This window comes from Hemicordylus capensis, chromosome 2, assembly GCF_027244095.1.
Source record: "Hemicordylus capensis ecotype Gifberg chromosome 2, rHemCap1.1.pri, whole genome shotgun sequence".
Taxonomy (NCBI): domain Eukaryota; kingdom Metazoa; phylum Chordata; class Lepidosauria; order Squamata; family Cordylidae; genus Hemicordylus; species Hemicordylus capensis.
In genome coordinates, this window is record NC_069658.1 from 349,820,528 (window position 1) to 349,942,423 (window position 121,896).

Consider the following 121,896-nt stretch of genomic DNA (forward strand, 5'->3'; position numbering starts at 1 on the left):
AATCCCGTTCAGAACCAGCTGATCCATCCTATTTCCCAAACTGCTACAATCCCACAATGAGCACCTCTGTCTTGTTTGAATTAAGTCTCAGTTTGTTGTTATCCCTCATCCATCCCATTACTGACTTGAGACAAGCATTTAGGGAAGTTATGCCATCGCCTGATGAAGCTGACATGGAGGAATAGATTTGGGTGTCATCAGCGATGCGTACTGATTACACCCTGCACCAAATCCCCTAGTGATCTCTCCCATTTCATGTAGATGTTAAAAAGCATTGGAGAGTCGGAGACAGAATGGAGCCCTGAGGGACATCATACAACAGCTCTCTCTTCATAGAGCAACAGTCTCCAAGTAACACCTTCTGGAATCTGCAAAGCAGTGCCCCCTATGCCCCATCCCCCAAGATGATCCAGAAGGATACCAAAATATGGTATCAAAAGTTGATGGTATCAAAAGCTGCCAAGAGATGCAAAAGGACCAACAGTCTCATACTCCCCCTGTCAGTTCTCCTTTGGAGATCATCCATCAGGCTAATTAAAGCAGTCTCCACCCCAAAGCCCAATTTTGCTGCCTGCAGCAGAACATCGAATAGCACCACCTCACTTCCCCCTTCTATTTTTCTGTATGAAAATCATGCCCCTTATTCCTACCTTCTTCTAAATCTCCTTCCCCTTCCTCTCTTTTCTATTAGGAAGGGAAGAGGGAAAGCAGCATGGTCCCCAGGGCTGGCTCTAACTTTCAGGGACACTTGGGATATTGACCTCCATAGGCCATGTCCTACCTGTGTAGACCCCAAGAGACAAACATAAACATCACCACATGAAAGCTGTAGGTACAGATATGGTCTCAGGGATCCACTGTGGTTCCTTCTCGACAGCTGCTCAACTATGCCATTCCCGGTGGAGCGAATTTTCCTTTTCTTTCTCTGCAGGTCATTCATCATGAGCACTGGGGTGTGTGTGTGTGTGTGTGTGTTCTGCCGTGTAACCACTGAGCAATGTGACCCACAATTTGAAGTGGCCTGCTTCATGGTAGGGCCAGCCCTGCCCCTTTCTTTTAAACTAGCTGAGAAGCTCATTGTCAGATGAGTAGCAGTATAACTTAGTCTTTTAATGCATAAAGTGTTTTTATAGTCCTTGTCTTGTTCTAGTTATTATAGCATTTTTCTTGTTGTAATATGCACCTTTGTTATAGGCTTCCTTTCATAAACCACTCTGAGGACCTCAGTCAATTGAGCAACATATTAAATAGATTGATAGACTCTTATTTGTGTTTTTAAAAAACATCTTTAAGGTCACAAATATTTCCTTTTCTCTCCCCCACCCCACACCCCCACAGATTGAAAACTGAAACCGTATGACTTCCTCAGAATCATCCAGTGAAACTATAGCTAATTTGCAGTTTCAAGTTCAGATGCCATGTTGACTTTTCCAACTTTATTCCTACCAAAAATATTTGCCAGCTTGATTTTCCATTCCATAATACAGCCAGTTCTATTTTTAGCCTTTGCTTTCTCCAATCATGTATGGTGGTTTAATGGCTTTTTTACAAACTTGCACACATGATGCTTTGCTCATTTCTCTAATTAGGGGTGCTTATCCTTTTATCTGATAAAAAGTCTCCTCTAGTAATGACTCTAGAGTAGATTCATAAAAAACATGCTGTCTTGTGATCACCAAAGGCTGACTTAGGACGTCATACCAAACTGGATGCAACCATACCCAAGATGTGGGTTTGTGATTGTCCAAATGCGGGAAACCTTGATTCCATTAGAAAAGCAATCAAAGGTTTCTAGTCACAAACCTGAACTGGCACCCTCAATTCCGCCACCAAAAACTCTGGCTGGAAAGCAGTGGTCGTTATGTGCGAAAGCAGAGCAATCAGGTGACTACTTCCTCGTGCAATCACAGGTATGCTATCACCGTTTATGAGTCGTCTTATAAAATATAGTAAAAACATTCATGTGCCCCATAGTTCAGATTATTCCTTCTTGTAAATCTGAATTTCATGAACATGCGCAGTACTCCAAGTGTGGCCGCACCATAGTTTTGTATAAGGGCATTATAATATTAGCAGTTTTATTTTCAATCCCCTTCCTAATGATCCCTAGCATGGAATTGGCCTTTTTCACAGCTGCTGCACACTGAGTTGACACTTTCCACGAGCTGTGCACCACGACCCCTAGATCCCTCTCCTGGTCAGTCACTGACAGCTCAGATCCCATCAGCATATACTTGAAGTTGGGGGTTTTCGTCCCAATGTGCATCACTTTACACTTGCCAACACTGAACCGCATTTTCCACTTTGTTGCCCACTTACCCAGTTTGGAGATATCCTTTTGGAGCTCCTCACAATCTGTTTTGAATTCAGAATCTGAATATGAATTCAGAATTTTGCCATATAAGGAGCAGACTGCCAGGTTGTTTTATCTGCTTGGATTTAAATATTGTACTGTTCATAAGTCTTATGATAGGAAATATTTCCTCGTATCTTCAGAAAAATACTTTACAGGGAAATAATTATTCCCAGGGCTGGCCCTGGCAATAAGCAATGTTGGAGATGAAGTTCCAGTGCATCGACCTTTTGCACCAACTGTCCTAATGACCACTAGGGGCATTGGGAGTAGAGACAGTGAGTCAGGGTCTCCCTATCTGTCCCTACTCTATGACCCCTGAACTGACTCTGCAGCACTTCCTGTGCTGAGTCACAATCCTTCCTTTCCTCCTAGAGCGCAGATGGAAACATCTCTCTCTCTCCTTACCTATCTTTTAGATTAGAGATAGGTCTTTCCTATCTAAGTGTATTTAACCAATAAATATTTAGTGTTTAGTCATACAAGGATCTCCATGTGTTTTCTCTAAATAGCTGCAATATCCAAACCATCCTCTGCTACCTACTCTGTAACTGGAGTGTGTGCTCATTCCTTAGTGCTCTGCTGTTTTACCTATTGTGGGTAAAAATCAATAACCTCTAACAATGTGAAGCTGGCCATTTCAGGTAGCAGATCTGGGGCCATTTGTCACACTTGCTTGCTAACTTATAAGTGAATTTGCTTAGCATCCTTGCATGTATATGGAGAGATATCCAAATGGAAATCCTTAATTTCATTCATGCTTGCTCCTTTAAGCAGAAAAAAAGTGAGTGGTTTAATAGGCAATGAAGGGAAAGGGAGATATTTGAAAGAAAGGGACAAATGAAGATGACAGAATGAAGGACAAAGGGAAGAGAAGATTATTCCTTTGCTGGCTAACTGGGCAAAGAGGAATGTTTTAAAGTGGTGACTCTCTTATATTTAGTAGAGGGAGAGAGGCTGTCTCTATTTAGCCAAGAATACAGTCCCTCCAAGTGACTGTTGTTGGTGCCTCATTTGTGTTTCCTTTTTTGATTGTGAGCCCTTGTGGACAGAAAACCATTTTTCTCATACCTTTTGCTATGTAAACCACTTCGAGAATTTTTGAGGTTGGACTCTAAATATCTTGAATCAATCAATCAATCAATAATAAAAGGGGCTGCCATACTTGGCTCCTCCTCAGGCAGCAAAAAACCTTAAGTTGACACTGGTTATTCGCATTAGACAATGGAGCCTGGGGTCACCTAGAGAGTAAATGGCTAAGCGATAATTTGAGATCAGGTCTTCCAGATCCAGCTCTTTCTCCATGGAAAACATGCTCTTTTATAGGTCATTTTAAAATTTCATAACATCACAACAGAGTTGCCAATATTTCAACCAGCCACTGTGGCTGTGCCTTCAACAGCAACTTGATACGCAGACATTATCAGGTGACAGTTTATCTCCATGATGTGAAAAGCTTCACCTGCTGATTTTTCTAGATCAAATTTCTGCTATAAGCACAAGCAGATCAGTCAGTTTTACTGGTTGGTTAGCAACCATATTTTACAGGAACCAACAACATCAACAATGCAGCTGTCCCTAGGTTCAGAAAATCCCAGCCACACAGAACTCTTCCAGATTTCTGTCTCGGTTGTTTCCAACAAAGTAACGCCAATTCACATCTAAACACTTAAGCCACCGCATCTCCTGCTCTAGTAAAGATGATTGACTGAGAGGCATCAGTGAACATAGTTGCAGTTCTGCTTTGTGTTGCATATCGCCTCTGGATTTGTGAAACTACTGCCAAGGTGACCAGAGATGGTAGCAAATGATTGCCTGATGAGTGTACAGCATCTCTCTGCAGTCACATATTACTGGTATATGCTATCAGGGAAAAGACATCCCAAAAAGAATCACACCTTTGGATATGGCCAAGTAGAATTTTACCTCAGGATAAAATTTTTATAATTAATACTTTATAACCAATAAAACAAATATTTTTGTTAAATTTTTACATTGCCTAATCCAGATTCTTTAAGCAGTTTGCAACCAAAAACAAATTAATTACACAAACCAATTAAATCAGAACCAATTAAAATAACCATCAAACACCTGTTTAACAAGATCAAAACAGCTCCCTCAGCAATCAGTTTAGACTTCTCCAAGTGCTTGTTGGTGGAGAAAGGAGTCCCTCCCAAGAAGACTGTAACCATTTTGTTCATCTACAACTTGTCTGTGAAATGACCGACAGCAGGCCAAGGACCATTAAAAAATCTTTAACCTTTAACCAGCTAAATTACACATGAGTGTTCCCTCGTGTTTTGTAGACTTCCACATACTCAACCACATGCGCTGCATTTTCTTCCACCTCAGTCTGGTTTTTGGAAGCTGCCTCCTGCTTCTTTGGGTGATTTGGACAATGACCACTCAGACAAACACCTTCTTAGCAGGGAGCAGCTCTGTCCAAAACAATATTGTCCAGCTGGCTTTAATGGATCATTGGCTATGTTACACTGGCCAGGGATTCACCTGCTGACTGCTGTTGCCCATTAATTGCACAGCTGCAGTTCCTGACTGTGGCTCATCAGTGTTAGAAGCATATTAACTATTTCCCACCTTGCAAGGACTTCTTCTGCTCTGCCAAACCTCTGGTTTTCATCCAGCATGTGGCTAGTAAAATTTCTACCACCTCTGCCTTATTTCCTCCATGCTTCACACAGGCTGCATACTTCAAAGCCACAGGAACACACAAGGCCAGTCCTAAATATGAGGGATGTGGTAGTTGGAGCATCCTCAAACAGTCCCTTGTGACACCTATATGAGAAAATCATTGAGGAGGATTTCTGTTAAGAGAGTGGACCATATCACCCTCTCTGCTCTTGCCATCAAGTATGTAAAATCCCTTAAGAAATGTTTAGAAATCTCACTAATAGTACTTAGGAATGACCAACCCAGCATCTGGTTTCCTTGCACTACTGGGGGATGGAACCATTTCAACATCTGGCAGGAAGGCAACATCCATGGCTGCAAACCCTGGTCATAACTTGACCATCCATGAGATTCTGCAGATCCAAAATGCAATGTGTAACATTAAGGAGAAAAATTCCACAGGAGTAGCCGTGTTAGTTGGTTGCAGCAAAAACAATAAAGAACCTTATGGCACCAAATTAACACGTGTATTGGAACATAAGCTTTAGGGGACAATAGCCCACTTCATCCGCTGTGTGTTATCCTCAGTTGGGGTGTGTTTGGTGTGTGTGTGTACATGGCTATGGAGAGAGAAAAGAAATGTAGAAACAGTGAGGTCAAATAGCCATGAAATGCAAGTGGCCTCATCTATAACAATTCTGTGTAAAGCTGTGAGATAAGCACAATGACAATATTCTGTTATTAGCGTGACTAGAAAAAAGGATATAGAGGTGCTTCATGAGCAGTGTGAAGCGTAGAAAGGAGATCTGCGGACAGGGCAGGTTTGCCCAATCCTCCCCGCAATCACTTACCTTTCCCTGGGCAGCTCTCCTGTGATCCATCCACGGCTCACCCAGCAGCTCTGGGGGTCAAGCGCAAGGAAGCACTGCCGTGCAGCGCCCCACCCCTGGAGCCCCAATAATGCACTGCACGAGTGGGTGCATTACTGGGGGTCCCTCCCCCCCCGAGTGTGCCCACCTCAGCTTCAAGAAGCCATGGCAGACACACAATAAAAAAAATGAGGGAAAGGGAGTGCTCGCTCCCTTAACCTCATTTTAAGCTGGAGGCTACATAGGCGGGTTAGCTACTATGTAGCCACTGGGATCAGGTACCAACCCGATGGTTCACATGAGCAAGCAAAACCTGGTGAGGCTCCCTTAGCCCGCTCACTCCCTTTGCTCACTCTTGTGAATAGTCTCATAGCGTATTTCTCAGGTATTTATCTTTTTTCCCCTTGAAAGAGTAACATCTATTTAATAAAATAAAGAGAACGGAAATGCAGAAAGATATACTCTCATCCATATTCTGAGTTACTGGAATGAGGAGTACTATGAGAGAGAGAGAGAGATACTGTCAGGGGTGTTGATATCCCTAAGCATTTGAGGATTCCACCCTCCATGTTACTGAACCCCCATGTGAGGGTTCCTGTATCCCCTCCCACCATTTATCTACAACACGCTTCTTCCCCTCAAGTGAGGGGGGATGCTATTAGTATGAGGTGTTACTCCAATAGAGAAAGCCCACATAGTGTAAAGATAAAGAGAATTTATTGTTTTACACAAAGAAGTTAATTCTGTCCAAGAAATACACAGTTCATATCACAGTAAGTTCAATTTGCTGTCATCCAGTCTCTTTCTCCCAGCTTCTTCTTTGACAATTAACTTCCAACTAACTCTACAGCACACATCTATAGAACTCCTTCTGTCAATCGAAGTATCTGGCAACAGTTGTCATGCTGAACTCACTAAAGCCTTAGACCAAGCATATATACACACATTAGGGATGTGCACGGAACCAGCTGGCCTGGTTTGGTTCCAGTCCAGAACGGAATCGAACCTGACTGGACCAGTTTGGTCCGGCACCCCTTCAAACACCCACCTACTGGTTCGGTCCAGGGGGAGTTCACGAAGTTTTTTTTTTAATCTATTTTTTCCTTTAGCCCCTTTAGGGGGCTTCCTCTAGGCCCAAAGAGGCTAAAGGGGAGTCCGTGAAGGTTCCCCTCCCCCCATCGGCCTCGGTCATCACTGCCGCGGCCCTTTCAGCTGTTTTCGGCCTCTGTATTTTGGCATGGGAGCCATTTTGTCCACCGCCACACATGCGCAAATGGCCTCTGTGAAGCCTGGCATGATGGCCCAGGGCCTCTCAGAAGCCATTTGTGCATGTGTGGCAGTGGACAAAATGGCCCCCATGCCAAAATACGGAGGCCCAAATGGGCCAAAAAAAGTGGCTGAACAGACCACGGCGGTGATGACCGAGGCTGGCGGAGGGAGGGGGAACCTTCACCGACCCCCCTGCGGCCTATAGGAAATCCCTCAAAGAGGCTAAAGGTTAAAAAAAATTCACACACACACACACACACACATCATGACACACACACCCAACCATCGGGGGGGGGGGTTGGTCCGAGGTCGGACTGACCCGGGGGGTAGGGTTGGTTTTACCCCAGACCTTTGAACTGAACCATTTCAACGTCAAACCGGTTCGTGGTCAAACCTGTTTGCACATCCCTGAAACACATAATTATTCTTATCTAAACTTTTGGTTTCTGGGAGTCAGATTATTACACCCCATTTTACTAAATGCCCCCACCAAACCTAATAAGCCAATATCTCCAGCAAAAGTATATTTCCTCCCCATCCCCAAAAGTTTAAGTGAGCAGTTTCTCCTTAAGCGTTCCCTCTGAATACACCTCTGGATTTTTTTATTTTATTTTATTTTATTTTATTTTATTTGGAAGTATGGATAGATAGTTTGGAAGCAGCTTTTGAGAAGACAAGGCTCAGACTATGGGAGGCAGCAAACTTTTGTTTTCTTTCCTAAAGAAAAAAGCAAACAATCCAATCAATCAATCCACAAAACAAGGGGGAAAGGACAGGGTATGTTTCTTAGTACTAGTCTTTTCTAGGGTTTGCTTTCTGGCTGGCTAGGGGTTTGTTTTTGACAGGGCAGTTTCAGTTTCAGTTGTGCCTAGAGAGACAGTGGATGGGTAAAACTCAACAAGGAGGGCACACCTTTTGGTTATTTTTCCAATTTGAGGAAAGTTGATTATCTAAATATGTTGGTTATAATTCCAGTCTAAGGAAAGATGAAAAACTAAGATTTCACATGTCTCTGGCTTGGATCTAGAGACTTATGGAAACTTAAGATTGATTGCAACTACCTTGTCCCATAGATTCCATCAGGTTTCAAGCGGAATACTGACTATTCTATTTTAAAGAGTTGAAGGAAATTTGGAAATTTGAAATTTCTTATCCATTTTTGCCCTGGCAATTAGGTTTGCACATATTTCTATTTAAATACAAATAACTGAATTTAGTCATAACATTATTTTTTCTTGTTTACACAGTCAGACAGCTGTTACTGACTGGTTTGTTTTATCCAGACATCGAGTCCTTCCCAAGGACCTGGGATGGCTGAATTGTATTGTCAATGCTGTTGCTGTTGTTATAGACATCATCGCAGAATATAGGCTGTTCCCAGTAAAGCTGCTTTTTGTAATTGGCTGGTGGTGATTTCTATGGCCCCTATGGTGTTGAGGTGCTCTTCAGGTTGTTTTGGAATTGCACCTAGGGCGCCAATTACTACTGGGATTATTTTGGTCTTCTGCCACAGCCCTTCAATTTCAATTTGTAGATCTTTGTATTTGGTGATTTTTTTCTGTTTCTTTTTCTTCTATTCTGCTATCCCCTGGTATTGCTATGTCAATTATTTTGACTTGTTTTTCTTTCTTCTCGACTACAGTTATATCTGGAGTATTGTGTGGCAGATGTCTGTCTGTTTGTAGTCGGAAGTCCCATACTATTTTTGCATCTTCATTTTCTACAATTTTTTCAGTTTCATAGTCCCACCAATTTTTGGCTACAGGTAGCTTGTATTTTTTGCAGATGTTCCAGTGTATCATCCCTGCTACCTTGTCATGCCTTTGTTTGTAGTCAGTCTGTGCGATCTTTTTACAACAGCTGATTAGGTGGTCCACGGTTTCATCTGCTTCTTTACAAAGGCGGCACTTGCTGTTTGTTGTTGACTTTTCTACTTTTGCTCTTATTGCATTTGTTCTTAGTGCCTGTTCTTGTACAGCCAGTATTAAACCCTCTGTTTCTTTCTTCACTGGGGGCATTATTATTATTATTATTATTATTATTATTATTATTAGTCTAAATTTAAATTTTTAATAATAATAATATCGTGCATACTTCTGCATCAGAACATGCATTCTCCTCATCCAGGATACTTACTCAAAGCTGTTATGGGCTTCATCAGGGACATGGTAGTCTGAGGGCACATGATACAGCCACCTTGCTAAAGTTGATGAAGTTTAAGTCTGATGAGTGTCTGAATGAGGTCATGTGGGAATCCCCTGTATGGCACCTTAGGATCCATAATGGAATAAAGGTGGGATACAAATGTAAATAAATTCATTTCTTCCTCTGTTTTGTCCACTTTCCTTTAAACAAAAAAGACACCTAAGTGTTTCTTAACAGTTCACTCCCCTCAGTATTCCATAAAGTTGTGGAATCCAGTGTTAAGAATCCAGAAGTTCTTAAGAATCCAGTGTGGCTTTTTGCCTTGTATTGAATATATGTTGACAGCTTTTCACATTTCTATTCAACAGGCAGCCATTTTATCCTTTTTCCAGCAGACCACTTCAATCAGTCTCTCTGTTTTTGTATCTCTTATCACTAGATCGATTTGTAACTCATGAAATGTACTGAAATAAAGGATGTCTGAAATAAAGGGCTCTATGTGTGTTTGTAGTGTTTCTTATTAGTTCTGAATGTGGCATGTCATTTTTCTGCTTACATTTTGAACAGTCAGGGATGAGCTAGAGCCTAGAGTCATTAAACATTTAATAAACTATTGCCTATTCGTAGAGTCTGTGATGTGCCTAATATCCTTTTAAGTGAATATTTTCCAAATCACTTTTTTTCCATTTTTGGATTTTTAAAAAAAGTATCTTTATTGCATTTTTTTCAGAACCATGTTGACTTTGTAAGCTTAACAATACGCTTATTTCAGTTCAGCAAATGAATGACAGTAACCTAAAGCAAAGCTTACCATTCAGTAATATGATGATGCCTTCAGTCATCTATGTGATCTGCCACATAAATCTGACACAGCAACATGGACTATGCTAGGATTGGATGTATCTTAAGGAACATAATTCATGTTTTCCTAGTCCTTTTGACTGAGATATCGACAGATCTTTGACACAGTAGAGTAATATTTTTTTAAGAAAGGCCTCCAAGGAAAATTCAGGATGCCCTAGGAACTGGGTCAGTGGGTAAGCAGGTAACCCCTGTCATTCTGTTAGCACACTGACTCACTAACCAGGTGGCAGATTTGTACAGACACCTGAAACCACTGTTATGCTCTCCTAGAGCATAAGCAAATGGTATTAGAATTGTCTCAGCTCTGAAGAATGGGAAATTACTTGGGGCTGAGAACTGGTGGGAAATTTTTACTTTCCACTGTTAGAGGAAAATAGAGAGTAATTCCCTGCAACATGTGACACCAAAAAAGGACTTTTGTTTTACTTTAACAAGGGGTACATAGTATAGCAGAGCCAATTCGATAGGGGATTCCTGGCATGCTTTGCCAAATTCATTAATCCAAAAACCTTCAGTTTAAGATGAGAGTTAAGATGCTCTACATTTTCACTCATGCTCTTAAAAGAATGGAAACTGCAAGTTAGGGTGCCCATCTTAACTTTCGTGCCATATAAGCTGTAAAGACTTTGTACAGGCTAGTATATGATGATGGCCTTAGAAAGGAGGCTCCATGCACCCACACCCAGGGGCGTATCTAGGGTGGGGCAGGCAGGGCATGTGCCCCAGACGCCACTTGAAGGGGGGCACCATTTTATAAAATTAATTTTTTTAAAAAAATTGCCACTGAAAACACAATGGTCACCACACATGCTCAAATGGCCTCTGTGAGGCCTTAGGTCAGGCCAGGCCTCGCAGAGGCCATTTGAGCATGTGTGGTGGCCATTTTGTTTTTAGCGGCCATATATATGGCCACGACACATGCTAAAATGATCCCTGCGAGGCCCTAGAAGCCAGCGGGGGAGGGGGAATCTTTGCAGACACCCCCCACAGCCTTTAGGAAGCAGGTATTATTTTTAATTCAATATAATATAAATCACTGTACACATATTCAGTCTGGCACTATGTACAGAGAATCAAGGCTTGTGAATAATGAGCTGAAGCTTATGAGCTAGGATTGTATTCATTTGCTCTTACTTTGTTTCTTGTGATGCGTGAGTTAAATGTGATGTCTTAATAATATGGCTATTAATGGTGAGTTTGTCTTTGAATCAGTGTGAAATCCTTAGTATTAAGGCCCACTGGGAGTTTCTTGCTCTCTTTCTCTCATTTTAACTGTCTTTCTGAAATACTAGAATATATTCCAGGCAGTGACACAGTTTACTCTGCATATCCTTTAATTATTTTCAGAGTATCTGGGAAAAGTCAAATTCTCCATTTATTTTTAAAACTTATGTAATAGTGATGCTACAATGCATAGTAGAGAATTAGACAGGCACTTCTGTTTAGTTTCCCAAGTACACCTCCAGATAGTGTTTGGGTATTTCATGAGCCCCAGAATACTGAAATTTGTAGTTTTCCAGCATTTTTTGGTCTGGCTCTGTCCACTGCTAAATAGTTTTTGAAATATTAAAAGATTAATGAGCTTGACTTGTATTTTTCAGCTGATATTATGGTAAAGTTATCTGAAAGATGGGTGTCAGATGTTTGGACAGGGGGCGTGATTTCAGTGCTTGCCCTAGGCGCTATTTTCCCTAGATACACCGCTGCCCACACCTTGCCTTGATCAGAGATGTGTCAGGCATAAATTCATTGGGGACATCTCTCGGAAGTGATTAGGGAAACTGCACCTATTAAATGTCTGCCTGGATGCATCCCTCCCCAGTCCAATGTCCAAGTGAAAGATCAAGGCAAAGTGAGGGACTTTCAAGGACTCTGAGGAGTCTCCAGGGACTGAGGACTGAGCTCTGACTCTATGCCGCCCTGCCCACTCTGCCAGACCTCTCTCCACAGTCACTATTGGCTAATATCATAGGAGAAGGAGGAACATTCTAGGACCTATGAGCTAACATCTATCTACCTCCTAAGCAGACCTGTAGAAAAGTGATCACCATCATTCTTGGGACTGATTTCTTTTTCCCTTCTTTTAAATGGGCTTGATATTTAGAATGTCTTTTTGATTTCATCTTATTTCCCAAACACCCCTTTTTAAGGCTCTTGGAGACAGGAGTATTAACAGGTGGCAGGGGAAAATGCAATAAACCACTCCGCGTCCATGGGATACAGCTAGATGTAAATCAAATTATAAACAACTAAATATAACATTTGAAGATGACCTACCTCTGCCCTCATAGGTAAAGAGAGTAGACTGACAAAAATCAGCTTGCTAAGTAACTTTGGAAGTAATTAAGAGCAGTTTTATAAGCACAAGAACCTGCTGTGCAATAGTCTAGTAAAACTGGATTTGAGTCTTCTGATCAAGGTGTGCACAAATGCTTCTAACAGATGGCTATACAAGTGGTCAAGGGCAGGGAGGTTCTACTTTCACCAATTGAAAAGAAATAGATACTGATTCTCCTCAGCTGGAAATAGTTGCTTGTTCCCAGTTTAATTGTTCTTGATAACTCGCTTCACATTCTAGGTATTCTAAATCAAAGCACTATCAGAAGTGATATCTATCAGAAGCAAATCAAAGCACTATCAGAAGAACTCAGTTAGCTTCTGAGGGCTGCCTCAGAGCTGGTCTGGATCCTTGTAATATTTTCATCACAAGGATCAACATGCCCCAGTGCAAGTTTTTCCATACTGCCACAACTGAATTGTCTAGCATAATTCACCTCATGAGCCAAATGATCCAGCAGTGAGTTCCCTTGCCTTGAAGAGCAGCCATTGGTGTAGTGGGGGAAATTACTGCATGACAGCTGCTGGATTAGGTATTGGGTGGGTGGGAGGGACCCCACATAGACATTAGCATTCCCTTGGTGAAAGGAACCATCAGACCTGCTCTCAGACACAATTCTTGTAATTTATCTAATTTATCTTACCTCTCAGAGACACACATACACTTACTTTTTAATCACTCAGTATTACATCTTAAATATTATATCATTTAACATCTGAGTGTTTATGGTAAACAAACATGTCATTTTGCTTCAATAACATGTAAGCCATGAAGGCTTGGCTCTGGATCAGTTCCTCCAACATAACATTTTTTCCTATACAGAGGAATAATTGTGGTGGAATAAATGTGAAAAATATTTCATGAGAACACAAACCCATGTAGATTCTGAAGATTCTGAACTCTTACAATGTTTTTCATCATGAGACACAATCAGCTTAAAAGTTTTGTGTGGTAGTTCATGCTTATAGTATCTCAGAACCCAATTTGATATGGTAAGTGCTTGGTTACTAATGAAAATATAAATATAGTGGGTGTAACATAAACCTGGTGGAATGGTGAGAACCAGTGGGACACTGTTATTCCTGGATACAAACTCTACAGAAAGGACAGGAGGGGAGGATTGGGGGTGGAATAGCACTGTATATTAAAAAAGGGATAGATTCCAACGAGCTAGAAAACCTAGGAGGACCCGAATCCTCCACAAAATCATTATGGGTGACAATACGAGGACTAAAAGGAAAGGTCTTACTAGGGATGTGCTTTGACCTTCCAAATCAAAATGCTGAGAGTGACCTGGAGTTGGAGAAACAAATCAGAGAGTTGTCAAAGAGAGACAGAGCAGTAATAATGGGTGACTTCAACTAACCACACATAAGAAAGGAAAGATTGTGTTGTCGAGTCAGTGTCGACTCCTGGAGATCACAGAGCCATGTGGTTTTCTTGGTAGAATACAGGAGTGGTTTACCATTGCCTTCTCCCACGCAGTATGAGATGATGCCTTTCAGCACCTTCCTATATCGCTGCTGCACAGTATAGGAGTTTACCATATTCTGGGAAACACACCAGCAGGGATTCAAACCAACAGCCTCCTTCTCTCTAGGCAGGTTGCTTCCCCGCTGCACAAAGACTGGGTAAACTCACATTCAGGTAATGAAAGAGAGGCCAAATTTCTAGATATGCTAAATGACTGAACTTTAGATCAGTTAGTCACGGAACCAACCAAAGAGAAGGCAAGCTTGGCCTTAATCCTGAGTGATGCCCAGGACCTGGTACAAGATGTCCGTTGCAGAACAATTGGGGAACAGTGACCATAGTGTGATCCAATTCAGCTTATATTCGAGTGAAAAGTTGTCAAGGAAGTCCAGCACAGATGCACTGGACTTCTAGAAGAGGAAACCTCAAAAATGAGGGGTCTGGTTACAAGGAAGCTGAAAGGGAAAGTCAGGAGGGACAAATCACTCCAGAAAGCATGGAACTCATTCAAAACCACAATACTAGAAGCAAGGATGCAAAAAGAGTTTGAGGAGCATATAGCTAGAAGTGTCAATGGGAATAACAAAACTCCTTTGACTATATCAGAAGTCGAAAATCTGCCAGGGAGACGGTTGGACCCTTAGATGATGAGGGTGTGAAAGGGATTATTAAGGAGGATAGGGAGACTGCATAGAAGCTGAATGAATTCTTTGCATCTGTCTTCACGGCAGAGGATACTGACCATATATCTTCTTCGGAATTGAGCTTCTCAGCTTTAGAGGCTGAAGGACTGGGCTGACTTGAGGTGACAAGGGAAGATGTTCTAAGCTGTCTTGAAAAATGAAAAATTAACGAATTGCCAGGGCCAGATGGCATCCATCCAAGAGTTCTGAAGGAGCTCAAATGTAAAATTGCTGATCACCTAGCAAAAATATGTAACTTGTCCCTACAATCAGGCTCTGTACCAGAGGACTGGGAAGTAGCCAATGTAACTCTGATTTTCAAAATAGGATCTAAGGGGGATCCGGGAAATTACAGGTCAGTTAACTTAACTTTGGTAACTCTGGATAAATTGATGGAAAGCATACTCAAGAGCAAAATTGTTAAACATATAGAACAGGCCTTGCTGATGGAGAACCAGCATGGCTTCTACAAGGGCAAGGTTTGCCTCACTAACTTTTTAGAGTTCTTTGAATATATCAAAATCTTGTGGCAAATTTAACGGGGGGAAAGGAAAAGGAACTCCAAACCTTAATAAATTCAGAGAGAGGTATTTCCCCCCTATTTTTAATGACTAGTTTTTCAGGGCCTTTTAAACTTAATGTCACTCAACCATTTCTTATCTCCCCAAGCAGTGAAATGTTTGAGGGGTGTGGTGCTGCTACTATGATTCAACTTCCTTTGGAGAACAGATCACTTAAGGCTTACGGTGTCCAGCTGGTGTCCAAAAATAAGGAATGTTATTTTTCCTAATTAACATTAGGAAATTAACATTATTGTTTGTAGTCTGAAAGAAGTGATAGCAGAAACATATAGTCTTGATTATCATTGTGTTTTATAGCAAGAGCTGGCTGAGTTCAGTCTTTCATGGTCTATCTGTAGTCCACTGATAAATTTTACATTTACAAAGCAGAAGTGCATACTCAGGATCTCTTAACAGTTAAAGACTAACTACTTTGTGTTAAGTGATCAGTGTGCACCATTGTTTGAGAATATAAGCTAAATTAGCTCAAGGCCTTCCTAGTGTAGCATTCTTTGTAAGAACCCCAACAAGCAGCCTGGCAGTAGGTAGTCCACCAGATATTGGCAATAGTCCACCAACCAACCATGAAGTATAGCTTCTACCCACCCCTGTTGTAAGAGATGGTGATTTTCAGGAATCACCTAGAGATTTACATATCAGGTGGTATAAAAATATGATAGATAGATAGATAGATAGATAGATAGATAGATAGATAGATAGATAGATAGATAGATATAGATAAACTATTGAAGCAAGGCATATCTGGCTACCACAGCATTAATTCAGTTCTAATCCTCCAGTGTCCAGCCTGTTGCAGACAAAAAGATCACTGAAATCAACAACAGATCAGCTCAAATAGGCGGGCATAGGACTCGGCAATAACATATTTAATCCATTTCTGGGATCATATTTTAATTAAACATCATCTTTCACAGATGCTTTAATTCATTATTTTATTTATTTAGTTATTTATGTTATGCATTTGTATACACCACTCCAAACTCCTGTCTCCAGGTGGTTCACATACATGTGTGGTGGTGGTGGTGGTGGTGGTGTGTGTGTGTGTGTGTGTGTGTGTGTGTGAAATTATTAAATAACTCTTTTCAGATTCCAAAACATCTGGGGTTATATATGAAAAATTACTATAAAAGTGAGAAGAAATTATGTGCTTGATAATATTCTTCTCCATTTGTCTGTCTTGCTGAAATGTGGCCCATATAACTGTCAAAGGAAAAAAAAGGAAGGTTTTGATCTAATCTCTCCATGAAAATGGCACATATTGTCTTCTAGAGCCACATATGTTTTCATTATGCTGTGGAAGCTTGAGGAAGTGTTCTTCATAAAACATGAAATTACTACAAATGACAACATGAAAACCAAATTTAATAGAAACTTATTTCATTGGTTCCTCTATAGGACTTTTATGAGGAGCTTCTGTTTGCAGCTGTAAATGTCTACCTTGAGGGAAATTGTAGAAAATATGGTATATGCAGTTGCCTATAAAACCTTGAAAGCTGAAAGATTCTACAGAACACATTCTGGCCGCATTCTCACGTAGCACGGAACCACAGTTGAAAAGGCGTGCAGTTCCGTGGACATTACGACTGAATGTGGGGAACTGCAGTCACGTTCCAATAAAACCAAGGACTCAAGATTGGGACTCCGGTCTGAACCCTTGGGTTGAATAAAGTTCTGTTACCTCAACCCGAGGTTCTCAGCCACCTGCAGTATGTCCGAATTCAGAACTGCAGGCTGCTGGCCATGGAAGCTCCTCCCTCGACTCTGGCCCGATTGTCCTTCTGTCAAGAAAGAAGCCCACACAGTGAGCTCCCTCGCCTCTCTGACTGCAGAGAGACAGCTCTCCTGAATGTCCAAATTTGGATGTTCCCCCACCCAAATTTTGGAGAGCGGGGGGGGGGGGTACAGAACCATGAGTCCAATGGACCTGCAGTTCCACATTATATGCAAATGTGGCCTCTCTTGGTCCAACCCAACAAGGTGATCTGCGTGTGGAAATGGGCTTCTATGTGTGGATCATTCTTACAGAACAGGCTTCATGCATGTAAAAATACATTTGCAAATGGTAAACAAATCCCAACCCCTCCCTCCACTTTTCTGTGGTGTGTGGAGTGTCCCTTGCCAGACTGGGGGTTAGCACTCACATGCACTCACTGAAAAATGCTATCAGCTCTGATAGTTCTCATCTCCTCTTTTGGGGTGAGCTGACTGATGGGGACTGAGAGAGCTTTCAGTGCTGACACTGCCAACCAGCAGAGAAATTCTCATGTACAAAAGTGAGAAAATAACTTGTTCTGCACATCAGAATTTTTTTTTTTACTGTAATGAGGAATTGAAATTAAATATATTGGGCTGACTTTTAAAGTCAGGACATACATCCAAAGCAATGGTCAGTCTGAATAATTGATCAGACTACATTCCCCAATGAAATATAGGCAATCTGAAGCCGCTCAATGAAAATTGCACTTATGCTACCGATACATAAAACAAAATATGTCCACTGTAATAATGGTCACATATTGGTCTATAGAGAGAAATGGTCTAAAGAGATAAATATTTGTTCACTGACAGTGGAAGGCCAAATCTTAAAATGATTTACTTGTTCAAGTGAAAACCCAGTCTGGTGGAGTGAGTTGTAGGGAGATAAATAAACTTGTTCTGTTAAATTAAAAAAAAAGTACCAGCTTATATATGTCAGAAAGTGTCAATAATTTTGCTTTATGGGCATCATTTTTCAAATATGTCTGAGCCTAGAATCAGATAGCATACAGGTCTGTTTCCAATTTATTTTACTACTAAAAACCCACAGAGTGACCCAGAGTAACCACTTGTTATTAAAGAGGGCATTTTTTCAAGTGGTTCCTCTCGTAATATTATATACCAATCCACTACATATAATCACAGAGCGCTTTGCAGCTGTAATATAAAAATCACATGCGCGTCAAAACACTCAGCATAAAATATTAAATCTTTTTTCCTTCAGAGGGCATTGGGAAAGTCCATGAGATTCCCAAAATACTTGAAGAGCAGAAGGTTTCCTTATCCAACAGGGTCTAGGCTGTTTCCTTGCTTTCATGCTTTGGGGGTTAATTCAGGAAGGGCATATGCTAAACATCTGATACATCCACTGTGTGAATGGGCAGTGTCCTGTGGCTACAAAACAAACTACAAAACAGACTTAATCACTAAAGAGAATCTTTTCCATCTTGTTCAAAATGGCTAAGTGTATCATTCAGAGCATGTGTTCTGATTCATTTCCAAATGTAGCATTGCTGTTATAATAGCTGGGAAGTAATATTCTTTCCCAGGAATCTCTTATGCTTTGGCCTATGCGACTCTGCATACATTTTATTTGGGGGTGGGTGGTGGGTGAAGGATTTCCTTGAATCAAAAATGCTGAAGACTCCAGCATGTACACACTAAAATCATTCTTATGACTGCTGGTGTGGGGCTGAGGAGGGTAGGGGGAAGGCAGACGATTCCCCCCCCCCAGATGATTGTGTGTGTCTTCAGCCATGCCGCTTGCGCGCCCACACAATCTGCACTGCAGCGAACAGTGTGGCCATCTGGAGGCTGGGGAAATAAAGCCCGGCCTCCAGAAATCCCACAATGCACTGTGTAGTGCATTGGGGGATTTGCCCACTGCTGGAGAGGTGCACCTAGGTAATTTTGGAGCCTGTACCTAAAGGCCTTTGGAGGCCCCCCCTCCCCTGCAAATGAAGCATCATCATGCTCCACCGGGGGATCACACCACCCAGGACTAAAGAGGATTTGGGGGCCCCCAGGGGCTGTGAAGGCCCTGGACTTTAGCTCCCAAGTCCAGGGGTAAGAGCACCTTTGCTGCTGGGCACTCTAGCTGTCAGCTCTATGGATGCTAGGGCTGCAGGCAGTTCAAACATTGATAAGACTGGGCTACCCTGGTGAAGAGTGCCAGGATAAGGACTGATCCTGGCGCTCTACATGAGCATCCCTACTGCCAACACGAGACAAGCCTCATGTGAATGACCTCACTGCATCAAGACTGAGGTGCTTCCATCTCCACCAAGAAACACACTTCATCTTATAAAAAGATACCCAAGGATTCCAACATTTATTATTATTATTATTATTATTATTATTATTATTATTATTAATTCGATTTCTATACCGCACTTCCAAAAATGGCTCAGGGCGGTTTACAAAGAGAAATAAAACAAATAAGATGGCTCCCTGTCCCCAAAGGGCTCACATTCTAAAAAGAAACATAAGACACACACCAGCAACAGTCACTGGAAGTACTGTGCTGGGGGTGGATAGGGCCAGTTACTCTCCCCCTGCTAAATAAAGAGAATCACCACGGTAAAAGGTGCCTCTTTGCCCAGTTACCAGAAGAAATAGAATCTTACAATGTAAGCTGTCATTACTGGAGCATGAGATCTTCATTAGTGCAAGAGAGGGGAGGGGAGGGGAGGTGGAGGTAATTTGGAGCTGAATTGAACTATACACAGATGTAATCAGAGATCATATATAGAGATTCTGGGAATACTAAAAACTCAGTATTGGCTTGAAGAAACTCTGAGAAAACTCAAGACATCAGTTCTTCCTGCAGGTGTATGTGCTGACAGATCCATGTTCTTGATTCTGAAAATTCCAGAGAAGATCCACGTCCAAATAATGTTGCCAGAAGAACTAGCATTTTGTCTTTGTGCTGATTAATGACTGGATCCATGTTTAATTATCATCTTATTGCTTCTCTATGCACCCAAAATGTGGCTGTCAACATCACTGCCCAGCCCATGGTCAACTGATCATATAGTTGAGCAAAGCATATAACTGCTTAAATGCAGATTCAATATGTACCAGAATACCACATTCCACCATGCAAATCAATTGTTCGCGTGTGTCTTTAGTGTTTATAGTAGAGTTGGTGTCCACAATGAGAGCTCTCGATTGTGCTTTCTATGACAGATACCAGTTCCACAGGTTTATGGGACCCCTTTCCTTCTCTGCTACCCATGGTTTACACACAGAACGACTATGGGCCAATTCAGATGAATAGCAGCTCGCAGTAGACCCTACACACTATAACATCAAGGCTGCACTGAGAACGTGCCTGCCCGGACACGTATGTAGAGGGGTAATTTGGATTATCACCCTTCACACATGATTAAAGGACATGCCAAGATTGCGTTGGCAGGTCCTTGAGCATCATCAGGGTGGGTGTTGTCTCACTGCAACCTCAACATTATTGTGTGTAGGAGCTGCTGCGGGCCTCTTATTTGTTAGTTTTTAACTCATTTGGGTTTATAAATTAAGAGAGATATACTGTATATGTGATTTTTTAATATAATAGGCTAAGGAGCGGAGAGCTGGTCTTGTGGTAGCAAGCATGACTTGTCCCCATAGCTAAGCAGGGTCTGTCCTGTTTGCATATGAATGGGATACTTGATGCGTGAGCACTGCAAGATATTCCCCACAGGGGATGAAGCCGCTCTGGGAAGAGCAGAAGGTTTCAAGTTCCCTCCCTGGCTTCTCCAAGATAGGATAAGATTTTTTTATTGAACCAACGAACTACCAAAGCATACAGTATGTTGCCAAAGCACAATTATATACAAAGTGATTGTTTGTACATCATATATCTACAAAGATTTACACACAAGGATTTGGAAACCCACAAGGTTATGAAGTATATGCAGATAGGGCTGAGAGAGATTCCTGCCTGCAACCTTGGAGAAGCCGCTGCCAGTCTGTGAAGACAATACTGGGCTAGATAGACCAATGGTCTGACTCAGTATATGGCAGTTTCCTATGTTCCTATGAAGTGGTAGGCAACCTTGGTTATCCAGCTGTTGCTGAGCTATAACTCCCATAGCCCCCAGTTGCAATAAATTGTGGCTGGGAATGATGGGGGTTGTAGTTGAGCAACAACTGGTCAGGCAAGGCTGCTTGTGCCTGGGCTACAATATATTATATGATGCTAATAGTATATGATATAATAGTTTGACCTAACTATCCTTTACAATATAATAATCTTACCTAAGCATATAAAAACTAAAGGAGATGCATCCATGAGCACAAAGATGCATTAGCAAAGCAATCAAATTAATGTTTACATGCCCTAAGATGTGAACAAACTGGATAAAAGCCTAGCTCTACTGGAAGTCTATGGGACCGTAGTTTTGCCATTAGTCTCCAGTTTCACTATTTGCTAAGCAGTGTGTGAGATTTATCAAACAGGAAGAAACTCACTAATGTTTTAGTTGTGTTTATTCATTCATTTTTTCTTAAGGGACTGCAAAGTTTGTAAAGACTTTTCTTGTGGTTTTTGCATCATGGTGTTCAAAATGGCAACCATTTCATAGTAGAGCTCTTGAAGCCTGGAACAAGAGGACAAACTAACACATTTCATAATCATTTATTTACACTATAACAAAATGGAAAAATATGGAGACGTGAGAACAATCTATATGGGTCCAGCAAACCTGACAGGCCTTTTTATGCAAAGGCATGGACTTCTTCATGAGTTGGCAACAGGCAAATACCTAACCTGCACTGGGAAGCTGTTATTAAAAAGATTAACATTCCAACTTCTTTGGATTAGGGCCTCTTTGTGCAGATTTCCACTGGCAATGTATATTTTTAATTCTTTTTGGGGCAGCTTTAAAGTTAGGCACTTAGGATGCTAAAAGAGCCATCTGAAAAAAGTGACGTATGCATTCTGTTTTCTTGCTTTTTTGAAATGTCTAAATTGAGGGCTTATCTCCTAGTCCAAAGGAACATCATAGGGTCCTGTTCCCCGGCAAATTCAAATGTCCAACGTTACTCTAGGGCAGGGGCTTAGCAAGGTTGGAGTGGGCCCAGAGACAAGATTTTAAAATGGGCCCCCCCACTCACTGAAGCGGTTTTGTAAATTGTGGACCATGCAAGTCACTTAATGGTACTTGAGAAAGACATAGTGTTCTGGTACCTCCGGGTCTTAACACTCACATCATTTTCGGAGGATGAATACAACTGAAGGAAGCCCGGGTGGGTGCACAGCTGGGGGAGTCAGTCATGTGACTTGCCTCTGGGGGGGGCCTCAAGGCAGTGGGCCCCCAGACAACTGTCTCCCCTTGCCCTCTTATAGTTACACCCCTGCTCTAGGGATGTACCTATGTTTGCTACATGTAGGTGTCAAGATCAAATGACCAGAGGCATTGACATGGACAAAGCAGACAGGACCTGAAGTGTGAATTGGTCCTATGACTTGCTGCATTATTTCTTAATGTACTTATTTTTATTCACTCACTTAGCAGCAATGCCAGCATAAGATAGTTAACACAAGCAACTCTTGGCACCACTACACCCCACGGAGGCTGCCCAAAGGGCACTGGCAGGTCATGGAGCTGCAGCAGAGCTGACAGCTGCTTGTGCTAGCCCACTTCTTCTGCTGATGTAGTTGTGTATGTGAGCCGTTCTCTTATTCTAAATGCTTATCGTACTACCGTACACTGTCCTAATCTGACATCACAGATGTCATGCTAGTTTTGTAAGTCAGATAAGTCAGTGCAAATGGTCAGTGCAAAAGAGAGAGGAGAGCTGGTCTTGTGGTAGCAAGCATGACTTGTCCCCTTAGCTAAGCAGGGTCTGCCCTGGTTGCATGTGAAAGGGAGACTAGAAGTGTGAGCACTGTAAGAAATTCCCCTCAAGGGATTGAGCCATTCTGGGAAGAGCAGAAGGTTTCAAGTTCCCTCCCTGGCATCTCCAAGATAGGGCTGAGAGAGATTCCTGCCTGCAACCTTGGAGAAGCCACTGCCACCCTGTGCAGATAATACTGAGTTAGATGGACCAATGGTCTGACTCGGTATCTGGCAGCTTCCTATGCCCCTACATCCTATGTCCCTATGTTAGGATCAGAATACAAGAGAGTTGTGAACTGACAGTGCAGCCAGCCAAAATGTAGAGACTTTGCTGTAATGTAATTTATCCTTCAAGCACCCAGATGATGTTTTAGAATGTACTTTATCAGCCAATAATATTAATTTATTTTGTGTGCCAGTACTGATCAAGGTACGAAACAGCCTTCTGACAGTACAAGCACCTCTTTTGTTTCTGTTCTAGGGAACATTGGTAGAGATCTGCACTACTATGACTTTGCCTTAATGGAGATTTAAAATATACCAATTGCAGAAGCACTTGCATTACTCACAGGACCTAGAAGGAAAGCTAAAGAAAAGTGGGAGATAGCCATTTAAAATTCCAAGCTCGCTGTGTGCCTGTGCTCCCTCTGGAGCAAAGCTGAAGTAATGCAGCCTGTCCCCTGCCCCTACTAGTCATGGGGAGGGCAGGAGTTGTCTGACAGAGCTGTTTGATCTCCCACCTAACCCAATACAACCAGACAGTCGGGAGGGCCTGATATGTCGTGCATCAGGTTGGCTCAAGTCAGAATCTGACATTTTTGGCAGTGCACAGGCCTAGCAGCACCCTTTCTACGATCCAGTCACTAGCATTTGCATGCGAGAATATCAGCTTCAATTGCCTTTTAGTAAGGGCTTCTCTGTCTGCTCAAACATCTGCCACATTTTCATCAAGAGGAATTAACTGATCAGAGAAGATCCAGGTTGATTGACAAACAAGGCCTAAGAATCCAAACTAAAAATTAAAAAATGTGCATCTTAAAGATTTCATATGTTTCAGTTAGTTATTTAATTGACTGAACAGCATTTATAGATTTAATAGAGGTTATTTCAATAGAGAGTACCTACTGTACTGTTCACACATATTTTAAGAACAGCAGTACATAGTGCTGTGTGTGTCCCCCACCCCCACCTTCATATTCCCACCTTCATATTCATGAACTAAGCTCTCTGTTGTGAACAGAAGCACCCTGACTGGGAAGAAGAACAGATTTTACTCCTGTAGTTTTTACATGAGCAAATGCTTAAAAAGTCAAGGGAAAAGATTTCTACTCAGAAGAGGAATCTACTCCTGTTCCCTCCCTACTTTAACTGCTCTCTATAGCTCTATTCATACATTAATTATGATTATTATTTTATTTATTTTATTTTTTACATTTATATCCCGCTCTTCCTCCAAGGAGCCCAGAGCGGTGTACTACATACTTGAGTTTCTCTTTCACAACAACCCTGTGAAGTAGGTTGGGCAGAGAGAGAAGTGACTGGCCCAGAGTCACCCAGCTTAATGGCTGAATGGGGATTTGAACTCAGGTCTCCCCGGTCCTAGTCCAGCACTCTAACCACTACATCACGCTGGCTCAGTGCACATGCAATCTCTCAGCAGCATATATGGGTACAGATCTGTATGCATGTACAGTTATTCACGTTATGTTGAGCACACATACAGCAGTACACTTGCTGTCTCTACCTGTATTTGAGAGGGACTGTAAGCAGGTTCATTTTTAAAATAAATGCAGGTAAAGTCATTCACACAGACAAGTGTACAGACACCCGGATGCAAGTACAATTTAATGTCTGAAAGGGGCTTGAGAGTGGATTCAAAAAAAAAAGCAGGGGGAGATAGATATCCAATAATAGTGCCAGTTCAGAGTGCATATGGGGGACTGTACATGTGAATGTTCTCTCATGTAAAAAAAAACCTCCTAGTGTGTGGAAAGCTAGCACATCAGGGCAAGCATTAATGTAGAATCCTTCCTCCTGAAGTTCTGTCTTTACCGGGAAAGTGTGTGACTTTGGAAAGCACTCAGACATGCCATCTCTCACCCACGTTCTGAAATGGTACCATCGTGGAGGGATTGTACCATACAGTTTATGGAACATTTCAATTAGATCTCAATGTGAAGATTACGGAGAATTAAGGGCTGAATGAACATTTGTTAAAATAAAGAAACCTCAATGTAAACACTGTTTATCCTTTGGATGCAGAAGAGATACTTACTTATAAACTATAGCATCCTGACGATCTAGGGATGTGAAATAGAGATCAATGAATGGTAGGCTGGCACAAAATTCTTCTAGGACCACAGGATCTGTATGAAGCAGAGTTCTTTTAAACTCTTCCACCAATTCTTCAAAAGTTGTATATTCACTTGTTTTCTGATGTGAAAAAACACACAGTTTAACACCAGCATTCTGATGGCTTAATAGAAGGGCTTAGATAAATTAATGGAGGACAAGTCTATCAATGACTACTAGTCTGGTGGCTATAGGCAGCCTCCAGCCTCAGAGGCAAGATGCCTCTGAATACCAATGTCAGGAGAACAACAGCAGCAGAGAGGGCATACCCTCGGCTCTTGCCTGTGGGCTTCCCAGAGGCATCTGGTAGGCCATTGTGCGAAAGAGGATGCTGAACTAGATAGTCCTTGGGCCTGATCCAGCAGGGCTGTTCTTATGTTCTTATTAGAACTAACAACCAACCTATCCATTTCCACTAATGGCAAATAACCAGCCCAGAAAAGAGGTGGGCTTTAGCTCTTACAGAAGGCACATCCATGTCTGGAATTGTTAACCATATACAAGAATGCAGAGCAGCCTTTGTGAGCCGTAAACAGAATATCATCTAGGAACTTTCTTTAAAACTTTATGAAGATTGCCCAGACCCCACTGAAACCTTTAGATGGGGAGGGATCATAGAGAGCTAGGAAACCACCCAACACCATAGTTTTCAAGCTGTTTCCGACCTCCCTATGTGTTTCCCTGTCCAAATGATCCTCCAAAGCTTTTGGAGAAGGGTTGGGCAGGATCCACCAAAGGGCCTATATCACCCCACTGCATATGGGGATATATGTGTGTGTGAATGGAATATGTGCACGGACGTAATTAATCACAAGGTATGATAAACTGCAACTAATTTACCACAGAAAGTGCAACATTACTCCAGGACTCATCTGAATATTTTTTTTTATAGTGGGCCTTTCCAGATTGCAGTTTACTGGGGGCTTTTTGAACCTTCCACAGTAGTTTCTCACGGGTGCTCACACTCCAGGAGCATTGTCTTCTGGAGATTCCCATGCTCCCTCATAGCACGTTTTGACACTGGTCACATTATGAGCATGGCCCTCATGCTATCTTTACAGCATCACCTGCCGGCCAGCGCTTGCAAACCCATATATTTTCATTACTACCCAAATGCGGTAAGGAAAAGGGTAGGGCTTGCAAGTTCTGGCCTGCAGATGGTACTTTAAAACAGCACAAGGCCACACACAGTTAGGGATGTGCACAGATAGGGATGTGCACAGTTCGGTCCGGCACCCCTTCGAACGCCCCTGGTTCGGTCCGGTCCGGGGGGGTTGCAAATTATTATTTTTTAAATTTTAAAAAGTTTTTTTTACCTTTAACCCCTTTGGGGGACTTCCTTTAAGCCGTAGGGGGGGGTGTCCCGTGAATGTTCCTCCTATCCCCGCCAGCCTCGGTCATCACTGCATGCTTTTTTTGGCCCATTTGGACCTCTGTATGTTGGTGCAGTGGACATTTTGTCCACTGCTGCGCATGCGCAAATGGCCTCTGCAAGGCCTGGCATGGCCCAGTGCCTCGCAGAGGCCATTTGTGCATGTGCTGAGGCCATTAAAAAAATGGCCACCATGCATGCGCAAATGGGCAAATGGCCTCTGTGAGGCCCTGGGCCATGCTAGGCCTCGCAGAGGTCATATGCACATGCGTGGCAGCGGACAAAATGGCCACCACTCCAACATACAGAGGCCCGAACAGGCCCCCAAAAGCGGCTGAACGGGCCACAGCAATGATGAACGGGGCCGGCGGGGGGAGGGGGAACCTTTGCGGACACACACATACACCCGCGGCCTAGAGGAGGCCCCCCGAAGGGGCTAAAGGTAACCCCCCCAAAAAAACTGTGAACCCCCCGAACCATTTGGGTGGGGGTTAGGTCCAGGGTCAGACCGAACAGGGGGTGGTTTGGTTCGACCCCAGAACCATTGAACTGAACTGGTTCAATGCTGAACTGAACCGCCCTCGAACTGTTTGCTCATCCCTACACACAGTGTGAGGCCAAGCACTGAAACATTCTACAAGGGGGCATGGGAATGTATGAAAGGCAATGCAAGTATCTGGGGTGTGTGCAGGAGCCTGCTGCAAGAAATTACCATGGAAGCTCACTGTAAACTGCAGCCCGGAAAGGTTCCCAGTCAAGCCAAGTCAAGGCAAAAATAACCTTTTTGATGTCTAAGCTAAATGAATGATTTGAGTCTCAGCTTTAAATGTTACAAAACATTGAGACTAACATAGGATTGTCTACTACAAAGCATGCGATAAGAAAACCAAACCAAACCTGCTGGTGGAGTAATGTAAATACTTCTTCCTGTTGCCTTTTTAAAATGGCCTGCTTCTTTGCAGTCAGATTAGCCTTCCTCTCTGCTTGAAGCTTCTCCTTATACTGCTCAGTTGAATCCTATGCAAGTCCAAATAAAGGATGTTAGACTATCTTGAGAAAGTGGTCCTGTTGTTATTTTCAGAGGGTGGGAGGGCGGACAGATGCTCAACCAAGTAAGAGTATCAGGTATGTGGGCTTCTCCGTCTGCCTCCTAATGCATAGGGCAATTAATAAGTGAATGGGACTGTGCCACACTTATTTGAATGTGGAAGCTATGTGACCCTACAATTATTCCCAGACTGACAAAAGGACATGGGTTGCAAAACCAGCATATTTAATCCATAATTAAATGTGGATTTCTATAAGCTTTCTCAAAGGCAGAAATCAATCAATCAATCAATCAAACCAGTGCATTTATTATTTTCTCTGCCCAGTGAGAGGAACGGTATTGATATCACAAGGTTTTGTCTTCCGTGAATTCTCTGCTTGTAGAAAGACAGGAACAACCCTTTCAAATAGCTTGTAAACCTAAACAATATATTCAATCTTTTTATTTACATATATATTTAAATACGCACACACCCTAAACAAGGTCAAAATTAAAGGTGACAGCTGACATGCTTCACAGGGTAACACAGACAGTTCAGCACTATCGATGCTGCTGCAAGTATTTAAAACATTGCCTGGAGTGCTGCAGAACAGCCCTGTTCCGCTACAATGTAACATTGCATGGCACAAAGCTATGCGTATTATTTCCAGTCAATGTAGCCTCATGCAACTGCAACTGCACAATTTTCAATCGCAGGGTCGCGCTGCAGGAAGTGCTTCAGACTCTTGCCGCTGCATGGGCAGGAGAGGAGAGCTGCAGCAGAGAAGAGCTGGTCTAGGAGAGGAGAGCTGGTCTTGTGGTAGCAAGCATGACTTCTCCCCTTAGCTAAGCAGGGTCTGCCCTGGTTGCATATGAATGGGAGACTAGAAGTGTGAGCACTGTAAGGTATTCCCCTCAGGGGATGGAATTGCTCTGGGAAGAGCAGAAGGTTCCAAGTTCCCTCCCTGGCATCTCCAAGATAGGGCTGAGAGAGATTCCTGCCTGCAACCTGGGAGAAGCCACTGCCAGTCTGTGAAGACAATACTGAGCTAGATAGACCAATGATCTCACTCAGTATAAGGCAGCTTCCTATGCTCCTATGGGCTGTGAGGAACCGGCCACATACATAATCTGTGCAACGTGTGAGTCAACAAGCAGACTTGATTGCATTCCAGAAAATGTCGCCATCAGAGCTTTGGCCAATGGCAAGATAAACTGAGATACCTTTTTAAAAAATTTATTTCTAATTCTACTGTAGCAAATGTTCAATCACAGGTCATCTTCCCTCTCCCTCCCTCCATATGCATTTTATGAAACAAATTTATTTTCCCCAAAACAAGATAAAGATAATAGTTTGAGATAAAACATCCAATAAAAATCATAAACACCAACAAATAGAACATTTACAACAATAATCACTGCACAAGAAGACAAAGTATTTCTAGCATTAAAGTATTATCAAAGTAGTGAGGCTGGTGGGGGGTGGGGAAACAAAAATAAAAAGAGTAGGAGAATTACACAACCATACCAGCTTAGAAATGTACACATTTATATTTAGGAGGTCCATGCTCACTTGAAAGAAGAGCTTCAACAGAAGATATAAAAGAGAACTAGGTTGCCCTGGTACTTGTATTGAGAATTGACTTCCTAGACTGCCTAACATTGAATTAGCTTATACATACATATTTCCCCAGATCTTCTCTATCCATCTAACCACACACTCCATCTTTTCACAATCAAATAAGGGTCAGTACTGGCTGTTACTTGTAAATTGACTTATACAAAGAGAAAATTATTACGACATCACACAAATGTATCTTACCTCAATATCCATAATGACAACTGCAATAAACATATTGAAAAACACAAAAAAACCTAGGAGAATAAATACAATTGTGAATGCCCGGCTTGCAATGAATCCACGATCGTCCAGTTCTTCCTGTAAGTCTGTCCATCCATCAACCTGAAAATTCATCAGATCAGCCGTTAAGCTCTAAATAATCAATCAGTCAGACAGTCAAGGCACATGAAATCTCTCTCCAAAGCAACATATGCACACACATTTAATAGTTTATGATGCACCCCCATCCAGAGCAGCATACCACATTTGGGAGGACACTGCGTTAGCGCAAAGCTGTTGTGGCAAGTCTGGAGTTTGCATTCCAGCCGGGGCAGAACTCCTCGTTTGTTTTCATGGGAACTTCTGAGCTAGTGCACCGTTCTGCAAGTCCCCACGTTGATCAAAATGAAGTAAACCATCCTCTTGTGCTTGTGCAACAGTGCTAGTTCCACATGCAGTTCCTTGCTCCAGATGTCAGCCATGGCTCTTAATCATCATGACCCATTTGTATCCTGATTGTCCCCACTGTCACTCTTATCCCATGGAATTTATCTTCTCTCTCTCTCTCTCTCTCTCTCTCTATATATATTATTTATTTATTTATTTTTCATTGTTCCATTTCTATCCCACCTTTCATAAGACATCCCAAGGCAATTTACAAAAATTAAAATATAGTAGAATGCCATAAAATCACATTAAAACATTAAAATCAGTTAAATCAATAAAAACCACAGGACACCGCAATGTTTTCTTTTCCCCACTCTTGGCTTCTGTGTTGCTCTTGGTGCATGTGTACGGCAAGCGCCAAAAGAGCAAAACAGAGAGAAGAGGCCCCATTGCATTGTTTGCAAAGTCTCACCAGACATTGTCAGAAACATTGCAGGGAAATTCGTATATCAGTAATGAAGTTCTGGCTTCCCACATCTGAAATCCAGAAATGGAACCCTAATTGGGATAGCCTCCTGGATGAGATGCAAACTGCACCTCCTGTTCCTGTACCTGGGACATTTTCTGGGTGAAATGCTTTGGGGAGGTGTCAGTCTAGTGTAGTCTTAATGTGATGCCCTTATGCTAGCATAAGGATGTAGTGTAAAGAAAGGAATCTCTGCTCCAGCTCAGTTCTCGCACTTGCAGAAGATGTTGCACAACTGTGGAAGACTACTAGCAGAATACTGTATGTTTGCCTGCAGAAAAGCAATTTGTGTTACTCCTTGCACAATCCCTTATATATGGTGCTGTTCTCCTTCTACTCTCCTGCTAGGAATTGAACAAAGTTGCACAGCAGTGCAGACAGCAAAAAGGTGTGCATTTTCTCACCTTACCAGCTTGTGGCCACAACTGAGCAGAGGGGGGACAAATGTCTGCTGGCTATTGTCTGGGGCCACCTGGGGGCTCTTTGACACCACCCAGGCACCTGCCATCCCCAGGGGGACCAGCTGGTAAACAAAGCACTCACCAGCTGGGAGAGGCCATCAGCTGGCATGCCCATGCCCCAATACTAGCAATGCTCCCAACGCCACTGCATCAATGTGCTTCTGATGACAGCATAAGGGGCGTGGCTGGCATCAGGATATAGATGCACAGCCCCCAATGGTCTCTCCCAGTCAGTGAATGTTTTGTTTGCTGGATGTGCTTCCTTTCTCTCTCTCGCTCCAGGGAGCGAGGGAGAGAAAGATAACATCCAGCCAGCGAATGAAGAACTTGCTGGGAGGCGGATGGGTGGCCCATCTGTGGGCACAGATGCTGATGCCAGCATGTCAGCAAGCTTCTGATGCCAGAGCAAGTGTCACAGCTGGCCTCTCTCAGCCGGCAAGTGCTTTCTTCACTGGCTGGATACTTCCTCTCTCTCAAAATACTCACCAGCTGGGAGAGGCCAACAGGTGCTCAGTGCTCCATGCCTCAGTGCTGGTCATATCTCCTGATGCATCAGAATCCCCATGGTAGCAGGGGGACCCGTTTTCAAGGCTTGAGGTCCCAGAGCTGCCCCCAACCCTGCTACACCACTAAGGCAACGCTAGTCTGGATCCTGCTCATGGTGTAGATAGTCTCTTTTTCAAGGGTACAATCTGAAAAATGTGTCCACCCAAGTTCATTTCACCATTATAGAGTGTTAATGTGGAACAAAAGGCCTGTTAGCGTCAACATCTCTCCTTCCAAGTCAGGAATGTTAGCGCATTTTGTGTAACAGAGCTGACTAAGAATTGAAACACCTGTCAAAATTACCGTCACTAAACTGAAGAGAGTGAAAAAGGCAGATGGCAAGGTCCCCCAGTTGTTCGTGTCTCCAGTTACAGCGTTTCCGAAAAAACCATGACCCAAAATCGCAAAGATAAACATTAACAGGAACAACAAGACAAGGACACTGATCACATTCTTTGCAGTCTTGGCTAGGGATATCATTAGAACCTGGAAGACAGACAAAATGGACATAGTTAATCTGTTTGAAGAACACAGTGTTCAGATTTTAAAAAAACAAGGGAAGAAATCGAGTTGGAAATGTCCATTTCATATCAAGCAGAGTGCTGCCTCATGTAGTCATCAGTGGCAGGACATTCCTAAGTATGGAGGAAGGCATTCAAAAGATACAGAGGCCAAAGATTTGTTTCAGGTGGCCATTTCAGATTTGGGAACTAATGGTGGATAATAAATTACACATACCTCTTTTTTTTCCATTTTTACATTGATACTCTGCTCTTCCTTCATAGAGCCCAAAACACCGTACACAGGGGCGTAGCTAGGGAAGAGGGGGCCCATGTTCACCCCTCTCTTCAGCGCCCCACCCCAGAGTGAGGGAGATAATGAAGAAGATAGGGAGGGGTAGAGCTGGGGGGCCCTCAGGAGCTTGGGGTCCTGGGTTCTTTAAACCCCATTGCTCAATTATAGCTACACCCCTGACTGTACATGGTTATGTTTCTCCTCACAAGAACCATGAGAAGTAGGTTAGGTCAGGGGAAAGTGACTGAGTCACCCAGTGAGTTTCATGGCTGAGTAGAGATTTGAACTTGGGTCTCCCTGGTCTTAGTCCAACACTCTAAGCACAACACTACACTGGCTTATAATAAATGGTTTCTGCTTTTATAAAATTAATACTTTAAAAAATATTTTAAAGAATGAAACCACAATTTATGAATGGCTTCTGCTTTTATAATTGTTTCCCCTTTTGCAATCCTTTTCAATAAATAGTCAATATCTGAGAGGCAAAAGCTACAATATACATCCATGAGCATCACTTATAAATGACACCATGCATGTGTGCTTTTTATGCTGGCAGTTCCCAGGCACAAAATGCAATGTGTTAATCAGTCCTGAAATGTGGCTGCATCTGAAGTTACAGATAGAAGTCCTTACACAAAGCATGGGAAGCCTCAAGCTGGCAAAATCCTTGATCTACTAAAATAAAGTAAATTCCTTTGCCATGCAAGATACAGATGAGCATCTTATCCTGGCTTTTCACAAACCCATTAACCAGGAACCAACACCTGACTAGACCAACAAATGGCTTTTGGATCTGAAGTATGAGATAGTGTTGGCAGTCACAGATGTTTGTCTTAAAAGGACTGGCAGATTGTATAAGAACCCCTTTGGCATTTGCATTTGACATCTGTATTCTTTCTTGAAAGCAGACAGCCCATTCTTTAGTCAGCCTCTAGGGGAATATAAGCCTCAAGCAGTGTGGAGTCTTCTGTAGTTTAGAGTTAATAGAAATGTTTGTGATCTTGGCCAAGATCCATGACCAACAGTCTGAGTCAAGCAGTATTCCCAAATCAGTATTCCCATCAGTTTCTAAGAGAGTCTCGTGTACGTTCTGATGTAATTTTGTAGTACTTTATAAGCGTTTGTTCTGTTTAAAGTTCTTACCCAGTGACCCTACACTTTGCAGGGCTTCCTCTAGAGGCACATTAAGTAGGAGTTATCGTCGTGCAAAAGAGCAACAAGACCGACATCTGCTTCATAACAAACAATACTGATGTATTAAGTCAACAATACTGTAGTGAAATGAGGAGTCCTTGCGAAGAAACTACTTATTCTCTTTTTACTGTGATATTTCTTTTCTATGGCCCCATTCGGACATAGCATCAACCCTTGGGTAGACAAAGCTGTGGTTAATACGTGAAGCTGAGAATCACGATGCAGATGATTGATCAACTGCGGTTTGGCAACCTCTGGCTTCTGGGCAGAGGAACCCCTCCTTCTTCCTAGTCCGTCCAGGCTGCATCCCAGCAAGCTCCATCCCACTCTCATCACAAGACTGTGGGCAAGGCGTCAGCATGTCAGTGAAGCAGCAAACATTGGCTGCAATGTTAGATGGGGCATACTCAGGGTGACTGTGCCTTTTCTGCACTGATCGCCTGGCTTTGGCAGGGCAAAGACATTTTAACCCCTTCCTCACACCACTTGCACCACTGACATTGCAAGAACTCTCAAACTACATAGTCGTACTCTGAATGAATGAGCGCAGACCCTGCCTTGGTACTGTTGCCCAGAAAAACACTCATTCCGCACACAGGTGCAAGCATTTGGAGGAAACACCGCTGTCCACATCCACTGTAAAAATACAGATAATGTCCAGCCATGCAAGTCAACCCATGTAGTGCTGCCCAACCAGACAACACACTCAGCACCTTGACAGAATTAGCTTACTGAGCAGGTGCACTAGATCGAGTGTTAGGTCAATGACAGGGTTCCTCGTACGTGTGCTTCTTTGCCTTCTTTAATTGGAACCTGTCACAATGCTTTCAATAGCAATGTGTCAAGGGGTGTGTTTCAGGTTGTTCACCCAGTACCAGCCTCAATCCCTTTTGGCGCTACGCACACCACAAACCAACCACCCTCTTCTTCAGAGCAAGTCAGGCTCGGCCCGTCGAAACCCCTGAGAAACCTTGCCTTTTAAATTCCAGCACAGAAGTACCACAGAGCACCTGACTGCCTAGACTCCTACCAAATGCCAACACACAGGGCCCACTGTTAATGAACAGGTTCAATTGACAGAGCCAGTCATCACATTTGTATGGAGGAATGTTATACCTTTAATTTACTGAACAGGAAGATGGTCACCATATGAGGGGCTACTGCAGGTGTATTCCTGATGTAGCTTTGATGGAAGTTCTGCTGTGCAAGTTTCTTTTGCTTTAAAGCCGGTGTGCTCTTCCATCACCACACACCTGTCTGCTTTGCCATTGGGGTGGTGGAAGATGCTCCCAAGCATATCTTGAGAAAGATGCTCTTACTGCCTGTGCTTCTCTGGTGCTGCTCTGATTCCTCTCTGCTGGAACAGGGGTGGGTGCTGCTCCCCTGTCATGCTCCTGCATCTGGCCACTGCCGCTCTTGTTTGCCTGAGTGGCTGGAAGATCTGGATTGTTCGGCAGCAGGATGTCTCCCCTTGACTCACAGATGTTGTGAAGGATGTAGCAGGCCACTATGACCTGTGGAATAAGCTCCATGTCCACATCCAGCAAGGTGTAAAGAGCACATCAACAGCACCTCAACCTCCCAAAAGCCTGCTCCACAACCATTCTTGCACTGCTGTAGAAGTTGAAGTTGAAGTTCCTCTCCGTGGTATTCTGATGTGCACGGTAGGGGTTGACAAGCTACTTCCGAAGGCTGTATCCCTGTCTCCAAATTTCACAGGCTTGGCTGCAAGGCCACTGAAAATGTTGGGGTTTTTTTTGTAGAAATGAAAGTCCCAGCCCTCAGTTTTGCTGCAAGAGGGGACATCCAGAAGATTGCTGTGTTGTGGCTTCTTCCAGACACCCCTGCATATACACCCATGAAACATCCTGTGGACATTTCATGATCCACCAGAACTTACAGGATCATGCTCTAGTCATGCTCGCGGTTGTTACTCATCATGGTGGTGAGGGGACTCCAGGTGCCCTGCACTCTCTGCCTTTCCAGGAAGCTTCAGCAGCAGCAGCTCCACCCGTGTGCTCCATGGGAAGGAGAGGCCTGCATCACTGGCTTGCCACCCTAAAGCAACTTGTAACCAGTATTCCCTCTAACAGGGATTCCCAGATGTTGTTGACTACAATTCCCAGCATCCCCAGCTGCAATAGCCTTTGCTTGGGGATTATGGAAGTTGTAGTCAACAACATCTGGGATTTCCTGTTAGAGGGAACACTGCTTGCAACCTCTGTGGCCTGAGGCTGTAATGCTGACATAGCTGCATGCCTCACCATGGCCAGGGCTGCTGTGGAACTGCATGGAAGGGCAGAGGAGGCTGGCAAGGCAGTGGCCAGCATAGGCAGTGGTGGCCAGCAAGGCAATGGCCGGCATAGGTCCCTGTACAAGGAGCCTGCTGCTCCCTGGCACACTGGTCAGTTGTGCCATCTGATTTGCCCTTTGCTTCTTCTGTGGGATGAGATGAGCACTCCCAGCCATGCTCTCAGGTGTAATGTCCCTCCTATCCAGGAGGACTGATGCCAGCTGGTCATAGTGCAGTGTGGTCCTTGGCTCCACTCCCGACATCTTGTTGTGGGTGGTCACCTCCTTGAAATTTCTTCCTTATGAGCTGGAGTCTTTCCTTGCACTGTGCCCTGCCCCAGTGCATTGGAAGCCCCTCTGTCTGCCTAGAGATCCAGTTAAAGGTGGTCTTGTTCCTGAACTGCTGCTGCAATGGCGACTGGACATGGTCAGAGGCCCAGAGGTCCATGAACAGAGGTCCGGGAGTCTCTGCCTCCATCCACAACTTTGCATGTACTTTCCTGCTTCCATCCCCATCTGGCTGCATTCCGTGGCAGTGCCAATGCCAACTGTGGATGGTGAAGCCCTTGTTGACCACTGAGACTGCATGGCTGTTGGCAATTTCCCAAGCATAGAGGCCAGGAAGAGAATAAGTTACTCCAGCTTTACCACTGATGCTAAATCTAATGGCCTAAAGGTAAAGTACCACAAACAGGATTCTGTTTCTACAGTGGAGTTTCTCCAGTACCGCCTTTCTGTTGCAGCCCCTTGCTTTCTGCTGAAGCCACCCCCAACAGGACCCTGCAGAATGATGTATAATGCAGCGCAAAGAGCCCTGCAGTGGGATGAGAGTGGAAATTGGAGAGCCCCCTAGCACTAACAGAATGGCCTTCTATTCCTGTCAGGGTACTTTAGATTTGAGCCACTAAAAATACTAACTACACCACTCAATGGATTATTTAAGCTCTGTTTACACTTTCAATAGCAACATGGAACTACTATTGCCCATGGAACTACTGCTGTTTGGACACAGAAATTATGTGGAAGAGGTCAGTCGAATGGGCCTTAATGCCATGCAGCCAAGAAGGAAGTCTTCTGCTGATATCCAGCATGTCTCATTAAATCATTTTTTAAAAACAACCAAAAAACTACCCCACATGATCTCTACAAGGGCTCAGCACAAGGAGTCAGCAGGGACAGAGTCTGGACTGAATATTTAATCAGAAACATGTATATCAAGTGCCATTAATCTGTCGTGTGCTTTCCAGAATGGCAAGTAAAATATAGGCCCTTGTCCTGAGCAGCTTACAGTCTGAAATGCAGCACACAGGAGGCAATACAAGAAGAGGGTGACAAGGGTATGCAGGAGCACAAGATGCATTCTGCTGAGTTACATGTGCTTAGGCTTACTTTCACTAGGAAATGCAGACTAACGGGGTATGCTGAAGTCTTATGGAAAAAGTGGGGAGATACCATAGCTCAGTGGTAGAGCTCAGCCTCTCAGGCCTGTGCTGGACTATGAGAAAAGTGTATATGAATAGTAAAATGTTAAAGGCCTGATCCTTTTCAGTGCCTGAGCATCAAGGTCATCTCCACAGGGCATACGGAGTCCTGTTTTTCCTCCTCCTCACTCAGCCTACATTCATGAATGGATGATCTGTGTGTGCTTCCCACATCCCCATCCAAACATCCCCACACCTCTTAGTCAAGGAACATGAGCTCTAAGCTTGTATTCCTTGACTAGATGCGGGAGCTGCCCTGGCATTCACAGTCCCCAACTGCCCATTCCCTTTCATCCGTCTGGCTTGGCATGATGCCCGTTTGCCCAATAACGGGAGGGAAAACAAGGCTCTCTTATGTCCTGTGAAGACCCCTCCATGTGGGTGAAGCATCCCCAGGGAAGGGCAATGGCCCCTAAAAGAGCTATGCACATGACACAAAACAGTCCACACATGGGCTTAACACTCTATGTGATCAAGCTCTTAATCACGCCAACTAGACATTGGCTCTGGAGATGAAGAGGAACAAGCCCATTTACACTACACAGCATGGGGCATTTTTATAAAGCTATGTAATGGTGGTTCAGTCAATCAGGGCTTTAGATACAATCTTTAAAAAGTCAACCTCCCTTAAGGTAAAGCCAACAGGAGGAGAGCTATAAAAATGCTGGTGGTAGCAATGTACCAATAGGCATTCCTTATACCTTATATCCAATAATTTTCTTTCTCAGGGCCATCATTTACATCCCTTCAAAAACTCACAGCACTTTCCAGAGGCATCCCCCAATAAGAAGAGGCTTTGTGCCTCTGGATCTTGGAAACTGGTAAATTATCTGGAAATTAATCCCCGATACATCTTCTGAAACAGTAATTTTCAGAGCAACTTGGCATTTGAAACATTTCTTTTCAAACTGAAAGACAGATGAATGGACCCTATATCACAGCTAGGATTGTGTCTAACAGAACACCTCTGTGTGGAATATAACAAGGAAATTATTTCCTCAAGGTGGAAATTTATTGCACTTGTGGAAGGCAGAAGGTTGTAAAAAGGGGTGTTTTTTTAATTAATAAAGGGAGCCATACTGAGAAGGCATACATGTTTTTTAGCCTCGAATACAGTTTCCCTGCTAAGGGGTAATTTAGATAGCAATTAATAAATTAATGCATTATAACAACCTCCCACATCTTTAGGGAGGGAGAGGGGATGTCTCATTGGAACACAAAATATGTTTTTAGAAAAGAATTGCTGGAATTCCATTCTAATGTGGGGCAAGAGCTCATCAAGACCAATATTTTACCTGCGCTATGGCCAAATACATTAGAAGCAAGACACAAGATACACTGCAATGAACCTGGATGAGATACATTGCTCCAACGGGATGCACCTGGGGAATTGCTAGTGCCTAGAGTATGGGTGGTTTGCTGCTCACAGGTTTGTGTGTGTCTTTTTTAAAATATTAAGCTTTCAGGTTAGTTAATTCTATGTGCTCAGATCTTCATGGATGAAGTGGCATTTCTCAAAGATACACAGGGAGAAAATGTAAGTCCCATAGGTTAATCACACACTGTATTCCATAAGTTTTCTCTCTTTCCAATTTTATATGGAGTGCCCCTTTCTTCTAGTATTATTAGCAAAGATAAATAGAAATGCCCGATTTACCTTCTGTAAACTGCTGGTTGTTTTATATACCCCCTTCTCAACCTTTTTCCAGAAACACTGGATAATTAGCATATAAAAACCTGGTGATAACTGAAGTCCAAGATCAAAAGTAGTGGAATAAAAGCTCAAAAGTGATCATTATAAGAGCTTTGTGCCTATAAATGTCCCACTTCTGGTGAACTCCCAAGCCAATTACTGACAAGCAGAAACTTAGCCTGAGCAGCCACTACTCACACATATTAGCTCCCTACTGAAAACTAAACCTCTGAGGTTGCCAGGGGGAAAACCGAAGTCAACAGTCTACAAACTGGGTGTTACAACTTGTGTGTCTGTGTGTGTTTCTGTACACACACACACACACACACACACACACACACACACACACACACACTGATTATACACTGCACCCCTTGCTTATTAAAGGAGCACAGGAGCACCCCTTTAGTGAAGGCAAGTAGCAGTTAAACCATCATAAGCCTCAACATTCTGTTTCTTATAAATATAACATCTGTTGAGGTAATAACTTGAAACTCGGTGTACATGATCTACTTGTTGAGGTATACAAATGTGCCTAATTTCAAGATGTAAAAACTGTCACAGTTATCACAAAGTTAAAAGTGCTCAAAATTGACATTTTGGTCCTTTTTCCTCCAGTCTAAAGAACAGAATCTATTTCTTTCAAATTTTGGTGAAAATAACTAATGTATTCTAGGAGGAGTGTCTTTTAATGGTTTTGTAAAGTTTTGAGCAGCAGTTCAAAAGTTATCAAGGCTTTCCTACCCTATTAAAACCTATGGCTAACAAATGCTGGCCACATTTGCAGAGCGTGACTGTTTTGCTAATGAAGACAGAATGCTGACACATTTTGAAAGTCCTCCGGCAGCAGGGGGAGCCAGCTATTGGATTCTATTAAAGGTGCAATACCTATTCCAGGGTTTCTTAACCTTGGGCCCCCAGATGTTGTTGGACTACAACTCCCATCATCCTCAGCCATAAAGGGCATGTCTGGGGATGATGGGAGTTGTAGTCCAACAACATCTGGGGGCCCAAGGTTAAGAAACTCTGACCTATTCTGTTAATAATGGAGGAATATGAGCTCTCAGGGAAGCAAGGGTAGAGGAGTCATATTGGAAAAGCAAGTTGGTAGTTGGAGCACTTCCAGGAAAATGCAGTGTTCGGGATTACTTCTGAGTAAGCCTGCCCAGGATTGCAACATCCCTTTCTTCCCCTTCCTCATCCTCTCTTATCTGTTAGGCACTTCTCTCACACTTCTTCAGAATGAACTCACACTTTTCTTCATTGACAGTGTCCTGCTGCTCATCCTCCATTGACAGAATGCTTATAGGAAAAGTGCACTGTCTTCTGCAACAAGAAGATCTTGTTGATTTCAGTGAGCAGGGCTACTTTGATTGATTGACTGATTGATTGATTGATTGATTAACTGATTAAGTGCTGTCTAGTCAGTGTCAACCCTTAGCAACCACATAGATAGAGTCTCTCCAGGATGACATGTCTTCAGCTTGGCCTTTACAATCTCTCATTGGTATATTCATTGCTGTCATAATCAAGTCCACCCACCTTGCTGCTGGGCATCATCTTCTCTTTCCTTCAACTTTTCCCAGAATTATGGGGAAAGGGATCTCAAGGGATCTGGGTCTTTGCATAATGTGTCCGAAGTATGATAGCTTGAGCCTGGTCATTTGTGCCTCAAGTGAAAATTCTGGACTGATTTGCTCTAGGATCCATTTGTTTGTTTTCCTGGCTGTCCATGGTACCCTCAAAAGTCTTCTCCAGCACCAAAGTTCAAAAGTGACAATACTTTTTCTATCTTGCTTCTTCAAAGTCCAGCTTTCACATCCATAGAGTGTCACGGGGAAAACCATTGTCCGAACAATTCTAATCTTTGTAGGTATAGACCTGCTATTGAAAGCTAAATATCCTTTCCAAGGCCTTAATTGTAACCCTACCAAGTGCTAGTCTGCGGCATATTTCTTGACTGCTGAATCCTTTACTGTTGATGGTCGATCCTAAAAGGCAGAAGCTATCCACCACTTCAATGTCTTTATGATCAATTCTGAGACTGGTTTAAAAAACTGAGGTAATCTCAGCTAAACTTAGGCTACTTATTGCCTATTGACAAAGCTCAATTTATCCCACAGTTCCCAGCTTGCTAATTTATCCCTCCTGTATCTTAGACCAGGCTGCACAACTTTGACCTTCCAACTCTTTTTGAATTACAGCTTCCATCATCTCCAGTCACAATGGCCAATGATCAGGGATTATGGGAGTTGTAGTCCAACACTGCAGTAGGACCAAAATTGTGCAGCGCTGCCCTAGACCTTTTGGGAGAATCTTTGTTTTTACAATGGGAAATCCCTATAGGTCAGTGAACTTCATGATTTTTCAAGAGGAGACCACTTTGGCCAATAAATAAATAAATAAATAAAATCTGCAATGTGAAAGTCATTTCCCACATCCACCCAGTGTTATGCTTTTTCCAGTGGGTGGGGATGGAATTTAAAAGTAGCAGAGCCCTGTCAAGTCCCAGCAACATCTTGGAAGGTGCACACAGAGCACTGGGAAGTATAGTGCCAGCACATTTTTCACAGAGTTCTGGGTAGAAAGGGCTGGGAAAGAATACTTGCCAGCATTCCATATGCACCTTCCAAGAATATACAGTACAGTACTGTAGTATACACAATGATGATTAAAAGGCTCTACTATAATGCAAAACATACTGCAACTCTTTTAGAAACATAGAAAGTGCAATGCCATTCACTGTCATTCTAATCAACACTAAATGTGACAATGGGGAGAGTATTGGATTGCCAATACTGCGATGATAAATTTCCTTTTCACAAGATAGTCAAAAAAATGTGTTGACTTAAGATGAGAGTTAAAGTTATCTCATTTTGGTTGAAGCTCCACAAGCCAGGAAATTGGAACCTAAGTCCTTAACAGGCATGCCACATAATCAGCAGTGGTGATGTGCAATGTCAGAAACTGTGCTCACTTACCTTCAGTGGGTAATGTGGGGCATCTTTGCTGGTGCCAAGTACCACATCCTCCCCATCTTGATTTTGGCCATGATCCTGGCCCCCTTTCCCTTGGAACTATTTGGAGTCTGTGTCCCTCACAGATCCCTGCTTTGGATCAGTCTAGAACAAGATAGGGGGCAATCCTTGCCCACAGGGCACATTGTTTCATGATACTAGCCTCTATCTCTTCCTGAACTCAGCATCATTTTTCTAGTGACAGGTCTGAGGACAGATGACAAGTCCTCAGAGCAATGAGAGCATGGAAAGCATTCAAACATGCGAGTCTAGGAAAGGCTCTATTACATACTACTTCTAAACATTTCAGTTTTATTTATTTATTTTGCAATATTTATACCCCCACCCCCCTAGTACACTATTGTTTGGGACAGCTCACAACATTAATACAAAAATTACAATGTAAAATAAGACTAGTAAAGTCAACCAAATTAAGTTAAACAAGTTAAAAGATCAGGCTAAAACCACAATTAAAATTACATTTTTTTTAAAGTTTCAAATTAAAAATATTTTAAAAGCCAAAAACTGTGAGCTATAAAAACTAAAGAACCTACCAAAACTAAAGAAACTAAACAGGTTCTAATCACCTCTTGCTTAAGAGAAAATTGAGTTAATCCTGAAGGGACAAAATATTTGGGATGGGAGGGGCAGGAGATGTTGATTCATCATTCAGAAGTGAGACAGTAACACTATATCTACAGTATCTTTTTTCACTATTAATGAAACCTCATGAATTTACCGCCATTCCTGGGCTATAGTAGATAAGTTTGAGAACTCGGAATGCCTGGAATCCTTTCACCCCACTTGCAAAACGGTAGTTTGTAGGGCTGGTTCTGTCAATAAGATATGGGATGTAAGCCACTATAAGGACAAAAGCATCAAATCGTTTATAGGCATCCTTCCAGTAATTCAAGGGATCCAGATAAATATCCAGTAGAAACTCTGTGGTATAAACTGCTAAAATACTCATATCTGCAACCTGAAAAAGAAACACAATGTGCATAAGATGCATTGTTAGAAGGCATTTGTTTGGTGATCCAGTTGCAAAAGTCTTACATTAGATAGACCAAACACCTATTGCTTGAAATAACCTCCAGTTAAAGCACCAAGCCCTGGAATAGCAGGTCTTTGCTTTTTCCCTCCTCCAGGTACATTCACGCTACATTTATCAATTACAGCAATCACCACCAACATTAAATATATTGTTTGCTGCCCTTTCCCAAAAACCTAGACATTCAAGGCTGCCTTTGTTGGAGCATGACCAACTCTGGGGGAAAGGGCCATCCTAACACAACAGCCCATTAAATAGATACAACTGAGACAACCAGCTGCTCCCCACCCCCACAAGCCCATTCAACATATTGACGTTTCCTGTAACCAGGCTGTGGGAACTGAGTGGCTCTAGGATGTCTGAAAGGATCCAATATATTACAGATACCATTCCTGGTTTCACAACTGGCTTCCAAGGCTACTGTACATTAGTCCCTTTCAGATCACATACCACCACTGATTTGCACAACATGGAGACTACAATAGGCAATATGTTGATAAGGTAAATTGTTCCCTGAGCTAACTTATGTGAAACAGTGAGAGGTTTCCAAGAAACCTTGATGAACAAAATCACCTACGTGGCCCAAAGGAAAGCAAATGAAATCTGACAGACAGCAACCTTCTCAAGTCAGCCAGTGGAAAAACAGCCATTCAATTCAACCCAGAAATATAGCCCTAACCTCTTAAACTTGATCTCAGTTTCTCAAAGCTTCATTGATGTATCACATTACGTTCTAAACCCCTCCAACTTCACAAGTTACCAAGAGTTCATGCCAAGGCTCAACTAGATTGCAGCAGTTTCACAGCAGGTCAAATCTGACCTACAACCTTACTTGCCGAGTATCCGGATTCAGGCACATGCCCTCAGACCTAGTTGTATATATGGCTGTGGTGAATGGTCACTAGCCAGCATTTTCCACATGAAAATAGCATTTTAGGAGGGTACAAAATGCTGTCTCCCATAAGATATCTTATTAACAGAATGTTTGGCACTGATCATAGCCACTGGCTTTGCTGCTTCTTTAGCAACATTTTCTTCTCTCTCGTGATCCTGCCCAGTCAAGGATCACATAGCGAGCATGATGATATCATAACCCTACATACCCAGCCTCCTCCTGCATTCTCTGTATGGGCCCTGATGGGTGGCCATGGATCCCTGGACCAGTACCCAACTTAGTGAACCCCTGTAAGCCACGTTTGGTCAAGTGAGAACAGAGTTTTAGGGAAACTAGTCAAGAAACAGATTGGCTAAAAGAACTGAGATGAAATAGGCAGGGGGCTAAAGTGGGTGATGGAGATCTAAGGTGAAGTAATGAGAGCCCAAGGAGATAGTAGGGCTGGTCCTGGGGTCTATGGGCAGAAAGTCTGTGGGCAGGCAATGGAGGTTTGGCTGGTGAAAGAACAGCCAAGTCACCCAGGAGACATAGTGTGCTAGGTCTAAAGGCTAGGCTCTAAGCAGGGAACCAGTTGTAGCCTGCACAAGATGTTAACACTGCTTGTTTCTATTTATGGCCTTCCAGTTCCCTCCATGGCTAATATGATACACAATGCCCCAGCTGCTGGCATGCCTGCATATATGTCAGGCAACCCCCACAGTGTTGTGCAAGTGGGTAGTTGTGAAACTACTTACAACTGTGCTCTCACAGTTGCACAGTGCTACTTTCATTGGAAATAATGTAAGTAGTGCTGCACAAGTGTTGGTGCACAATTTTCCGCAGTTGTGAACCTGTCCACTTGTATAACACTGTCAGGACTGCCTGGCATGTGTGCTATAGTGCCTGCAGAGAGCCAATGCTGGTGATGCATATCGTGTTGGCCATTGTGTATTATTTATTTATTTGTCAAATTTGTACACTACCCCAAACTTACATCTCTGGGCAGTTAACAATAACATTAACATTATGTGTGTGCAAATGTGTACTCATCACATGTGACATTGTACAAATGTGGACATATTTGCAAATGTGTACTCATCACATGTGACATTGTACATGCAGGGTACACGCTATTCTCTCCTAGAATGCTATTTTTATTGTATATGTTGATATGTAGTGTTGATATGCAGGCATCAACATGATCCCATTAATTGTGGATTAGAATGAGGATAATAGACAAGATGATCAGTCAAGAAGACTGAGCACTGGTATACTCCTTTGGGAAATACAGGACATTAAGGTGCAAAACACTTGCACATGTTCAATGCTGAAAGTACTAGAGGTGCTCAGACATTTTTATATTTATTTACTTCCTATATTTATATCCCACTCTTCCCCAATCAGCCCAGAGCAGTGTAAACAGTTATGTTCATCCTCACAATAGCCCTGTGAGGTAGGTTAGACAAAGAGTGAAATGACTGGCCCAAAGTCTTCCAGTGAGTTTCATGGCTGAACAGGGGTTGAACTCAGGTCTCCATGGTCATAGTCCAGCACGCTAACCATACACCACACTGGCTCTCTCTCGACCTTGACATTCTTTTTATAAAAGTGTCAAAACTGCAACTGTACTTCTTGACATTAACCAGACCTTTCTTTTGGCTTCCATGTCACAAGGAGAGGAGATATTATTAAAGCCCAAAGGTTTATGTATAGTAGCTGACTTCATGTAAACCAAGGCATTTAAGGTATATGAGAGATAAGTGTTTCTCAAGAGGAAAGCTAAATAAAGACAAAGTAATTATTATCAATCTGAACATATTCCGCTCAGTTTCAAACTTGACAGTAAGTACTAGTCAAGCCTGTGGTAAAACAAGAATCCCACTAATACAAACAAACAATCAGGAGGTAAAGTGCGATTACAAATCATAACACAAAAATAACTGTCACTGATAAAACAGGTTTTTATCATATTAAATGAACTGCTGTGAAGAGGGAGAGTGATTCTGGCAGGAAAATGGCTCCGCAGGAGGTCAATGTATCCTCATGAAAAAATAGTCACATGTAGGGAAAACTTGACATGGGGAAATGGAAAAACATGTTAAAACCCCTTCTGGCACAACACAGTCATGATCCAGATCAGAGGACTCTATGGCTGTTTTTCAGAATTTTCATTCTTTTTCTGTTCCATTAAGTAAATTTGATTTTAACTAGGTCTAGTTTTAAATGGAATTATATTGATTTTGTATTTTTTTATCTGTTTTATTGTCTTTGTGAGCTGCGCTGCCTCAAGCAGTTCAGGTCAGGTATGCTTTATCCGGACACCCGAAATCTGGAATGCTCCAAAATCCGGACACCACGGCGGCGGCGGGGGGCGGGGAGTGCGGGAAGCCTCAGCTCACTTTAAAATCAGGGCCAGGGCCATCCCGCCTCCTCCTTCAGGGCCGGGCTGGGCCAGGCCACCACAACCACCTCCCACCTCCTCCTCTCGCCTCCTCCGCTTTAGCCATCCACCGCCTCGTTGCCACCATTGTTTTTTGCCGCCCACCACTGTCGCCTCCTCCGCTCGCCTTCTCGCCACTGCCATTGTTTTCCTCCCCCACCCCCACCCCGCTGGAACTTTCACACGCTCTTGTGGGAGTTCCACTGTGTACCCCGCCCCAAGGCCCTGCCGTGGCTATTGTTCTGGATTGTTTCCAGCTCAACAGATGGAAGGGCAGAGGGAGAGAGGAGGAGAAGCAGGGAGGCGGTGAGAAGGAGGTCTTTATTACGATGCTGCAGAATGCCCAAGTCCTATCAATGGACGATTCCAAAATCCAGAAAAGTCCAAAATCTGGAACCTATCCGGTCCCAAGCAGTCCGGATAAGCGATTCTCGACCTGTATCATACTGGTGGGGTGCAATATAAATATTTTCAATAAATAAATAATAAGAAAATGTGTGAGCACTTAAAACTTGATGCAGTTAAAGTTAGCCATAGGTACATCTAATTGAACAACCGTGGCTTTCAAGGAGTCACAATGAATTTTAGCAAGATCTGGGCTCTTAGTATTTATACAGAGCTTCCCCTCCCGTCACCAAGTAATAGTTGATCATTGTATAAGTGCAGATAGTGGCCCTGCCTCTGAAGTCAAGCTGGTACATAGGCGAAACTAGGGGGGAGAAGCCAGGGCATGTGCCCTAGGCACTTCTGGGGGGGTGCCAGTGCCATGCTGCCCCCCCACCCACTCCCCAATTCACAGATTTTTTAAAAAAATAATTTTTATTTACCTGTAGCCCCTTTTGGGGGGGCTTCCTAAGTGCCGCGGGGGGGGAGGTTCTGCAAAGGTTCCCCCTTCCCCCGCTGGCCTCTTGGATCACTGCTGCAGCCTGTCTTGAGCTAATTTTCAGGCCTGTTTGGGCCTACAAAGATCAGTGCAGTGACCATTTTGGAGGTTGCCGCACATGCTCAGAAGGCCTCTGTGAGGCCTGGCAAGGCATAGGACTTCACAGGGACCATTTGAGCATGTGCAGTGGCCATTTTTTAAAATAAAAAAAAGGCTGCTGAAAACAAAAATGGCCACCAAACATGCTCAAATGGCCTCTGCAAGACCCAAATCTAAATTTTTTCCTGATCTTGGGACTCAGAAGAATGCAAAGTTGTTGGCAAGAGACCCAAGCATTTAAAAAACAGATATAAATGGCACAAAAGTAAGTGGACAAAACATCCCATAAAAAGACAATGTTGGTTTAATACCTTATAAGCTGGCAAAACTGAAGGGTGGGGGGGAGAGGCAAGGAATAAAATAGAAATATTCACTCGCATGCTGTTTAATTCTCTATACAGAGCTCTATCTTTATCTGCATATTGTCAAATAATCTGATTATAAGGTTTGTGGGATTTCAAACTTGGAAAGTGCCTGCCTTTAACTTGTATGGTGCTTAAAAACAAACAAACAAACTGAATATCACACTGTTTTGCTGTTCTGTGGCTAGTTGCAACTTCCACCTTCTTCCTGATCAGGCTGCTGGATCCAAGCCTATTGTACGCTGCTGGATAATTTCAGATTGTTTGGGGCTCCTAAGATTTCCCATTGCAACCATCTCCCTTTAAGGCAAAAGCTGTGACAGAGAAAACCCCATCCCTGAATTTCTTGGAGGCAGCAACCTGTAGTGAAATGTGCTGAAGTGGCAGAGCATTTGCTAAAGAGAGCTTTCACTGCTTAGCTCTATGGAGGCATGCCCAGCACATGGATGTGCTGTGTTTCCTTGGGAAGGTGACTGGCACATATGTGCCACATGCATGGTTGTATGTGTGTTTGTATGCATGTGTGGGTTGCTTTCAACCTGTTTCTCCTGAAAGTGTCTGGAGTTGTATTTTTGAGCTGATAGTATGGTAAAGTTATCTGAAAGATGGGTGTCAGGTGTTTCGACAGGGGCGCAATTTCAGTGCTTGCCCTAGGTGCTATTTGCCCTAGATACACCTCTGGCCATGTATGGATAATGTGTTCTTCAAATATAAAATTTTCCACCCATACAGTTACTTTGTTTGGCAAGGAAAGCAAATATGGTACTCATAACTTGACTGAAAGCCAAGGGGAAAGGAAGGAGAGGAAAGCAGAGCTCTCCCTTATACCCTGTACCTTGTTCTCCCTTATACCCTGTTTCCCAGTTCACTCCTCTTTTCTTCTGGAAAAGAAGAAAAGTGTCTTTAGTACACTAAAGAAAAATGAGGAATCAACTTTAATAGCCTCCATTGTGTTTCTTTGTGTTTCTTTAGTTACCTCCAGGAAGAACGGTGATTCATAGCGAACTTTATATTCCGTTTCTATAGCCAAAAAGATTGCATTGATTGTGATGGTGCTGATCATAACTGACTTGAAAAGAGGATGGTAGAATAATCTTTCGATGAAAGCATATAGTTCAGGATCTCTCCTCCTGGAAAGAGAAAGCTATCAGAATTGAATCTATGAAACGTTATCTGATCAATCCAAGAGATCTCTAAATGATCCAGTCATTCAAACAAGGGCAAATACATACGATGTATCAGGATTTAGACAATTAAGATTCCGGGGACAAAACAGAGAGTTGGAGTGAGAGAAGGCGAGATTTGTTGATCAAAGTTCATCCGGCAATGAGAGAGTTCATATTTAAAGTCAGTTCAGGAATAAGATCTCATTTGCATATCTCAGATCACACGAAGTACACCATATACACAAATGTGTGTAATGTAGCCAATTGACCATTTTTGACTTTTTTCTTCCTAAAGAAAAGCCAGTTTAGGAGAGAAGAATTAGTGACAATGTAGCTAGGGCAACTGGAACATTCTGAATCCCATGGGGGGAAAGCTGCTGGGGGAAGGCATTTGGAACAGATTTCTGAAATTAACAAAGTACACAGAGCAGAATCAACAACCATAGCTTCAGACTCCCAGGGTTGGCCCATCCATACAGCAACCTGAAGCAAGCTGCACAGGGTGGTGAATTTGGCAGGGTGGGGGTGGCAAATTTTGAGATGGCGTCACACTTTCTCTGTTTGTAGCTTTTAGAGGAGATGCTCTAACTTGGCAGTCTCCTCTTCCACTCCTTCCCCTATTGCTTTTGAAATTCAGCAGAGGAGGAGGAGGAAGAGGAGGAGGAACTATTTACCAACCTGCTGGCTGAGCACAAGTGATGGACACTACAATACCAAAGATTACCAATATTTGACAACGCCAAAGAATACAAATATGATGAATATTTATATAGCAGTTGAATATTTTTCAACCAAATCCCCAAAGTGGTTTACATACATACATACATACATACATACATACATAAAATGGCTCCCTGTCCCCCAAAGGGCTCACAATCTAAAAAAGAAATATGACAGACACCAGCAACAGTCACTGGAGGGATGCTGTGCTGGGGATGGATAGGGCCACTTGCTCTCCCCCTGCTAAATAAAGAGAGAAGAGGAAGAATAGGATGCTTCAGGTGCCAGAATATCTTGGGCTGCCTCTTTAATCTCCACTTGAAAAATGTCTTTCCATTAAGTGAGGAACTATATTAAGAGCACATGTCTGCCCCCAAAAACATCTTGATTTGTGTCATCTAGGATATAACCCATTCATCCCAAAACGTTCATCATAGTATGAGACCTCTCCAAGCAATACTACAATTCTCGAAAGATTATTTCAGTAGCTGCTGTTTTCACCATGGCTTTTTACTAAATGGGCTGATAAGCACTAATATAATTTTTTTCTGATTTCCCTGATCAGTGATAAAGTTGACCAAATTCAATGCTCATAGCTTGAGAACACATCTGCTATCAGGAGAAAGGCAATACTATTTTTTCCAAATGATTTCTGACTCACTGTGTGTATGTTTTTTAAATAATTTGTGAGCAGCAGTCATTTCCGTGGAACTTATCTTGATTTTATAATGATTAGCATATTCAGGCATTATCTGATAGCGGCGGAATATTCTCAGAATATTCAGAGTTCTGCATTACAATAATATTCTGGAGAACTCAGAATTTTGCTCTGAGTTCCATTCCTTAACTTGTTATATACAATTAAAAAACAAATCTGAATACAATTGTATCAATAATTTATTTTGCAATATGTTAATAATCCCTCTGTATGTGAACTGTGAGAATAAAAAGAAAGCCATCTGTACTTTTCAAAATATTATTACATATTTATATACAACTTTTTAGCAAGAAGTCTTCAAAGCAGTTTACATAGCAAAGGACATTGGGCAGGGAGTGGGGGTGGGGGAGTCCTGTCCTAAAAGATTCACAACCTTAAAAGAAACACAAGGGAGAAACCAGCAACAACCACAGGAGGAATGCTATGCTGGGTTGAACTGTCAGTAGTGCCCCCCCACCCCCCGCTGCTAAAAAAATGTGTTAAAATTCCTGTTGGGCTACCGTCGTCTTACATTTTTCTACTTCTGTTTTGAGGACACCTACTATTTTCAAGTGAAAGGGGTAGCTATGGGAAGCCCTGCAGCTCCTAGTATTGCCAGCTTTTATATGACATATCTGGAAATGGAGGTAATCTTAAATGGAGAAGAAAATCCATACTATAAATACATTTTTTAAATATTATGGTTGTTCTATTGATGATATTTTCATCATTTCCAAATCAGATTGTCCATTTCAATCATTTTTTGATTTGATTAATATCATCAATGAATTCCCGTCATATGGACGCACACCAGATATCCTTTCTGAGTCTGGCAAAATTATGACCAAAGGTTATCATAAACCTACATATAGGGATTCTGTTTTGCATTCTGATAGTTTTCTTCCAAGTTTTCTTCCAAGACAATATAACATGTGAACAATTTTTAGACTACTTTCCAATTGGCTTTTGAGATCACCCGGCATTCTGTGTGTGTGTGTGTGTGTGTGTGTGTGTGTGTGTGTGTGTGTGTGTGTCCCCGACCATCAACTTTGCAATGCCTGGACCAATATGAACCAAATTGGGTACAGTTGTAGGGACACATAGGGACACCTCATGGTAGTTTGGCATGGTGTGTGATGATGTCATCCACTCCATGGGTTGGGGTGAGCTGAAGGATCCCTTCAGGTGGGGAGTTCCAATTATGCAGCACCACAACTGAAAAGGTCCTTCTCACAATGCTATAGTTATATTTTTTACAGAATATCTGCTTCAACCTATTGCAAACAGCTGGTACAGTCCCTAACTGGAATTCCTCCACTTCCAGGTATTTTCCATACAAAAAATAATAAATTCTTCCTGCAGGAATCTGAATACAGAAGACAAATCCAACGTATAAATAGCTATGTCCAAGACATATCCATATAGGCTTAGCACATCTAATGCTTGGTTACTGCCCTGTGCTGTGAGTGCATTTCCTCTTGGCCATTGAAAAGAAGCAGGACGGGCTGGCTTTTAAAGATTTATATGATGTTAATAAGGTTGCAATCCTAAACACAGTTAGTTGGGAATAAATCCCATCAAATACAGTGCATAGGATAGGGGTTTGCACAAAACCGGTTTGCCCAGTTCGGTTCGAGTCTGAACTGGACATGAACTGAACTGGGCATGTTCGGTTTTGTGGTACTGAACCCCACTCCCTCAAACTGACTCGGGGGTTCTAAACTTAAAAAAAAAAATTACTCACAGCTGCGGCACCATGGATCCGGTGGCTTTAGGGGGTGCTGGTGTGGCCACAGGGGGTCTACTTAGTCTCCCTCTCCCCCCGCCAGCCTCCCCGCAGTACTGCAAAGGCTGTCTTGGCCCAGTTTCGGGCTGTTATGGCCCTTTTCCTGGTGGCAGTGGCCATTTTGAAGGCCATGACCCAGCCACGCAAATGGCCAGGAAGCATGCACAGCTGGGGTTAGGCTTGGGGTCTAACTTGGGGTCACCTACAACTTCCATCATCCCCAGCCACAATAACCAAAACCCATTGTAGCTGGAGACGATGGGAGTTGTAGTTATGCTATTCAAACATTGCAGGGCAGTTTTGTTGTTCTGAATCAGATATTCAAATCAAATCTTTTATTGCAGTCTTAAACCAGCATAAAACATTAACTTATACATTGCAGTACAGTATATGTAATTTAAAAAAGAGTTTTAAAAAGAAAGATAAAAACAAACTTACAGAAAGTAATACTTATTTGGAATTAGCAGTTACCAAATATTTTGACTGTGGCCTGCCTTATTTTTAATGCTGCTGCACAGGATTTAGCAACCTGATGAGTAATATAAGGACTTAAATCAGATAACAGAAATTCAACCATTTGCTAAGGAGCAGAATCCCTAGGCATGCTCAACAAACAAGCAAGGTCAACCTGACATTGTTATATAGTTCCCAACAAAGAATCACATGCTCTAACATTTCTACCTGATGAGCATCACAAGGACAGAGGTATAGATGGTATGGAAGTTTTTTTATATCTACCCTCAACTAGAGCAGAAGGCTCTAAATCTTAAATCGTGCCAAAGAAAACTATGCTCTATGGTGGTGAGAGAGCTGCAGGTGGAAGGGATAGGCCTCAGGGGCAGGGGCGTAACGATAGGGGGGGCAGGGGGGCACGTGCCCCAGGCGCCACTCGGTAGGGGGCGCAAAAAAGTGCCCCCACTGGTCCCCTGCCTTTTACAAAAAAAGTTTTTGTGTGTGAAAAAAAATTTTTGGTGCGAAAAAAATTTTTTTGTCCGGACTGCACAGCAGGCAGTCCGCAAGGCGCAGTCCCCTCCCCGGGTCCCGGCGCCCCCCCCTCCTGGGCGCCACGGGCGCCTAAAATTGCAGAGAGACAGTGCCTGCCTGCGGCCGCCTGCCTGCTTGCTGCTCTTCTTTCTTCAGCATCGTCGTCAACGTCTCCTTCATTCATATCACTCCGCTAGCCTGAGCTCACTCCCCGCCCCGCCCCGTGGTGCCGCCCCCTGCCACCAGTCACACATGCGTGTCGGGAGGGAGGAGGACACGCCGCGCATGCGTGTCTGGCAAGTGGGAAGAGAGCTCGCCGCCTGCACGTGGACTTCTTCATTGCGTGCGTCGACTCGGTGGTGACCACGAGGCAGGGTGGGAGAGCCCAGAGCGTTTGTGTTGCTGCTGCCGCCAGCTGCCTGCTATGTCTGTGTCGCACTCATCACATTATTACAAGGACAACAAGGTGTGTGTGTCTGCACAATGGCAACCCGGAGGGGGGCGCTTCTTTGGGGAGCGGCTTGCTTGCTTGCCTGCCGGGGGTTAAGGCATTTCAGAGGAGCAGAGATTGCTGCAGCCGAGTCTCCACCCCCTCCCTTAGTGAAATCTTAAGTGGCTGACTGGGAACCCCCGAACACACACAGAGACACTCTTCCTTCCGCTGCTCAAGTACGCTAGAACTTTTCCCAGCAACTTCGGGTCGGAGGAATTTAGACTCCTAAGAGGGAGGGTGAAAGGGGAACCCTGCATCGCCTGCTGATGCCTTTTTGCTTGTGCTGGGTGGTGTTGCTAATAAGAAGGCTCGTGAGCTCTCTGGAGCCCCTCGATTATATTTGGGAAAGGGCATTTCAGAGGAGCAGAGATTGCCGCAGCCGAGTCTCCACCCCCTCCCTTAGTGAAATCTTAAGTGGCTGACTGGGAACCCCCCCACACACAGAGAGACACCCCTCCTTCCGCTGCTCAAGTACGCTAGAACTTTTCCCAGCAACTTCTAGTTGATTAAATAATATACATGTTGGCTGCTGAGGCTAGCTCTGCATGGAGCCTCCCAGATCCCTTCAATGGTGACTGAGTTGGTGCTGATCACTAATAATGATGATGACAAGGAGCCTTTTTCTTAAATTACTGAGCAAGCCGTTCAGTAGAACTTTAATGACTCTGAAATGGAGACAGATACAGTTCCATCTCGGTTTTCCCCTTCCCTAGTTTTCCATCTCGGTTTTCCCCTTCCTCTTTCCTTTCCAGATGCTGTAATGAGACACATCACTTTCGTTCCGAGGTAATATATTTAGCACGCAATCTCAAGGTCAGAATGAGTTTTCTTACCAAAATACAGATCGCTGAAAGTATTTATTTTTCTTTAAGAGCTCTCGCCATCTTCTTTTAAAATTTTGCATGGAAATATTATAATTTTTAACTATTTCTAACTATTTCACTTAAATTGTTAAGTATCCTAATAAACTATTCTAATGGTTTGCTTGATAACACAGGTATTTTTCTAATGTTTCCAAAGTAAGAATACTTTATTTCATATGGCAATTGGAGAGAGAGAGAGAGAGAGAGAGAGAGAGAGAGAGAGAGAGAGAGCACCATCGAGTTGGTGTTGACTCCTGCCAACCACAGAGCCCTGAAGTTGTCTTTGGTAGAGTACAGGAGGGGTTTACCATTGCCTCCTCCCACACAGTATGAGATGGGGGGGCGCAATTTCAGTGTTTGCCCTGGGCGCCGTTTTACGCCTCTGCTCAGGGGTTACAAGGTATCTAAGATGCTCATTTAAGGGCAACAAAGGGGCTGTGGTTAAGTCCACTTGACACTCAACGTCAAGTTTATGTTGTTTAAGTGTTGCCTTGGCCCTCTCCAGCCCCACAGATAGAAGTTGCATGGACGAAAATCCTAGTAAAGAGAGCTTGGATTGAATTGCACTTTTCCAAGAGGAATGGAAGTCATCAAGTGTTGGGGCACAAGACCAACTGGGGAAAGGGAACGCTTAAGTCGATAAGTTAGCATAGTTAGCCAAAATATAGCGGAGACACTCGCCAAGCCAGCCTCTAAGCATAAATCAGATATTGTTGTTACACTGCCTCAGCTGCGCCCTCCTTTGAGGTGAAATCTATGAGCTTTTTTCCAGAGCCCTCATGGCATCACTCTTTCAGAAGAGTCTAGGCCTTTAGCAGCTATTCAGGAAACATCCTCTGGGCCTCTTCATCCATTTACTAGTAATTAACTTGCAAAAGAATGACCAGTCAGCTGACCCACCATTATAATCTACATCAGGGGAAAAGGAAGTCTATGAAGTAGAGCTAAAAGAGACCTGACTGAAATCTTACTTGTATCGTCCAAACAGAAGTTTTCCCTCTTCGATGTTGGATGTGGACTTAAAAGCCTCATAAGACAGGTTTTCAGTAAAGTGATGGATTTCATGCAATTCTGGAGGGTCAGAACCTCGAATTGATTTGTTCATGTTGGTGCCTTTTATATTAATCCTTTAATAAACATGGGGAGATTGGAAAACAAGAAAGCACAGGAACACAGGAGGTTAGCAAGCACAGTAGGAAAAGGAATGGAATGTCCCTATGTGACCTCATGGACTTTGTGAAGTCATAGTTACAACTCCAGAGCAGTACATGTAAGATCTAAAAGGAATATGCATACTTCTCTGAAACAAATATATGGCCAAAGTTATAACTAGAACAAAACAGCTACTGAAGAAAAGACACAGGAAACATAGTAAGATGATAAGTATTTTGGACACACACCTTTCAAGATGTATAGATTCTAAGCACATTTACTTGGAAGTTCCATTAAAAATGGACTTCCAGATAAAGGTGTTCCAGACTAGGCTTTACTGCGAAACAAGGTAGGACAATGAGCCCAATAAAGCTTTGGGGTTCTCAAAGAGTGACACCCCACAGAACATGGCAAACAGCCTTTGAAACAGAGGCATCTTTCAAACGTCATTTCTATCACATGCCGGGTCTACTGTCGAAGAGGCTGTGCGAGAGCAGTCAAAAATCCCACTGAACATGCCTAAGCCCTTAGGTATATCTAAGGTCACTCCTTGGATCTTACTTCAGTTTCTTTGGCCTCACACTATTTACTTGTATACTGCCTACTACTGAAGTCTCTAGGTGGTTTACAACAATAAAACAAACCAAGAAATTTTAAAACAATTAAAAGCTCAAATTAAAAGAGACCTTGGGTTAGGGCGGTATAAAAATGTGCTAAATAAATGAAATAAATAAATAAAATAACTATCCATAAAAACTGCTATACAGCTAAAAAGCTTGGCTGCCGAGATGTGTCTTTAGTTATTTCCTAAAAGCCAACCGGGATGGAGCAGCTGTAAACTCAGCACGAAATGGGTTCCACAGCTCTGGGGCAACTACAGAGAAAGCTTGCCTCTGAATAGTCATCAGATGAGCCAGCAGCACCTTCAGATGAACCACCGCTGACTATATTAATAGGCGGAAGAGTTCATAACGATGAAGGCATTCTCTTAAATACTCTGGGCCCAAGCTGTTAAGGGCTTTTTAGGTAATAACCAGCACTTTGTATTTGGCCCATAAAACTACTGGTAACCAGTCTAGTTCTTTTAAAACCAGAGTAATACAGTCTCTTCAGGATGTCCCGCAGACCAATCTGACAGCAGCATTCTGCACCAATTGCAGTTTCCAGACTACGTACAAAGGCAGCCCCATGTAGAGTTCATTGCAGTAGTCAGGCCTGGAGCTTACCAGCATGTTCACCAATATCTTAAGGTCACTCACTTCCAGGAAAGGGCGCAGTTGGCGAACCAGCCAAAGCCGAGAGAAAGAACTCCTGGTCACCAACTCCACCTGAGGTATCAGAGAGAGGGTCCAGAAGTACTCCCAAACTGCAGACCTGTTACTTCTGGGGGAGTGTAAGAATCAGAATCAGCTGAATCCCATTTCCCGAACTTCTGCTTCCTTCAATGAGCACCTCAGTCTTGTTTGGATTCAGTCCCTCATCCAGCCACATAGGGATGGATATTTGCATTATAAATCCCCAGGAGCAGCCTGCACAGAACCTAACCCCATTTTAAGGTTAGATTTAGTATTTGAATGTCATGGTTTTAAGGTTTTAACGTTCACAGTAGTTTCCTAGAACGCTACCCCTGCAGTATTCAATGGTCTCCTGTATTAGTCTGCCTTAACAACCGGTAACTTGTCTTCCTGCATACAGGAAAGCAAACGAAGTAGAAACCTGAACTCTAATGCACAAGGGTGTGTCTTGCTTATGTACTTCTTCATGTGCATCTATTAAAAATGAGATCATAGAATCTGTGTAGCTACTGTCACTGATTTCTCCCAAGTTGCAATATAAAAACGTGCCATGCTGGCAGCAAATAGGATGGCCCCAAGGCCTACAAAACAAAACATCCTGTAAAATATGGGACATCTGGAAATCCTAATATAGGGATTTAGGAGGAGAGTATAGATGTAAACCACTTTGTGATTTTTTAAAAAGTGGTATATAATTTTAATAAGAGCAATGATTATGTATGATCTTCTACATCTAAGAATTTCCAGCAAATAGAATTTATGCTAAATGTCTGTGTTACACATGTACTATAATACTGATACAAAATAAACTTTATACAGATACTGCTGAAGAGCGGTTTTCAGCCCAAGTGGTTTAAAAAAAAAAAAAAAAACCTCAGAGAAATGAAATAGAACTCATCATTTAGGGGTGTGTGTTTTTCCAATTAAATTTATTTTTCAAAAAACATTTTGCTGTAGTGCTCCAATTTAAAATGGCACAAATAATACCTTAGGTCCTAATAGGTATCTTAAGAAAACTCATCTGAAAGAGATTCCCTTAATTCAGTCTGCATATACTATAAGTAGCAGCATGAGTTTTAAGATCATAGAAATTAATAGGCCACAACTGTGTTATTAATGTCAGTCAATACACATTAAGAGATTCATTGAAATGTGCTATAAAGGGAAATATTTATATGCCACTCTGAATCCAAAACTACATTCAAGACCATGAACCTAAAATATATTTCTTGACATATTGGCAATATTCTAAATCTAATCTAGTTTATTTGGAACAAGGATCAATGTGCCTGGTGGACATTTTCATATGCGACAATTTATAATTTGTCAACAATGTTGTGAACTTGATTGGAGAAGTCATCTTGGATGGGGCCTGACTGTTGGTCTGCCTCTGCTCCACCTCTCCAGGTGATCCTTGCTGGCTGTAAAGACCAGGCTTCATCAGGGGCGTGAGCCTCTTGATGAGAGCACAAGGGCTCTTGTCCTCGTGGCTCTCAGCCTTGCATGGAGCAGACTGGGGGGACCAGAAGACTAAAGGAATCATCAAGGACCATGGTATCCTCAGACTGGAAGATAGAGCTGCAGGATTGAAGAAGCTGGGGACCTGTTTTTTTTTTTTAATTAAAACAGAGGAGCTGGAGATGGTTGGACTGGGGAGATGTGTCTGGGAGAGCAGAGGAGTGGGGATGGCCTAGGAGTGGTTGTCTCCTGGGTAGCGGGCAGAGGGAGATGTGATGGGAGTTGGGCAGGCCATTACAGGGGGAAATATTCCAGGCAATTGAGGCCTGTTCCTTTTTCCAGCTCTTCTCCCAAACCTGTGGCCCCAGGGATCTCTGGGAACACTCCCTCTAGGATTAGGTTGCTGCTGTTGAATGCCAGGTCAGTAAATGGCAAAACATCTCATGTCTACAATTTGATTGTGAATGAGCATGCTGGCCTGGTATGTGTGATGGAAATCTGGTTGGATGAGCTGGGTGGGGTTAGTCTCTCTCAGCTCTGTCCTCCAGGTTTCCTGATCCTGCAGCAGCCCTGCCTTGAGGGTCAGGAAGGGGGCACTGCAGTCATCTATCATGAGACCTTTCCCCTTACCAGGTTAGGCAATCTCAGAATTTCGATCTAGTTTTTACTGACCAGGGAATAAATGATCAGCTGTTATTGGGCCCTACCCATGTAGCAGGACATATGCTGGATCTAGTTTTTACTGACCAGGGAATAAATGATCTGGAGATGGGGGAATTTGAGATAACTCCCTTGTCATGGATAGATAATCATCTGGTGGGGTTTAGTTTGACTGCTTCATTTACCCTCTGCAGGGATAGTGGACCAATTAAAATGGTCCACCCAGGGAGGCTTATGGATCCACTTGATTTCCAGACAGCCCTTGGAGTTTCCAGTGTCCAGAGCTGCTGCTGCTGCTGCTACTACTACTACTTCTATTACTGATATTCATATACCGCTCTTCAACAAAATTCTCAAAGCGGTTTACATAGAAAAATAAAAAAATACAAAAATAAGATGGCTCCCTGTCCCTAAAGGGCTCACAATCTAAAAAGAAACACAAGGCAGACACCAGCAACAGTCATGGGAGGGATGCTATGCTGGGGCTGGATAGGGCCAGTTGCTCTCCTCTGGCTAAATCTCTCGAGAATCACCACTTTAAAAGGTGTCTCGTTGCTCAATTAGCAGGGGTACTAATGGCAACTCTGTTGAGGCCCTGGTGAATCTCTGGAATGTGGAGACAGCCTGGCTACTCACATGGTCACTCCTAAATGGGCAAAGAGGCACCTTTTTAACACGGTGATTCTCTTTATTTAGCAGGGAAAGAGTAACTGGCCCTATCCACCTACAGCACAGAACCTCCAGTGACTGTTGCTGGTGTCTAATGTTTCTTTTTAGATTGTGAGCCCTTTGGGGACAGGGATCCATTTTATTTTATTATTTCTCTATGTAAAAGTTTTGCAAACTTTTGTTGAAAAGCGGTATATAAATATTTGATGATGTTGTAAATGCCCTCTCTGGCTTGGTGGAGCCCTTTCTGCTTCTTGGTTTTCCTTGGAGCTTAGGGCAATGAAACAACCTGGACAGCTAGAATGACGCTGGCAGAAGAGTTGTTACGATTCTGAACATGGGCTGGAGTCCATTTTAGGGACTACTCCGTGGCAATGGGGGGGGAGCTAAAAAATGTTTTTTCTCCGCTTCCATTGTATCTGCTCAGCGCAGACCAATGGAGCTGTTCCATGTAGCAAAAGGATTGCTCCACATATCCCCAGAGGTAATGGGGAAGGCACCATCTACAGCCCGTTGTGATCAGTTTGAATGTCACTTTGCAGATAAAGTTGCTCACATCCATGCTGATTTGGACTTCAGAGTTTTGTCAGTTCTGGCAGATGTGCCTCAGGTACCATCTGGTCCTATTGTGTTGGACTCTTTTCAGTTAGTACAGCCTGAGGATGTGGACAAGATACTGGGCAGTGTGTGGGTGACATGTGCTCATGACCCTTGCCCTTCATGGCTAATGGCTAATAAAAGCTTCCAGGGAGGGTACAGGCAGATGGTTGGAGGTGATTATCAATGCTTCATTAAGGGAGAGCAAGATGCCATCATGCCTCAAGGAGGTGATGGTAAGACCATTATTTAAAAAGCCCTCCCTTGATCCCTCTAACCTAGACAGCTATAGACCCGTCTCTAACCTTCCCTTTGGGGGCAAGATGATAGAGCGTGTGGTGGCGTCCCAGCTGCAGAGGATTTTGGATGATATGGATTATCTAGACCCTTTTAAATCTGGCTTCCATCCTGGATATGGGACTGAAACTGACTTGGTCGCTCTAGTTGATGACCTACACCGGAACTAGACAGGGAGAGTATGCCCCTGTTGGTTCTGCTGGACCTTGCAGCAGCGTTCAATACCACTGACCATGGTATCCTTCTGGACCACCTCTCGAGTATAGAGATTGGAGGCACTGTTTGGGAGTGGCTTCGGTCCTTTGAGGGAAGGGTCCAGAAAGTGGTGCTGGGAAACTACTGCTCGGCTCCATGGCCATTGGCTTGTGGGGTCCCACAGGGTTCGGTTTTGTCCCCCATGCTGTTTAACATCTACATGAAACCGCTGGGAGAGGTCAGCCGGGGACTTCGACTGAGTTGTCATCAATATGCAGATGACACTCAGCTCTATCTCTCTTTGTCACCTGATGCTAGGGGAGGTAGTGGACATCCTGAATCAGGGGCTGGAGGCAGTGATGGGTTGGATGTGAGCTAACAAACTGAGATTGAACCTGGGCAAGATAGAGGTACTGTTGGTCAGTAGGAGAGCTAATCAGGATGAGATTCTACCAGTTCTGGATGGGGTTGAAAGAGCAACTGTGCAGCTTGGGGGTACTGCTGGACCCGGCTCTGCTTTTGGAAGCTCAGGTGGAGACTGTAACTAGAAGTACCTTTGCACAGCTTCAGATAGTGCACCAGCTGTGTCCCATTTTCAAAAAGACAGATCAGGCCACTGCTACCCACACCTTAGTCACGTCATGTATGGATTACTGTAATGCACTCTACATGAGGCTACCCTTGAAGAATACTTGGAAACTGCAGCTAGTGCAAAATGCAGCAACAAGGATGTTATCCACAGCTGCCCACTGGGACTATATTACCCCTATTTTGAAAGAGCTACATTGGCTGCCAATCTGTTTCTAGGTCCAATTCAAGGTGCTTGTTTTGACCTTTAAAGCCCTAAACAGTTTGGGCTCTGGATACCTGAGGGCTTCTGCCTGCTCAACAAAGTCATCGGAAAGGGTCCTGCTCCATGTGCCAACAATGAAGGAGGCTCACTTGTTGTGTATGTGGTACAGGGCCTTCTCAGTCATTGCCCCCAGACTTTGGAATGCTCTCCCCATGGGCCTCCACTCCCCAGTCTCCAACACAGCTTTTTAGAAAGCAAGTAAAATCTTGGGCTTTTTACCCAGGCTTTTAAATGAGTGCCACTTTGTATCTTATGGTTATATTGTACATTTTTAAAAACTTTTAAAAAGGTTTTTATTTTTATATTCCATTTTAATTCTTGTGTAGTTCTTATGATTTTATATTGTTGAATGTTTTATACACAGTCTTGAGATATTAATGAAAAGCAGTACAGAAATTTAAACAAACAAACTTTGGTATCATAAGAACATCTCCGCCGGATCAGGTCCAAGGACTATCGAGTCCAGCATCCTGTTTACCACTGTGGCCCACCAGATGCTTCTGAGGAGCCCACAGGCAAGAAGTATGTGCATGCTCTCTCTCCTGCTGCTGCTCCGCTGCAACTGGTATTTGGAGGCATCTTGCCTGAGGCTGAATGTGGCCCACAGCAACCAGCCATTGATAGACCTGTCCTCCATTTGTCAAAGCCTTTTTTAAAGCCATCCAAGATGGTGGCCATCACAACATCCCATGGCAAAGAATTACAATAATTACATAGATTGTGCGATTTGTGAAAAAGTACTTCCACATTGGTCCTTAATTTCCCAACCTTCAGTGTCATGGGATGACTCCTGGTCCTGGTGGTGTGAGAGAGGGAGAAAAGGTTTTTTCTGTCCACTCTTCATTCCATGCATAATTTTATACACCTTGATCATGTCTCCCCTTAGTTGCCTCTTTTCCAAAGTAAAGAGCCCCAGATACTGTAGCCTAGCCTCATAAGGAAGGTGCCCAAGGCCACTGATCTTCTTGGTTGCCCTCTTCTGTACCTTTTCCAGTTCTACAATATCTTTAAGATAGAGTAACCAAAACTATATGCAGTATTCTAGACGTGGCTGCACCATAGATTTGTATATGGGCATTATAATATTAGCTTCCCCCCCCCCAATCCCCTTCCTAATGAACCCTAGCATGGAATTGGCCTTTTTCACAGCTGCCGTGCACTGAGAACACTTTCAACAAGCTGTCTACCACAACCCCAAGATCTTTCTCCTGGTCAGTCACTGACAGCTCAGATCCCATCAGCGTATATGTTAAGTTGGGGCTTTTTGCCCCAATATGCATCACTTTACACTTGCTTACATTAAACCTCATTTGCCATTTTGTCGTCCACTCCCCCAGCTTGGAGATGTCTTTTTGGAACCCCTCAGAATCTGTTGTGGATTTCACTACCCTAGTTCAGTATCATCTGCAAATCTGGCCACTTCGCTGCTTACCCCAACTTCTAGAAAGATCATTTATGAACAAGTTAAAGGGCACTGGCTTCAGTACTAATCCCTGGGGGACCCCATTTCATACTTCCCTCCATTGTGAAAACTGTCCATTTATTCCTACCCTCTGTTTTCTGTCCTTCAACCAGTTACCATAGACTGGAAAAGGTTGGCTCTTGAAATAAAATATCATTGATAAAAAGTCTAATCCTGCAGTTACTACCATATTGCCAGCAATATGAAGACCAAAAAGAAAAGAAAAGAAACTTGAAAAATTAAAATTTAAAATAAGTGAGGTACTTAAAGCTCTTGGAAAGATGTCTTTAAGATCAAAACAAATGACAGTAAGTAAAAAGAACATGGTCTATTGCTTCTAATGTGGTTCAATGAGAGGGCCATCACACTATGGCATGTTTGCCAACCCCATCACCTTTCCTTCACATAGTATTAAACAGATATTAATGAATATTAAGTGAAAACCAGCACCCCACTTAGGACCAGTACTACAAAATACTGAGAAAAATGAAATTTCTCCAAAGCCTTCACAGCTAGTTTAGGAGGGGGGGGGGGAGGGGACAGTTGCAGAAGACACTTATTTTGTGGATGTGGAAACTCAGGAGTTAAACATGCTTCTAATGAAAATGGGAACATCCTAAACTTGCATGATTGCAAACAGCCCTTATGCATGTAACTTTAGTCCTAGCAGAAAACCTGCGCTTATCCACTTCATACAATTCAAAGGCTATCTTGGGATAATCTCCATCCGTTTGAAGGCATTAGACGTGAAAGATAATGGACCTGTCCTTTCAAACAACATTCCTTCTTCAAGTTCTTGGGCTACATACAATTAAAGCCTAAGCATCCTATTCATTTGATGGACTCTGGTAACCAGCTCTCTGAATAGTATTCTGTATGTTTCCCTTTGTATAAATTGTTAACTCTGTAATCAAGTATTTCCGTCAATCTGAGCTTTGGCATACAGAGGAACATTTCGATTGGTCAGGAATTACCTGGCCCTCCTGAGGACACAACCCAGACCCTTTTTCAATTTGTATTTTATTTTCCTCTAAAAAGAGACCAAGGAAATGCCTCCATATTTTCTTGCTTGTCAAACTTAACCTAGTGCTGATGACTTTGATTTCTGAGCAAGAGACACACTAAGGGCCATCCTCCCATATGGTCTTGTAAGTTTCTAATGAAACAAAAACATGCCTGCTGCTGCTTTTCATATTATACTCTCTCTCTAATATAAGGCATACATAGTTTGGTCCAAATTACATGGGCAGGTTCACACATAAGGGGAAGCAAGTAAGGTCTGATGCCGAGGTGTCCCGCAGCTCTTCTTATATGATGACCTTGGATTAGTTCCAGTTTGTGACTCCTGAGGATGTGGACAAGTTGCTTGGAATGGTGCGGCCTACCACCTGCCCTCTTGATCCTTGCCCAACATAGCTTATACTATTTGGCAGAAAGGCTGCTGTAGAGGACCTGGTAGAGATTTTCTGGGGGAGGGCAGGATGCCTCCTTGTCTTAAGGAGACAATCATTAGACCGCTTCTGGAGAAGCCTGCCTTGGATCCCTCAGAATTAAGCAACTACAGGCCTGTCTCCAACCTTCCATGGCTGGACAAGGTGACTGAGAAGGTGGTGGCCTCCCAGCTCCAGGCAGACTTGGAGGAAACTGATTATCTAGACTCATTTCAAACTGACTTTTGTGCAGGCTAGGAGGTGGAGACTGCCTTGGTCACAGCCTGATGGATGATCTCCAATTGGGAATTGACAGAGAGAGTGTGACTCTCTTGGTCCTTTTGGATCTCTCAGAGGACTTTGATACTATTGACCATGGTATCCTTCTAGAATGTCTGAGGGGAATGGGGGTGGGAGGCACTGCTTTGCAGTGGCTCCTACCTCACGGGCAGATTCCAAATGGTGTTTCTTGGAGACTGTTCTTCAAAATCTGAACTTCGGTATGGTGTCCCTCAGGGCTCCATATTGTCTCCGATGTTGTTTAACATCTACATGAAACCGCTGGGAGAGGTCATCAGGAGTTTTGATGCAGGGTGTTATCAGTATGCTGATGACACCCAAATCTATTTCTTCATGTTAACATCATCAGGAGAAGGCATAACTTTCCAAAATGCCTGCCTGGAGGCAGTGATGGACTGGATGAGAGATTACAAACTGATGTTGAATCCAGATAAGATGGAGGTACTTACTGTGCAGGGTCAGAATTTGAGAGATGATTTTGACCTGCCTGTTCTGGATGGGGTCACACTCCCCCGGAAGGTATGCAGTCTAGGGCTGCTTCTGAACCTGAACCTGTCCACAATGTCCCAGATTATGGCGGTGGCCAGAGATACTTTCTATCAGCTTCAGCTGATACACCAGCTGCATCGGTTTCTTGAGATGAATGACCTCAGAGCGGTGGTACATATTTATTTATTTGATTTCTATACTGCCCTTCAAAAAATGGCAGTATACATTAAAATAAAAACAATTAAAATCAATTAACAGTTAAAATCAAAACCGATAAAAACAATATGAAACCAGTTAATAATTAAAACATTTAAAACCAGTTTTAAAACCCTGGCCAAATATTTACAGTTTAAAAACAATTTTAAAACTCTGGAAGGCCAGGCCAACAGATAAGTCTTAACGGCTTTCCTGAAGGCCAATAATGAATTCAAATTCTACAGGGAGTACATTCCACAGCCCAGGAGCAGCTACAGAGAAGGCCTGCCTTTGAGTTGCCACCAAGACGTACCAGTGCTAACTGGAGACAGACCTCCTCAGATGACCTTAACATGTGGTGGTGATCATGTAGAAGAAGGCACTCTCTAAGGTAACTCGAACTTAAGCCGTTCAGGGCTTTAAAAGTAATAACCAGCACTTTTCAAAATAGTTTCAAAATAGGCATAATAAGTCTGTTCAAAATAGTCATAATATGAACTGTTCCAAAATAAGCATAATATGGTCTCTTCGGGTTGCCCCAGAAACCAATTTGGCTGCTGCATTTTGAACTAATTGTCGTTTCCGAGCTATGTACAAAGGCAGCCCCCGTAGAGTGCATCGCAATAGTTAAGCCGGGAGGTTACCAGCTGATGCACCACTGTTTTGAGGTCATCCTCTTCAAGGAATGGACACAGCTGTCAAATCAGCCGAAGCTGATAGAAAGCACTCCTGGCCATAGCATCCACCTGAGATACCAGGGTGAGGTCTGGGTGCAGGAGTACTCCCAAGCTGCATGCCTGCTCTTTCCGAGGAAGTGGAACCCCCCATCCAGCATAGGAAGCTCTAACTCATCCCTCAAATTCTGAGCCCCTACAATGAGCACCTCCATCTTGTTTGGATTCAGTTTCAATCTGTTTTCCCTCATCCAGCCCACTACTGCCTGTAGGCAGGCATTTAGGGAATGAATGCCATTTCCTGATGACGAAGATGAAAAGGAGTAGATTTGGGTGTCATCAGCATATTGATAACACCCAGAACCAAAACTCCTCATGACCTCACCCAGCGGTTTCATGTAGATATTAAAAAGCATTGGTGACAAAATGGAGCCCTGAGGGACTCCATATAACAGCTTCTATTTTGAGCAACTGTCACCAAGCTCCACAATCAGGAATCTATCCAAGAGATAGAAACGGAACCACTGCAAAGCAGTGCCCCCTAACCCCAACTCCCCCTGGTGATCCAGAAGGATGCCATGGTCAATGGTATCGAACACCACCGAGAGATCCAGAAGAACCAGCAGAGTCACACTCCTTCTATCGATTCCCCGGTAGAGGTCATCCATCAGGCTGACCAAGGCTGTCTCAACCCCATAGCCTGCTCTAAAGCCAGTCTGAAATGGGTCTAGATAATCAGCTTCCTCTAAAACCACCTGGAGCTGGTTGGCCATCACCCTCTCAATCACTTTGCCCAACCAAAGGAGATTGGAGACTGGCCTATAACTATCTATCGCTAAGGGTTCAGGGAAGGCTTCTTAAGAAGCGGTCTAACCATTGCCTCCTTCAAACACCGTACCCTCCCTCAGCAATTTATGATATTAACTAGACCACCTCCAACAATCTCCCTGCTAGATAGAAGCAGCCAAGTTAGGCAAGGATCCAGAGAACAAATGGTAGGTTGCACCGCCCAAAGCAGCTTGTCCACATCCTCAGGAGCCACAGATTGAAACTGATCCAATCTAATACTGCAAGAAGGATTGCTGGACACCACCTTCATTGACCCTGCAGAAATAGTGGAGTCCAAGTCGGACCGAATACAGGGTACATATGCTGGTAACCTCTAGGCTGGACTACTGCAATGTGCTCTATGTGGAGCCTTTGTACATAGTCCGGAAACTGCAGCTAGTACAGATGTCTCTGGGACATCTAGGAGCGACCATATTACTCCTGTGTTGAAAGAACTACACTGGCTGCCAATAGGTTCCTGGGCAAAATACAGGGTGCTGGTTATTACCTATAAAGCCCTAAACAGCTTAGGCCCTGGGTATTTAAGAGAACGTCTTCTTCACCATGAGCCCCATCACCTGTTAAGATCGTCTGGAGAGGTTCATCAGCAGTTGGCTGCCAACTAGTCTGGCGGGTACTCGGGGATGGGCATTCTCCATTGCTGCCCTTGGGCTTTGGAATGCGCTCCCTGTTGAAATAAGAGTCTCCCCATCTCTGGCAACTTTTAGAAAGGCACTGGAAACATATTTATTCACTCAGACCTTTAATTAGATTTATAGTTTTAATACTTTTATTGTTGGGTGTAAACTGATTTTAATGTTAAGTATTTTAATTTTTAATTGTTTAATTGAGTTTAATGTTTAAATAATTTTAATTGTAAACCACCCAGCAAGTTTTGGGCAGTATAGAAATATGTTAAATAAATAAGGTGCTGCCAACTGTCAGTTCCTGGTGAGCACTTGCTCCTGGCGCAAGCTGCAAGTTGAGCATATTTCATGGTGCGTGAACCCACCAATGCTCTTGCAGCGCTTCCCTCCACCACCCAACATCTGCACCCAAGATCTGAAGTGGGGTGGTGGATGCTAGGTGGAAATGCTGCTTGGCAAGCAGACATTCTGCTGGGTTCCCACATCAGCTGCCAGCAACATTATACTTGCTATTATGTGTGGATCTGCCCCATGTGACATTCAGTTGCATGTAGTTTCTCCCCCCCCACCCCTCCCCGCCTTCCCCTTTCAAAACTAAATGCAATTGAAGATCTATACCCTGGAGCAGAGGACTGGCACAGTGAGAGAGCGGCAGGGACGAAAGAAGAGGCTTCCTAACTCTTTTCCCAGCAAGATTTTTCTGCTAACAACCACATCTCTCAGCTGCTATACACAAACACACCCCCATGTAAGACAAGATTTGCTTACTTTCTTTACAGGGGGAGAGCACAAAAGTCAACCTTGACTGGCGAGAGTGGCACTTGAATCAACTCCTAAGGCTAGATCACTGCTGCTATGAGCCTTCTTTTCTCTGGGGAATTCTGATGGAATGATCAGCAGTAACCAAGGATACAGTAGGGGAAACAGTTACACTGCCAGTGATACACAGGCACACAAGATGGGTTCAGAGTACCTCAATCCTCTTTCCCCAGAGGCTTTATAATAAAATATTACAATTTCTATGAATGCAAAGTGAATTTTATGCACAGAAGCACCAACATTTCCCCCATTAATTTCAATGGGACCACTCATCAGTAATTTAGTCTACATGTCTGCCAGCATTTCTAGTCTCTGAACCAACAGTATCCTGTCTGCTTGAGGAATCGCTCCTTATATTTCAGCCTCTCCCATCTATCCAAAGGTGACTCATATATGCCGGGTATGGATCTGAGGCCATCTGGTAATTTTGAGGGTCAAAAGCTTTAAGGTACAGAAGACTGAACAGACATCTCATACAATGTAAATGGAAATCATTCTAAAGAAAATGCTGTCCTGATGTGATGGTTCCAACACCCAGTTGTTAGACAGATGCAGCAGCTCTGTCAATAAACTGAGCCAGCTTGACATCTCGCTTTGTCAGCCCACCACAGTCATGGGAAATGAGAGTTATCTGGACCTGTTAATGAGAGAAAAGAAAGAACATTACAATCCACTGGCCAATGAGTTCCACACAGACTGTAGATTGATTAAAACCTTTTTTGAATTTAAAAAAACCCAATAAGTAGTGCACAAAAGAACCCCAAATAAAAACCTTAACATACAAATCTTAAATCATGAAGGATCTCATTTAATCAAACGCATAATAAATTAAAATCAACCATCTATGGAGTTTCAATAAGGACATTATATTGACTTTTTTCTCACTGACTGGAAATCTCGGAAGAAACATACATTTGAACTTTTCAAAAATTATTATTATAGAACTGAATATATACACTTCAATGAAGGAAATTATTTTTATATATGATTATTTGTAAGGATTTTATAGTGTCTATTATGAGTTATGAGGGGGATCAATACATAGGAGCCAATGAAGGGTTATAATTTATTATGCAAGTTTTATTAAATGATATACTTCATGATTTAAGATATGTATATTAAGATTTTTATTTGGAGGTTTTTTGTGCACTACTTCCATACAAACTGACCAGGTCCATATTCAGTTTGAAATGAGTGAGATGAAGTCAGTCTTTTGCATGCATTTTGATTTGTATATTTACAAAGTGGTGTGTGTGTGTGTGTGTGTGTGTGTGTGTGTGTGTGTGTGTGTGTGAGAGAGAGAGAGAGAGAGAGAGAGAGAGAGAGAGAGAGATGCTGTCTGTCGATTAAAATGGGAATGGCACTCTTTTTCCACCCTTTTATTTTTAAATGAAAAGGCATCATATAACACAGCTGTCAGGTGAGCAGCCTTAAGAGAACTTGGAGACTAACCAAAAATGCACCAACACAGAGCACTGGACAGTTTGGAGCTAAGATGCTTGAGCTTCTTCCAGGAAAAAGTGTCTTATTGAATTATCCATTTTTTAAAAGTAGTTGCACATATTGGTTTGAGAGGAAAATTAGGCCACCTACTCAACTGTGTGACTCAAACCAGTAAAGGTAAAGAACTTGGCAATACTTTACAGATTAGTGTGTAAGGGGAAAACAAAGACTGCTGTCCTACGAGTATGATACAGCTGCTTGCAAAGAATTATTTACACTTCCTTGATGGAATGTTGTGTGCTAAACTGTCCTAGTAAGCCAAAGAGAGGGTGTGATGGGGAAGACTAATATAGCCTGCAACTCTAGATGACCTTTCAGGTAATACTTAAGCTGTGCTGGGAATAGATAGGAACCTAAGCCCAGTTCAGACATTATGTTGTATGTTGGCATACAACTGTACATGTGTACACTGTACACAGATTGTGCAAATGTTGAACACAGCATGAGAACAGTGTTATATTCTATACTTATTCTGCTTTCCAGTCCCACTTAATATTAATTCCAGTACAAACATAACAGTTTGTTATTATCAGAAAGTATACTGTGCATATGTAGCCATACAGACTACCCTTGGAGTTGGTTTAAGATAGCTGATAAATATTTATCTGCATGTAAACATTTCTCATGACTAAACATGAATAGTTAGAAGAAAGTATTCACAATGCACCAAACATGGACCTCCCTTTATGAAAAGTTAGAGCAATCTCTGGGTCTTTTGTTTAATTTCACCAAGTTGGTTTCTTATAGACCTTCCCCTCAACCAGAAACATTTTGTTCCTTATTTCAAAAATATGTTTTGATACTATGTTTGCTAAGACTCCTGATCCTCTTGCTGCAAATATTTCTTTTATGTAATTTGGAAAAATTACTTGAGATATTTTAAGGCATGAATGTGAGACTAAGGCTGGAGACAGACAGTTTTTCAGAGAGATAAAGTGGAGACCTGAAAAAGCTTATGCTTATGGTATGTAGACTCTTACTACTTCCACCTCTGGTAAACAGGCTTTCCAGCTTGTTGTACTGCTTCAAAAACCTGCACAAACTATTTGACTGGAGGTGGAGGTGGCAGTGGGACAAAAGGTATATGCATGGGAAGTGAAGCCTCTCCCAAACCATGTTCAGTTCTGAAGAACTGCTATCTTTCTATAGTATTGTATGCTTTATTTGCATTCACAAATGCCTTCCTTATGTTATCAGATGAAGATTTTTACACAACAGGAGCTAAATATCATCACTACATCTCTCAAGCTTTCTTAAATGTGCAAAACATCTAGCAATTGCAAAGATCAGTCTCCCTGTTGTAAGGCTTAGACTCTAAACTTTAGAGGAATAAGTAGAAGGGGTTTTCAAAGCTTGTTCTAAGTTAAGGAAGCACACTTTGAAAAAGTGGGAGCAAATGACTAATATCAGTAACAATGAGAAACACCTGATAGACCCTAAACTCATATTTACTTTTATAAGAAAAAGTAATCTAATTCTCAAAGATGCCAACTCAGTTATTGCTCAGTTGGCATCGCCCAGTGGCCAGAGAATTTAGCCCAATTACTATCCCGTTCTTTACCTTATTGTACACATTAAACCACTCAGGGTGATGATTCATCTTTTCAGCCTGAAGAGCAATACGAGTCATAAAACCAAAAGCCTGTTTGGGGGAGGAAAAGGCCTGTTTAAAAATACATGTACATTTGTAACTTTTAAAATAAAGCAATTTATTACAACCTCTGGGGACGTGCAAATAAGAAGTGGCCATGAGAGTTTAATCACACAATTGTGCAAGAACAGTAGAAGGAAAGAATTGACAATTTCAGCACAAGGAAGATGAACAGAAGAGGCCATCTGCATGCAGCTGTGAATCAAATAAAATTCTGACAAAACTAATTGAGAAATAAAGAAGGGTAGCTCGTAGTTAATTCACAGTCATGAAACTTCAAACTTCAGTCATAAGAAGTTTGCTACAAGGCCATTACATTTTCCAATAATAATATTAATAATTTAGAAAATACATTTCAAATGTTTACATACAATATCTCAGTAATCCTTTGAAAAGCTGTAAATTATCACAAGGCAGCGGGATCTGAGAGAATTGTGGCTTCCCTAGACCACCTAGCAAGTTCATGGATGATGCGAGATTTGATTGCGAGACTTAACACAAAGCTTAAAGTTTATTATTGTGTATTAACTTAGCTGTTATGCTACAAAAGCTTTGTTTTGTGCAAACAAGATTTAAATTTTCCCCACACAGACACACATACAACAATATATAAGCACCTAAAATTCCAAGAATTTAATTGTGTCACATGACATCTAAAACAGTAGCCAAGATCTATTATGGCAGCACAAGATCAATAACCTAATTTTAAACTTTAATTAAAAAAGGGAAAGGGAAGTAAGAAATGAAAGGGAAGATACATGCATCTGATGAAGTGGGCTATAGTCCATGAAAACTTGTGTGTCAGTAAATATGTTAGTCTCACAAAGGTGCTCTTGACTGTTTTTGTTACAACATACTAACATAGCTACTCCTCAGGAAGTTGTTTTTTTACAAGCAAAGTATCTACTACGAAGTTTTAAATATGTTTTTCTAAAATATCTATTCTTAAATACTTAACCATAAAGCCAACTGAAAAGTTAAGTCTAATTTCAAGGAATCTACACCGAAACACATTCTGACAGCAATTTCAAACAAACATATAATCAAGGCACAGCATAATGGTTGGCAAGAGTTTCAGATTTTTTTCTCCTTCCACCACATTACAAATATTTTGAAAGCACTGGTGACTGAATTAAGTATGACTTTGCAAACCACTTTGTCAGTCAGATGAATGCAATCATTACAATCAAGGCAAATTATTCCAATGAAGTTTTTCATTCACAAATCACCAAACTGTCAGCAATTGAAAGGTTTCTGTCACTGACCTGCGAGCTTTATGGGGGAGTCAAAGCTTTCCTTGAAGCTCTTGTCTGGTTAACAGCCAGATCCTATCTATGTTTAAATCAGATAGAAGTCCATGTTTAAATCAGATATAGATTTTAGATTTTTATTTTTAGATTGTGAGCCCTTTGGGGACAGGGATCCATCTTATGTATTTATTATTTTTCTGTGTAAACTGACTTGAGCCATTTTTGGAAGGGCGGTATAGAAATCAAATAAGTAATAATGATAATGATAATAATATAAGAATTATTTATTTATTTTATTTTAGTTAGTTTATACACCACCCTTACTAAAGTGGATCAGGGCAGTTTACATTAAAATCAAACACACATAATAAAACAATTAAAATTAAAAAAACATATAAACCAAATTAAAATTAAAATTAGATATTATTAAAAGCTAGGCTAAAAAGATGGGTCTTGGAGGCTCTCCTGAAGGCCTCCAAGGAAGATAATCCTCTTATAGCCACAGGGAGTGCATTCCACAACTTATGGGTGACAACTGGGAACTGAGTGACAACTGAGAAGGTCCAATCCCAGGTTACCACCAGATGAACTGGTGGCACCTGAAAACAGACCTGATAATCTTAATGAGTGGTGAGGATCTTGTAGAGAAAGGCGCTCTCTCAGGTAACCTGGACCTAAGCCATTCAGGGCTTTATAAGTAATGATCAGCTTACCAATATATGACTTACTTCTAAGTAAGATTTGTATAAAATCACACCTTCAATTCTCTGTTTCAAAACATTTGAAACAAATTTGAAAAAGAGGCTTTACAATCTTTAAATGTGTCACTGGCATCTATTCACCAGTAATCTATGTGAGAGGCATTCATGCCCATACCCCACTCTTTCTCCAAGAAGCCCAGAGCAATGTGCATGGTTATGTTTATTCTTTCAACAACCTATGTTTATTCTCTCAAATCTACCCTGTGAGGTAGGTTTGGCTGAGATATATGTGAACGGCCAAGACTCACCCAGTGAGTTTCATGGCTAAATAGGGATATGAACTTGGGTCTCCCCAATCCTAGTGCTATTTGACAGTTATTAACACTAATATGTGTTTTGTGTAAATATATTCTTAATTTAAGGTTTTTAGAATATCTGCTGTATCATCAATAGGGATGTACACCACTGTTCCCGCTAAGGCATGCGCATATGCGCACGCTCACATGTTTTCTGATGTCTGCTCAGTTAATTTTAGATCCCGCTCAGGTTGAATTAGGAAGGCTCCACTCTGAATGCATGTGTGCACACAGTGCCTTGAAACTGGCTCCCAGAACAAAACTCATTCTGCACAGAGATGGAAAAAATTAGAGGGACCACTGATGTGCATGGAACCAGCAGGGGGCGGTTCGAAGGCAGGGGGAATACCTTTAAGAATGGGGGAGAGTGTTCTTTCTTTCTTTCGCACATTTTTATACCGCCCCAACCCAAGGTCTCAGGGTGGTTCACAACAAACAAAAACAAAACATTAAAATCAATTAAATTCTAAAAACATTTTAAAACAAATCAATAAACAACCCAAAATTTAAGAAGTTAAAAAGCTAAAAGGCCTGGGTAAAAAGATGAGTCTTTAGACACTTTTTAAAAGCCGCTAGAGATGGGGAGACTCTTATTCCCATGGGAAGCGCGTTCCAAACTCTCGGGGCGACAACAGAGAAGGCCCGTCCCTGGGTGGCCACCAGACGACATGAAGGTAGCCACAGACGAGCCTCCCCTGATGTACGCAGTGGATGATGGGGATCATGCAGAAGAAGATGCTCTCTTAAGTACCGTGGGCCTAAGCTGTTTAGGGCTTTATAGGTTATAACCAGCACTTTGTATTTTGCCTGGAAACTTATCAGCAGCCAGTGCAACTCCTGTAATATAGGAGTAATATGGTCTCTTCGAGATGACCCGGAGACCAAACTGGCTGCCGCATTTTGTACTAATTGTAGTTTCCGGACTACATACAAAGGCAGCCCCACATAGAGTGCATTGCAGTAATCAAGTCTGGAGGTTACCAGCTAGTGTTCTACTGTTTTGAGATCATGAACCTCAAGAAACGGACGCAGCTGGCGTATCAACTGAAGCTGACAGAAAACACTTCTGGCCACTGCCTCAACCTGGGACACCAGGGAAAGGTGTGGATCTAGAAGCACTCCCAGACTGCGTACCTGTTCCTTCTGAGGAAGTGTGACTCCATCTAGAACAGGTAGATCAATATCGCTTCCCGAGTGATGACCCCGCACAATAAGTACCTCTGTCTTGTCTGGATTCAGTCTCAGTTTGTTATCCCACATCCAGCCCATTACTGCTTCCAAGCAGGCATTCAGGGAGGATATGCCTTCTCCTGATGATATTGACATAGAGAAATAAATTTGGGTGTCATCAGCATATTGATAACACTCAGCACCAAATCTCCAGATGATCTCTCCCAACAGTTTCATGTAGATATTAAAAAGCATTGGAGACAGTATGGAGCCTTGAGGGACCCCATATAAAAGCTCATATTCTAAAGAGCAACAGTCTCCAAGGGACACCATCTGGAATCTGCCAGAGAGGTAGGAGTGGAACCACTGCAAAGCAGTGCCTCCCACCCCCAACTCCCTCAGACGCTCCAGAAGGATACTATGGTTGATAGTATCGAAAGTTGCCAAGAGATCTAAAAGGACCAACAGAGTCACACTTCCTCTGTCAAGTCTCAATTGGAGATCATCCATCAGACCGACCAAGGCAGATTGGTCTTGCCCCTCCTGTTGCATTTTCCCCGCCGGCACTACACTTTAAAAGGGTCTGGCAGGGTGGCAGCATACCTCCTTGAAGCCCTGTTGCCTCATCGGACTAGAAGTGACAGGAAGTACCCAATATGCCCGCAAGCAAACGTGACGTGCACACACCCGACGTATGCACATGCGCCAGGTACTTCCTGTCACTTTTTGTCTGACAAGGCAACGGGGCAGCAGGGAGGTATGCTGACGCCTCGCCGGACCCTTTTAAAGTGTAGGCCAGCGGGGGAAACGCGGCTGGAGGGGTAAGAGCACCCTCCCCCACCTTTAAAGGTATCCCCCCCACCTTCGAACAGGCCAAACCACCAGTCGTTCAAACCTGTTCGGAGGACTGTAAACGGGCCTCCGAACAGGTTCATGCATATCTCTAATCATCAATATTTTAAAACAGCCTTCAATCGTACCCAAACTTACTTGGACTAAACCCCACTGAATTCAGTAGGACTTACTTCTGAGTAAACATGCACAAGACTGAGCTGAAACCTATACAAACAGTTCCTCCCCCTCTCCTGGCAACTTGACAAGCCACAAAGTTGAGCTACAGACTCGTAAGATTTTGTAAGTATATGGCCTTTATTAAGACTGGGAGAGAAAAAGAATAAAATATCCTGCCCAAGTCAACATTTGCCCTGCTGATGTCTATGTATCATGACACAAGGTCCAGCTACATACACAGTACAAATATTTTGTTTGGAAAACTAAATTCAAAAATTACCCTTGCCTAGCATATTCCTAAAAATAAAATCTTAACACACTTAACACAAGCACAACATTTTGGTCACATGTTCATCTTCAGGTTTCAAAATCTGACCTTATAAGTTCAAAGATCCTGCTTTCCACAAAATATTTTACTCCAAATGCATATGTGGAAACTTCGGAAAGATTTCTGAAACTAAGCTTGCTTAGGAGTTTGAAATATTTAAAACTTGCAAAGCTCTCCACTGCTCACCTTTAGCTCCATACTTTCTGTACAAATGCTTTTCAGTCTTGAAATGTTTCATACTGACAGGTACTCCTTGTTTAGGTCAGAATTAGTAAAGTACAATATTTAAGTGAGGTTTCTTTGACCATTCAGGGTCCCTGCACTCCAGTCAAGTGACATTCTACCACACAATTCTTGCCTGCTGCCTGTCCATCAGCATTCATTTCAGTCTCAAAGGAGTCAGGTGGAATTAAAGAAATAATTACCAACCACCTAACAAAAATGGGTAACTAAGACACTATTTCTCTCCACGAAATAATTCCAATGCAAGCCAGTGGTCCATATCGCTGTCTGTTTCAACAACAAAACATCCTGGTCGCAAAAATGGAATATGGAGACAATCTTCTCTTCCGGAATTGTCTGAAAGGCAGCCAAATTCATGAGTACCAAAACACACCCTAGAGTAAAGAGAATGGCCAACATCCTGCCTAAGAATGTGGCCCCGCTCCATGGAAAAGGCTTCCAAACCACCATAGTGTGGGTATACATGGGGAGGGGGACATTCCACCCCTTTCCTTCCCAAGTGCCCTGTGTCACCTGAAAATATGTCCTTGAGGGCTGTGCAATGCTCAGGGACATATTTTTGTGGGGCACAGGGCACTTCTGGGGGAAGGAGAAATCAGCAAAATTCCCTCCTCCTCCTCCTCCTCCTCCTCCTCCTTTAGTTGCTTATCCTATTGGAGGTTAGCTATAATTAAGGCTACTTGATCTTTTGACATTGCTTCTCTAGTGACGCAGTACTTCTGTCATACCAGTCTCTAAGGTTTTTCAACCATGATGTTTTCCTTCTTCCTGCCGTCCTCCTGCCCTCGATTAAAACAGCATAATTAAGCAAAGCAAAGTTAAAGTGCGCCCAAGTCTCACTGCTTTTAATCGGACCATAATTTGCACTGTACCCAGTGTTCTAGTGGCAGACCCTCTAGGCAGAGTAAATTAACCCACAATCCAATGTCTAAATGATGTCGACAAATGCTGTTGGGATATTGGATACCCATGGCATTTACCTAGTGGGTTTGTTTGTTTGTTTGTTTTTTAACTAAATTGTGTATATCTTGTTGTCTGTAGCATCTGGTGACATGGAGATGAAACCTTTACCATGCCCCAGCTACTGACTGGATCATGGAGAAGCTGGAGCAGGCAAAGTTTTTCACAACAAATAACAGACACTATATATGGCTACTTTGCAATGCTGTTACATGCAGACCAAGGTAAGCAAGCAGAGGGTAAAGGGCAATTCATAGCGATTTCAATGGGAAGCATCTGGCCTTCGAAGTGCAAACTAAACTTTCCTGTCTTTAGAAGCTGAACTCCATGGGCACTGCATACAATCTAGACAACGCATGCTTAACTCCTACTGAAAACAATGAGCACTGAAATCCATCTTGTTTGCAACAAGAGACTTTAGAGAAATCTCAGTGTTCAAAGGATCCAGGACATTTTAAAATTAATAAAAAAATGTGTGTGTTGTAAATACAGTAGATTTGCATAATACATAGTGTGAAAAATTAGCCTGTTCAAATTGATAGATCTGCATATTGAAGAGATATGTCTTGGTTACAGTTCCATTTTAAACATGCACAGCTTCTCCCCCATTACATATATTTTTTACCATGAAAAATGAGAAGCAGGTCGGCTGAAGTAATTTCAGTAGAGCAATCTCCATTAAGCCCCCTAAATACTTCCTTTGCTAATTAAATGAAATTAGAACTTTATTGTTTATAGATCACCTTTTGTATCTGTAGGCCTGTAACCTTCCTCTTATAAAATACAATTGGCAGTGCAGGGAAAAGCTATTTAGGATTGATTATATATGAAAACATTATTACATAATCAGTTTGGACATTTCTTCACGTCTTGAAACATGATCAGTAATTGGGTGTAATTGGTGATCAAGGTAACTATCTGGTGATCAATTAAAGTAATTACCAGATTCCGGCAACACAACCAATCTTAATTTGAACTGGAGTCTGCACTTCTTCAGCTTTAATTTAAAATAATGAATATTATTAAGCAGTCTGCAAGCCAAGATCATGGTCAAGCATATGTAGTATGGCAGGAGTGTCAGATTAGTTTTGGTGGGTTTTGTTTACCAGCAAGCCAAACACTTCATGTCGGAAAGTGTTTTGTTTATTCTGAAAAAAATCCACCCTAGCCTTGACCTTCATACAAGCATTGTGAGCACTCTAGCTGAGATTATTTTTGCATCCTAATTTTCAGACAACAAGCAAGGAGTTTTTCTTTTAAAAATCATCCATTACTATGGAAAAAAAACCTAGTGGAAATCAGAAATTAGCATCCAGGCCATTTAAGACCAAGTTTCTCTTCGTCCTAGTGATACAAAGTAAAAAGAAAAAGAAAAAGAAAGCCTACCTGAGTCTTCCTAAGGCAAAGGCAAGACAGACCTATAGTGGAGCAAACGGCACTCATCCCAAGCTTCAGGTCAGGAAAAGAAAGAAAGGGTGCAGAACTACATGATCCCAAGAGGGAAACGGAAAGGCCACAAAAAACAAGTAGGCTACTGCCAGCTTAAACTTGCTAGGAAGGAGTGGGGGATAGGCCAGGACACACAAACAGGAAGAGAAGTCCACAGACCTCCTTGCATGTGTACCTGTGTCGTCTTAGGGAAATGGACACCATACATGTTCAGATACAAATGACTGATACACAGGTCATAATTTCTTAATTATTGCCAATAGTCTTTTACTGAGAATATCTAATAAACCTCAATGTTTGCTCGCTAGTATTTTTAGCAGCAGGTCACAACAAATACACAAAAACATAATGTTGACATAGCTCATGCAATTTAACAGAGTCATCCTGACAGTACTGCAAGTGAAGAATATACCTACTAAATTATTCAAGGCTACACTAAATTTGTATCCCCCTCCCCACTGAACATTCAAAGAGGGTCACTCCTGACTTATATGGCCTCCTCCAACTCAAGGTTCTTGGTTCCTGCCTTCAAGATCTTTATATAAGGAAAACCCAATCCCAAGATTTCTATCACACTCCAGCATTATACTCATGCTGATCATGAGGAGGAAGATTTTGCTAAAATTATTGTAAAGAGTTTGTTTTTCTTCTTAATAATCTATACACTGACAACAGTTTTTTCACATTCTGAACATTTAGAAAATTTAAGCTGTCAAAAATGTATCACTATAAAAGCATAAGAACAAGAAATATCCTGTACTGACAAAAAGGCCGCTTTAATCTTATATTTTGCAAACAGCTGGGCTGAAAATTCTAAGCATGTATTTATGTTCTATGTCAACATGCCCAATGTAGAAAAATAACTTCATAAATTTTTATCCTGAACATATTATTCTTAACTCAATTGGATTTACCATTTCATAATGTATTGGGATGGGGGCATCAGCAGAGCTATGTTTGAAAAATGAAAATCCTTTATTGAATGAGCTTGACAATACAGGAGGACCTTGATATTCATGGGGGTTCCGTTCCATGCTGCAACTTCAGATATGGAAACCATGAATATCAAGTCACTGGGGCAATGGTAAATTGGGGATTAGGTTCCCGCTCACCGCAAAACCTTGCTAAAAGATTAAATGGGGGGGAATGTGGGGGGAAACTGCTCACCATTTTAGCTGCTCCCCTGAGTTGCATTGTGCCCCCGAATGCTGCCAAATGGGCTGAAAATTGCCCCCAAACAACAATTCCTTTTAAAAAATGGAGCAATTTTGAGGCTTCAAAACTCAAAATGGTGGCTGGAAATGACCTCCATGGTCTTTTCTGGCCACCCCTGACCTATGGATATGTGAGGTTGTAATGTGCCGCCCTCCCCCATTTTTTTCAGCTTATGCCAGGGTTGAGTGTCAATTACCAGACTATGGATATGCAAATCCGCAGATGTAGTGTCCACAGATACTGAGGTCCTCCTATACTACTCATTTGGCCAAATTTATGTGGTTTGTTTGTTTGTTTGATTTATATACCACCCTTCCAAAATGGCTCAGGGTGGTTTACAATTAAAACAAACCACTAAAACAGTAAGGAGCTAAAACAAATTTAAAACAATATAACAACAATTAACAATTTAAAAACATCAATTACACTGATGCTAGGTAAACTGTAGCTTGCAGGGTAAACTGTAGGGTAACTGATTTTAATTTTTTTTTTAATGTAGATGAAAGACAAGTCTTTTTAATAGACAAGAAGGTGGTGTCATAAAAGTTTTTATATAGATCAGATATATAAAATCTCCAATACATATATAGAAGCAAAATGTTTTTATGCAATCTGCATTTCATGAAATTATTCTTATATGTTTGGAAATCAAAAATGTATGAATTGGTGCTATCTTATCTTACCTTTTTTGCACTCCAAAACAGCAAACCGTTTTGGAAGGATACTAATGTATTTTGACCAGTGTTCCCTCTAAGTTGTGCATATGTGCATATGTTCACAAATTGTTTTATGTCCACTCAGTTAATGTTACATCCCGCTCAGGCTGAATCAGGAAGATCTCACCCTGAATGAATGTGTGCACACACTGCCTTGATACTGACGCCCAGAACAAAACTCATTCCGCATACAATTGAAAAAAATTAGAGAGGATAATTATCTTGGCTAACATTCTGTTATTCATTTTTTTTATTTATTTCTCCGATCAGGGAGAAATGCATCTTAATGGTTTTGGATAAAACTGGTCAAACCTTTCAAGCAATTTATCAAAACAAAGAGTTGATAAGGACTAATGTATCAGCATTGTGGCATTTTTCACTGATAAAGAAGAAATCAATGAAAAAATATTTTATTTATTGAGGGTGCCTTGGCCTCACAATACTTTAAGCAATAAGAAGAAACATGTGAAATCCAAACTAACTAAACCTGTTGTTCAAATATGTCAGCGTACTGCTGGAGGCTGTGTTAACCTTGACAGTAGTAATGTAAAGATAATATCTCTCAATACCTCCATTGTATAATGAAAGATGCTGCCGTATCATTGTACTTACTGATAGAACACCCCAAAGTGATGGGCTATACACGTCATAATAATGAGCGTATATTTGAAATATATGGTAGTTGACTTGTTTTCTTTTATATAATTAAGCATTACTGCTGCACATCATATCTTATAATAAAGTCAATATAACACACTTACATGGTGTTCACTTCAAGGGGTAGTACAATTCATTTTAAAAATGGAAAAACATTTTTCAAGTTGTGCTAAATTTATATAGTTGGGTATTTTCTCATGTATCCAGTTAATTTGGCTTTGATTAGCTTCATAATATTATCTTCTTGTTAATTGCTATAATCCAAAACACACTGCTGAAATTACTCAATTGAAAAGAAGGATTATAAATAAATGGGTAGCAGCAGCCGCCTATTTTCCCCACCTCCCTTCAGCTGCTGCAGCTCCCTGAGCCCCTCAAAAGCCATTTCTGTAGACAGAAGCAGGAGGACTGCACAGTAACCGCACAGAGGCCTGCAGAGGTAGGAAGATATTCCCAGAAACTGGTGAAGGCACTTTCCATGAATGGTCTATGCCACATTCCATCACAGTATCGATCTTCAACCATCAGAAACTATCAACCATTTCAAGGGGCTGCAGTGGTGAGCAGGGCTGGGAAAAATAGCTGGTGCTGGCACATTTGTATGGGGTGATATAGGAATGTACTAAATAAAAAAATAAATTCCTCCACATGGGGGTGGAATGATGGCCCAAGCAGGGTGGGGGAAGGCTTCAGTTCCATAAGTTTTTGTAATTTTCTGCTATGAAACAAGCCACTTATAGGACTTTTTTCAAGTTTTTTTAAAATAAAAAAATTAACGGATCAACTGACCTCCTTGACAATCAATATACAGAGTCCCGATAACGTGCCCTACATCTGTGCCACATTTCAGAACTCTAGGCCCATTCCAGGAATATAAAACATCTCTTTTCTTAGGGATGTGCAAAAAATTCAACCAAATCAATCTGAATCAAATTTGAATCAATTCAGCCTGAAGCTGCTTGCACAGAATGGGATTCATTCTAACAGATTCAAATTCAGAAGAATTGGAACAATTTTGATTCGAGCTCAAATTTGAATCGATTTGAATGAATCCCACTCTGTGCAAGCAGTTTTTAGTCAAATTGATTTGATTTTGATTTGAATTCAAATCCATTTGACCCAATTTTTTGTACAACCCTATCTTTTCCCTTAGGGAAAATCTTGAGCCCTCTAGGAGAGTAGTAACAGTCCGTGCCTAACAGTCCCCCTGAGAATGGTGGATCCTAAATATGTTTAAATAGACTGTATTGTATTAACCAGTAATGATATAACCTCTCCTTTTGCTCCACAAATGATGATGAAGTCTGATCTGTCAGTGTCTGACCAGGAGAGAGATCTTGGGGTCATGGTGGACAGCTCATTGATTGTATCTACGCAGTGAATGGCAATTATGAAAAAGACAAATTCCATGCTAGGGATTCATTAGGCAAGGGACTGAAAATAAAAGTGCTAATATTATAACGCCCTTATACAAATCTATGGTGTGGCCACATTTGGAGTACTGCATTGAGTTCTGGTCACCATATATGGAAAAGTTACTGAAGAGGGCAACCAAGATGATGAGGGGCCTGGAGCACCTTCCTTATTTATTTATTTCTCATATTTCTATACTGCCTGATATGTACATCTCTAGGCGGTATAAAAAATTATGCGGCAAGGCTACAGCATCTGGGCCTTTTTAGCTTGGAAAAGAGGCGACTACAGGGAGACATGATAGAGATATATAAAATTATGCATGGAGTAGACAGAGAAAATTTTTTCTCCCTCTCTTAGAACACTACCAGGGGTCACCCCATAAACTGAAGGCCGGGAAATTCAGGACCAGCAAAAGAAAGTACTTTTTCACACAGTCCATAATTAATCTATGGAATTCTGTGCCACGGGATGTGTTGATGACCACTAGTTTGGATGGCTTTAAAAGGGGCTTAGATAAATTCATGGAAGCCAAGTCTATCAATGGCTACTAGCCTGGTGACTATAGGCCACATCCAGCCTCAGAGGCAAGGTGCCTCCAAATACCTGTTGCAGGGGGGCAACAGCAAGAGAGAGGGCATGCCCTTACCTCTTGCCTGTGGGCTTCTCAGGGGTATCTGGTGAGCCACTGTGTGAAACAAGATGCTTGATTAGATGGACCAGCCTGATCCAGCAGGGCTGTTCTTATGTTCACATTGAACTGCCTTAGGCCACCACCATGCCCAGATATTTGTTCAAGACACATTACCACATTCAAAGTTTCACACCGCATTCTTGTACCACCACAAAAGACAGAACAAACTGGAGGAAGGACCACAGCACAGAAAGGGGAGTTCTCCTAATTACCTCAGCCTGTAGGAAAGTTCCTGCCCTTATCTGATTGTTTGGTGCATAGCATTATCCTAAGGCTTGATTTACCAGAAAACAAGTGTCTAGGATAGGGCACACCAGCAACCACATTTTATTCCTGTAAGTCAGGGGTGAAGCAGAGATGGGGATGCACAGGGATGGAGCACCGGTACTTCTCGGCTTCTCTGGCTGTTGGCGTAGGCAGCACTTGCACTTCTGAATTTGCAACTACATCATTGCTATAAGCAGAGATATGGTGAAAATGTTTAGGATAATGGTATAGTGCTATTGATTGCTTCACATTCAGGCCTGCAGCTTGTTCCACATTATAGTCCTCATAGCTTCAGAAATTATGCTTAGCAGTTTACAGTGTTTTGACTCAGATTTATTTTTTTTTGAGGGAACACATGTAGGGAGTACCCATAGGCACACAGCTAGGTAGTACATCAGCATCCATGATTAACTTTAAAATGCTTTTATTTCCTTAATAATTTTTTTAAAAATCTTTTATAGCTGTGTGACATTTCTATACAACTTTAATCTCATGTTTGGATCCATGAGAAGAAGTTTAGATTCTTCTATCAGAAATCAAATGAGGGACATCACCTCAGAAATCTACTTGCTACTGGCATCCTTATCAGTAAATCTTATGTAAAGAGAGGTTTTGGCTGGGATGTCCAAAGAAAAATTAGATATTAGTATTAGTCTTAAAAGCTCTACACCCCAACTCTTCTAACACTTCCAAAAGTGTTAGAAAAACTTTAACAGTATATAGAAAGGACTACAATTTTGCTAGAATTGTAGGCTGTTCTGTGCCTTACAACACTTGTTTACAATTATGCTGGTAAAGAAACTAGCTAACCAGCTCTATATCAAACATTTTGACAGCAAAAGCACAAACACTGATCTATTTTAAGTAGTTTGCCACTCTGTGTAATCTTGTAAAAGCCATTCTTGCCTTTGATATTTAGAATGTTTATGCTTCATATGTTATTCAAACAATGTTTTACATATTAACAAATAATGTGAACAAAACTCCATGTTAGATCAAATTCTTTAACAACTGTCCTGCCAAAATGCTGTGATTTTCCTATAAAATTATTCCAATTTGTTGATCTTACATTGGATGAAACATACTGTAACAATCTTCATAATTTATGTCCTGTTGGGACACCATGATTTAAAGTAACATAATACAGACCAGCACCACAGCTAATCTAAACCACCTGACCAGATAAACAAGAGTTTCCCCTTCTCTCTTCACTGAGGGCATTTCTGTTTATTGTCATATGATTTGCTAATTTTCAGGACATGAAGAATAAATGCAGCCAAGTTGAACTGTGGCTAAGAGAAATGGCCTGTTAGACACTAGAATATTTTCACATCCAGGTATTAGCACAAAGTCAAGATATTCAAGAGATGAAAAGCAACACTGTTATACATTTTTTATATTAAAAAAGAATCAATTGGTGCAAAAAATTACATTAGTATAATTTGATCCTGGTGGAGTTTTTAAAACTATATATTTCAGAAGACACCAAAAGCGTGCTATTTTAAAAAAACTGAATCAAAAGACACCCATATCAAGTCCAACAGTGAGCTAAGAAATGATGGAACTGTCAGAAAAAAGATAGAAACGCATGTTTAAGGCAGTGTGATTTGTATTTAGTATTAAGTGGGTGCACAAATGAATACCATTATACCTTATAGCTTTACTTTATAGCAGCAGTGGGACCTAAAGTAAAGATTTGGCACAAACTCTCTCTTATATGCCTTTTTTTTTCTTTTTTACAAATTCAAACACTACAGATGAAGTCTTTCTTTCTACATTGACATAAAATGCATTTATTTCCAATAGAACTACGAAAACAAGTGTGAAGTAACAATACATCTAAATACAAAACTGGTTTGCAAAAATACATGACTTGAAATTACAGGGGAAGCAAACATTACAGATGAATATTTTCATATGCATCTGGATTCCATCGTCAGGACTCAAAGAACTGCGCACTTGGTTCTAGAACTCTAGGAGAGTTCAAAGGTTTTTACCTCAAATAGCACTCCTCCACCCCCACCTCTCCAATGTTTCATGACAACCTGCCTCTGACCAGAAGAAGGTTTCAAAAAGTTTGTTATGTGCTATGAGGGTCAGCTCTTCATGCGGCAGGGGTGAGGGTAGGATCAGAAATTCTACGCATATGCTTTTGTAGGAACCTAAAGTACCTTTTTGGACCCTTGCCCACATTTCCCTAAACCCCCATATTTTTGGCACAGAAACTTACTTAGAAATCGTGTTAAACAGGTAGGAAGTGTACTCTATTACCTTGATGTTTAAGCATACTGAATGGAGGCTACTTTATGCAGTGTTTTTTTTTCTCCCCAGCATGACATAATCAGTTTTTAAAGCATTCTCCAGATTCACAGAAATGTTTTTAAGCAATGCTTTTCATGTTATGGATAGTGGCTGACAGCCTGACTAAATTTACTAGAGGAAGTCCTGTTGAAATTTAGTAGTCCTTTAGAGTAACTCCTGAGTAGTACTCCTGTGTAATTTAGTCAGGATGTCAGCCAGTGTTTTTATATAAACTACTCCACATAAGAATAGTAAATTTTAAAAAAAAATCAGAAGAAAGAGCAAAAGGTTTAAAATGTTCCATGTCAGAATGCAGACGAAATATCACTTACCAGCCAACATCCCACTGCCATCTCCTCCCACATATGTTATTTATCATGCTTTGTGCTCAAAAACAGAAAATGAAGGTTTTACTTGTATTAGAAAATATGCATCTGTAATGGTTGAGGATTTTTGTTTTAAATAAATGGACTTTCAGCACCCAACTAAAACATTCCATGCGTAAGCTTGCTTGTGCTATTCTATAAGCTCCCACTAAAAGAGCACCTGTTAGAGCTATCAGTTGCTTGAAGTAACACTGGCTTACATGTTGCGTAGTAGGATGCAGATGATTCAGAACTGCCCACGCTGCTGTGAATGTCTAACACACATGCCCACAGTGCTGTACACATCAGGGCTCTTCAGCTACTACTTGCCCTTGCGCAATCACGTCATGATATTACTTGCATTATTTCCAGTGCAAGTAGCATTGCAACATGCACTAATGCAAGGGTAAGTAGTAGAGGAAGAGCCTGTGGCTCAGCACTACAGATGTCTGAGATACTCTCAGCAGCCTGGACAGTTCTGAACTGCCTGCGTTCAGGAGGCTTGAAGTCCCACCAGGAGTTTGGTGTGTTCAAGGAAAAGGGAAGTTTAGTCTAGGAGAAAGTTTGATGGTCAGACTTTGCATTAGGGATGTTCTATTTCTTTTGTGTGTGTGCTTTTGCATATTCCTGCTACTGTCCTACCTGTAACATAATTAAAATAACATAATTTCCTATGTTACAGTTCTACCTGTAACGTAGGAAACGCTAGCCTACGCCCAACCTACCTAGGGTGTTGCAGAAGATTCTATAAACATTTAAGCATGCATTAAGACAACCTATTTTTGTAATCCTGCTAAGTATTATTAACTGTATTTAAAGCTGAGCAAGCCTCAGATGGAAGCAGTCTGTAGTAACTGAATAAAACTGGATTTTTTAGTTCTTTTCTTTTTACAAGTCTCTCCGTATTGGTTTTTAACTCAGGGGGCATGCAAAGGGGCATTCCTCTGGTGCATACACATCCTCAAACGGTCCCGTGTAAGCTTACACATGGAAAGCTGGGTTGTCGTTTTTTTAATTTGCCCAATACCCAGTTACAGAGGGACCTTGGATTACAGCACCCAATCCACTGGTCCAGTTTTCGGCAAGTTTTAGGGTGCTTGGTGGCAGCATTTTTAATCTACTGGTAATACAGAATTGTTTTATGAGAAACCCACTCAGGCAGCTCAGCGGGGATAACTTGGCATTTTCTTTCCCTCACAAGAGCTAGCTCTGAGACAAAGGCTTTAATCCACTAAAGAGGCTCTCCGTGCAAAGCCTGTAAGGATCCCAAAGAGCTGCTCCAATGGCAGTGGCAGGGGCATCTTGCTGGCCTGCTGGCACCCCAACAATTTGCTGCCTAAGCTGACTGCCTCACCTTGCCTCATGAAAGGCCCGCTGGCCAGCCTTTCACAGATGAACCTAGAAAAGGCTTCTTTCCCTTGAGCATTGGTCACATTGATCTGTCATTTGATAACTCACCTGCCTTTCTTCCCCACCCCACTCTTAAACCACATGTCCTGTGCATTTCCACTCACATCCTCCCCCAACCGAGTTTGAGCTGGCCACATTCTGATCTCATTTACATAACCCACAGATTCCCACTCTCTAGCACCACCTTGTTGCCTTGCTAGATTGCCATCCAAGACTAATTCCCAGGAATGGGATGGGAAACTGTTTAGATCTGCACCAAGCAGACTAAGATTAAAAGGGCACTAGCAGACTTGGGCACACTGCAGCAAGTGGCTAGTCTCACAAGTACCCTTTTAAAGTACCAAGATTTGAAGGTGCAGTTTTGTAAAAGCACATGCCTCCCTGCAGCACCATGTGTGTCACCATGTGTCACCATGTTGACAAGAGAAAATGAGTTTACATCCCAAGAACACAGCAAAGAACATTTTTATATCATTTAAAGCCAGTCTGTAACAAGCCTTACTCAACTTTTAGATCTGGTTTGGGCAAATTCTAATTTGCAGTATAAACAATAGTCTTAGGACTGTATCACAAAATATGTTGTACTCAAGTACTGATCTTCCACCGTTGTTTCCCCCCTATGTTTTAAAAGGAGGAAATCTGCATTTGAAACATACATGCATGTTTCATAACTGATTAATGCATATCTCCCAGGTATTAAAAATCACCTGACCCTGAAAAGTATTAGGGCCATGTGAGAAGACCATTCAGAAACCATTCAGAAACTTCAGAAGGGATTCTGCTTTACTTCTGTGCATCACATAAGGTATCCTACTTTGCTTTGGGACGAAACCTTTGGCCCTCTGAGCTGCTCCCTCTACTCTTAAATGTATTTAAGGACCCAGCAGAGGGCAAGAGGCAGGCCACTTTGCTGTGTCTTTGCTCTTGGAGGCAAGGGAACAGGTAAGTCTTCTGTAGCCTGTCTTTCAAAATGCTCCCCTGCCCTTCTCTTTTATTTCCACTGGAGTCTTGATAATGGTGCAGTTACTCCTGACACTTGTAGTCTTCTGAGGCTGCAACAATGGCCAAAATCTCAGAAAAGACTACAACTCCCTTGGACTGTGTAAGTCCAAGGACTCCAGGAGAAGTAAACCTATGAATGTGAACTGTCTTACACAGCTATCAGTTCTTCATGCTGCAAGACCTGTATAAAACAGGCTGAAATGACAAAAACATGAGAGAAAGAAGTCAGTAGAGGCAGTTCCTCCCAGTTCATGTTGCTACCAATTTCACATGATTTATTATCTTGAGCCATGTTGCTTGAAAGTTATGGGAAGTTACTGCAAAATTAACACATTTTTTTAGCGAACTCCAGTGAACTTAAGCAAGAACTCTGACTAGGTTAGGATACTGAGCACAAACTAGCACTTGAACAAGAAAGTGCAGGCGCACATTTGTACTTCCCATTGATGCTCCCTAGGTCATGCTACCAACATGCGGTAAAAGCACTGTACGGTTTTCATAACATACCATCTTGCCCCTTTCCTAACTCTTCCCAGCTTCTGGGAAGTGTTTTGACAATACAAATAACTATACGGCATCCTCTAGGATGGGGTGCCCTCCCCACGCCGCAATACAAAATCCTATCCTGGCCTGGGTCTTTTGCAAACTCCAGTCAGAAAACATCTTCACAGAAGAGCCAGCCCAGGCAACAAGATTTCTTGCTGAAGATATTGGGCTGGGGGAGGCTTGGCAGTGCTGCTCCATCGTCAGATGATAAAGCCCTGATGCACCCAGAGCGAGACCATGGGGTTCATGTGCACACTGGCCCACAGAAGCTCGATATGTGTTTGTGATAGGGTATACTGGTCCCAGGGTCCATTTAATTGTGTAAAATCCTCTATTCCAGGGACTACTTTGTGAACTATGTTTTAAATTTATATCCATGTATGTATCATATTTTTCTTTAGTTTGGATCCAAATGGTAATTTAGGAGACTTCAGACCCTAGCTAAAATTAGGAACAAGGAAAAGCAATAATGGAACCTGGCTAGCTTTTTTTTTACACTATGTTGTTCACATGTTCAGGTGTCTTTACATGATTTTGTGTGAATGACTGCACATGCGTTCATTTTAAAAGTGAACCTGGATACAGGTCATCTCAAATGGAGGGTACAGATTGGAATTGTACCACTGTACATGTATTAAATATGCATACTTGTACATGTGTACAGATCTGTGTATGCAAACAATGTACACAGATTGTATGCATGCTGAACATAACATGTGAATAGGGCTACTATTACAAACATTTCGGGGGTGGGGTGTTACACTTGAAATGAGGATAAATTAGAAGTTGAAATGTTTTCCATTCTTAAAATTAGAAACAGTAGACAACATACAAACTAACTATGCATGACTAAGCACCAATAGAATCAATGAGACAAGTTATTAGTGACTAACTTAAGTCCAATTAATTTCAACTAGAGGGAAGGGGGCAGGACTCCCACCCAAAATTACAACATAAACCCCTGCTAACTTGGCAAAGAGGCACCTTTTAAAGTTGTGATGCTCTTTATTTAGCAGGGGGAGCGTAACTGGTCCTATCCATCCCCAGCACAGTACCTCCAGTGGCTGTTGCTGGTGTTTATTTTATGTTTCTTTTTAGATTGTGAGCCCTTTGGGGACAGGGATCCATCTTATTTTTATTTATTATTTCTCTGTGTAAACTGCCCTGAGCCATTTTTTGAAGGGTGATATAGAAATTGAATGAATGAAAGCTGGGAATGTTTTCAAAGAGGGTCTCTATGCATGCTCAAAGCCCTTACGTGTAAGGCACAAGGACCACACAGAAGAACGGGTCTTAGTCATAACTAACTTAGTATGGATGCTGCCCAGTGCCTAAATATGTATCTAAAATATGAACTTGAAAAGTTATGCCACTTTATAAATACAATCATTTTTATATTTAAAACCCTTGCACCCAGCATCACATCTCCTCTAAAAGTTACTTGTCTTGAAAAGGCTTTTACTTTTTATTTTATTTTATTTAAAAGTTTTTAATTATCTAAGACGTATGATTTGCCCTGATTTATCTAACATGCATTGTTTGGGAAGGGTGGGACAAAGGAACCAGTTTGGGTTTGTTAGAGCTACAGATTTTATTTGATATTTTAAAAAGCATAATCATTAAAATTAAAATGATTAAAAATGTGTTGTGCCATTTAATTACTGGTGCATATAATGGGGGAAAACTCTGAAATTTGGGGCTATTGAAGAATGTATACACTCTACAGAGATGCACAGTTCTTTCTTACCTGTGCTAAATCTGATCAAAAAGAAAGTTAAACGTTGGTTTTTCTTTCTGGTGCCAATCCAAATCTAGCATTCAAACTTGTAAGCTACTTCATACTTAAGAGAAGCTGTTCCCTTTCCTAAGGCGACTCAAAAAAGGCACTTTCACTGAGAATCTGCAATATGTATGTTAGCATCTGCCTCAAGGAAATAAGATCAAATCACAAGAAACTCTACTCTCCTATACAGTCCAAAATGAAGACCACCTATTTTTTGAAGTGTTATTAGTATTAGCAGAAACTTTTGCCAAAACACAAAGTATGTTGAAGCTAGACTCATCAATATGATAGCTGCACATCATAAGAACTCAACCCAACAACAGAACTCTCAACTTTGGTTCAAAGTCCTTGTTTCCTGAAAAATGTTTTTACCCAAGTACCTCAAACGTTTGACAAATTTATGCTACGTAACATGTTGGCAAGTTTTCATCCTTAGGCTAGCCAAACAAGTAGACCTAAAGAGCAAATGGGGAGGAAAAACTAAAAATAAGGAGCCCCTGCAAACACACGTAAAGCTGATTTACAGCTTTATGAAAAGACAAAATGAAAAAATGTACTCAATCCCAACTGATAAACTGCGGGGCTGCCAGTGGTTTTCCAGAGCAGATGTAACATTTTAGCAAATGTGATTGTTTGTGAAAGAAATAATTCTGATCAAAAACGAAATTGCAGCCAGCACAAGCTCTGCACTTTGTCATTGTAATCCACTCTGACAGGAAGCAGTAAGTGGAGATTCCTACTGTGAAAGAAGCAGATGTGAAAGGTCAGCCTTGGCCTGGAACTTCAAAACCGTTAACGTGTAAAACAGTGTGCATTAAAGCCTGAAACAGCTAACCACTGGATTAACGGATGTCCGCTAAGTGGGTTTGATGTTCTTTTGGCAAGTAATGGTTAATTTTTAAAATAGATATAATTGTAGATTTTCTTTTTTTTTAATCTTTCCCTTTATACCTTTTTACCAGCCACAGTCCATTTTAATTACAAAGTATAATGTTGTTGTTGTTGTTGTTATTATTATTAAAATGCTTTTAGGAAAAAAGAACTACAACATGCAGCTTTTATTAACCTTTTCATGACCACAATTTCAAAGTAGGTGAAGACCTTTAAAGAGATTTAGATGTAGTATCTTGCGCCAAACATTACATTCAGGATGCCAAATATTTATCCAAAGTATTCATTAAATCTACATGACAAAATGTTTATTAACATGTTTTTAAATAAATGCCTAATTGAGATATTATTGGAGGATGGAAATAATGTAAGTATTACTAGAACTTGCACAACTGAAACAAAGCGGCTGAAAACAATACATGATACAGATGGAATAAACTGTGATGGGTTTTTCAGACATGGCAGAACTCCAATTTTTAGTTAGTTAATCAAGCCATCGTACAAGTATTCAGCAGCACAAATTAAGAATAAATAGCTGTCTTCCTTCTGCAGTTGACCCTACCATATGTTTTCCTTTTTTGAGCGTAATAAGCAACTGTGGATTTACAAAGCACCCACAAAACTAATAACTGTGTAGTGGTACTTAGTACAGTCACTGTGTGGCCCTGGGACAGGCTGAAAGGTGGGATAACAAAATAAATGCTTGTTAAGGACATCTCTGTTAAAATGGGCAATTAAATTTGTTACATACGGTATATAACTTTTAGCCCTTTCAAATAAGCTGACAAAGACAATGGCCACAATCCAAAAAGATATCTAGTGGAACTTCAGACCATTTTCCCCTCCAAACCACAGACCACAAAACTGAGCTTGATACTCCTCTCAGTTTCAAAACCAGTATGCTAGGCGCAGTGGGGAGGCTACCATTTTTAAATAATGTGCATGTGCATAGTCCCACCGAAAAGCAAAGATAGTCACACAGGTCTCTAGTTTACAGCCAATGTTTTCACACATGCTTAAGATCCACTGCAGAATAATTACCATGGCACATAATAGTATTAAATCTATACTACCATTTCAAAAAGTTTGCTTTTATAAGAGCCAAACCGAATGGAATTTCCTGGCTCTATTTACTTTGGGTAGACCAAGATTAAAGATACCCAAACCTGAGTTGCAATAAGCCACAGGAAATTCTAGAAGAGCATCTCTATTAGCATGTACGTGTGTGTGTGTGTGTGTGTGTGTGTACGCATGCACATGTGCATTTGAGACAGACAGTACTCAAGTGAGAGGTTAAGACAATCCATGTGGTAAAATGGTTGGAACGAATATGAAAACCTTGGAACTATTCACATGACCAGGTGGGTGGAGGAACAGGCAGGTGGGGGGAAGGCTCTGCAGTCCTTACCTTCCCCCAGATGAGTGAACATTCCCTGCTGGGAGCACTAACCATGCTCCCACATGACCCAATCTCCAGAGGCAATGCATTGAGGGATTCCCACAGGAGACTGGTACTCTAGAAGCTCATCTCTGTCTCCCCTCGGGCTGAATGTAGCCTGAGGAGACAATGGCATGCCGGTGCTGTTAACCCAGGCTAAAAGCCAGGCTAAAAAGCAGGGCTAGGCGGCATTGTCCCACCGGGATCAGGCTCAATCCCAGCGGTTCTTTTAAAAACTTAACAGACGCAAAAGAAAGAGGTGGTCTTACCCTACCAGACTTAAGGTTGTATTTTGATGCTGTTTGTTTGACGTGGTTAAAAGAATGGATAACATTAATAAATTCTAGAATACTTGATCTGGAGGGATTTGACAAAAGGTTTGGATGGCACTCCTATTTGTGCTATGACAGAAGTAAAGTACTACATAAAGATTTTCTTAACCACTATATAAGGAGTTTAATGAGAGTTTGGGTAAAATATAAAAAATGGTTGGAACCTAAAACTCCGCTATGGTTATCCCCGATTGAAGCTTTAGTACGTAAAGAGGTAAATATGCAATCGCAGTGGGGTACTTATAGGGATTTGTTATGTTTTCAAGAAAAGGACTGTAAGTTAAAAAGTTTAATTGAAGTACAAAATTGGATCAGTAATTGGTTTCAGTACCATCAGTTAAATTAAGTTTATAAGAAAGATCTTAATGTTGGATTTGAGGATCAGACGTCGAGATTTGAGAAGGAGCTGTGTGAAAATGACAAAAAATTAGTTTGCAAAATGTATAAGCTCTTGCTTATGGAGGAGACAAGAGATGAAGTGGTTAAAACGACTATGGTAAAATGGGCTCAAGATGTGGGCTATAATATAGAAATGGCAGCCTGGGAAAAATTATGGAAAACTGATTTAAAGTTCACTGCATGTTATCTTTTAAACGAAAATTATTATAAAATGATGTATAGGTGGTACTTGACACCTAAAAAAATGGCATTAATGTATAAAAATGATTCAAACAAATGCTGGAAATGTGGGCACTCTGAAGGAACCTTTTTTCATATGTGGTGGTCTTGTAGGAAGGCCAAGGCCTTTTGGGACATGATATATAATGAGTTAAAGAAAAATTTTAAAATGACGTTTCCTAAGAAGCCAGAATCCTTCCTGCTGGGAATAAAGCAAGGAGTGTTTTCTGCAACCAATTTAACATTTTTTATGTACGCTACTACGGTGGCCAGAATAATATATGCGCAGAAATGGAAGAGTAATGAACTGCCTTCAAAAGAAGATTGGCTGATAAAAATTTTGGAATATGCGGAGATGGCAAAACTCATAGTACTGATAAGAGATCAAAATTTTGAATGTTTTAAAGAAGATTGGAAACCATTTTTATTATACTTAAAGAACTATTTCCCTAATATTGATTTTACAACAGGGTTTGAAATTTAGTAATAATAGCAGATTGGGTAGATCAAAATCGAGTTTGTAAGGTTTAAGATATATGTTCTGAATTACTATTATAGCAAGGGTTAATTCTATAGTTGGTGATTCACGAGGAGGTGTGAGCGGGAAGTCAATATTTGTTTAATGTGATGTGAATGTTAAGATATTGTTAAAATCAATAAAAATTTAAACATGGGAAAAAAATCCCAGTGGTTCTCACGTGCAGCCTAACCCAGGTTGAGCTTCCCTATCCTGGGTTAAGCTACGCGTGAGAACAGCCTCCTTAGGTTCCAATCTGCGCTCAGCTATGAAGCTTACTTGCTGACAAATAAAATAATAATAATAATAATTTCAGCATAATCTAACTCACAAGGTTACTGTGAGGCTAAACATCACTCCGTTCTTTGGAGGAAGATATAAATAATTTTTGTTTATTAATATCTATAAATGTTTCAAATTAAATAAATAATGGATGGCATCCAAACCTTTAGTGGGATAGTGATCCATTTGGCAGAGGCTGCTTAAGCATCTCTTGAGTGAATGCAACTCTCTCTACATTCAGAGAAGAATCTTCCTTTAGTGCCACTCTGCAAAATGTCTGGATGCCATCCATTCTAAATAACAAGTAAAATATATTGAAATATAAGGATGATGGGTCCATTATTCCAATATTAGGAAAGGAATCATGGTTTTAGGATTAATAATTAGATGGATTTATTAAAATGTAACAAGTTTTGAGGAAAAACAATAGGTGAACTGGATAGATGTAAGAATCTAAATAATGGATTTATGGATATGTAAAAATCTTTGGCAACATACAGACTGGCTAGTATTACTAAGAATCACTGAAATCAATAACAATTTATAACTTAACTCCCATTAATTTCAGTGGGACTTAGGTCATTACTATCTTAGTCTAGGTGTTGCCCTTTGATCTGCAAATAATACTTTAATGTTGTGTGTTTCATGTTATGTTTTTACTAATGAAAAACACCAGTTATAGGACAGCCACAGCTAAATCTTAAAGAAAATCAAGTAGATAGTTTCAACATCTACACTAGGATAAACGTGTGCAACTTAAAGATTATGAAGCCTCCCCTGTTTCCCACTCCCTCCAAGCCTAGATCTTTTGTACTGTTCATGCTTTCCAGACAGGCTTGGATTAACCATTAAGCAAAACAAGCATGCGCTTAGGGCATCAAGGGAAGGGGGGCACCACAGAGTTTTCCCTCTAGCTATCATGCCCTTAACTCTTTCACTGCCACACTCAACTTTAGTTGATTTTTTTGTAAATCTGCCATGTTCAACTTCACTCTGCATTTTAAAAAAAAAAATGTTTTCTTTGGCTCAGTGAGTGACTAAAGTTTCGAGAAACTATTAAACTATGTATCTGAAGTAAAAAGTCATTGATTTGTGAAAGATTACTGTAAAGAGCAGTACAAAATACTGATAAAACTTCACGTAAAAGATGATAGTATATTATGATGTCTGATCCCGAAGATGAAATATTTTTCTCAATCATTCCTTCTGTTGGAGCTATTTATAAGAAATTATAGGCAGTGGAACTGTTGTGTTTTACCTTTTACTGCTTTATTCAGTCAGGTCTACAGAAAAATAAAGAGTATAATACCACAGAAACATAAGTCAAACGAAATTGTGACAGATGTGTATGGATACGTAGCTAGTTTTATGGTTTTTTCCCCGGCTTCTGTTTTCATAAGCTATATTTGGGTTATTGTCTCATTGTTTTAGTTTTATTTGCATTAGTATTGCATTATTCATGTGTGTTTTGTAATATTTTACAATAAGATAGTGGTATTTCACTGGCGGCCTTCTCTGCCTTCTCCCGCCCAGGCCACTGGGCTCTCCAACTTGTGGAGCCCTAAACGACAAAGTCCAGAACGGAGGCCTGGTCTACCTGCCATAGTCTGTTATGGAGAGAGACCAGGCCAGTTCGGAGACCTGGTCTACCCGCCATAGCCGCCTATGGCCAGCCAGCGTGATGTAGTGGTTAGAGTGCTGGACTAGGACCGGGGAGACCCAAGTTCAAATCCCCATTCAGCCATGATACCAGCTGGGTGACTCTGGGCCAGTCACTTCTCTCTCAGCCTAACCTACTTCACAGGGTTGTTGTGAAGAGAAACCTAAGTACGTAGTACACCACTCTGGGCTCCTTGGAGGAAGAGCAGGATATAAAATGTAAAAAATTAAAAAAAAATGGAGGGAGACTAGGCCTCTACCATTTGGAGGCCAGGTATGCTTGCCATAGATGGCTAGACCAGGTAGAAAGGTAGACCAGGCCTCTGCACCTCTTGCCGGCCACATGGGGAGACCCCGTTTCTTCCTTCCCATGGTGCCCCACCCCCCTCATCCACCCCCATTCACAGGGCTTAATGTGCCATTTTCCCTGGCTCAGGCCCCCAACCCCCCACCCCTACCCAGGCTTAATCTCCAGTTTCCCCGGCGGATACAGCCCCAGCCTGCCCTCTGCCCACTCACCCCATGGCTGCCTCTAGTGGAGGGAGGGGGAGCACCATTGTTGGGCTGTGCTTAGGGCATCAGTTGCCCTTAATCCGGCCCTGTTTCCAGAGTATGAGAATGCCATAAGGCCTTTAAGAGAACCAAGCATTTTTGTCATGCTGCCCAATAATCTTTCTGCTCTAACTGCTGTCAAGTCCATATTTGAATGTAAACTTACAATAGCTTGTATAACAATGCTCTAGCAGCACACTAAAATCCTTTAAAAACAAAACTACATTGATCAGGTTCTCCACAGGTTTTGGTCCTCTCAAACTTCATTTAATCACCACCCAAATAATCAGATTTCTAGCACTAGCACCAAGTTAAAATCTGAGTTGATGGAAAGCATATGGTCTTACAACTAACATTTTGCTCTGTGGTCTTTTCTGTCAGATAAGCGGGGGGTTATCCATCTACTCAGGCTATCAGAAGCTATAAACCAAAAGAGAATTGGTTTACATCAGGACAACATGTTTTTACCAAGTATGCTTGAGCATGTATCACTTTGTTTCTTAAGCACTAAAGTTTTGATGAAATTCTACCTGTGAAATGGTATCTATGAGTTTTGGAAATTTTACTATCAGCTTTTCATAGGAGAAATAACCTTAAACAGGCACAGAAACCAGAAGTTCAATATTCAACCACCACTTTCAAATACAGAAATCTTTCTCTGCTTTAAAAGGTTGCTTGAAAATAATCTTGATTTACAGCAAATCAGATATTTTATTCTTCTATGTAGGGAGGCTACCCAACTACCCAAAGAAATACTGTTATAACTTTTGCAGGTGCACAAATCACAGCATATGGCAGAGGACTCAGAGGATAATGGGAAATGAGGCAGCTTAGAAAGAACATATGAAAAACGCACAGCCAACCTAGGTGGATATAAAACTCATTCAAAAGATAATCAAATGCAACAGTCTAAGAAAGTGGCAACCAGTCAACATCAATGTTTGAAACAATGAATCTACCAAAGCCTATCAAAATAAACTCATATTTTGAACGGTCAAGATCACATTACTATCAGAGCTTCTTCAGTGTTCTTCTTTTCAATTTCAACACAACAGACTATATAAGTAACACCTGAAACCAATTATTGGTGCACCTCCAAGAAGATTCACACGCAAGATCTAAATTTGTCACAAATGGGTTTGTTTCCGATCCTAATGTAGCCAAGTTGCATTATTCTGACCTCCATTTAACAAATCAACTTAATGGGTGCTGGGAGTACCATAAAACTTAACAGCAGAGTGATTTTTAAAACTTTTAAAATATAGTTATGAAACAAAATGTAGGGAGAACCCTCTCAATACTGGAAATCAAATTAAATCTAGACATTTCTAACAGTCTTGACAGATATAATCCTGGTTACCATGTAAATTTATGGTAAGCTGCTGCGATATTAGCCACAGGTGCTACTTTTAATATATGGGCCGCATCTGGTTGGGAATAAAATTTCCTCGGAGGACTAAAAATGACCTCACTATCAGACAATGGAGGGGGGAAACACAAGGCCACTGTGCCATATAAAAAGTGAGGGATGTGGTCCACAACTGAATATTTGACATAAAATTCATTTTAACTCTGCAGATTGTAGGCTAAAAGATATTATGTTTTCAGTACATAAAAAGGTGTGGACATTTTTCTACCAAAGAGCCAAAAGATTAAGTATGCAACACAGCTATGAAATATTCCGACTATGCCCATAAAAACAAATTTTCTAGCCTTTGATCAACACAAAAGACAAAGTGATGTCCTGAGAAAGTAGAAAAAGGAGTCTATCAAAACTGATTAAGTTCTCAAGTGTTTAACATTATTACACACCAAACTGACCTAAGTAAAAGGGATAGCTAAACCCAAGAAAGTGCCAGTTAATTAAAACACCTGCCAAAAATTCCAAATCCAGAAGATTTGGTAAATATTCCCCATAGTCCTTAATCAAGTTCATACAAAAACAATTCATGCCAAGAAACCATTACCAAGTAGGAAGATTACAAAAACTAGAAGACAATACAACAAGTTCTATGGAGATGATTAGATGGAGGCCAATCCACCTAAGCCCTGCTAACTGAGCAGAGGCACCTTTTAAAGCAATGATTCTCTTACATATAGAAGGGAAAGAGCAGCTGTCCCTATCCAATCCCAACACAGCATCTCTCCAATGGTTGTGGCTGGTGTCTTCCTTATGGGTTTTTTGGGGTGTTTTTTTTAAGATAGTGAGTCCTTTGGGAACATGGAACAATCTTATGTTGTTCTGTGTAAACCACTTTGAGCATTTTTCTTGAAAAGCAGTACAGTATATAAATATTCAGTGTAGCAGGGAAAAAAGGATGCTCACCTGTAACTTATGATCTGGTAGAGATCTGTCGACATCCATAAGAATAGGTACTGTGCCTGCACAGGACCTTCACGGTAGAATGCCACAGATCATTGTGGCAACCGAGTCCCATGACCGAGTCCCACCTCCACATCCACAGAATGCTATTTAAAGGCAGGCCAGAACCATTTTCCTCAGTTCTTGGACGACCGCCATGGAGGACGATCATCCGTAGCAGGTGAGTTCATCATTGGAAGAGAATTGCATACACATTCAGAATGCACATAGTGGAACACTGCTGCAGCGGAGTGGTTCAGGAGGGTCTTAGTAGCTATTGTAACACCCACTTTAAAACACTTCTCCTGAAGCTTGCCTCAACAGCAGAGCACACGTCTATGGTGTAACGCTTGATGAAAGGTAACTCAGTGGACCAAGTTGCTGCTTTACAAATGTCCGTTAAGGTTACCCCGATAAGTGTACAGCCGATAAAGCATAGGCACAGGTAGCGTGGGCCTTGATTGCTTTAGGTGGTTTCACGTTCTGTGACTTGTAGGTCAGCATAATGAGTTCAACCAGTCATCTGGACATTCTTTGTCTGGAAATGCAGAAGCCCCTAGCAGAGCCCTTGTAAGCTACAAAAAGGCACTTGGTGGACCTAAAGTCCTTAGTATGGTTTAGGTCAGGCTTCCCCAACCTGTAGCCCTCCAGATGTTGCTGAACTACATTCCCATTATCCTAGCCACAATAAGTTGTAGCTGGAGGTGATGGGAATTGTAGTTCAGCAACATCTGGAGGGCCGCAGGTTGGGGAAGCCTGGTCTAAGTAATATAAAAGCACCCTGTGCACATTCAAAGAGGATATCGCACATTCAAAAGGTGTAGATGAGTCCCTGAAGAATGTAGAGAGAACAATATCTTGGTTAAGGTGGATGTCAGACACCACCTTGGGCATAAAGTTGGGTCCATACGCATTAGTACTTTATCAGGATAGATCCTGGTGTATAATTTATTTATTTTATTTTATTTGTATACCGCCCTTCCAAAATGGCTCAGGTTCTAAGGAATCAATCCTCAAAGCTGTAAGTTCACTAACACGCTTTGCCGTAGTTATAGCAAGTAGGAAGGCCGCTTTTAAAGTTACTAGTTTGATGGAAGTAGTACCTGCTGGCTCAAATGAGCTCTGGGAGAACCAAGGTTCAAATGGGCTGAGAGAACCAAGGATATGCTCCATGGTTCCACAGGAGCATGAATAAGTGGGTGTACATTCATGAGGCCCCTCAGGAAAGCTCTACTATTTGGATTAGAAAAAAAGAGTCTTGCTATCACAGCCCAGGTGTTTGGAAGAGAGTGCCGCCAAATGTACTTTTAGGGATACATTAGCCAAACCTTGCGATTTTAAGGTAGTCAAGTAGAGGAATATGTCCTTATTGATAACTTGCTTAGGCTGAAAGCCATGCACTCTGGCATAAGTTTTAAAATGCAGCCATTTGCCAAAGTAGTTGTCTGGTGGAAGGCTTCCTTCAGTTGAATAGGATCTTATTCAGAAGCCGATTCACCATGCCATCAGACGGAGTGTGAGTACATCTGGATGCAGGGGGTGACCATTGTCTTTTGTGAGGAGATCTAGCTCTTGTGACAGTCTTTGGTACTGGTTTCGCTATAGTTTGAGTACCTGTGGAAACCATGATTGCCTTGGCTACCATGGGGTCACTAGAATGCATGATGCTGGAGCAGCCAGAAGACGTGCTACCAAGTGATTGATCAATGGGCATGGAGGGAACATGTACGGGATCTCTTAAGTCCATTCTATCTGGAAGGCGTCTCCCAATGATTGTGGGTCAATGACCAGCCCTTGAGCAAAAACAAGTGGACTTCGTGTTTTCCAAAGTTGCAAATAGATCTATGGTGGGACATACCCAGTTGTTGAAGATTGAGGCTATATATTCCATCTTGATCTCCCACTCGTGGTGCTGCTGTTGCGCAAACATGCAACTCAGATAATCTGCTAGGACATTGTCCAGGCCTTTTATGTAGATGGCTATTGGGTAAACCTGATGCACCAGTGCCACAGTTGCAGGCTGAGGGCACAAAGAGTCTGTGACACTGTTCCCCTGTTGGTTGATGTAAGCCAGGGCAGTAGTATTGTCTAATACCACTGCATGACCTTGCCTTGCAGAAGTGGTAGGAAGGCTTTCATTGCTTGGAAGACAGCCAGCAGTTCCAGAAAGTTGATATGAAACTGAGTTTGTTGTGGGTTCCACTTACCTTGCATTTGATAGTTCTCGCAGTGGACACTCCAACCCAGCAGAGACACGTTTATTTTCAACAGGACTGATGGAGTCCGAATCCGAAAAGGAACCCCCGCTAAAAGATTTCAGCAGTTCAACCACCAGGTAAGGGAGTGAAGTATCTGATCTGGAATTTCCAGACACTTGTGTTGGCTGTCCACGTTTGGGCAGAAAACTGACAGAAACCAAACCTGTAGTTTGTGCATCTTAAACTGTGCATAATGCACTACTGTGTTGCAGGACACCATGAGTTCCAAGAATCATTGAATGAGTTGAGCCAGCTGAGACGGATGTTGCTGGAATTCGTGGATCAGATCCCTGATACTCGTATCTCTCTTTGGGTAAGTAAGCTCTCCTGATTTTTGTGTTCAAGATCGCTCCAATGCAGCTGATGACACGTACTGGTTCTAGATGGGACTTTTCCCAATTGACTTGCATCCCCAAGTCTTGGAGATTTAAAACATACAGTGTTTGAGAACATAACTCTTCTTGGTATTTGGATGTCAGGAGCCAATCATCCAAATATAGGTAGATTGCTATAACATGCATCCTCAGATGGGCCACCACTACAGCCATGCATTTGGTAAATACTCGAGGCAGTGGAAAGCCTGAAGGGCAAGACTTTGTGTTGGTACACTTGTTCTCCTACAGTAAATCTCAGATATTTTCTGTGTTGAGCTCTTATGCCAATATGAAAATACGTGTCTTTCAGATCCAGTGTTGCAAGCCAATTCTCTTGATAAAGAAATGGTAGGATCTTTTGCAATGCAATCATGAAAAATTTTCTTAAATAGACAAAATTGTTCAGGTGGCGCAGATCCATGATGGGGCGGATCCCACCATCCCTCTTTGGGTTTTGAAAATAATGGGAGTAATAACTCCCCCCACCATCTGTGCGCCCACCACACAGGGGCGATTGCACCCTTTTCTAACAACTCCTTCACTTCCTCTTGCAATGACTGAAACAGTTGAGTAAACTTCATCCCTGAAAAGTTTGGGGTTGTTCTGAACTCTATGGCATATCCCAAGAATATGATCTTCAGGACCTAGCGGTTCAGTGTTATACGGTGCCATTCAGGGGCAAGGTATGCCAGCCTGATGGGTTTGCGTGCTGGTGGAAAAGATGGGATTGCAAAGCTGGTGTTGTTGCTCGCCTGCCAAGATGTTAATGCCCCTGTTGACAGGAAAGGTGAGGAGTTTGGATTTAACAGTGGGAGGTCATGTTCTTCAAAGATGTTTTTGAGGTTCCGCCTTTTTCATATACTGAGATTGAGTGATTTTTGCCTTTTCCTTGATTTATGATAAGGGGATATTGTTTTCTGAAATCATGGGACTTCTGTTGTCTGAACGTGGGTTTCTGTCTAGAGTAAGAGTGATATTTTGACACCTAGGAAGAAGTTGAAGCTGAGGGGGTAAAGGTTTTTGCAGTAAACTTTTACCACCTTTTTAAATTGCTCCATACTGGAGTCGGTTGCCTCATTGAAAAGGCCCTTACTATCAAAAGGTAAGCCCTCGATTTTTTATTTCATATCGCTCTGTAGAGTAGTGGAGCAAAGCCATGCACGTCTCTGAAGAGAGAGTGCAGCAGTCATGGAGCAAGACTCCGACTCAGCCAGATTCTTTGCCATGCTCACTTGTTGCCGAGTAAGCACAGCCAATTTATCCAAAGTTTGCTGGCATTTCCTTTTAAACTCCTCAGGTGACAGGATGTCTAAGTCACCCTGAAGTGCTTCCCATAGGCCATGATTATACTTAACTGTGCAGGCCGAATAATTCACGATTTTAACCAACAGACATGACGTGGAGTAGATCTTTCTCCCTAAAAAATCCAACTTTCTCCCCTCTTTGCAGGAGTCGTGTCACCTGACGCCGTCCGGATTTCATCAAAGTGGCTCAGGGAGTTAGGGGCACGATGTTTTAGCAGGTAGATATTGTCCTTCTCTTGGATGCGATATAAGCTCTCTAAGCACTTGAAGGTTGAAGTTGATGTATGAACAATTTCCCACACACGCTTTGCTGCCCTGGAGATAACCAGGAGCACAGGAAGAGCCAAAAGCAGAGGTGATTGAGTCTTCACCATAAAGTTGTAAAGTTGTCATTAGGGGAGACACAACGTGAGCATGCACTAGCAAGTTTTTATATATCCGCTCAGTTAATTTTAGATCCCAATGAGGATGAATCAGGAAGGCCCCTCACACTGCCTTGATACTGCCACCCAGAACAAAACTCATTCCACATACAGATGAAAAAAATTAGACACATAACAAAGATTCTTTTTTCCTATGCCAGTAGCACCCTCTGTATTGCACTCTTCAACAGGATAACGTGGCTTGATTGGTACATTAGCCTATATATTTCATACATTTCTCCAAAATCATGAGGACTAGAAATCTGCTTTTAAAAAAGAATGCATGCAGCTATTTTCATGACATTTTTGTACCAGCATGGAATATTGTAACCGCATTACACATGCACAATAAGAAGACTTTGGTTTAGAAGACTCAAGAGGCAATCCTATACACTATTTATCTAGGAGTAAATCTCATTGGATTTAAAAGGACTTATTGCATAGATTTGTGCTGTTAATAAGACATGACAAAATAGGTCCAAAGACATGTTAAAAATGCACACTAATACCCTAATAAAACATAGGCAAGAGACAGAGGTCTACATGCATTTGAAGGTTTACAAACTATTGTAAGTCAGATGAGGAGTTGACAAATATTACAACTACTATTTAATTTATTATGAGAGCATCACCATGTACTGGGCAAGTTCTTACACATATGGGTGAATAATTTTAAAGAATATTTCTGCTATTCTTGTGGCTTAACACCTTGAAATATCCACAGTTCTCAAAGGTCTTTTCTCCAAGAAGCCCTATTCATCACAGTGGGATCACTTGAATGCATTATTTTATAGAATTGGATTAGCACCCTGCATGCAGTTTCCCAACATTCAATTATTATTCATGTATTTAACAAGGATAAAATGTGATGTGATCATGCATCTTAAAAATCAAGGTAGCAGGCTTGGGATATGAATACTTTTCTGTTTTAATGTAGTCCTGAAATTCTCACACAGTATCCTTTCTACCATCAGATATAAGAACAGAGGAGTTGCACTAAAGCTAGAGAAAGTATTTAACGTGAAACTTTTATTTAATATACAATATTTTCTGTAAATTGCCTTCAAGTCTTCTTAACAGTTTGGTAGCTCTTCAACATTTCCCCCTTTTTCTTAAATCTCTCTCACTCTTTTCTGTTGCTGTTTAGCCAGGGCTTCGGAACGGGCTCCCTGCTGAAATAAGAGCATCTCCTTCTCTGTTTGCTTTTAGGAGGACCCTGAAGACGCACCTGTTTTCCCAGGCCTTCAACTGAGATTGTATTTTAAAATTTTAAGGTGTTTATAATGTGTTTTTATCTATAATTTTTATCTTTTTATGAATTGTTATATTGTATGTTTTAATTGTGTAAACTGCCTAGAGATTTTTATACTAGGTGTTTTATAAATTCAATAATAAACAAATAAAAGAAAAAGAAAAAAGAAACCTGGCTGACAATACAGGAGAAATAAACTGCCAAACAGCTTACAAAACCAAAAAATACAGGCCCGTATTCTCCACAGTGATATGAAGGTGGAGCTGTTACTTCACCCTCCTAGGGAGCTGGCAGACTAGCTGTGCTGAAGGCTCACCACGCATGAAAGCAAAAAGGGCTTTTGCAGGGAGAGAACCAAAAACCATTTCCCCATTCCCCTCCCCGTGCAGTAGGCTATGTTGCAAGCCTTCAGCGCAGTTAGTCTCCCAGCTCCCTGTGAGGATGGAGCTACTTATTTATTAATTACTGAATTTATATACCACCTAATATAGAAATTTCTAGGTGGTGATAGACATCTCCAGGTGGATTCTGGGGCAGTAATTCTTTTTTGCCATTTTAGACTGTGTTTGAAATGTGTGTTCGGTGTTGTGAGGGACAGATTCCCTTTTACTGTGTGCTTCTGTAGTGTTTTTCAAGGCAGGGTTGCAAAATGTATTGCAAATTGCAGTGCAAACTTGTGTACAGTGCTCTGTGAGCACAGCTCGTTCCGGACATGGGGAACAATGGGGTGTTTCAAGTTCCCCATTGTTCCCCATGGGTAGCTCCTAGGGACAACAAAGTGGGTTGTGTGCTAGGGCATGATGGCTGCTACCTACCAGTATATAGTGATGTGCCCGGACCGGTCCAGAGGCCATTCTACAGGCCTCCGGACCGGTCCGGACATGGGCAGTTCAGGTTCGGATGGATTGTGGTGGGGGGTTCCTTTAAGGGTGGGGGAGGGTTTACTTACCCCTCCTGCACTTTCCCAACTCCGGTGCCCATATTTCTTTTAGCAATCGGGGCGGCAGGATACCTCCCTGCCACCCCTTCCCGAGCGTGGCTACAAAAGGCTTTAAGAAGCCTTTTGCGCACAACAGCGGCTCCCTCCCCCGCCGTGTGCACACACCCCTGAGCCTGTGGGTGCGGGTTAAGGGAGCTGCTGGCAGGGAAGTTGGAAGGTCGCTGCTTCTGCTCTCCACTGCCACATCATGACGGAATACAGGGACTCGCCTATTCATGTTCAGCAGCCGACGCCTGCTGCTGCACCGCCTCCTGCTCCCGCATCCCACTAAGCTATCGGCTGGCCCATTTGCCCGGCTGGCCCCACCCCTCCCCCCAAACATCAGCACCCCTCTATTTTGGAGCCAAACATAGCTGTCCCGGGACAGTTTTTCCCATATGTTGGGAGCTCTCGGTCTCTCATTCCCCGCCTCCTTTTCGCTTCTGAAAAGCTTCCTCCTTCCTCTGCCTTCGGAGTCAGACCCTCCCACAACAAGGGCCGGCCAGCCATCAAGCTTTCCTTCCCTGCACCTACGTCCTTCCCTGACTCGCCTCACGCCCTGTTTGTCTCGCTCAGCAGCAAAGGATTGTTCTGTGCTCGTCCTCCCCTCCAGGAGAGCAGAAGGAAGGAGTGGGGGATCTTGAGCTCTTTGGGGGAGCTTGTGCTCTTTTTACCGGCAGTAAAAGTTGTGCATGTTTGTTTTCACTTTTTTCCCCTTAAAGCCTTTTGCAGCCAAGCTCGGGAAGGGGTGGCAGGGAGGTATCCTGCCGGCCCGATTGCTAAAAGAAATACAGGCAACGGAGTTGGGAAAGTGCGGGAGGGGTAAGGAAACCCTCCCCCACCCTTAAAGGAACCCCTGCCAGTGCCGGACCGCAGCTCCGCAGTTCTGTGCACACCCCTACCAGTGTACTCTCTAATTTTTTTCATCTGTGTGCAGAATGAATTTTGTTCTGGGTGGCAGTATCAAGGCAGTGTGTGCACACATGCATTCAGAATGGAGCCTTCCTGATTCAACCTGAGCGGGATCTAAAATTAACCGAGCGGACATCAAAAAACGCGTGAGAGCACACACATGCACACGCACGCCTTAGAGGGAACACTACTACCCACCACCCAACCCACTTTAGTGTCACTAGGAGCTACCCATGGGGAACACTGGGGTGTTTCAAGCTCCCCATTGTTCCCTATGGCTGAAACACTTGAAATGTTTGAGTTTGTTCCATTGAAACAGCCAGCTCAACCACTGTTTCAATTGCATGTTTCAGCCATTTTGCTTCGAGCTTGAAACAGAATTCAAAACCCGTTTTGTGTACATCTCTACTGCCAAATCACTTCAGATATTTCATTTTTAACTCTATTTTCACAAAAATATTTTCCATCAGCAATTAAGATGGTTATCTCCAGGAGCCACACTTCCTGAATTAAAGGTAATCTAGTTTTCTTCAGGCTCCAGGCCCCTGATCATTTTGGTTGCCCTCTTCTGCAACCAAATCTTTTCCAGTTCTCCAATATCAAATACTTATTTCCCTCACTACAATGCAAATCCATCGCTGACTTTTGGGCACTGGGCTTTTGAGAGTTTGTTTGTTGTTATTCCGTCTCTCACAGCTACAATAAGCCTACCATTCCAATTATAGCCTGGTCATTTCTGTGTCAGAGGGCAAACGGACAAAATCAGCAGGGGATCAAATACTTATTTCCCTCACTGTATGTGTTGGATTTCCTTGACAATTCTCATAAGAACATAAGAACAGCCCTGCTGGATCAGGCCCAAGGCCAATCAAGTCCAGCATCCTATATCACACAGTGGCCCACCGGATGCCGCTGGAAGCCACAGGCAGGAGTTGAGGGTGTGCCCTCTCTCCTGCCATTACTCCCCTGCAACCTTTGAGGCTGGAGGTGGCCCACAGCCCTCCGACTGGTAGACATTGATAGATCTCTCCATGAAGTCATCCAAACCCCTCTTAAAGCCATCCAGGCTGCTGGCTCTCACCACATCCTGTGGCAGAGAGTTCCACAAGTGGATCACGTGTTGTGTGAAAAAGTACTTCCATTTGTTGGTCCTAGCAACCTCCGGGCAATCAATTTCATGGAGTGACCCCTGGTTCTAGTGTTGTGTGAGAGGGAAAAGAATTTCTCTCTCTCCACTTTCTCCACACCATGCATGATTTTATAGACCTCTATCATGTCTCCCCACAGTCGTCAATAGACCTCTATCATGTCTCCCCACAGTCATGTCTCCCCACAGTCGGTGTTGTAGTCTTGCCTCATAAGAAAGGTGCTCTAGGCCCCTGATCATCTTGGTTGCCCTCTTCTGCACCTTTTCCAGTTCTACAATGTCCTTTCTAAGATGTGGTGACCAGAATTGTACACAGTACTCCAAGTGTGGTCGCACCATATATTTGTATAAGGGCATTATAATATTAGCCGTTTTCTTTTCAATCCCCTTCCTAATGATCCCTAGCATGGAATTGGCCTTTTTCACAGCTGCCGCACATTGAGTCAACACTTTCAACAAGCTGTCCACCATGACCCCAAGATCCCTCTCCTGGTCAGTCACCGACAGCTCAGATCTCATCAGCGTATACTTCAAGTTTGGTTTTTTCGTCCCAATGTGCATCACTTTACACTTGCCAACATTGATTCGCATTTGCCACTTTGTCGCCCACTCACCCAGTTTGGAGAGATCGTTTTGGAGCTGCTCACAATCCGTTTTGGATTTCACTACTGGAAAGAGTTTGGTATCATCTGCAAATTTGGCCACCTCGCTGCTTACCCCTGCTTCTAGATCATTTATGAATAAATTAAAAAGCACCGGTCCCAGTACAGATCCCTGGCGGACCCCACTTCTTACTTCCCTCCATTGTGAAAACTCTCCATTTATACCTACCCTCTGTTTCCTGTCTTTCAATCAGTTAGCAATCCACACATGTACTTTTCCCCTTAGCCCATGACTGCTAAGTTTCCTCAGGAGTTTCCTCCACTCGCATATATGCTGAATTGGATCACACTATGGTCACTGCTTCCCAATGGTTCTGCAACTCTGACATCTCGTGCCAGGTCCTGGGTACCACAGAGGATTAAATCCAAAGTCACCATCTCTCTGGTTTGTTCCGCTACTAACTGTTCTAAGGCATAGTCATTTAGCACATCTAGAAATCTGGACTCTCTGTCATTACCTGTATGTGAATTTACCCAGTCTATGTGTGGGTAGTTGAAGTCACCTATTATTACTGCCCTGTCTCTTTTTGATGCCTCTCTTATTTATTTCTCCAACTCCAGATCACTCTCACCGCTTTGTTCTGGAGGGCGATAGCACTTCCCTAGTAACACATTTCCTTTCAGTCCTCATGATGTTACCCATAATGATTCTGTGGAGGAATCTGGTCCACCTAAGTTTTCTAGCTTATTGGAATCTATCCCTTCTTTGATATACAGCGCCACTCCTTGCCCAACCCTCCCCTCTCTGTCCTTTCTATAGAGTTTATATCCAGGAATGATCGTGTCCCATTGGTTCTCACCATTCCACCAGGTTTCTGTTACACCCACTATAGCTATGTTTTCATTAGTAACCAAGTACTCCAGCTCACCCATCTTGTCTTGGAGGCTTCTGGCATTGGTATACAGACACCTATATACCAGGTCCATCACCTGGTGTTGGCGTGTGCTATCCTCCTTACCATCATTTGACCTCTTTGGCATGCTGTCCTGTGTTTCCTTCTTCTCAACTCCTGGCACTACTCTGTCCCCTTCTGGTTTATCCGAAACATGTTCACCCTCACATCTTAGGGGATTTTGCCGGCCGAAGCAGATACCACCCTGTTCCCACTGGCAATCCCCCAGACATCATTTTAAAAGCTGCTCTGCGACCTTCTTGATTTTTAGCGCCAGCAGTCTGGTTCCATTTTGGTTCAAGTGTCCCTTTGAACCATTTTGGTTCAACTGTCCCTTGTGTACAGGCTTCGTTTCCCCCAAAATGTATTCCAGTGCCTAATGAATCCCCTCCTCCCAGCACCACCATCTCATCCACGCATTGAGACCCCTCAGCTCCGCCTATCTTGCTGTCCCTGTGCGTGGAACAGGTAGCACTTCAGAGAACGCTACCTTGGGGGTCCTGGACTTCAGTATGCTACCTAGCAGCCTAAATTTGGCTTCCAGGACCTCCCAACTGCATTTCCCAACATCGTTGGTGCCAATGTGCAATATGACAGCTGACTCCTACCCAGCACTGCCCATCAGCCTACCTAGATGCAGTGTGACGTCCACAGCCTTCACACTAGGCAGGCAAATCACCACGCAGTCTACATGCGGGCCACCGACCCATCTCTCTATGCCCCTAATGATCAAATAACCCACTACTAAGAGGCCCTCACCCCCTGGAGGAGTATCCTCTGTGCGAGAAGATATGGGGACATCACCCAAGGAAGGGGTCCCTGCTAAGGGAGTGATTCCTTCTTCCTCAGACCGATGTCCTCCTTCCCTGAGACCCTCATTCTCCATGACAGGAGAAGTGCCGTCAGCATGGGAGTGGGATGCCTCTACCACATCCCTGAGGGTCTCATCCACACACCTCTCTACCTCCTTGAACTTCTCCAGGTCAGCCCCCTTGGCTTCAAGGGGACGAACTTGTTCCCTGAGAGCCAAAAGCTCTTTGCACCGAGCGCTCACCCACAACTTCTGCCCTTCAGGCAGGCAGGCAGGCAGTCATACATGCGACATTCTGTGCAATACACTGGGAAGCAGCCCCTCCCCTGCTGGCATTCTACCTTCATAACTAGTTTTATTGGCTATTTAGAGTATATGGGGTTTGAAGCTAGGTACTGGGTACAGTTGTCAGCTAATGAATGGTTTTTAGTTTTGTCTTCCAAGAAAATTACAAAGGTTGGGTAGTACTCACCTTATTCTTGCCTTGTGTGTCTCCCCACAGCTTTTCCCGCCAATCTCCCACTAAACTGTAAAATTCCTTCATTATTTGTTAGCAAAGCTCTTCTGGTCCTAGCCTTGTATTCAACACCAGAAGTCAAATTGACTCAGCCCGGGAATGTGGGGCCTCCCACAAGCTGGGGCCCTCACCTGGAATGAATGAATCCCCCACTCAGGCTTCTCTACTAGCAAAGACACAATCACTGCTAGCCAGCCAGAAATCCAACCCTAGGAGATTCCCAGCCCTAGCAGACCTAGCTCCTCCTTACCCTCTTGTTTTCTTGGTGATTTATTTATTTATTTTATATCTTGCTGTGGAAATGTTGCTACAAGCTTGTTGCTTCCTCCCTCCTCAAGACCAGCAAGCAACTCAGTGAGATCAGTGACATCACTGAGATGTTGGCATATCCTTTAAGCAAAAAAGAAAGAAAGAAAGTCCCTAACTGCTATATGTTAATGTTTTGCAACTCTGGATCCTGAGCATAGGCCTCCATAACTCATATTTATAATACTTTAAAAAGTGTAAAGATCTTCAAACTTCTAAGCATGAAAAAGTGCCTTTACTTTAAAGGCAGCTCACTAACAAAAGTGAGCTTGGTAAAAAAGTGAGCTTTTTTGTTGCTCTGAACTAAATTAACCCTAATTTGCAAAGGACCTGTTCATTCTTCCCACTACTAAAACAACACACACACTCGCATGCCTCTAGGTTTACGAAGTTTTTCAATAGAGGCTGTGTTTATGCTTTTGCCATCTACAATACTGACATTCCCCTTCAAAACCTGATTTGAAACAATAGTTTCCTATGCATCATACATCATTTGTGTTATCTGTGAAAGCAGTAAAATTTCATTTAACAGATCAACCAACTCAATATTGCCTGCAAAACATAAATCGCAAATGCTTTTTATGTCGGCTCAATTTCTGAACTCTTTACACACCTGATTTTATGCCATCTGTAGAGGGCAAGTTGAAGAGCACTGAGGAAATTATACTTCTTGGCTCTCTTTTATTAAAAATTCACACTTGTTCTGTAAATAAAAAAGTTAATGACTTGGGGGAAAATACTGCTTTTAAAAACTTGACCTTATTCTTTTCTTTTAAAGTGTATTCATAATGCAATATTGATATATGTATACCTGAGTTTTAGGCACACAATGTATCCCTAGATGTACAATTTGCTTCCTTTTTGCATGTACATGCACTTTGGAAATTTCCATAAGTCAAAGGCACTGAAGCACTAGTAAATATTACCAGCAGAGGAAATGAAATGGTTAAAAAAAAAAATCCATGTTCAAAATTGTATGTATTTTAATTGTTTTAGGCAGAAAGCCTACATTAAGCCAAAAGGATAATGTCACAGGTTACTTCCTACACAAAGATCAAGTGTCAGGATCCAACTAAATGTTGTGGTGGCACAAACCATGTGGTAGAATGTTGGTCATATCAAGCAGGCATAAAGTAGAGTCTGGTTGGATAACTTGTGGGCAGGAAAGGGTTGCTGAACCTTTCCCATCCACATTTTTACCCCTGAAATAACTTCCATAGTTGCTTTTTTCCTAACAGGGTTTGTTTTCAGAACTCTTTTGGGGGATAAGCAGCTGGGAGGAACTGAGTTCTAGCTTGGAAAGTAGGAATAGGGAAAGGTTCAGAATCCCCTTTCATTTCTCCCTTTGCACATGAAGCCATGCCCAATTCCATTTTATATCTGTCCAGTGGTATTTTAAAACACAGGTCTGCCACCAACATGTTTAGTTAGACTGTCGGACTAGGGCTGGGTGAGACTGATATACTTTGGTATGCAAATCAGCTGGACTTACTTCTGAATCATTATGGATAGGATTAGGCTGTAAATATTTGCTTCAGACATTATAATGCTTATGTCTTTCATTCAGTTCAAAGTCTTAGCATTATACCATCCTTGTGAATTACTAAAGAGCAGATGAAATGCACTGAAGCCAAGCTACGTTTAATTAGTTATTAAGATCGGTGCCAAAAATATCTGTGTCCACAAATCTGACTCGCCCTGGTCATACAAATACTGAGCCTAACAACACTGGAGCAACTCTAAAGAACTGAAGTGAAACCTATGGAACTCAGGTCATCAGGCCAATACTTTCAGATATTGATGTGAATAGATTTGGTCTCCAATGAACAAGTTCAATTGGTTGATAGAAATTTTTCAATTACAGCTTAGAATAAATTAAGATAAATGCATTTCCATTAAATTAGGAATAGTTGTTATGCACAATATTTACCTGGTTGAAAGTTTTGAAGTTGAATTCTTTGTATATGGCATCTCTTTCAGGAAGTTCAGACCATCCGGCACCTTTGAGGTCATATAAAACTTGGTTCCTTTCTTCTGTGGTCAACCAATGAGGCTGTGAAGACTATCAATATCAAGCGAGTTAAAAAAAAACAAAACAGAAAGAAAGAAATGCATTTTAAATGCACAGTTAGTACGTGCTGACCTTATAAACAATAAATATGTATTTGTTGAGACACTGATTTGTGTATTCAAAAGCAAATCTTTCCAGACAGCAGTAATATACAATTTATGACTAAATGTTTAAATGAGTTGAGGTGGCCAAAAGTATTGCGGTATTTGAGAAAAGGTGCAAAACCGCTGCCTTGTTCCACAGCCTTGGTGGGGGCGACGCCAGGCCCCTTTAAAAATCAACTCTTGCAAGTTATGAAGGTGGATGAGAAACAAGGAGTAAGTAAGGTTGCCAGCAGCCTTTTCTTTCTTCGCACTTCCTGAAAGCTTTGAAAGCTATGTGCAGGGAGGCACTCCTTGCATACTGCGCGTCACATTTGGTCCCAAAGCGCCAATGGCCATGGTTGGAGGCATGTTGCTACCCTGCTGGTGTCCCAATAATCTGCCGCCTGAGGCAACTGCCTTACCTTGCTTCAAGAAAGGGTTGTCCCCGATAAGAGTATAGATCACATGCTGAACACCAGAAAAGCAAAATTAAAATACTGCAGCTAACCCTACATATATCTTGGTGTTCTAAAACTGAAGAGATGACCTACATATGAACAGAGTGCATGATCCAGCCAAATGTAAACATTTTGAAATCTCCCTAGTAAGAACTTTCTCAGTTCTCTCCTACTGAAATCAATGAAGCCGCCTTGGGATTAAAATAAAATTTAAAAAATAAAATAAAATAAAATAAATTTTAAAAAATAAAATAGGATTTTTAAGCGTTCACTTTGGTTGGCTTATACTATAATTTTTTGCGGTATGTAGGGATGTGCACAAACTGAGGTGCCAAACTGGTTTGGATGAGGTCCGAACCAGTTCAGCACCACGGGGCAAGGAGCAGCAAGCAAGATCATTTTTTAAAAGGAGAGCAGGTCCTTACCAGCTTCCTGTCACATGCACGAGTACTTGGTTCAAGTGCCACCATAGCAGGAACCTGCATGCTTATCTCTTCTTTTTTAAAAAAAGATCACCACTCCCCACACCGCTGAATCTGTGCACGCACAGAGGTTCGTGTACATCCCTACATACAGCAAAAAATCATAGTATGAGCTATAACCGTGGTTCATGCACATCCCTAGTTGTATGCATGCAAAAGAAGATTTGTCCTGTAATATTACAATGGTGACTAAAGCTGGCTGATTAAAACTATTACAACATTGCAAATCCTGAAATAATTACTTAATTATAATTACTTAATTATAATTAAATTAAGCTGTATCCACTCATTCCGAAAGGAAAAACACATTCTACCAATTAGCATTAAAACGGCCATAACATCCAAAAAACTTAGTAAACATATAATTAAAATTAGAAACCTACATATAATACTAGATATGTGTATGTATGTTATATATAATTACACCATGAACTTCCTCAGATGAAAGCAGAGTGCTGTTTTGAAAACAAGATGAAGCATAACCGTTAACATGTTGGATTGAGCAGATGTGGTGCTACTGATTCCTTAGCCAGGATTAAGAGAGCAGGAGCAAGGTGAAGGATTATGTGCTCCCTCCCCTCTTGCACATTAATTCCTCTGCCACCTCCCTGCTGACCTTAACCATGGTCAAGAATTATGGTTAATGCTAACCAGAGATTCAGCAGGATTTGAAACTAAGGATTAAATTCCCTGTTAAGAACAGTCCCATAGTTAAGGTTGGTGCCCTTATCAATAATTAAGGATAGAAGGAGGAGGAAGAGGAGCAGGAGGAGCAGCAGCAGCAGCAGGGGAATTAATGGGCAACCCTCCACAGTTAAGAGAACAGAAGTGTTATGCCTGTATCAATCTTTCCTTACACATTTATCTGATGAAGCAAAAACTTCTCCAAATCATGAAAACATATAAATCTGATTGTTTTAATGCTGTTTCAGTGCTTTTTTTTTTCATTGTTGCGACAACAGGCTAGAACAGCTTCCCCTCTGGAGATTTACCAACATATTCAACTAAAATGATATCTGCATTATTGAGAAATCATTGCCCTACACACAAACTAAGAGTATACGTGGTGAACACTTCTGTGTGCACATAGAAGGGAGGGGTAATTTGGGGGATTCCTTCTTCCCTCTGCATCCACCTGTGTCCCCCACCCCAAATGTGCCGGAGTGTTGCAGGACACTCCGAGATATGTTTTTGGGAGACACGGGCAATTGCACAGGGAAGGTGGGATTGCTGAAAATCACTCCTCCTCCACTTCCTTGCACACGGAAGCATTCCCCACACACAAATTTTAGTTTGGATATATGTAACTGTTTCTAAAGCTGAACATTTCATCATAAACAACAGAACGGCCATTTCTCATATACGTATAAAACAGAAATCAATGCAATTATGAATATGTTCTACTCAATCCATAGCTGCTTCCATGCAATGTCTTACATGAATTGCTCTATTTGCTCAAATGCAGAATGAGCTTCGTAAGATACATAAAATACTGCTAAATTAGGACTGAAAAACATTTTGAGATGCAAATGTATTGTGCCCTTGCTTTGAATATGGATTATTCTATAGCAATCTTCTATAATTAGCCATATCCACCCCCAGCACAGCACCTCCAGTGACTGTTGCTGGTGTCTATATGTTTCTTTTTAGATTGTGAGCCCTTTGGGGACAGGGAGCCATCTTATTTATTTATTATTTCTCTGTGTAAACCACCCTGAGCCTTTTGGAAGGGTAGTACAGAAATCGAATAAATAAATAAATAAACAAACAAACAAATAAATAAATAATCAAGATGCATTTTTAATCATCTACTTTAGACAAAAGCATTTCATTCACACACACACACACACACACACACACACACACACACACTCTTATATATATTCAAAAAAATAAATACAGCATTCTCATTGACCTTAAGGAAAGTGTGTATACCAGTGCTATGTCAGGAGTTTTTCCCCATTTAAGGAGCACTCCTCTGTCGGAGAACTGGGAAAGCCAATCTGGGCAGTTAGTAAAACACTAAAAATATTTTACTCTTAACTGGCTTTTGGTTGCCAGGATTAGCCAAAGTTTTGTGGAAATGTTGTTTTACATTCTTCTTGAACTTTCTGAATAGTATAAGCAAAACATCTGGCTCTAAATATTATGAAAATTCACAAATTAACATGCATTCTTTTATAATTTCATTATACACAATCCACCTTCTGCTTGTACAATCCTATATATTTGAGGAATCGGATGCATACATATGAAAAGTTAATCTTAACCACTAGATGGCAGCATATTTTAAATCTAAATACTGTACTTTGTTCTAATTCACTCAAGATAAAGGGCAGTGGGGATTAAATAGCTTTTACAATTTCCCTTTATTACAAAGTTCTCTAGGCAACGAAACCGCGATGGAAAACAAAAGCACAACACCTGTGCCATTAAAGGTTTTTAATGTAACTTTTACGGAATTTTATTGTATTTTAATTTTTGTAAACCGCCTTGAGATGCATTATGAACAACATTAAAAATACAACAGGACATGAAAGGCAAAACAATCATATCAAACCAAAAAATACACAGTTATAACTACATAGCAAAAAACAAACAAACCCGGAGCTCTTCCATTGCTATGATCAAGTAAGTAAGGATTTACCTGCAATAGTATCATATAAATATGCTTTAATTCTGTAAGAAAGAATTTCAGATATCACAGAATTACATTTTCAGTTATCTTTTCCATACCACCCAACTTCTATTAATAGACTAAAGTAAAGCAGTGGAATTTAGTACAGAATAACCACTAGAGAGGATATTTCAAAAACCACCTAGTAGATAACAGTCTTCCCGCTGAGACACCGCCAGAGAATTGCATTTATGGCTTCAGACCACAGAGGAAAGAAGCTGGGGGTAAAATGTGGAATGGGAATAGAACTCATCATGGTTTTCTGCCTAGAGACATTTCAGATACTTCCCTAGAGCCTAAATCAAAGGCCACTGATGCCAAAGTGGCCTCTATTCTTCCATCTTCTTAAAATCTCATTCTCTTAATAACCCCTAATGACACATGGATTACTGATAGAATGGCTTGGCAAAAGGCCATATTCTGGATTTTCTGAACCATTTCAAATAAATCTACTTTTATTTACTATCTTTAAACCAATCATGCAGTAAAATCACTACATGGGTCACGTATGGTAGCTTCACTTTGTCTGACATTTCAATGTTCATATAATGTTTGCTTATGATCTTATACATTTCCACTTCCCTCTTCTGTGGTTTTGCACAGGAAATCCACATTAAGATAACTTGGTCATACTGACAATACTGATTTTAGGTTTTTCCATTGGTTTCCCCCTAAATATTTTTCCAAAAAAATTCTGGAAGTCATCAATAAATTACGTATGTCTTCCAACTCCCCTGTGAAATAGGGAAAAGTATTATTTTTTCTATTTGCAGAACAGGAATCTGAAGGCGCAGATTTGCTACAGGATTTGTTCGATAATTGGGTAAATTTGTGGCAGAGTCACAGATAAAACCCAGACCTTAGGTTGTAAGTTATGTATATTTAACTAGAGCATGTCAACTACCCAATTCAAATCATGTTTTATATTTGGAGCCAAAGTCCTTCTAACCTGCACCAAATCTGAGCTTTGCTCATTAGAACATCCAGATGGACTCCCATATCTAAGAAGGTAGATTCGCTGTACTTGATTTGTTGTTGTTTGGCAATGCAAATACAGCAGAAATATTTTTCTGTAAAATATAGCTGAGATGTAGATTAATGCTGCTCACATGCTAAGACAAAAAATGTCCTTTTGTTGTTCTCCTCTTCCCTCTGTAACCCAAAATACCTCCCAAAAATTGTCACTGAGGGTTGCATAACAGAGGGGAAAGGAAATCAGCAAAAATCACCCTTTGCTTGAAGTGCACATGCACTTTTACTCTCATAGGAACACAGGAAGTTGCCTTATACCAAGGCAGACATTTGGCCCATCTACCTCAATATTGTCTACATGGACTGGCAGTGGCTCTCCAAGATTTCAGGCAGGAGTCTTTCCCAGCCTAGCTGGAGATGCCAGGGATTGAACCTGGGACCTTCTGCATGCAAGGCAGATGCTCTACCACTGGTTACATCCTCAGTCATATTTCTCTGGCTATCAACCATAAAATAAAATTACTTCTGTTGTAACAACTCTGTTTTAAGAATTTCAAAAATGTAAGTAAAAGCTAGAATGTTCAGAAATCTAAGAGAACTTCATGGGCATCACAAAAGCCATTTTGGAAGGGCGGTATATAAATCAAATCAAATCAAATCAATAAATAAAAGGCTCTCATATAATCCCTGAAGTCAACACCTGTCTAAAATTCTAGCAGCCATCCCAAACTATATTGTTAGCACTGAAGTAGTTTATACCAGCTCAAAAGCAAGCAAACAATATTTACTCACAATGGCTGTGGGTGCTTTAAGAAATTTCATACCAAAATAAAATGTTCAGGCTTTGTGGATATTAAAGAAACAGAAACCAGATGTTTAAAAGGCTGATCCCAACAGTGCTTGAAATGACAGATCTCAGATGACTCCGTATTCCATAAACAAAAACAAATAATCGTGGACAATTTCTATGCCTAGAATTGTTACATTCTATAGCCTATATACATTAGCATGTTATTTTGCATAAATTATGATGTTTTTACCACTTAAGGGATGCAGGGTGGGCAATAGGCACCGTGAATCACCATTAATCCCTTGATCACTATAATTCTTGTTCAGTCCTCACTCTGGCTCCCAAGATTCACCACTCACATATTTTCCAGTCCACTTTCACAGCCATAAGGGCCAGGATATGGATTTCTGGGAGACTCCTCCCCCAACCATCTGCAGTTACACGCACACTTTCTCCCCCACAACCACCTCCGCATGAGGCCTCGCGCATACTGATTCACCCCTAGCCCCACACCACAGTAGGGACAGCCCTGCAGGATGGCATCCAACTGCTGCACTCTGAAGACATTTTCAGGGCAAGCCCAGCCATTAAAGAGCTAAACAAACACCTGCTTCAGGCAGAGCTTGCGGGGGGGGGGCAGCAACAGCCTGGGTCACATGAGAGCTTGGCCCTAGGGTCACCACCCTCTGCCCCCTCCACTGTGGCCCTCACTCCCTCCCCACTGCACCCCCACTCCCCTACCCACCCTCCTGGAAAAATCAGACAGCAAGCAGGAGGGTGTTGCTGGATGGGGAGCTTGTGCTTGCCCTTCTCACCACCACCTCCACCTGCCATGGTGGTGAGAGTTGGTGGGCGGGTGATGGAGAACACCCGCCCACTCACCTGCCTTCCCTCCTTGCTGCTGCCTCCACTGGCCATCTTTGTGGTGAATGGAGTGAGGAGGAGGGGCAAATGGATGCTTCCCATTCCCCACCCAACTCGCAGCCGTCTCCACCACAAAACAGCAGCAGCAAGGAGAGCAGATGTGCACTCCCATGGCCCACCCAGCACCACCCCTCCTGCCCAGTGCCCACTGTCTGCTGAGGCCAGGAGGATGCCTGGGGCAGGACAAGGGGGGGCCTCACAGGCAGGCTTTGCTGGGGGCGCTCCTGACCCGGGGCCAGCCCTGGGAGAGGCTACTGATCTGCACACAATTACTCCCTGTCCCCTCAAAGGCTGCCCCCCCCCCCCCACCACCACCTGTGGCTGCATGCTTTCTCCCTGCAGCTGGAGGAGCCATGCAGGCAGGCAAGCCCCACATAGGTTGCACGTGTACTCTCCCCCACAACCACCTCCCCATGAGGCCCTGCACATGCTAGCCCTGCCCCCGCCCCCAAGACCGTCCTGCGTATAGGTCAGCATGAGCCTCGCCACCCCATTGCTCATGCGGGACAAAACCACCAATGTGAGGGTTTGACACTCAAGTTGCCAGTGTGGAAAACTCAGCGCTTGCGGAGGAGGAAACGGCCCAAGCAGAGATGGGAATGGTAGGAAACAGAAAGAAGGGTCACGGACAGGGCGGGAGCGGGCCAGGCTTTGAGGGGGAGGCGAGAAGACAGTGAAAACCGGCAGCCGGCCTCCGGGGACTCCGCCACACAGGCTGGTGGTGGGAGGAGAGAGGGGAGTGTGGCGGCCAGACACCCCCCCCCCATCCCCCTTCCCTTCCCTTTTTCGGCCTGTCCTGCTCCTGCCTCTCACCATCGTGGAGAACCTGCGGCTGCTCCCGCCGCCCCGTCTTGCCACAGTCGCGAGTCCCACTCGCAGCAGCAAGCACCTCAACCCTGCGCTGGCGGTGCCTGGCATGGCTTCAGCGGAGGAGGAGGTCCCCGCCCCACTCAGGCTTCACGCAGTCAAGCGCCTGCGACGCCTACAGCCGTAGCCAGCAAGGCCCTGCCTGCCGCCATCCCCGGCTCCCACCCCCTGAAGGCTGCTGCAGCGGCAGTCATGGGGTTAAGCACCAAGCGCTTCGTGGGGTCGAAATCCTGTGCTCTCGTCCAAGAAGAGCGCCGCTCGGTTGCCAGCTCTTAAGCACTGACTGGGCCATTGCTGCACAATGCTTTGTTTGCCGGGAGGGAGGGAGGAGAGGAGGAAGAGCTCCGGCGTTCAGCCCTCCCTTCCTCTCCCATTATTCGAAAGAGTCCGAGAGCGAGAATGCGAGAACCTCTAAAGTGCACTATGGGGGAGAACTCGTCTGGTCCTAGCAGGCATGAATTGTCCCATTTGCTAAGCAGGGTCCATCCTGGTTTGCATTTGAATGGCAGACGAAAAGTGATCACTGTATGTTCCTCTTCAGGGATCGGCCGCTCTAGGAAGAGCACCTGTATGCTTGGCATGCGGAAGGTTCCAAGTTCTCTCCCTGGCAGCATCTCCAGGATAGGACAAGATTTATTTATTTTTAATAGGACAAGATTGAGAATTGGCCATAAATTGTTTTCCTTAGCTGCTTAACTGAGGAGGATCCTTTAAATAGATCGGTTCAACTTTCCATTTTTTAAGTGTGAATAGCAAATCTCTCAAGTAGTCCAGGTGTTCTCTTTTTAATCTCCAAGAAAGAGCTGAGAGAGATTCCTGCCTGCAACCTTGGAGAAGCCACTGCCAGTCTGTGAAGACAATACTGAGCTAGATG

General features: G+C 42.2%; 2 protein-coding genes across 10 annotated transcripts; both read right to left on the reverse strand.

Annotated features, from left to right (window-relative positions):
• Positions 1-21,428: 21,428 nt before the first annotated feature.
• Positions 21,429-68,305, reverse strand: CATSPER3 (cation channel sperm associated 3). 3 transcript variants are annotated; one of them, XM_053291836.1, is made up of 9 exons: positions 68,169-68,305; positions 55,171-55,326; positions 48,467-48,620; positions 42,521-42,760; positions 31,613-31,795; positions 29,372-29,512; positions 27,420-27,539; positions 25,074-25,231; positions 21,429-21,556 (listed from the first exon to the last, which is right to left on the reverse strand). In XM_053291836.1, the coding sequence occupies exons 2-9, from the start codon at positions 55,302-55,304 to the stop codon at positions 21,454-21,456; spliced, it is 1,233 nt and encodes a 410-aa protein (XP_053147811.1). In that variant the 5' UTR covers positions 55,305-55,326; positions 68,169-68,305; the 3' UTR covers positions 21,429-21,453. The 3 variants fall into 3 exon arrangements, with proteins under 3 accessions (XP_053147811.1, XP_053147813.1, XP_053147812.1); XM_053291838.1 differs by lacking the exon at positions 55,171-55,326 and having other exon boundaries at positions 68,169-68,265; XM_053291837.1 differs by lacking the exon at positions 68,169-68,305 and having other exon boundaries at positions 55,171-55,423.
• Positions 65,224-121,569, reverse strand: PCBD2 (pterin-4 alpha-carbinolamine dehydratase 2). Of its 7 annotated transcripts, XM_053291844.1 has the most exons (6): positions 119,977-120,925; positions 113,629-113,760; positions 112,312-112,401; positions 72,639-72,705; positions 71,284-71,364; positions 65,224-68,856 (listed from the first exon to the last, which is right to left on the reverse strand). In XM_053291844.1, the coding sequence occupies exons 5-6, from the start codon at positions 71,350-71,352 to the stop codon at positions 68,761-68,763; spliced, it is 165 nt and encodes a 54-aa protein (XP_053147819.1). In that variant the 5' UTR covers positions 71,353-71,364; positions 72,639-72,705; positions 112,312-112,401; positions 113,629-113,760; positions 119,977-120,925; the 3' UTR covers positions 65,224-68,760. The 7 variants fall into 7 exon arrangements, with proteins under 7 accessions (XP_053147819.1, XP_053147821.1, XP_053147820.1 ...); XM_053291846.1 differs by lacking the exon at positions 112,312-112,401; XM_053291845.1 differs by lacking the exon at positions 72,639-72,705 and having other exon boundaries at positions 119,977-120,924.
• Between the last annotated feature and the right edge of the window lie 327 nt (positions 121,570-121,896).

Bases quoted from the DNA above. Each gene is read 5' to 3' on its own strand.
- CATSPER3 (XM_053291836.1), bottom strand. From the start codon at position 55,304: ATGAACAAATCAATTCGAGGTTCTGACCCTCCAGAATTGCATGAAATC. The intron at 29,513-31,612 runs GTAATTTTGACA...ATGAATTTTCAG, and splicing joins CTCTCTTCAGTTTAGTGACG to GTTGATGGATGGACAGACTT. The intron at 21,557-25,073 runs GTAAGTATCTCT...CTCTTGTTCCAG, and splicing joins CAGGATGCTATAGTTTATAA to GCTTCAAGAGCTCTACTATG.
- PCBD2 (XM_053291839.1), bottom strand. From the start codon at position 120,570: ATGGGGAGGTGGTTGTGGGGGAGAGTACACGTGCAACCTATGTGGGGC. The intron at 113,761-117,439 runs GTAAATCCTTAC...TGATATTGATAG, and splicing joins TTTATATGATACTATTGCAG to TCTTCACAGCCTCATTGGTT. The intron at 71,365-113,628 runs GTAAATATTGTG...TCCCCCAAACAG, and splicing joins ACTTCAAAACTTTCAACCAG to GCTTTTGGTTTTATGACTCG.